This window comes from Pipistrellus kuhlii, unplaced genomic scaffold (genome assembly GCF_014108245.1).
Source record: "Pipistrellus kuhlii isolate mPipKuh1 unplaced genomic scaffold, mPipKuh1.p scaffold_m20_p_4, whole genome shotgun sequence".
NCBI classification, from domain to species: Eukaryota; Metazoa; Chordata; class Mammalia; order Chiroptera; family Vespertilionidae; genus Pipistrellus; species Pipistrellus kuhlii.
Window position 1 is genome coordinate 7306538 of NW_023425540.1, and position 144179 is coordinate 7450716.

Genomic DNA, 144179 nt, shown 5'->3' on the forward strand with positions numbered 1-144179 from the left:
AGCGGTCACTTTACAGGCTTGGTGTTGGTAAAGCCTGTGTGGTGATCATGGTGATGATTCTACTTGGTGAGTCACTCACACCTACTGGGCATGCTCAGTGGACTGGAATCCCTGCCAGGGGAGGGGCAGTTGAATGGAATGTCCAACTGACAGCAGCCAGCAAAGCCTTCTTTGCCTCCTTCCTCCTCTCCCCGCCCCACCCCCTTCATGGACTAGACCTCATTCCAGGTTCAGGATTTTTTCTTGACTTCATTCTTCCTTCTGGTTTTCTTTTTTGTTAATCCTCACCCCAGGATATTTTCCCCATTGTTTTTTAGAGAGAGTGGAAGGGGGAAGAGAGAGAGAGAAAGAGAGAGAGAGGTCAATGTGAGAGAGACACACCTATTGGTTTCCTGCTATACTTGCCCCCAACGGGGTCAAGGATGGAACCTACAACCCAAGTACATGCCCTTGACTGAGAATCAAGCCCATGACCCTTCAGATAATGGGCTGATGCTCTAACCATTGAGCAACCAGCCAGGGCATTTTTTCTGATTTTCAAATAATTTTTTTTAATACAGATCTCTTGGCTATAATGATTTCAATCTTACTAGTATGGACCTAAATCTGGTCCCCATGCTCCCCTAACCATAACTCTATATGACCACAATTTCCAAGGTGTACTCAGATACACCTTGTGGTGGATGTTAGAGGGAGTGGGAAGAGGGTCCCAGGGGTTTACAGGTCTGGATGGAAAAGGGGCTGAGGGGAGGAGCTCAGCACAGTTCTGAGCTTTTGCTGCTTCTCTGGCTAGCTTCTATTCATTAGTGATGTTTAGTTCAGATTCAAAGGTAAAACACGTCCATCTAAATCTTGGAATGCATCTTTCTTTTCATAGACAGGTATTCCGCACTGTATTTATTGTAGAAGACTTCAACAGGCTGAGTGAAGAACAAGTTCGGTTTCCCAATTCAGCATCACCATTTTCTGATCGTTCACAAGTGCCACGTAGCAGGACTCAGGTGGTATCCTTTTTTAAAACTAGAGGCCTGGTGCACAAAATTCTTACATGGGGGGAGGGTCCCTTGGCCCAGCCTGCACCCTCTTGCAATCTGGGACATCCCTCTTGCAATCCAGTACCACTGGCTCCTAACCACTTATCTGCCTGCTTGCCTGCCTGCCCGATCGCCCTTAACCACTCTGCCTGCCTGCCTGAATCCCCTAACTACTTGCCTGTCTACCTAATCGCCCAAAACCACTCACCTGCCTGCCTAATTGTCCCTTACCTCTCTTTTTGTGACTATCTATACCACATGTGTCAAACACAAGGCCCGAGGGCCAAATCCGTCCCGCCAGGCCTTGCAATGTGGCCCGCACCGCGCTGTCATCACTGCACTCCGCTGCGTTTCCATCACAATGACAGTTTATCACTGTTCAGTAAACCATTCGGCCCGCGATTTAGGCTGGATTTTAGATTTTGGCCCCTTCTCTGATTGAGTTCGACACCCCTAACTATACTAAAGACTTCCTTAATTTCAGAGAGATTGGAAATGTTAGGAGATGATTGATTTTTTTTTCTATTTATTTTCCAAGAGTTGGACAATTATATGGTGCTCAGCTATATTGTTATGATTAAAATATATATTCAAAATACCACCCCCAGAAGAATTTATGTGTGAAATAAAAAGAAAAAACAACATGGAACCTGGAGTTCAGAAACTTGAATTGCATTTAAGTTCTGCTTCAAACTAGTTGTATTACTCTGGAAAAATCGACTGAGTTTGTTTCTCAATTGTAAAACTCTGAAGTCCAGATTAGTTGACCTAAGAATTGTTAATTTCCTGCATAATGCAACTTTGTTTTAATTTTCTTGGCAATGCCAAATCATTTGTAATGTTGTTTTTAATGACTAAACAGCAAACTTGAAATTATTTTTTTTGTATCGGACCTTTTGTGGATAGGAAATTTCCTATACTCTTCTCCACAAGTAAGGTGGGGCAGTCATTGGTGCCAACCTCAAATTTTCTCCACTCTCAGAGATCAATATCCTGAATTAACTGGTGTTCAGTGTCTGAACACTGTCATTTTTCATATTGTGTCTGTTGTTTTAGTTATTTTATGTGGAAGGACGAATCCAATCCCTGTTGTTTCATTTGCCAGGAGCAGAAATCTGCAACATTCTTATATATTGATGCTGTTTCTTGTGAATTTCTGCCACCTAGTTAGCTGCCAGGAACACTGGTGTATAAGTCAGAAATATGTTTCCTTGCAAAATAGAAGCAAAACAACAACAACAACAACAACAACAAAACAACAACAACAAATCCCAAACCCCAAACCCAAAAAACACTTTTAACATGGCTTAAACATAGTGCTTTATTGTTCTTATGTAAAATTCCATCTGGATTCAGGCAGCCAGAGCTGAAGCAGCTGTTGAGGAATTGCTGTTCTCTTTTTCTGCTTTGCTACCTTTAGAGTGTGGTTTTGACCTCCTAGTTGGAAGAAGATTGCCACACCATCATGTAGATATCACACTTGCATTCTGGGAAGAAAGAAGGTAGCAGAGTACAAAGCTTTCTCCATATGTGATGTTGGCATTCTGAATTTTAGAGAAGACATCCACAGTGAATTTCATTCACATTTCATGGGATGGGAACAAGAGCAACATAGGAATTCGATCACATGGCTTCTCTTCACTGCCGTGGAGTCTGGGAAAACATGTATTTTAGCTTCTATGCCTCTCGATAGGGGGAGGTATGGGCGAAAGGTGTTATGAGAATCTTTTGAGTAGGTAGTCTAGTGTCAGCCAGAACAATAATGCTCTTATGCTCCAAACATTATGGATTGTCATAAGCCTAAACATGACTAGAGACCTGTGAGGACCAGATATGGCCACTTAGTTCCTATGCTTGATCACATTTTCTTCTGTTTGTCAGCTGGCCTTACATGAATCATCACTAGTAAAGGCAAGGCTATAAAATTAGATTAAGGTGTAAAAGATCAATTCAAATGGAGACTGTACCTCATACCACTGTCCTAATTTGTTAGGTTTACTCCATTCTGACTTGTTTATTATTTTATTTCACTCAAGCTCTCAAAATTAATTTTTCAACTCTCCCTTAGGCTTTTATACCTCTTAATCACATATAAACCAAGCTATACAAGTATATATGTGCACACACAGGCACACATATGAATTTTGATGCTGCTGAGTTGATAAAATTCATGAGAATACATTTTCTTTGTTTTAAAATTCCAGTATAATAGTTTACAAGGAGTTTTGTGATTTGGTTAAATGATTAAACAGATGCTTTGCCATGAGAAGCAAGATCTCAAGGGATAGGCTTTAAGCATATTAATCATCTTTACTGTATCTTTTAAAGGTTGGACATGGTTAGCTTCAAGGCTTTTGTTTTTCTATCTGAGAAGTAGAGGCCTGGCACACAAAATTTGTTCACTGATGGGGGTGGGGTGGGGGGAGGTCCCGTCAGCCCGGCCTGCATCCTCCCTCTCAAAGTCAGGATCCCTCTCATGTTCTGGGACTCCTTGCTCCTTACTGCTCACCTGCTCGCTGCTCCTTACCCCTGGGCTCACTGCTCCTTAGCGCTGCCCTGGAGGCAGGAGAAGCTCCTGCCACTGCGGCTGAGCTTGCCAGCGGGGAGCCTGGCTTCTGGCTGAGTGGCGCTCCCCCTGTGAGAGTGCCCTGACCACCAGGGGGCAGCTCCTACATTAAGTGTCTGCTCCCTGGTGGTCAGTGCACATCACAGTGACTGGGAATATTAGGGTTTTATTATATAGGATCTTAAGTGTAAGGAGAGAGTTGACTTGCTTGAGAAAACAGGAGTTTTAGAAAAATATTAGTGAAATGGGAAATTTTGATGAGTGGTGGTTGAAGAAAGACTTTGGAAGAGAAGAGAATGTCCAAATGAAATTTTATTTTGTAAGATATGGCAAATATCAAACATTTACAAAAGTAGAGATGGTTGTATAATTAAATACTCATATGTTAATAATTATCAAGTCATAGCCCATCTTCTTTCATGTACATCTTCTCTTGTTTCCCTCACGTATGGATTGTTTTAAAGTAAATCCCAGACATTATATAATTTCATTCACAAATATATTTGAATATTTCTCTAAAAGTTTAGGATTCAAAAGAGTCCTTGAAACCTTCACCAATTTGGTTCAATGGATTGAGCATCGACCTTCGAACTGAAGGGTTTGATTCTGGTCGATCCACAGCCTTGGTTGAAGTGTGTGTGGGAGCTAACCAATCAATGTGTCTCTCACAGAAATATTTCTCTTTCTCTGTCTCCCCATCCCTTCCATTCTCTCTAAAAACCAATGGAAAAAATCCTTAGGTGAGGATTAACAATAACAGAAAAAGAGTGCTTAAAGAAAATGTAAGCATAATACCATTATTATACTTCAAAAATTTAACAGTAATTTCTTAATATCATCAAATATTTAGTCAGTTCAATTTCCTCATAGTATAATTCATTATATTTTTAACGAATATATTTGTTTGAATACAACCCAATTGCAATCCATCAATTGCAATTAGCTATTATGTCTCTCTCAAGCTATAGATTTTAATTGTGATTTCAAATATTTGATGTCTATGTAAAGAAGGATGTAAATTCTCCCTGTTTCCAATCTAAACAGTCAATAAAAACTGCATAGTTTATTTGTGCTGTTTGGAATATATTTATTTTTGGTGGAATGAAACAAATGCGAAATCACTTACTGGCAAGCGATCAACTATAGATTGGAGGTTCCTATGAAATTCTCCTCAGGTCCAATTAACTTGATAGAGCAGCTCACAGAACTCAGAGAAACATCTGGCTTACAGGATTAGCAGTTTATTATAAAAAGATGTAACCCAGGAACAGCAGGTGGAAGAGATGCTTCAGACAAGGGATAGGGAAAGGGCAAGGAGCTGCCAAGACCTTAGACACACCTACCACTCTCCCAGTCTCCATGCACACTGACTGGAAGCTCTCTGCACCTGCTGTTTTGGGTTTTTATGGAGGCTGCATGACACAGGCATGGATAATCAAATCATTGACCATTGGTGATTGAGCTCAATCTCCAGCCCTCTCCCCTTCTCTCAGGTGAAGGTCAGGGGCTAGGGATGAAAGTTCCAATTCCCTAGTCACTAGTTGGGTCCCCTGGCAACCAGCCTCCATTCTTTAGAGTTTTCCAAAAGTCACCTTACTAACTTAACAGAAGACATATTTATCACTCTCAGCACTGAAGGACATTATGAGTGTTTTGGAAGCTGTGTGCCAATAATCCTGGATGAAGACCAATTTTATACACAAATTGCAATATGTCATGTCTTTAAGGCTAACATGAACAAAATGTACCTCTGAATACTGTGGCTTAACATGTGGGCTATATATATAAAAGGCTAATGTGCAAATTGTCTTCACAGGAGTTCAACTGGGAGAACTGGAGTTCTACCACTTGCTATGATGTGGACTGACCACCAGGGGGTAGCATGGAACAAAGTAAGGCCTCAGTAACCTGCAGCCAGGGAAGGCAGGCCTGGGGCAAGCAGCCTGAGGCCTGATTAGCCCTGATTGTAGGCTCCGCCTAGAGACCTACCCATGCATGAATTTCAGGCCTCTTAGTATCAGAATAATTGTTTTCCCTATTTACACAACACTGGCATAGTAGGAAAAAAAAAACAATATTAAGGAAATAAAGAGAAAATAAACTTAAAAACAGCAATGCTATGCAATTTCAGCTATAAACACCTGCCCTACAAAGACAAACATAAACAATATATGAAGGAATACTTTGAAAAGTATGTGTTGTGTGTGCGTGTGTCTGCATATATATTTGCATAAATTGGCAAAGTATCTCACAAGTTATAATATTTAGAGAGGTTTGTGGTTCTGTAGTTGGCACTCAAGTATTTCCCTTGCCTGTCAAGAAGTGTCACCTTTAAGATTTATTCAATGACTACCATATGCACATCTAAATTTAGACAGTTTTATTTAAGTGACTGAATTAGCAATTCTCACAGGGGCCATTCTGCTGTGGGTGGAAATAGGGTTCTTCCACGGAGTCGTGAGAAAAGCATTTCGGGGACTCTCTCAGCATAGGAGGATGTGAGCAACACTGGCAAGATTTATTGGAGCAAAAACGAAGGACTGCCCCCAGGTGCCCGATGTCTCACCCACGACCAGGTGGCTCAGCTTCGTCTGGTTACAGAAGTCCGGGCTCTGGGGCCTCAGACCCACATCAGGCAGGCCCAGGAGGGCCAGGACCCAGAGATGTAGACTTCTGTGTCTCCTTTCCCTATCAGTATGTCACCAAGGCCCTATGGTGCCTGGGGCGGAGAGAGAAAGTGTGTGCTAACGAACCTCAGGCCTTTGCCAAGCTTTGATTATATTACCTTGGGTTTGGGTAGGAGTATGCTTTCTTTCAAATTTGCATATATTTCATCTCCAAAGCCCCACAGGTAAAGGAGGGTAGTGATTCATAACTGCATAATATTGTTGAGGAGACCAAGGCTTCCCCTGACCTGGCAACTTGCTCATGTCTCCTGACATCAGGCATGAGTCCTTTTCCTGTTTTCCTTGCTGAAGCAGCAGATGCTTGATGTGTACTGGAAAATGGAATTATTGAGTATTTTATTTTATTTTTATAAAATATATATTTTATTGATTATTTTATAGAGAGGGAGAGGGATAGAGAGTTAGAAACATCAATCAGCTGCCTCCTGCACACCACCTACTGGGGATGTGCCCACAACCAAGATACATGCCCTTAACTGGAATCAAACCTGGGACCTTTCAGTCTGCAGTCTGACACTCTATCCATTGAGCTAAACCAGTTTTCACAGAATTATTGACTATTTTTAAATGTTGTTGTTTGGCTAAACAGGATCAGAGCACTTCTGGGCTTTCAGGCAGAGATGAGAGTTGAGAGAATGTCATGAGGAGGCTGCAGTGCAGAGAGGGGGCAATTAGCTAGGAGGCAGGGCTATTGGGATTTTGTATGAGCAATAGTCATAAGACAGTAATAATAAAATAAAACAGGTTAGGATGCACAACAAAAATCCCTAACAATAAAAACCACGGATCTCTAAAATATCCTAGATAACATCTAATCCTGAAGACACTACTTTGTTTTGTACCTTACTCTCCTGTCAGGGAAAATCTGCTCCTTTTAATTGAGACTTAGCATCTTGGCAGAGCGATGGTAATTTCTCAGCATCCTCAATTTCTTCGGGAGCACTGACTGTCGGGATGATTTTAATGAGGTTGATTATCATTTTAGTAGCTCTACAAGATTTCTGTGAGAGAAGAAGAGAATATGGCTTGGGACAACCATATCCCTGAGCTATTATTTATTATTTATACAGACTAAGTTTTCTTTTGAGGATAGAAAACTAGACTAGAGTAAAAATTAACTGCTACATCAATAGAGCATTCCTAATTTCTGGGTGGCATATTCTTAAGAAATCCCGTAGGTTTCTCCTAAAAACAAACACACACAGAGAACTAGAACTGGTGCCTGAATGTGAGAGGAGAAGCATTCTAAGGGCTTGTTTGTCTTCTTGTCCCCATTGCCTACATACCGCCCTGCACTCTGTATGGTCTTTACTTGCACTTGCAATTGATAATCATGCTAATATTTGTGTGATGATGTGATTGATGTCTGTCTTCTCACCATGAAGACAAAAGACCATTTTGTGCTTTGCCATCCATTTGTATCCCCCATGCCAGCAAGTTGCATGGGCATGTTGTCTTTCAATAAATATATAATCTAAACCACCAATACAGGTGGTTTAGATTATATATTTATAATCTAAATATATAATATTTAGGTCACCGGCCAGAGTATCCTTTGTGAAATCCACCCCTTTCATTTCATGAAAGTTTACTCCATGTCAATCCTGTGCTAAACAAGGAAAAGGCTATATTTAATCCACTGACTAAAATTTATGGGTCCTTTTTTATTTATTTATCTTTATTGTTGAAAGTATTGCAGATGTCCATTTTTTCTCCCCATTAATCCTCTCCACCCCATTCCCAGGTATGATCCTGCTTTAAATTTCTTTCTTTCTTCAATGTTTACATAATCAAAGTAAGGGGAAAAGATGGTTTTTATTAAAGAAGCATCCATATACACAGATTTTCTTATAAATTCACTTGTACTTGTTGAGGGTGGCGGGAATGGCACCAGGTGTCTGACTGGTGGGTGGGGTCAAACCAAACCTGGGTTCAGAAAACTCAGTACCTAGGTTCTGGCTAGGAAAGCATTTAAAGCCAAGACCCAAACTGTAAATCACAGAGGTAAAAGTAATTTCTAGAACAAATGGGCTTAGGAATCAAGTTACAGAGGTAAAGGAAGGGCCCTTGGAGCTTGGGAGTGAGGAAGCTAATGGTAAAGTGCCTGGGACAGGTTGGGGCAAGGGAAAGGCAGGAGGATCGCACTGGGTCCTCCCTCTGAAGGGTTTAAAGGGTGGAGATTTTAGGGGAGCTTCCAGGAGAAGATCTCAGTGGAATATCCAGCAGTTTTCCAGGTGTGTCCTTTCAGGGTTTTGGTCTGCAGGGATTGATTGGCCAGCATGAGGGCAGAGAGTCATTATGGAATGCAGCTGGTCCTGCTGTGCGCTGTGGCTGGTGGTGTTGCTTATCTGGGCCTGGAGCTGAAATACAGCTGAGGCCTAGTGTTGCCTCTAGAGAGGAAAGGCCAAGGGGTCCAAACTGCAAGACCAGTGACATGCTGGGGGAGGAAAAGTCACCCTGGGGGCGAGGTCCCACCCTACAATGGTTCTGTGCTAGGCACCTGGGCTTCCCATGCATATATGTTTGTAAGCAGATGAAAGGAAATAGTCATGTTTATACAGTCAGTTGTGAACATTATTTATGAAAGGTTGATTTTAGTTGTGAAAAGTTAACTGTAATCACTGGATCACAATTCATTATCCTCATTGTTTATAACCTCCTAGCAGAATAAATCGATCAATTGCCCACCTTTTTTAAGGAGTAGGAAAGAAAATAAAGTCAGAACAGATATTTTGAGAGCTAAAAATAAATAAACAAACAAACAAACAAATAAATAAATGTTACGGGGGTGGGGGGTAGGGGGTGGGAAGAGAAACAAAAAACCCCCACACCACACCCAGATACAAAGTGATAATAAAAATTCTAAAATGTTAACTTGATAGCGACAATCCTTGGATCATATGCTTTCAAGTTATTTCATTGCTGTTTAATTATTTTGTTTTGTGGGATACATAATGGAATAAATTTTTAATTTTTCATTAAGTATATTTTCAAAAATTAAGCCTACAAAAGACATTCAGGCATCTTGTCAAAGGTACACTACACTGATAGTATGCCAAATTTGGTTCTATATAAATGCATTTAGAAATTGCAAAACTGGCAAGAAACATGTAGGCTGAATGGCTTCCCAATTTAAAAATATACAAATTAAACATTTTTCTAAACATTAAGCTATTTCATGAGGCGAGTGGAAAACAGTTCTTTCTATACCACATTTCCCCCCACCGGTTTCTTGTTGAATTCCCATATGATCCTACATCACTTTGTATGAAAGCTTCCACTTTGAATTGCTCTTTTCTTCCTCTTCCTGTCATCTCTTTCTAAATGATGAGGTTGAGGGTTCTTGGCATCATATTTCAAGGGAACAATAAATTCATCAGGCAAAATAATCCAATTAATTTATTTGAATTTTAGTTATGAAAGGTTGGATTAACCGTAATCACTGAATCACAATTCATTATCCTCATTGGTTTGGGCATGTCTTTCTTTTAGTTTTGTAAATGGAATAAAATTTATATTTCTGTTTTACATATAAATATTGACGCAGTTAGAAACACATTGTTATTTCCAATAAGTGGCCGAACAAGAGTTGTGTCTTTGAACAGAACTTATTTCTTTTTTGTTTGTGTTCAAAGGCAAAATAAGGTGTTACCAAACACATTTGCATTTAATTAGCAGGAGTTGGTACACTGCATATAAATCTGTTTTAATTGGCAGGAGAGTGATTAGAAATGATTTTACATTTGAATTTGATTTGAATGCCGTTATGTGGTATATTTGCTGCAGGTTCATCAAGAATAACACCCCCTTTCGCATTCTCTGTAATCATCAACCTGATATTCACCTGTCTATGTTTCCTGGCTCTGAAGACATGTGCATTTGACAGCCATATCTAAAATTAATATGTGACTACTCCTGGAAACTGTACTTCTAACCACAACATTTTTTTTCTGCGCTTTAAATGGCATAATGCTACTGAAAAAATCCCCAAGGAAAGTTAATTTAATATGGAAGAGACCAATTCAATAAAAATCAGGAGACTTGGATTCTGGTCCTTGTTTTGCTACTATCTAGTTTAGGGGTGTCGAACTCAATCAGAGAAGGGGCCAAAATCTAAAATCCAGCCTAAATCGCGGGCCGAATGGTTTACTGAACAGTCATAAACTGTTATTGTGATGGAAACACAGCGGAGTGCAGTGATGACAGCGCGGTGCAGGCCACATTGCAAGGCCTGGCGGGACAGATTTGGCCCGCGGGCCTTGTGTTTGACACATGTGATCTAGTTGGTGATTTCAGGAAAGCTTCTCAACTCCTCTGGGACTTCCCTCAGCTCCCTATCCTATCATTATACCCAATTTTGCTCAAGTCAGAAACCCAAGGGTTATCTTTGGTATCTTTCTAAGATCAATTTTATTCAAACCATCAGCAAGTCCTATTGATTCCACCTCAAAAACATAGCTTGAATTTAGCTACCTCTCTCCATATGCTCTATAACACCCTCATTCCAAACTACTATTATCACTCACCTGGACTAGAGTTATAGCTGCTTAAATAGTGTCCTTGATTCTGCTTTTTCAAATGAAAATTGGATTATTTTGATCTTTCTACTGATTTGACATCAAGGGTGATTCATTCCCAATACGGTAGAACTTTCAACCTTCCTTGCTGAAATTAATCATCATCGTCATGCCTGTGTGAGCACAGAGAACAAACACCTTTCATCAGCTTAGGTAGATATAACGTCTGAATTCTCCAGCCATTTCTCCAAGTAACATTTTAAGAAAGCCTGTGGGCTCCTTAAGAAATCAGGCTTCAAAGGCAAGGTTGGCAGTAAAAGTGTCTTGTGTGATAGGAAATAAAGGATGAAATCTAAGCATTTTTTCCACTGAAGGAAATAAATAATAATAATAATAATAATAATCATCATCATCATCCAAGATAGTTGAATGCACAATTCACTTTAGACTCAGTAGTTGTAATATACATACACTCCAATCAATGCTCAAAATCGATAGAGTGAGTTGGCTGGTACTGTCTCCATTTTCACATGAGGAAACTGAGTCTCAGAGAGTTTTTCGGAGTTCAAAGACTACTGAGTATTTCCAACTGTTACCAATCTTTGAGAATTTAGGCTTGATTTTATTAATTGTCCAATTTTTTAATTTCCAAAAGATGTTATCTGTACCTGTTTAATTCTAGAAAATGAAGACAATTAAAATAACCCCAAGTCCCAGAAATTTGCTCTTCCAGTCATTGTTTTTAAAGGAATTACACACACAATTTACATGGTTTAAGCATATACAGTATGATAGCCTGTCCCCCCCCTCCCCACCACCTTTTATTATGTCCTTTAAATATATTTTTAAAGAGGTGCTGGTCAATGGTCATGTATTATTTCCATATGGAGGGACCATAATTTATCACTGGGTATTTAGGCTGTGTCATTTTTGCCATTATAAATAACATTGTCATGAACATCTTTCTCCATAAATCACTGTGAGCATGACTTTCAAGGCACCATCTGTTCCTTGGAGTCCCTTAGTTGGTGACACACACCTCGACTACCTGATATTTGACAGGTGGAACTGAGGCTGTACAGCTAGAACTTGTCACGAAGACAAATAGAGCGGCAGTGGCTGCCTCACTCCCATAACATAAAATAGATACAGCTCTAATTTTGCAGGCCACTTGTTTGGTTAGAAACTTGATGCCTCATTGATTCCACGGATGATATATTCCAAAAGAATGAAGGTGACCTCAGAGACAGCCAGCCATTTAGAATCCAATTAATCAAGCTGCAGGGATGTGGTGTCCAGCGCCAACCAGACACACACACCAGGACCTGTCAGACTTGCTATTCAGCAGAAATGGAACTTAGGAAGGTGTGGATTAGGGTTAGTTCTTGGGTGCTCTTCTGCAAATTACAGGAGAGACACACTCTTTAAACGGGAGGAATCTTGGTTGTGCAGTTGTAGGTTTTTGTAGAAAGAGAAAAAAACAACAGTGAAATATTCTAAAATTCAGTGAGCTTTATTAAAGACTGCTTCAAAGAGGAACTCACTCATAGTCTTAGGATTCTGCTTCCAGGACATCTGAGATGTAGAGCATGATGATTTATAAAGTTCTTTAAACTTGAGTCTCCTTTGTTTTGTCAGTATCTTGCAGAATAAACAAAAATTAAAATCCATGTTGAAAAAAAGGGCCTGAATTGGTTTCCTGTTACTTAACAAGCGTGAATGCTTCATATTCATTTCTAGTAGCCTAAGAGAATAAAGCCTTTACGTTTGATCTGAAATTTATTTAATCTTCTAGGATAGTGGTGGAGGTTTTAGGCCCAAATTCCAGGCATTTAATATGTTTAGTTTTGCTCTTTGCTTCATGATGATGGTTTTATCACTAGCTCTTAACACTTCTTGTACTAAGTTGATATATTAATATTAATATTAATAGTAATAGTAGAGTGTGAAAAATCCAACTGATAAGTGGTGTATGCAAAGTAACCTAATGCAAACTTTAATGGACTAATGCACTAACAATATCCTTGGTTCAGTTTAAGGCTCCACTTGCATTTCCAATTTATACCTCATCGCCTTCCCCACCTCCAGCATCAATGAGGCCTGTGGGTCAGAGGACTTGGGGAGAGAGGAGTGTTGCTCTGGCAAGTTTCCAAGCTCTCTAACCTCATGGAAGTGAGGAGGGGCAGGTCTCATCCCAGGACACTACCCTCTACCCCCCTACCCTCCTACTCTGCAGGAGCTGGGCCTGGTCCTCTGGTGTTGAAAGCAAGGAAGTGGACTAGGCAAGATGCCCGGAGTTGTCTGATGGACAGTCCATGATGGGGGTCACTTCTGGACTTGCTACTAAATCCAGTTCCTTGTTACTGGTGGTCTGTGTGTTTCCTTAAGGTGATGCTTTGGTTTCTCCTAGTTGCTCTGCCCCAGAGCTTCCTGGGAGAGGAAGCCAGTCTCCTTCTAATGTTTTCTATAAGTTCACGTCCAAGGTTCAGGATGGCCTCAGAGCACTTGCCTCTCTTCTTCGTGCTCCTTCCTTCGGAGCCAGGAGAACCAGAAAAGTGATTTCTTCCCTACGCCTTGGGACTCAGATGGAGAAAATGCAACTATCTTTTTCCTTCTCACTCTGCCAAGAGCGCTGGCTGCTCTTGCAAGCATCCTGCACTAGGGACACTCTAAGCAGGAAGCGGTCTTGTGAGCCTGTCAAGGGAGCACTCCCGTGTGGACCCACACCTTCCAGGATCTCTTCTGGCAGCCTGCCTCCCAGTACTTGGCACCTTGTAGCCATTCAGAACTATTTGTTGAATGGATGCATGAAGGTTGGTTTTCAAGAATGTGTTTTTCCCGCTGGGCCAATGCGACTCAGTGGCTGAGTGTCAACCTATGATCTGGGAGTCATGGTTGAATTCTCAGTCAGGGCACATGCCTGGGTTGTGGACTCCACCTCTGGTGGGGGCAAGCAGGAGGCAGATCAATGATTCTCTCTCAGCATTGATGTTTCTGTCTCCCTCTCCCTCTCCATTCCTCTATAAAAACAATTAAAAAATGTGTTTTACATTCCTCTATAAAAACAATTAAAAAATGTGTTTTACAAGTTGTAGATTTCTATGTTTATTGATTCATAGAAGAAAATGATGGCTTTTGTTCTTATTTCTACTTGTGAGGGTGCTTAATACCACAGGCTTCAAAGATCCTCCAAAATTTCATCATTTTAATACGTGAACAGAAGAGTTTACTAGATTGATATGCAAGGTATTTTCTAGGGATATGCTGCAGGGTGTCATGAGAGGGGAAGCTAAGAGAGGAAAGACAGGGAGACTAATCATAAGAAACTAATACAAAAGAGTTTGTCAATAATTTCTGAGCATGCCAGTCTGCTTTTGGTACCAGAATGCCCTTTTGTAGGGGTTGTTTTGGACAGTCAATCTCTTTATTGGTGACGGTGTTAGGACAGGCACTTCCCAGGATGCAGTATTTCCACTTTCCTGTTGGCACATCTCACAGCTCCTACTTCACAGAGGTTCACTGTCTTGCTTCTCATTGATGACCCCATCCTGACGCAGTAAAGTTGGTCCCCACCCTTGATGCATTGGTTGGGCAACATGCAGACACACTTGGAAGCAGAGGCTGCAATGAGAGAGACAATGTGATCACCACGGTTCTCGGGGTGGGATTTTACCAAACTTGTCCCCAGAGTGGCCAGCTCCTTGGTTAGCAATAATTGAGAACGCTGAAACAAAGGCAATGACCCAATTTACTCAATGGTGGCTGAAGGGCGTGGCCTTTGTGTAAGAGAGCAGAGTGTATAGTAAGCCAGTAAGACAAGACGCAGCATTGGGTCATCTCTGACACCTCCTTCTCACTCACCATTCCCACCCAGTCAGTTCCATCCTGCCAGCCCATTTCCACAGTGTCATCAGTTAGTCCTTTCTGTTCTTTTCTCATCGTCACTGGCTATGTACAGATAGCTTTACAACTTATTGAGCATGTACTATAAAACCCATTTAATAGGCTAACTACTTTACATGCTTTATTTCATTTAATAATCCTCACAACAAACAAAATATCTGTAAGCATACTAATTATACAGATGAGAAAATGGAGCTCAGAGGCATTAAGTGATTTGTCCATGGTTCCACAATTAGGTGGCAAAGGCAGGTTTTACAACCTAAATGACTGCTACTGCCATGAGTCAGCCTGACACCCAGCAGTGATTTCATGAACAGGGCAGTGTTTGTGAGGCAGAAGTCGATTCTATCCCGTGTGTCTCAGCTGATGGGGGAAAACAGGGCAAGGGAGTGGGGAGACACTCTTAGGTTCAAGCTTTCTGCCCTCGGTAGGAACATTTCATGAAAAAAGCACACTTTCCCTCCTGTGCCTCCTGTCGACCCCCTGGAGAAGATTCCAGTTGTGGAAAGTCTTGTCCATTGTTGGGAAGGATGGGGTCTGGTGAAGGACAGTGGGCTGTTCCATCTCTGAAGAGAAAGCCAGAGTCCTGGGCTTCTGGAAAGGCCACTGTCACCACTCAGTCTAGTTGCGGCTGAAATGCTCTTCGCCAGGTTGTTTTCAGAGCACCAGTACCAGCCCTTTCCCATCACCTCCCTTAAACTTTCCTTCAATACCCAGTTCTCATGCTTTCAACCTTATAAAACCCGCCCAGGCCCCAAGATTCTTATTCTCCTACAACTCTCATCCTATGGCCTTGCATTAAAATTACTCAGACAAGCATTGTGTAAAGCCATTCCTCTAATTACGGTGAACAGTGCAAGTGGACAAAGGCCTTTTATCTTCAGACATCTCATACTTTGTACAGTGACTTCCTTCTATTAGATACCAAAGGCTGTTTGCTGAATAAGTCTTCCCCTCTTGTTAGTGAAGGCGGGGTACTTTTGAAGTTCAGGCAAAACACTTGATATGCATAAAAGCCAGCTCATTACAAAATCGTTTGTGTTCTAACTTTTGCAAAGTGAACTTCATGTCACTTTGAAGTTCCATTTTAAACTTTTTTTTTGTTTTGTGTTAGAAAGAGAAGGACAGAAGTAGCAAAGTACACAATTTAATCACAGTGACTGACATTCAATTCAACTCAGGATTAATAATCTCCCACCTTGCTATGAGTGGGGCGGGTATCAAATACAATGTTTGACTTTCTCTTTCTTTATAAACGCTGTGGTGCATACACTGATGCTGGTCTATAGTGCTTTTTGACTCGAACTCTCTGTGACATTGACGTTTGCTTATCAATTAAAGAGGCTGCCAGAGGCAGACCATATCTACTGGGGAGGATGTGCTTCTGTTTTTCTGATTGTGTGCAGGGCCAAATAATTCTTTAAACAATGTCTATCTTTTACTAAAAAATATTTATGTTTTAGTGTGATTAACTTGGGCAACATTCATGTATTCAAATATTTTACTGTTTTGTTTTGTTTTTCTTGTTTGATAACCTTTGACTCCTGGGGATCGTGGAATTTAGACATATGTACAACGAAGACCTAACAATAAAGACCAATTTTTATGAAACTGTAAGCTGCAGCTTATTTGTTACTCAGGCAGATTAAAAAATAATAATTTGTGGAAAAGTAGCTCTCTCCTCCCCACCCCCAGTTCTTTGCAATAGCGGAATCTGATGAAGATCTCTTTTCCGTGATAGATAAGGAGGGTGAAAGTTAACACTAAAACATCCCTAGCATGCCTGAACTACCATGTTGATTTGATCTTCTGTCCAAATTCCTTTTATTTTCTGCATATATTTTTGACAATAATGTTCTTAGACTACAAATTTTAAAGAAAATGTTTAGATTTTAAAATGATGTTACATAACACTGGCAGTTGTTTTTTCTACCACAAATTATTGTTTCTGAGAGAGATGTCAGTTGGATAATGGTGTTGGTCAGGCAGTGAGAGAATGAATAACAGTGTTCACCTGGAAGATGACTTAATAGTGTTTAGAATAGGGGTGTCGCACTCAATCAGAGAAGGGGCCAAAATCTAAAATCCAGCCTAAATCGCGGGCCGAATGGTTTACTGAACAGTCATAAACTGTCATTGTGATGGAAACGCAGTGGAGTGCAGTGATGACAGCGCGGTGCCGGCCACATTGCAAGGCCTGGCGGGACGGATTTGGCCCGCGGGCCTTGTGTTTGACACATGTGGTTTAGAATCAGGCAGTGTACTTATGAGGACCTGGTCTGCTGTCTTTCACAGTGAATTGCCTTGTTCCAATAAGGCTGAAAGGTTGGAGCCCCAGACATTGACCTCCTGAGTTGCTACCATTGGATGGTTGGTTGACCATGGTTCCTGTGTCTACTCTTTGTCATGAGTACCATCCTGCCACCTGTCAAGGGAGCTGGACTTTGACAATCAGCTTTAAGCAGAACAGGATGAAACTTTAGGAAATAAGGCCTCTCCCCTTTTTGAGGACTGACTTGAAGAACATTGGACTGGAAAACAAAAGAGGACTTAATGGGAACAGTAATGTTTTTCCAAAAATTAGGTGGTTTTAGTAAAAATTAGATGTAACAATTCAACAAGTGTCTACTGCATACTTGATGCCTCATTTTAAAATAAGCTTTTGAAGAGTGACACATGGGATATCTGGCTGCCTTTTTTAGTTCTGTTAAATCCTATTCTTAAAATACTATAATTGTAGGTATACTAGAGGCCAGTGCACAAATTGGTGCACCCTTGGCCTAGCCTGTGGGAATTGGAACAAAACAGGCTCTTTGACATCCCCCAAGGGGTCCCAGATTGTGAGAGGGGAGCTCTTGAGTGATACATCCTAGAATTGGGCTTCCTCTTCTCTGGGTCCAAGGTGTGGGTGAAGCAGATTCAGGTGACAATGCTCCAGCAGCAACCTAATCCCTGGCTGATTTCAAGAGCAATCGGGCTCCCTGCTCTATGGGTTGGAGCATCTGACCCCTAGTGGTCATTGTGCATCATAGCTACCAGATGAACCGTCAAACAGATAGTTGCTTAGGCTTTTATTTAGATAGATTACATGAATCTCAGGTGGGTTATTTCAGGGTCAAACTTCATCTTAGAGCATATGGAGTGCTGTGAAATTCTGCTTCCAAGCAATTAACAAATAAAATGCCAATAGTCAATACACTTTAAAGAAAATAGAAATGTAACACCACTTCTTAAACATCAAATTGGCAAAGATTTAAAGAAGTGATAACTCTAGGTTTGGTGAGAGTGTGGAAGTACAGTCTTTATCATACATTGTAGATAGGAATATGGTATGGTAAAAACACTTCTGGAAAGCAAGTTGATAAAAGAAGTTTAATAATTTAAAATAATATTTAACTGGAAATTCCATTTTCTAAGGTATAGCCTAAGAAAATAATTTAACATTATAGATTTATCTGTGATAGATTTGTTTATCACAGCACTGTCTGTAATAGCAAAACATTGGGAAAAATCTAAATGCCTAGCGGAAGATTGGTTAAATGAATCACAAAATGTCCATATAGACTTTTGCAGACATTAAAAATTATGTATCAGAATAATATATGATGATATGGAAATAGTTTTATGATATAAGTGAAAAGCAGCAATATGTAAAATAAGATTTAGAGTATGAAGTTATTTTTTTAAATTTGTAATATAATCAGGGCAACCCCTGGAGAAAATTTTTTTTTATGGAATGCTTCTCTAATTAAATTATTAAAATCACTCTAAATCAGAGTGTCAGCACCATACCAGCAGTCCAATTCCAAGAAATCTTGAGGGAGACTACCCTGCTGGCTCATCAGCCTGCTCTGGGAATGGGTCTAGCTTTGAACCAGAGATGACGCTATAGTCTTCAAACATCTGGTTGACTCCATGCATGGTGGAAGGGAGGGTCAGAGAAACAGTGCCTGAGTCTATGAGTGTCCCTGTCTGGGTTCAGGGTATCCTGCCCGAATAATATAGCCAGCCTTGGCTGGTTCTAGGCACTACAATTGGACATAAAAGATTTGAGGAATCTGCTTCAGCAATTGGTGTCCACAAGGAGCCCAGTCTAGGCACAGAGCACTCTACCTCTGCTGGCCCCAGCTGGTCCCAAATGCCAAAGGAATTCTTAGACAATTCAGATATATGCCCTCTAAAGCTAGGAGAGGAGAAGGGTGCCTGAAGCACGAAACCAGGATGTGTACTTTTCTTACTGGGGTCTGAGGGTGGTGCTTATTATATATGCATAGCAAAAAGGGGAGAAAGATTTACATAAGAACTGTTAAACCAGTTATTTCTAATTGTGGGTGAGTTACTTTTTCTTTTCTGTTTAAATCACTTTATAAATATTTTTTACAATAAAATGGAATTATTTCTGATTAAGGCAAGGTTCATTTTAAGAGAGAGTGTATGAATCTAAACAAGATATATTAGCTGAGATAAATTTTAGGCCAGAGCATTCCTAGTATGTGGTCACCATTGGCACTTACCTGGACATTTTTCCCAGTCGTAGCAGGTGTCATAACCACAGGATTCTCTCTTGGTGCTGTTGAATGAAAGCTTTGTTCTTTCAAGACCCCATTCTAACTGTGGACCATCTTGGCAGGAACCAATATGTAGAAAATGGAATTGCTGATGATTTAAACATTTCTTGGCCATAAATTTGCAAGCTGGTGAAGTAAAGTGACTGTTGGAGTCTGAGTCAAACACACAGAGATCTTCTGAATATTGGCTGCCCAAGAGAGGAAAGCAAGCATTTACACATGAAGACCAGAAGACAAGCAATGGCATCCAGCCAATTTAACATGTTAACTCTACTACCCAGTTATCTTTCCCCTGCTCTCCCCACCCTCCAATTTTTCTTCTTTTCATCCCCTCACATGCTCTGGGATTCATCTTTCTAGACCTTTATCTTAATCTTGGTATCACTCTCAATTGCCTTTGAATTAAGTGAATTTTAAATTCTTAACAAGATCTTTCATATTTTTATTCAAAGCCATTTGCCTTTCTGGAATTATTTTCCCATCCCCTTAATCCTTCTGTATCACCTAAAAATTGTATTGATCATTTTCTAAATTGGTAAGATTTTTCTTCCTTTGCTGTCATCCATGACCTGCTCAATCAGTATCATGTTGTCTCTTCTCTCTGCCCGCCCGTGTCCAGCTCAATTCCTGCCTATCCTTTGAAACTAGCCCATGATAGTTCATCTGTACTTCTTCTGAGCTCAGTAACACTCATTATTTGCAGCACCAGAATTGTATATCATTACATGGCTTTGCAAGTGGGTTTGTGTTATGATTAAGAGCATGCACTTTTAAGTTATTCGTTGTTAACTTGTGTAATCTCTCTAAATAGGTGATGGATCCTGCTACTGAGAAGTAACCAGTGGCCAAAGCCCTCGTCCCACTGAGAGGTCAAGAACTCCTTAGTCACTCCAAATCAGAGCCTCTATTCTGATGTCAATTTTAGAATTAACCATCAGTTCAACAGCACATAAGACTGTTTCCAGGAACTAGAGCCCACAGCTGAGAAGAAAAAGTCACTAAGTTTGGAACACCTCTGCTGGGGCCAGCCACTCCCCCAGACACCTCCAATGCCATAGAAAAGAGAAGTGAGACTAACAGAAAGAGGCTAGAGAGGTAGGGCAGAACTTGAGACCGTTCCAGAGGACAATCTGTAGTCTCATGGTTTGGTATTACAAAGATAGAGAAAGACGTTTCCCCTGGATTCAATGGGCAATATGAATGCTTTCAGTACCACCCAGCGGGGACTCCAGCAGTGAGAAGCTGCGTGGTGGACCACTGTGGTGGACACTGAGGAGGGTAGATAGAGCCACCTTTGGGCTGAATTATACAGAAAAAGATGTCGTAGTTCTTGAATGAATGAATGAATGAATGAGCATTTGTGCACCTGCAGCACAGAGGAACATGAGAGCTATTCAGTGTCTAAAGTGTAACAGTTGGACACAGTCTGCTGGCTTCTTAGCCCAGCATTCATTCTTTTTTCCTCCCCAGTGATCTAATTTTATTAAAAAGTGCCTGCACATCCAGCCAAAGAATAGCATTTTCAGCCTCCCTTGCAGAGACATGTGGCCATGTGAATTAGAGATTAAGGAGATGAAAACAAATGATGGATCTTTCAGGAACTCTCCTTCAGAGGAGGGAATGTGTGTGTTTTCAGCTTTCCTTTTGTCCTGTGCCAGCAGAGCAATCTCAGACCACGAGGCAGATTGAGGAGGGCAGAGCAGAGAACAGAAGGGGCCTCGGTGCTACCTGAAATAGACAAGTCATTGCACTGGCCCTAGATTGCCTACCTCTGGATTTATTGTGTGAGGTAGAGAAACAAAATTTTATCTGAAACCAATGCTGCTTTGCATTAATTTCAGCTGAAAGTAGACCTTCAATAATAAGTGACATCAACATTCCTGTTTGTTTGTTTTTCATGCAAAGAATGGACAGTTATAACAACAAAGAGGAGATAGCTAACTATTCATGGCAGTCACATGAAGATATATAATGTTTATGCTCTGCCCCTACATGAAAAAATTGACAAAGAGGTGTGTGTGTGTGTGTGTGTGTGTGTGTGTGTGAACTCCATACTCACACCACTTTCTCTACTCTAAACTTTTGGAGTCACAACTTTGCCCTATACTTCAGGAAAGAGGAAAGCTTTGCAATAACTGAATCTAAAATTTAAAAATAGACAGGAATAAGTATTTATAATAAAAATGAGACTGTTTTAATAAAAAAAAAAAAGCCATAAAAACTTGATGATGAGAAAGCTTGCAACCAGTAGGAGAGGAGGAATTCAGTTGAGCACGGGGCTGGGCGGGGCGGGGGGGGGGGGGGGGGGAGGCGGGGAGATCAGTTATTTGAAAAGTCAATATGTTTCATGTTTGTGCTTCAAGAAGCTCAGCCCCATGAAATAAGCCAGTCAGTGAAAGAAAAATACCACATGATCTCACTTATTTATGGATAATGAAGAATATTATAACCTGGTGAACAAAAAGATAGATACAGAGGCAGAGAAGCCTCTGCCTGTCAAATTACAGTGGGAGGGCTCAAGAGAGTTGTGGGGGAAGAGGGAGGTAAGAGATCAACTGAAGGATTTGTATGGGGGCGGGGTGAGGTGAGGGCATGTGCTGAGGGGTAGGGGAGACTGGGGAAAGTTCAATGGAGAGGGGAAGGAGACATATATACTACTATTTGTAATACTTTAAACAATAAAATAAAATTCAAGCTGGCTATACTATACTGGCCTTCCCAATTCCCAAACACGCTTCACAGAGCGCCTCTCACCCGCAGTCTTCTTCTGGAGACATACAGATGCATTCAGATCCCGATTCCTTTTGTCCTAGTTGACAACGACCCTTTAATTTGCTCATAAAATCTGAAAGAAGAGAAAAAGGAGTGAAGTCCAGTGCATGGAACAGATTCCAAGTAAAAACTTGATTTTTAGGAGCAAAGGCAATGGTACAAGATTCTCATTTATCTCTTTCAGTTAGAACATTCATTTTGGTTTTTCCAAATAAGCTGTCATGAAATATTCCATCGCAAAGGTTCTTTCTAGCTCTCATGTGCTGTCATTTTCCAACCTAAAATTGCTGTTAAGTTCAGATAACTAAAGAAAATGGAATTGGTGAAATTTCTGTTCACTTATTTCTTAAATGTTTATTGATGTAAATATTCCCAGTACCACATTAGGTTTTGGGGGTAGTGTATTGAGCAAAATTTGACCCAGATCCTATGCTTATAGTCTTATGGAGGCAGACAGACATGAATCAAACAAACACACTCATAAAAATAGAATTGCCATCCTTCTTAGCATAAAAACAAAGAAATTGATGTGGCTCAGAAGGTTAGAAATGGTGAAACGAGAAGAGAAAAGGGGAAGGAAACAGCAGGAAAGGAAAGGAAATATCAGGCATGAAGTGCTAAAAAGTGAGGCAGCGTGTGACTTTCCTGGAGCTGAAGACCAGGGTAATTGAAGAACACAAAAACAAGTGCACGGAACAAGGTATGGCCTTGTACAGGGTCCTTCAGGGCTTATGGAAGGACTTTCACCCTTACTGAATAAGCAGTGGAGAGTCTTTGATGGGTTTTAAGCAGCAGTGGTGTGACAAAAGTAGGTCTGGATTTTGGAAAATAAATTAATTCTGGCTTCCATGTGGAGAGTGGTCAAGAGAGCTGTGGGTAGACAATCTAGGGGGTTACTGTAGTAGTTTGGGTGAAAGAAGATGTTGATTTTGATCAGTCCCCATGGTAGAAATGGAGAGAAGTGGATGCACTTGAGGCAGAGTTAGCAGATAACATAGATGGGACTCATTAAAAATAAAAATTGGTTGTACATCAGAAAATTGGTGAATAAGTGTGCATTCCTATATTTCAAGTTAAAAGAAAATGCTTAAATTATTAAAAAAGCTTTTTAAATGACCTTCCACTCTAACCCAATTTTCCTTTAGCTATCAATTCTGATTTTATGGGTGAGCTTAAAATGTTGAAGTATATTGAAAAATAAACATAACCTCGATCTCTAAAATCTGAAGCTATCCACTTGACCAATAACTTCTCATTTCTGCCTGACCTCCTCCTCTTCACAACCTGTTTTGTCCTCCCAAAACACACTCAAGAAATAACACCATGCATGTAATTAAATTTTGTCATTTTCTCTTGTTAAAAAAGAAAGAAAGAAAGAAAGAAAGAAAGAAAGAAAGAAAGAAAGAAAGAAAGAAAGAAAGAAAGAAATAGCACCATGGTAGATGCTATGCTACCAACCTTGGGAGACCCCTCCCCTAGGCACATACATATATTTAATGTGTACATATGCACACATGCATTTAGATGAGAGAGAAGAGAATCCTGAGCTGCTACTCACCCTTTTCACAGGTGAGTGAGTTTGAAATGGGTGGTGTCCAGGAATCCTCAGTGCATGTGTACCTTGAAGGCCCAGAAACCACAAAGCCTTTGGGACAGGTCAGCTCAATGGATTTTCCAATTTCGTACGATCTCTGAAACGGTGATATACTCAGAACGTCCTGCACCACTGGCTTGAGGCACTGTGCCACTGCAGCAGAAAAATTTTAGAGGCGTCAGTGGAGTGGAATACACACCAGATGTAGGCCGATTTTATACAACGCAAGAGATGATTTTAATGCGCTTCATTCCATTCGCTCTGTTTTAATGCCCCCTTGTCATCAGAGAATCTGGGAGTTGAGGATCCCAGGCTTTCCCTGAGACCCTCCTTTAGCTCAATTCCCTTCTAAGATAGATTCCAGGTACTTCTACCTTTCATTATATTACAGGAACCTCTTCTTCTTCCCTCCCCTTTGCCCAAAAGCAAGCCACCATTCTAACCGATGGTGGTCTCAATTCTGCTCACGGGGTCTCACGATAGCTTTTGAGTCCCCATGTGAGCCTTGTCTGCTTCTCATTTTGATTTTACTGGAGCACAGCTATGCCTGGAGCCTTCACACTCCTCCCCAGGAAAGGATGTGAAGTGCTCCAAGGAGAAAACTGCCTTCCCCATGCAGCTCCATCGCAGATACACTAAGGGGGTAAGCAGCATCTTCCTGGGACTCCTCAATCTGCATCAGTTTGGACATCGGATTAGGCAGATGTCTGTGGTGAGAAGCATTGAGCAGACCTCCCGGATTTCTCTTTAAGCGCGTGTTTTGCCATCCTGTGTGTCTGAGGCCAACACACAGAGCCAGAACTGACACCTGAAGATGCTTTGGAATCTAGTGCTAGCAGATGAGTCCTATTTTCTGCTTCACTAAACCTTTCCACCAGAGTTATTAAAAAGTAGTAAAATTCCTGGTCTGTGGTGGCTTTGCTTTATTTATTTTGGGCGCATTTATTCTTTAGAGATGCCATGAGAAAGGGTGGGCCTCACGCTGGCATTCCACATCGAGCTGTCTCCAGGTCCTGTCTGGCAAGCAGCTGAAGTACTGGTATCCAACGAGCTTGAATCCAGTATAGCATGCAATTTCAGCATCTTCCCCAACGGAGTACACTTGCTTCTCATTCTAGAATTAGTACCGAAATCAGCAAATTATTAGCGCTATGAATAATATTTCTCAACACCTCAGGGTCAGCTGGTTTTTTTTCGATTCCTTCACTCCTGTATATATTCAGTTACAGAGTTCTTTTAATTTCACCTTTTAAATCTCTCTCCAATTCCCCCTTTCCTTTGCCATCGGCACTGCCTTTGTTTATGGATTTATAAATTTATAATCTCTTACAAGGACAACTTTCTAACTGGTCCCTTTCCTGTGTGTGTGTGTGTGTGTGTGTGTGTGTGTGTCTCAGATAGTCACTAAAATTTTCAAGTTATAACGGGTCTTACTTGCTTTGGAATATTACCCTCCTCACCTCTTGCCATTTCTTCCTGTAAAACCTGTCCCCTAGCAAAACAAAACATCTGCTGTTCTTTGAATATAACATTTATTCTCTCCCATGTGTCTGTCTCTTTAACTGGCTGCCTGGCTAATTCCTCTCTCTGCCCAACACTTTCTTCCCTTCTCTCAAGACCCAACTCAAGTGGAAAGTCCTCTGTGCCAAGGTCCTGCATTTCCCAGGTTCCTGAGGAGCACTCCTTTCAGTTCCGGGGGAAACATGTATAAGCTGTATTTCTATAGTCATCACTTCTACCAGCCCCACCCCGGCTCCTGGGTGGCACTTCCCCCACCAGGTCTCCATCTCACAAATCATAATGAAACAGGGGCAGGTTCTTACAGCTGCCTCTATCCTCCTGATACTCAAGTGCCATGGTGCACTCACATAAATGCTCGGGTAGCATGTGAATCGGTGGAACCAAGTACACAAGGAACCTGCTATCCTTTGGCCTGACAATCAGGTGTAGAGACATCCCCAGGGAATTCGGGGTGAAGAGTGGTTTCTAAATTCCACTTTTTACATCAACAGATTATTAAACTAGAAACACAATAACCCTAACTTTTGGAAAAAGCATATTTTTTAACTTCTATCTTTTTTTTTTTAAACCCCCAAACCTGAAGGAAAAGTCAGGATGCTTACTCGGATAAATCCGTTTTCCGGAGGGTCTGGATGAGGACACCCTGTGTCTGACTCTGGGTCAGGGGGGTCTACTTCTTTCCCATATTCATCGTCATTGATACACGCTTGTCCACTAAAAGGGAACAATACATATGTGCATATAATATAATAAACATGTACATACACACATATATTTAATGTATATACATAGAGTGGCACGTATATCCTCTCTAACAAAAGAGAAACATGCAAATTGACCGTACCTTCACTACATCCACAAACCATGCCCACCACCCAAATCAGGGTGAGTATGCAAATTAACCCAACCAATATGGCGGTTAATTTGCATATCCAGGCCAGAGCAAAGACTGAAGATAGTGTAGAAAGAAGCCAAGTGCTGCAGAAGGGAGCAAAGCTGCCGAGAAGCAAGCAAGCGGGCTGCGGAGAAGGGAGGGAAGCAGGTGGGGCAGCGGAGACTGAAGTAGGAAGCTTTATTGCAGCAATCTTCCTGCAAGGGGTCTCTAGTATTTATATAAAAGCTTAACAGCAGGTATAATGCCTCGCCAACATACTGTGTTGGAAGAGGGGAGATTCCAGTTATTTCTTTGCTTAGCAGGAAGGTGGTACTGCCCTCACTGTGCTGCGGGGGCCTGACCCAGCCGCCCGCTGGGCTCCTTACTCGTTCTGCATGATTGAGATGGAGCAGTGCTCCTCCTGCTGATGCTCCCCCTCGCAGGGCTTCCCCTCTCTCAGCGGGCTGGGGTTGTTGCACACTCGGGTTCTCGATCTCTTGTAGGTGAGGTCGCACTGGCTCCAGGAAGACCAGCAGCCCCAGTTCCCGTCCACCGCATCTGGAAGGCAGGCAGCCCGCCCCCGGTGACGGTGTACCCCAGGGCAGGTGGGCTTTGGAGCCAGGCCCACCTGGGGTCCCCGCTTTTCTGCTGTGTGGTCCTCGGTGGCATATCACAGGGTTGTTGTGAGGATAAGGGGGAGTTAGGGCCTGACACCCCACTGACTTCCTTTCCCGGTCCCCACAGCTGGATAAAATGGCCACAGTTCGAGAATCATTGTCAACGACCTGCAACCTACCTCACACATATGTATATGTGTGCACACATGATAAATAGGAACTTCTTCTGAGTGGAATATAAATTGAACCATGTGCTTACAGGTAATAGAATATTTTCCTACTCCTATGACACATCCCCTTCCTAAGGAGGATCAGGTAACCAGGAATATTACTCAGCCCTGAATGAAAACTTCAGCTCTGGTTTAATTTATCCCTATCATGAAGCCATCTTTATTCTATATTACAACACACTAAAGGTTTATGACACACATTGTATTTCATAGTATTTTCTATTATTTTGTTTAAGTCATATCACAGGCATTGTGCTGTGTATCCTTTATGTATATATTCATCTTTGGATACAAGCTGACATCATCCCCATTCTCTGGATGAGCAGATGGAGGCACAGAGAGGCCAGGTGACTTTCCCAAGGCCACAGAGCTGGCAGGTCACCACAGGCTCATGCCAGGGCTGGTGGACTTCGGAGTCGAGCTCTTTACAGGCTTATCTTCCTTGTGAGTCTGCGTAAGGTGGGGGGTGCTAATGGCAGTTTGTCTTTGCTTTCATTGACACACTTAGCATCCCTTGCGGAGGGGAAAAGACGCCTCCCTCACCAGGAGTTGCTGACCCTTACCCGATTTAAAATCCGGGGCGCGTCTCTCGCAGTTGGCACCGTAGGTGCCGCTCTGGCACACGCACAGACATTCTGTGCCCGAGAGAGTGGGGCGGCCGTTGTTCGGACACGGGGCACACTGGCAGGGGTCAAACTTGGCTGCGTATTCCTGGAAGGCTCTCCTGAGGTTGTTCCGTCGGGTCACCGCACAGGAGATGTTTCGCACCAAGTCTGTGATGGGAGCGAGCTAGAGAGGAGGTATGGTCACATAGGTTGTCATCACCACCCACTTCCCAAGGCAGGGACAGCCCCACACGTCAAAGGGGTTATTGCAGGACATAGTATCGATGCCAGTTGCACCGTGGAGAAAGGGATGAGTTTCTTTTCGTTTCTTTCTCACAGCAGCTCTAATCAAGATTTGTTCGCTTCTGTTGTCCCTAAAGTATGGCCGGTGTGTGTGCCTGGAGCTTAGGTTCCCTGGAAATTCTACTCTAGAGATGTCCTTTACCTGGCCTCGCATCATGTTATGTGTTAAGCAGCAAATGCTGAGCTGGGTGTGCAGGGGCAGGCAGCGCAGGGATGTCCTGCTGGAGGCTCACTGAGTGTGGCCCCAGGCGAAAGATCCAGAGGATGAGGAGAGCTCTCTGGGTTCTTTGCTCTCCCAGGGGCAACCCTGGCATTTGGGAGAGCAGAGGAGAAAGGGTAGGATGGGAGAAAACGGAGGGATGAACTCACTGGCAGGATGAGTAAGGAATTGCAGCAAGAAATGATGGGGCTTACCCAAAACCAGGGCTCATTTTGTTAATATTTTAACCCCCCAAAGGAATGACTATCTAGTGCACATGTGTCAAACACAAGGCCCGCGGGCCAAGTCCGTCCCGCCAGGCCTTGCAATGTGGCCCGCACCACGTTGTCATCACTGCACTCCGCTGCGTTTCCATCACAATGACAGTTTATGACTGTTCAGTAAACCATTCGGCCCGCAATTTAGGCTGGATTTTAGATTTTGGCCCCTTCTCTGATTGAGTTCGACACCCCTAATCTAGTGCCATCGGTGACTCACAGGTGCCAGGCGGGCGGCCAGATCTCACTTTCCTACCACCCCCTGGAGAGTACGCTGCATCGCAGGCTGCATGTGTTTTAATCTACGTTCACCGTGACTGCACTCCTACCTTCAAAGAGCAGGACAGCCTGTTAGCAGGCATTTAAAAATGTGCTTATGGAGCATTATGCTAAGTGAAATAAGCCAGGCAGAGAAATATAAATATCACATGATCTCACTCATTTGTGGAATATAATGAACAATGTAAACTGATGAACAAAAACAGATCCAGAGACAGAGTAACATAGATCAGAACCTCAGGGAAGGCAGGGGAGGGTGGGAGTAAGAGAGAAAAATCAACCCAAGGACTTGTATGCATGGCTATAAGCCTAACCAATGGACACAGACAACAGGGGGGGGTAAGGGCATGAATGGGGGAGGGGGAGGGGGGTTAATGGGGAAATAAAGATACATATGTAACACCTTAATAAATAAAAATAAATAAATAAAAATGTGCTTATGTTTGAGGCAAACACTGGTTCCAAATGCAGTAGGACTGATATGTGGGCAAAGTGCTCCTTGAATAATAATAAAAATCACCTTCTTATGTAATGACAATAAATATAAGGCTGGTACATGTAATCAAAGTTCATAGAACCAGATTGCCACATGCACATAAAAATCCCACTTATCCCTGGAGCTATCCATGAAGGCTTAGGAGAACTCACCAAATAAAAGTTGCAAGCAATCACAGAGACCAAATTCTTTACACGCCTTGGAGAGATGAAGAATATTCTACTCTAGGCAAGTTTGAGCAGTTTTATTCACTAAATCCCGTTTCCTGATATTCCACATATGCTGCACATTCTAACTATATGTTAGAGAATGCCTGCTTGAACAGCAAAAGCAATAGGCGTGTACTTCAACATTGAAAACGAGGCCCACTGTGCCCGCACACTAAAGAAAGACATTTCCTTGATCATCTTGGAGCAAAATGGAAGGGCGTTGATTGGCAATTCCTTTGGGCTGCCAGAGAAGTCCTTTAGCTCTCTCGCCCAGCTCGCTTTTCATTCTTACCTTAAAGTCCACCACAACAGGATTATCCTTCAGCGATTCCACCCACTGAGAAAAGACGTTTTTGTCTGGACCCGAGGTCCCCTTCTCCCACACCAGAGCCGCGGCGTACTCACTCCTCCCGCCTTGGACCAAGGAGATGGCCTTCTCCGCTCCCTGCATCATCGAGCCTGCAAGGGTGTTTTAAAAACAATCGCCCATTTAATTTCATTGCAAATCAAAGCTTTAAAGAAGAGCCCGCTTGCACAGGAGTGGATGGCAGAGGCATTAAGTAAGCTAGGTGAGGAGCAAGACAGCACCCTCCTCAGCCCCCAGGCAGTCTGTGAGTAGCGGTGCCAATAGTGCCCACAGCTGCCGGGTAGTAAGTAGCTTGTACATAATCAGCTGCACGCATCATCTCGTGCAGCTCTCACCATCCTGAGAAACGGGTGCTGTTGTAAACTGGGACAATAAAGCTAGAAGTGAATTGGCCCCCAAAGTGTGGTCACTAGGGAGGACTGGGGGGCTGGGATGCAAATGCAGCCCAAATCCTGACTCTGTTCCCGGCTCTCTCTGATGCCAACCCCCCACTTTTGATACGTATTACAATAGTTTATGTATGGCCCCAGGCATGCTATAGACCCTGGCTTCTGCTATCCAATATTAATTAAATTCAACAATTTAAGTATAAGATAAAGAAAACCTTAGCCATTTCCCCCTGTAAGTGTTGCTTAATGATGCTGTATTTACACCACCCACAGGGCTCTGAGATAGAGGACTGAAATAAGTGCAAACTGAAAAACCCACAGTCCTGGGCAACATGGTCCTAGTTACTGTCCACCACGAGGTGCCCTGGGCAGCAAAGGGAGGGGGCTGTCACCTTCATATTTCTCTGACATCTTGTTGGTGGTGCACCGGTGTTCCACTGACGTTTTCTTAAAGAAAAGAAAGCGTTTCGTTGTTTCAATCCGGATACAGTTTTGAACTTCTGACTCTGTTAAGCCTAGGAAATGCAGCACAAACACAACCTCCTGAGAATCCAGGGAAGAGCATGAGGCTCTGCATCAGCCGCCATTATCTCTACTAGTACTTCGCGTGAGTGGGAATGAACGACAGTCTTGCCTACAGATTCAGTCCTTCACAGACAGAGGAACCTGAACAGAAGAAGTATTTATGAGTCCCTGCTACCTCTCCTTTTCACACTGGCACAAGATGGGGTCATCGTGGCCCAGCCCAGAGGACCAGGCTGGCCTCTCTCTGTTGCTTACATAGAATGAACCTCTTAAGCTCGCCCATCCTACTGGTCACTGCCACTGTGCAGCCCTGCACATCAGAAGACAGACACACACTGTGTCGTGCCCCGCTGTCAGATTTTGTGGGGCCACAACTAACTCTGTGAAACCTCTGTCCACTTCACTTTTCCTTGTTCATCATAAAAAATGTGAATCCTGTTGGTCATCTCTCCTTCCCTGGATGCCCGTTCTCATACTCACCTGTGCGTTCTCTCCCTGACTTGGCTGCTCGTTCCACCTCCACCTCCAAAACCTTTCTGTTTGCTCTCAGAAATTCTGACTTCTGACCTAGGAACTCTTGTCAATGTCCTCCATGACTATTTATTCTCTTGCTCTCCTCGTCTGAACTCAAGCCTGCATTGGATATGTTTCTCGCTGTCTCTAAGGGAGGTTGGTACTGCCCCATTCCCAGACCCTTCAGCTGTGGGAGCTGGGGTTGACCACATCTTCCTCACTCCCCACCGCTGCTTCTACGGATGCCTCCCCACAGTTGTCTTTATCTTATAAAAATTCTGGTCTCTGAGGCTGAGGCCACCCAGGTCTAATACCCTTAGTCCTCCTGGTCCTAGTCTTTCACTAAACGTCCGAGCATCATTCACTGAAGATTGTGTCACCTGAATCACTCTTTGCCACCACAATGCTTGCCATTATGCTCAATGTCTTCACCATGTATGTGGGTGTCAGGGGTTGACTGGGGCACAGTGCAGGGAAACAGATCTTGCCGTTTGTACACTTAGGTGGTACTGCCTACCTGGGGTCATTTGAGGAAAATCCATGTTTCCTTTTTGTTAACTGCTTCCCACGCCACCTGACCTGCTACCCGAAACATCAATTTTAGAGTCCCGGTTTTTTTATGTTTAGTAAAACATTGCCTTGCAAAACACAAGCACATGAGGGATAGAGCTGTTAATATCAGCCCTAAAGCACCTTAAAGCCAAGTAGTTTATCAAATACTGGTATTTAGGGTTGCAGGTCACCATAGGCAGGAACAAGTGTGTTTAGTGCTTGAGGCACAGTTTGGTGAGATGCTAATCTGAAACCTGAAGGCAGAGATCACTGAGAAAGGAGGCGGAGTGGAGGAGCTTGGGGAGTGCCCGCCTCAGTTTTCTCAATAGTTTGTCACATTGGAAGAGATGTGTTAAAAGTTGTAAGAAGTTCTTGGTTTGAAGTCCCCATGCTTACCTTGTATCCTTAACTTTAGAAAGAAAAGACTGCTTTTGATCGAGCTGACTAAACATAAGTCACTTTTCTCCTGACAGTATTTTTCCTATAAGTGGGTGAGTCAAATGGTTAGGCCACATTAGGAATTTAATGCCCCTATAGCAACAACTCCCATCTTTCCTTATTCTTTTGTTAGGTCTTGATTATTTGTAAGTTAAAATTAAATGTTATGTGTACAATTCATTAATGATAACAAAATTAATTAACCATAAGCTTAGTTAAATCAATTTTCTGAGAGTTAGAGGAGAATCCTTGAAGATTTGAATGAAGAATCCCTCGTATGAGCCATGTTGTTGGCCATACGGTGATTAAAACATCAAGGTTTCATCAGGGAATTTCTGTATCAGCCTTTTCTTCTCTGCAGCAGGTCCTAAAGCTTGCTGCCTGACCTTTACCCACAATGTCCAAGAGGCAACTTGATGCTGTAGCACTTGGCCCCTCAAAGCCCAGTGTCCCTCTGCTGGGGTGTGGGGATGAGTATTTTAGAAATGTCCTCAGCTACTTTGACTGGCCAAAGGCCAACAGTGCTAGTTGAAAATGTCATACTGATAAGTAGTGAGGCAGTTAATTTTCCTGCTCAAATTAAAAGCAGAAAATTACTTCTTAACAAAAGGAGTTGAAAATTATCATCTTGCATATTATGATATTTTAATTGTTTAATGTTTCACAGAATTTTTGAAATTCTTTTCACCTTGCACACTGAAGCAATGTCAACTTTTATTCAAGGTTTTAAGTTGACTAGGGGACCCTGAACAATAGGGGAATAAATCAAAGGATGCAACTAGAAAGCAATTGAATTTTGTTTATTTTTCCTGAGGGAGACAAAGTGCTATGGAATATTCAAGTCGTGGTGTTTTGAAATGAATGACAAGGGTTCTGATTCTTATTAAATAAAGCAAACAAAAACTAAGCCTGCACTCAAGTATCATGTCATGGCTAACTTAAGGGAGAACAAATAGAAAGAGATAAAAGGGAAGATGCCAGAATAGATATTCATCCAGAGAAGTGGGCAAAAACAGGTAAGCACAACCCATAGAGAATTCCATTTCATTAAATTTTGTTTCTGTCTTGGTGTGCTCCAACTTAACCACAATTAAAATTGTGCACCAATAGTGTTATTGTGACATAGAGAAATAAATAAGTATCTATACTAATTGAACATAAGAATATATATTATGTTTAAGAACACTGAACATAAGAATACATTTTATTGACTATATTAAATATACATATACATACATAGATATAGTGTGTGTAGGTACGTGTTTGTGTGTGTGTGCACAGGTGTGTATGATTATGTATTTCCAGTCTCCTATCACATCTCAAACTCCCTTTCTTTCCCTTATTAGGTCTCACTCTATCTCCATTTACAGAGAAAGAGACGGAAGGGGAGAATGTTCCAATAGGGAAGGATAGTTCATCATTCTTCATTTTGGTTATGGGGCTTCACCTATTAAAATGTTGGAAGGTTGATTAAAAATTCACATCATTCTTTAACTGCCCTGATCTCTAAGCCTTTGGAGGCTTTGCTCTGAATGGGTGATGAGTACAGCTCATCAAATGAGGAATTATCCTCTGAGCCATAGCCACGGTAACTAGAATAATATCATCTCAAGGGTGAATGAAAACAAGTCAAGGATTGGAGATTTCCCCCCCACGATTTTTGCCCAGCATTAATGTGGATGCGAGTCTCTGTGGCAGGAGACAAGCATCGCTCTGCTGGGAAGGAGAGCTGACAGGAGGGCTAGGCGGTGTGGAGAGTGCATCACAGCATAAACCTTTTCGATTTCAGTAATTCCATCAGGTGAAATTTTTTAGAGACTCTCTTAGTGAAAGTATTTCTCAAAGACATTTGTCCCATCTCCTCTTTTAGGAAGCTCATCAAGAGGGATCTCTGGTCACCTAAGGTTCGAAAGAACTCAGGGCAGCCCCAGGAAACATTAGTATTTGCCAGATGAGCTGTAAGAACAGAGGAATTGACACTCCATCGACAACAGTGTTGTATTTTTCAACAACTCCCTTGTTCTTTTGGTATAAAGTTACATGATCAAGAATTGTGACTTATTTGGGGGTATTGGTCAATTGAATTCTTGTTACCATTCAGTCTCTTAACCGTGTTCTCAAGAGACACATGGTAGAATCATCACAGGACCCTGTGCCATTTACTATAAGGGTCTGAAAACAAATTATTTCAAAGGTGCTTAAGTTGTACTAACAATTAATATTTTCAATTTAAGATCATACTTAAGAAACCAAGATTTATTTATAGGCTAAGGTGTATATTATTATTCTATAGCTAGGCAAGAAAACACCACTGGCTGGTAGTGAATTTTCACTTATTTATAGAAATTTTCTATATATATAAAAGCTTAAGTGACCATTCGACCGGTAGCTATGATGCACACTGACCACCAGGGGGCAGCTGCTCTGACCAGTGGGTTAGCTTGTGCTGGACATGCCCTGAAGCCCTCCAGCGGACCCTCTTCAGCCTGCCAACCGCCCACAGTACCTCCTTAAACCTGATTGTACACCAGTGAGCCCTAGGCCTGCCTGCACCCTCTTGCAATCTGCGACCCTTCAGGGGATGTCTGCAGGCCAGTTCAAGGGACCCAACCAGTGCATAAATCCATGCACTGGGCCTCTAGTTCATCTATAAAATTATTATTATTATTATTAAAATATATTTTATTGATTTTTTTACAGAGAGGAAGAAAGAGGGATAGAGAGTTAGAAACATTGATGAGAGAGAATCATCAATCAGCTGCCTCTTGTACACCCCCTACTGGGAATGTGCCTGCAACCAAGGTACATGCTCTTAACCGGAATCGAACCTGGGACTTTTTAGTCTGCAGGCAGACGCTCTATCCACTGAGCCAAACTGGTTTTGGCAATCTATAAAATTATTATCACCTATTAAAATTCTGTAAGTCAATGATTCTTTAGGATTTAGTTCCAGGACAAATCTTGTTGACTTTGAGGAAAGGGCATACTCTTTAGGTCACTGCTACTGAGTCGTTTATGATCTTCCTAAATGCCAGAAAATTCAGAGACAAATCTGATGCCCCATTAAAGATGTTACACATATTTATTTTTCCTTTTTTATTGGTCCTAATTTACTGTTTTTGTTTTATTTCCTTGACTTTGTACTTTTGGTTGTTCTTCGTATCATTTTGAAAATAAAGGAGAGTCTAATTAAGGTTAATAGAAAAGATTTAAAATAATACAATAAGAGAAAAAGACATCACCTGTGATCAGATCAGCTAATGAGAAGGGCGGCCGAGGTAAGCATACCTGAGTTCTTCAGTTCCTCCCGGCTGTACTGGTAGAGGAGGTCATACACGCCGCCCAGGGAGCCAGAGGTGAAGTAGTGAGTCCCAAAGTTCTCAAATATCCGGCTGTACAGAGCATAGTTGTAGTCCAGAGGCAGTTGGTTAAGGGCTTCTAAAAACACATTTGACAGCTGCAGGTCGTTACTTTTCATTGTGAAGTTTAAGACTTTTATGACCATATGGATCCTAATAAAACTGGAATCCTAAATGGAAGAGGAGAAAAGAATGAAAAGGAAAGATGATTAAACATAATGAAAGCTTATCTTTAGGTATCAAGCACTTAACTGTCATCTGTTTATCATTCGCTTCATTTCAATCTAGTTATCACAACAATTTTAACTTGCTATTGCATGTTCTCACACGCACAATTATAATTGTCACTTGATGGTCCAGTTCCTTTTCCTGAGATGTTGAAAGTGCTAAAAGAGATGATCTCAATGATGTACACCATGTGACTGAGGCTTATGTTCCCTACCAGAGAGAGATCAATTCTCAGAAAAGCAAATCTTTTTCTCTTGATCATCAATCATGGCTGCATCCCTACTGAGTTTTTATTTAGAGAGCCTTGCCAGTGCAAATAATTGAAAAAGGATTATGCAACGAATTTTCAATTTCAAGTTATGCAACTGAGACTCAAATCCTAGCTTTGTCACTAACTGGGAAAAAGCTTTCAAAGTCTCCATGCCTCAGTTATCCACGAAATGTCTTCTGGTGCACAGATGAGGACTGCACCCTATGACTTTTCACACCCTTCAGCATAAGCATAACATGAACCCAAATGCTCTGATTCCAAATCACTAAGAGGCAAGATTAACCCAGATTATCTATATTCTCTCTCCTCTACTCATAAGCAAAAAAATTTGTTTGAAGGTTTTTGTTTTTTTGGTTTTTTTTTTTTAAAGAATCATTTCTTGTTATGTTGGGTTGGTTTAGAAGTAGGTGGTTAGTTATTATGCCCCAAACCTCATTCCATTACACTGTTCTTCTAGACAGCCACTGAGTTTTATAAGTGTATCCATGTAACTGCTCTTTTTAAACATTTTTATGCACCTTATCTAATTTCCTACTTTTACCAAATTGTAGTGTTTGAGCAAAAAAAAAAAAACAAGACAAAACAAAACAAAACACAGAAAGGAGAGTATATTCTAGCAAAAGAACTTCATAATAACTGTAAATTATTAAACCGCTATCTTCCTGTGTGCTATAATTATGGCACACAATGACTGCTAACACAAAAGAAAAGCAATAATCCCAAGGATTGAAAAGGAGTCAGCATCCCCTTTCCTACTTCCTTTCCCTTTTCCTCCCCCCTTTCTAACTTCTTGCCTCTGGCGCTAAGGCCACAGAAGTGAACAAGGCCAAGGTCCTGCCTTTGTGGAGCCTCCATTTTGTAGGCGCATTAATTCTATTTTTAAGTTAAAAACCTGATTTTTGTCATAGAACCTGGCTTTTGAAAGATAGGAGGGGCATTGTGCTTGAACTAATGAGTGTACTCACTCCCCGGAGATCTGAAATGCCTGTTGAGATGAGGGCATTGAAAAGAATGGTTCAAACTTCCCAGGCAGCTTTAAGAACTAAATCGTGGGAAATACAAGTGAAGCTGGTAATTCAGCTGAGCATGAGCACCTCCAGGGCACTCCACCTGTCAGTGCATTCGTGTCCTTGTGGCAAGATGACGGGACAGTGAGTTATTAACCACATACGATCTAGTTCAATATTTGATGAGGTCTTATTTGTGAAGCAAATTGGAAAAGCACTAACTCTTACTGAGAAAACTCATTGTGAACAGCATTATGACTTTGAAACTGACTATAAGCGCAATTGTGACAAAGATGGCAGAGGAAACAGGAAAGAGCAGCCAACAGAAACAGATAAGAAAAATTAAAAATGAGAGGAAAGCGAGCACGAATCTTGGTGAGAACACTAAATGTAAGTTGACTGAGTTTCCCTAGCAAAAGCCTGAGACCACCGGATTACATTAAAAAAGCAAAGTTCTGCTGAAAATGGTTTGGCTCAGTGGATAGAGCTTCGGCCCAAGGACTGAAAGGTCCCAGGTCTGATTCTGGTCAAGGGCATGTACATTGGTTGCGGGCACATCCCTGGTAGGGGGTGTGCAGGAGGCAACTGGTCGATGTTCCTCTCTCATTGATGTTTCTAGCTCTCTATCCCTCTCCCTTCCTCTCTGTAAAAAAAAAAAAAAAAAAAAAAAAAAAAAAAAAAAAAAAAAAGCAATAAAATATATTTTAAAAACACAAGACAAAACAAAAAACTAAACAAAACAAAAAGCAAAGTTCTGTGACATGTGGTTTGAAAGAAATATACACTTAAACCAGTAAGACGAAGAATACAACCGTAAATATAGCCAAACACATGCAAAAAGGAAGCGTCATTAGACATACGGCCTCTATAAATTTTGAAGGGGATAAAACAACCATGAAAAAACACTAGAGCTATTTGAATATGAGTTAGACATTCTACTGATTGGATAAAACTCACCCCTTCTTGTCGCATGATTGCTGGATTTGGCATTAATTTTCGGGAAAGAACAAAAAGACCAGGAACCATTTTTTCATTTTTCTTTTTTTACCTTTTTGTGGGAAGCTTGAATGGCTTCCTTGAAAGCAGAATTTTGGGTGGAGGACTGATGTTCCGTTGAGGAATAAAAAATTGGCACATGAAAATCGCTCCCCTGTTTGTTCGAAGATGAGGTTTTTTGATCTTTGTTCTTTCCAATAGGTGTTAAATCATTATAGAACTCTGTTTTCAAATCATTTTCTTTAATTTCCACCTGGAAAAAAGTCCATATGAAATATAACAGAATTTAAGAATTGCTGGAGCTACTTGTAAAGATCTAATGCAATGATCATTCATTTACGCATTCAAGGAATCTTTATTGAGGACTCATTTTGTTAGAGAACGTGGAAAATATTAGCTCCTGCGCGCAGGGAGTTGTTAGTTTAGTTAGGGAGAAAGACCATCACAAATACTTAATTCAATATATGAAGCATTGTCACAAATAACTATAAAATCCAGAGAGATAACACCAAGAAAGTCCAGCTTACGGAAATGACTCTCAAACTGAGATGTAATGGGCTAATAAGCAACGGGGACTATTTTCATTCTGCCTGTGCATTTGGTGTAGTTTGCAATCTAATTTCAGATATCTTTCAGAATACTAAGGCCTAGATAAAGAGAAGGCAGGTCCTGGGTGATCATGCTTTGGAATCATCCCCATTCCTTTTAGCTTTATTCAGTGTCAGGCATCAGCACTCTACTGGCTATGTCTGCAAGACAGAGGACAAATGATCAATTGGTTCTGCCTGATGGGTGGTTATCAGTCTTCACTAGCTTGGTCTCAGAAGAAGGGAAAAAGCTAGTGGAGCTGGCTGACTTCCTTCCTTCCTTCCTTCCTTCCTTCCTTCCTTCCTTCCTTCCTTCCTTCCTTTCTTTCTTTCTTTATTGTTTAAAGTATTACATATGTTTCCTCCCCCTTTCCCCCCACTGTCTTTTCCCCAGCTGCTCCCACCCCCCAACACATGCTCTCACCCCCAACTGTCCGTGTCCATGGGTTATGCTTATATGCATGCATACAAGTCCTTTGGTTAAATAATCTCTATGGACATGATTTTAAAAATAGTTATATACTTGCTATGATTATACCAGTAAGAAGAGAATAATAGACAATTTTTTTAAAAAAAGATTGCAAAACAAATTGAAGAGTACTTGTTTATGTGAAAGATGCTTGTCTGGTTTGCAATGGAAAAATTTATTCTTCTTTTAAAATATTCAGTATTCAAATACACTGTGAGGCAAACCATATGTCACAATTAAATAGCTTGCACAATTAGTCAAGCAAAGATAAAATAACTCTGCTGCAAAAAGGTCTTGCTCAATAGTAAAATATAGTCAAAGTTCAATGTTACTTTCAGATATTGCATTGCACACCATTTAGCATTTAAAATGTCCAGGGATAGCCCTAACTGGTTTGGCTCAGTGGATAGAATGTTGGCCTGCGGACTGAAGGGTCCTAGGTTTGATTCCAGTCAAGGGCATGTACCTTGGTTGTGGGCACATCTCCAAAAGGGAGTGTGCAGGAGACAGCTGATCAATGTTTCTCTCTCATCGATGTTTCTGACTCTTTATCCTTTTCCCTTCCTCTCTGTAAAAAAATCAATAAAATATATTGAAAAATAAAATGTCCAGGAAGAATGCTCTTAACGCTGAAGCAATGCAATCATATTTAGCTATAGTTGCTGACATTTCTGCACCATTCCTCTAAAAAACTTAGATCACAAATATTTTATTTCATGAACTAGCTCTCACACAAGAAAAGATGTGTCAGCTTAAATAAAAGATATTGTCAGGTAAGGAAGGGGGTATGGGTATCCTGGCAGAATTTCAGAGAAAATCTGGCCACATTCATTAGCTTGGTGGGAGAGTAGGCTCATAGACAAGCAGTGCTGAAAAAATTAGATGGAACTGGGAAACAGCCAGGTCCTGCAGGCCCTGCTAAAATACTGGTATTGGTTCTAAATGCAAGATTTTGCATATCAGACCTTTAAAATTATTAACCGAATGAATGAAAAATTGGGAGTGTTACCGTCACATTTGTGTTTTGCCAAGATCATATGAACTGTAGTTAACTAAAGTGGAGACAAGGAGAGTGGTTTAAAAACGATTGTAATAAGCCAAAACCGGTTTGGCTCAGTGGATAGAGCAACCGTCTACGGACTAAAGAGTCCCAGGTTCGATTCCGGTCAAGGGCATGTACATTGGTTGCGGGCACATCTCCAATAGGGGATGTGCAGGAGGCAGCTGGTCGATGTTTCTCTCTCATCGATGTTTCTAGCTCTCTGTCCCTATTTCTCTCTCTTCCTTTCTGTAAAAAATCAGTAAAATATATTAAAAAAACAAAACAAACTATTGTAATAAGCCAAGTGGGACAGGATAATGGCCAGGTCTAGGGGAGTGGTGGTTGGGTAGAGGGAAACTGGTGGATTGAAAGGATATTTAGGATGTATCATAAATCAACAGAAATTGTTGACCAAGCAGAAGGGAGGGTGGGGGAGAACAGGAATGCTGTTCTGGGAAAGGGAACAGAAGGGAATGGACAAAGCCAACGCAACTTTTGGAAGGAGGAAGGCGCGTTCTTTTAGTGGTATGTGAGGAACAGCTGGTAAGCTCTGATAAACTTCAGTTTTCTACATTTCCCCAGGAAAAGATGTTAACTAAATTCTGGTTTATTTTTAAATATGATTTTATTGATTTCAGAGAAAGGAAGGAAGAGAGAGAGGGAGAAACATTAATGATGAGAGAGAATCATTAATAGGCTGCCTCTTGCATGCCCCCTACTCTGACCAGGAATTGAACCACGACCTTTTGGTTCCTAGATTGACACTTAACCACTGAGCAACACTGGCCAGGCTGTTAAAGTCTTTCTTTATATAACCATCAAGGTCTCATCTAGTCTAGGCAGCACTGAAGCAGGAGCCAGGATACTAATTTGCTCTGCCTTTTACTTGCTGCACAACTCCAAGAAAGTGAAAGTTACCATTAAAATAATGTATTTTCTGTTTCTCTTATCATAAATGAAAAGAAATAGATTATTTTGTTTAACAAGTATGGAGCACTTATCATGTGTAAGGTCCTGGGCCAGATTCTGGGAGTATGTAGTATGATGTTCATTACCACTTAGGGAAACACACAGAAAACCAAATCAACTATCACATAGAAAGAAAAGGGGCAGCCAAAGCCGGTTTGGCTCAGTGGTGGAGCGTCAGTCTGCGGACTGAAAGGTCCCAGGTTCGATTCCAGTCAAGGGCATATACATTGGCTGCAGGCACATCCCTGGTAGGGGGTGTGCAAGAGGCAGCTGGTCGATGTTTCTCTCTCATCGATGGTTCTAGTTCTCTATCTCTCTCCCTTCCTCTCTGTAAAAATAAATAAATAAATAAATAAATAAATAAATAAATAAATAAATAAAATATATTAAATAAATAAATAAATAAATAAGAAAAGGGGCAGATCTACCTCTATTATACTTAGGTTTATTTGATTTTTTTTAGGAGGCAGTCACTCTTTTATGTCTAAATTCTGTGGTTACTTGAGGGAGAGAACTATGGAAGAGAAAATGCTGAATAAATTGCCATTTTTCTGTGTAGGGATATGTTACAGCTGTATGTTCACTGGGGACAGTATGAACTCGGGAGTTTGGGAAACCTGGAATCAAATCTCTAATCTGCTACTTACTAGCTTTGACTTTGGGCAAATTAATTACCTTAGGTTTTTTGTGTGTGTTTTTTAAATCTGTAAATTGATGATAACACTGACCTTACTGGGTTGAGGAAGGATTAAAACTAACACCTACTAGGTCATTAAAAATATTCATTTACCTTTTTATTAGTTCCTTCCTTCATCACTAATCTTTCATCGGGAATTTAGTTTAAATCACCATTGGCACTGGCCTGCCACTGTGATAGGCTGTCATACCTCAAAGTTGACATCTTCCAGATTGACTGGGACCCGGTAAGGATTACTTGCTTTAATGCCTTTGACAGTTTTACATATTCCTCCAGTGAAAGAGTTATCGAGGACTTCTCCACGGGGCTCTCCTGCCAGAAAATTAAACCTAGAAATAAAGTAGTTTTCAAGAATTCAATAACTGCAGAGCAATCTTGAAAATTTACCTTACTTATATGAAAGAAATTCCTCTAGTGGACATTTTTGACTCATGACAAATGACTTGGAGGAAAGCACATTTTTTTCTAGTCTGTGGTGAAATATCTGGAAAAGGCTAGAAACTAAGAAAGACTCAGCCCTCAGGTTCTGTCAGGGTTTCCTTATTCCACTCACATAGTTGTTTTAGACTTTCAACATGAAATAAAATTCAGGTTGATAGTTATTTCAAGACTTAGGAAACCAGCACAAATTTTGGAAGCCGAGTATGAGATAAATTATTATATAACTAATGCCAGTCTGTGCCCACTTCTTTCAGAAGGATACAGTAAAGTAATTCTTATAGAGAGTTAAATTCTAAAATAGTAATAGCAATATTTGAATAGAATTCTAGTAACATTGTTTTATCAAGCAATAATAATATTTAAAATTATTTAACAAATGCTTGCATATTATGTACTATAAGTCAAGCACTGTTTGATCTATATTTGATGTTGTATTTAGTTAATACTTATGATAACCATGTGATATAGGTATAATTATTATAACCATTTTACAAACGAGGAAATTGAAACATAGAGATTAGTTAGTTTAGCACAAATCAAGTATTTAAGAAATTGTTTTCCGAGAGATGAAAAAGTCCTCCAAGGTGCTAATAGTTTTCTAAATTTTTATAGATATTAATCTATGTTCTGTGGGAAAAGAAGTTTTGTGTCAAAAAGTTTTTTATTGATGGATTACATATGGTGAAATAATAGGAAGTATATATAATGGTCTTTGTCCCTGATTCCTGGCACAGGACTCCTAAAATCCTGTAATCCCCAAGTGATAAGAGCACTACAAGCACCTTTTGTTCTAGTATTTAGTCTTTGATCCCTGATTATGACCCAGGGCTCCCAAAGCCCTTGGCATTTCCTGGGTGATAGCAGTGTTTTTTGACTTTTTTCTTGTTTCAATATTTATGTTTCGATTACAGTCGACATACAATATTATATTAGTATCAGGCATACAACATAGATATTCTGCATTTATAAAACTTACAAAGTGATCACCCCAACAACTCCAGTATCTATTTGTGCAGTGTCTTTTTTTCTAACTCTTGGGGGGCACCTGGATGGGGACTGGTAATAAAAAAAAAAATCAAAAAATCAAACCTTTATTGGAAACTTAGAAGTTTTAACTTTGCCTTTTATTCTCCAGAGAAAGGAGAGAGGCTGGAAATGGAGTTAAGAATTAAACATGCCTACATGATGGAGCTTCCCCACAAAAACTCCCCAAAGGATAGGGTTCAGAGAGCTCCCGTTTTGGTGAATAGATGAAGGTTCAGGTAGAGTGGTGCACCCAGCCAGGGCATGAGCGCTCAGAGCCCCTTCCCACACATCTTGCTCTACTCATGCCTCCCAACTGGCCATTCATCTGCATCTTTTAAGATGTGAGCTTATAATGAACTGGTAAGCAGGAAGTAGATTGTTTTCCTGGGTTCTGCCAGCCCATCCAGCAAATTAATCAAACTCAAGGAGTGGGTCAGTGGGAACCTTCAATGTATCAGAAGCATGGGTAAAGTGGCATGGGAAGAGGGGGCAGTCTTGTGGGACTGAGTCCTTCACCTGTGGCATCGGCACTAAATCCAAGTAGATAGCGTCATAATTGAAATAAATTGTAGGATTCCCAACTGGTATCACAGAGGATTGGTTCATGGGGGTGAGCACCCACACATCTGGTGTCAGAAGTGTGAGTGTGGTAGGGGTGTGAGAGTAAAGCAGGTACAAGGGGGAGGGCAGGTCCATGAGTGAAAACTCACTGAAGTTGCTAAAAAAAAAAAAAAAAGGAAGTGGTTCCTATGGCTTCTCATACCCCAATAGCTGTGAGCACAGTTTGAGGTGTGCCCTCATTCATATTTGAAGTTCTATCAAAATGGGTACTTGAGGGAGGAAGTATGAGGAGCTGGTCTGGGAAGAAATTTCCAAACTACTCAAGTTAGCATGACAAACACAGGTGTTTCAGACTCATTCGTTTTTGTTTTCTGACTGAAGAGGGATCAAGGAGGAAGAAGGAACTGCTCACCTTACACTGCCTTATGCCATGTACTTGTAAGTTTGTCACAAACAAAGGTCTAACAAAAGTGGCTCCTAGGTCATGAGGAAGCTCTGAAGAGGGCAGCTGCTTGCTGGGAGCATGAAGATAGGACTTCCATGGAGGCGGCTCTCTCAGGCTTGAGGAACCTTTTATGAGTTAAGTCAACTGGGCAGCCATTTTCAGCCCTATCCTTTCTCCTCCCCTCTGTGATATTTAAATTGACTTTAACTATTCTGGTCTTTCAAATATATCATGGTTTTTTATATTGTAGGTCTTTAAAGGAATTTTATCTTATTTGGATTAGTGTGTCATATTTTGTAACTTTTAATATTTATTTTTAAATTATGTATACATGCTTGTACATGCATGCGTGTGTGTGTGTGTGTGTGTGTGTGTGTGTGTGCATGCGCGTGTGCACATTTGTGCCTTGGTTGAACCTGTGAAAAAAATAAACAGCATGATAATACTGCCTGATTCTTGCTTCAGGTTTAAGACCTGAGGACTGATGTTAACAATGAAAGAATGTTGTTCTGTCTTGCTAAATTCTTCCTTGGGGAGATACCATTTGAAAAGAGGTACAGGCATCCAGGAAGCTACTTTTTGTGGGGAGAAATGTGTGAGAGAGGAGGCAGAGATTCTCAGGCCAGCAGAAAGAGATTCCAATAAGCAGCTCTCAAACCTCTCATTCTTGGGGGGTGGGAGAGGACTGGCTGTCCTAAGCCAGCAGGTTTTGCTCATTTCGGAGAATCCTTAGGGCAGCAGCTGTGCTTGGCAGCGGCCACAGAGGCCTTCTGTCAAAGTACACAGAGCGTGTGGTCCTCCCCATCTGCACTCTAGATCAAGACCAACAGAGCCACGGAAGAGACTGGAATGTCACCCTTCATCAATCAGAACATTACAAACATGATTGCTAAGTGGGAGTTCTGGCTGAGGTTTTTCTCCCAGGGAGAGGAAAAAGAAAAAGAAAACCATTTCTGCACATTGATAAGAAGATGCTGTTGAAACGCTCTCATTGAAATCAACTCAAGTTAGAAATTCTTAGGACAGAACCTCAAAACGACTGCAGTCATTGGACACACCAGAGAGGAAACTGCCGCAGAGGGAAGTTTAATGACTTGACTCTCTGACTTCCCAGCTTACTGCCGTTCCATTTCACTGCTGTCCTTGAGTCTGCCTCAATAGCTTCTGGTATCCATTGTAATCAAATGAGGTGTATTTGCCGTGGCTGCTGTTTGTCTTTGATGCCTCAAGGCTTCATATTATGTAAGTCTGGCAGTGTAAGTGAAAACTTAAAAAAAAAAAAAGTCCAATACAAAGCAATAAAAGTCTATAGCAAACTATTTGCCTTCTGGCCAAAAAATTGAAGGGAGAATTCTTTATTATGGGAACAGGAGATTATCTGTACTGAGTTTTCTTAAAAAAAAAAAAAAAAAAAAAAAAAAAAAAATATATATATATATATATATATATATATATATATATGTGTGTGTGTGTGTGTGTGTGTGTGTGTGTGTGTGTGTGTGTATTTCATTGATTTTTTACAGAGAGGAAGAGAGAGCAATAGAGAATTAGAAACATCCATGAGAGAGAAACACCGATCAGCTGCCTCCTGTACACCTCCCACTGGGGATGTGTCTGCAACCAAGGTAAATGCCCTTGACTGTAATCGAACCTGGGACCTTTTAGTCCACAGGCCGAGGCTCTATCCACTGAGCCAAACCAATCAGGACTATATTGACTTTTCTTATACTTCCAACTAAGGCTCAGTTCTTCTCTTTCCACTGACTTCACTTACATTTTCTAAAGTTTTCTAAGTCATTGGCTCAGTGTAATGAATTTAGAATCAATCCCTTGACAAACCTCCAATGACCTCATTACTTGAACTCGAACCACCTGTTAATGCAGGTATGACCCTTGGCCTTTAAGCTGTACTGTCCTTCCCATACATCATATAGTTTATGTGAGAAAAGTTTTGGACACCTTAGCCATGCTCATTTAACCTCTAACTCTCTTAACTTTTCCCCGTCACTGTCTTTATCACCCCTTTTTCCTACGTTTGGCTAAGCCCTTGACTCCAGTTTGGTCTACTATTATTGACTCAGGGCTTGATTATATCCCTTGAAGACTGGTTTTAATTCTTTAGTATTCTGCCTTTCAACACAGTCATAGGCATACTGTTCTGATACCCTCATTCTCCATTTGTTCCTGGCATTTCTTAGAGGTTACCCACTCACTCAAGACTTAGCCCCCAAAATCCACCCAGGCACCGCCTGGCTTGGTTGGCCTCCCACCAGTTTGCCCGGATCCGCTCCAGAACTGTCGAAAGGATGTATGAGAATGAAAACAAACAAGTGTGAAGGGCCCATAACATTGCCTGGTACAAGGTAAATGTGAAAATGCTAAATAATTTCATTCCCTAGGAGTGAGGATCATGGCCACATGCTGCCCAAGTATAGATGCCAAGTGCCAGAGGCAGGGCTGGTAAGAGTAGAAAGAGATGAATGAGGAGGCAGACAAGGTGTATCATTGCTTCATTGCTGCTTCCAACTCAATTCTGAGATGCTGCTATTCCCCCAAACAATAAAAAGATGCTACATACCCAGTGCTCATCCTTTTTACATTAGGGATGGGGTTGTACTTCCGTGTGCATACAGATTTTTTTCTCCCACAATCCCTTTCATCTGAGTTGTCTCCACAGTCATTTTCTCCATTGCATTCTAATTTGCTGGCAATACAACGACCTATCAAGGAAAGCAAACAACACTGACCACAAAGATTATTTAAGGTATTTATTAATTTGAAACGCTAGTGATTTAAATCTCAAGAAAAAGTTAACAGCAGGTTTCCTAACAATGACTCATCCAAGATCATGTTTTACTTTTTTAAATTAAAAAAAAAATTTCAATTACAGTGATATTTAATATTATTTTAGTTTTAGGTATATAGCATAGTGGTTACACATTTATATAATTCACTAAGTTATGCCCAATAAGTCTAGTACCCACGTAAGTTTTCATTATTGTTAATAAAGATTTAAGAACATGTGGGAATGGAATGATAAACTTATATTTTCTCCCATTTCTTTTTAGGATTAAAAGACTCACTATAGATTATTTAGTCACCATGGGGCTGATTGGCTTAAATAAGAGAATGAGATCTAGAATCCCATTCCATTTCAGTAAGCTTTCTACAGAAATCCTGCTCTGTAGCAGAAAATGAATTGTAGGTTTAGAATTTTGTTCTGACACAGGATAGCAGACTCAAGGTCATTGTTTTATTGTTAAAAACTAATTACACACACACACACATACACACACACAGTATGGTAATATGCCTGAATCTCCAAAATTTTATTTGTTGAGCAAACAAAGCCAGACACACAAGAATGATGTTATATGATTCCTTCATATGATATTCAAGAATAAGGAGAGGAAAAAAAACTAAAAAAAAAAAAAAAGAAGAAAAATAAGGATAGGAATTAACTGGAAAGAGGAGAACAGTAACTTTTTCAGGTTTATGGATATCTTGATTGGGGGTCATGAACATGTATACATGTATGTATACATTTATCAAAATAAAATTGCACACTTATGAACTGTGCATTTTACACTAGGTAATTATTTTAATATACATAATTAGTATATTTTTATTATGTAGTAATATATAACTACATAATATAATTGATTTACTACATATAATTTACTCAATTTAATTATTTTTGGACAAGTTAAATGCCTGGGTGCTATAGCATTCGGTAGCAGGTTAAATTAGTGCGTTTAGGAAATGGGACAAGCTTCATGTACTTAAATAATTCCTTTTCCTTTCAAACTTGCTGAATTTCATGAGGATCCTCTCCTGCCCTCACCCTCTCACCTATAACCAAATGCGCTTTCATCCTACAGACTCACTGACAACGATTCACTGTTTTACTCAAGGTTACCTAGTTAACTATTCTAGGTTGTGATCAGCATCTCACCATTGTTATGTGTGACTTTTTGGGCTCACTGAAATTCTTGGGGAAATTGAGTATTCTGCTGAATACATTTTTTTTTTTAATTAATGGAGAGTTTCCCAGAAAGCACTTCATTTCATCTCTTTTGGTTAATAACTTTCACTAAGGCAAAATGTTAGAAAGTAATTAAGCCCTTCTTTGATTATTCAAAACCCTGTATTATATCTAGACTAACATTATAAGGAATTATGGTTACACATCCCAGCATCATACTAGGGTGAAAATATAGAGAGAACAGAACTTCTATTACCCCCAGGATATAACCTGACAGATTCTCTGGTTTTAAAAGAGCACATTTCTAGTTTTTTATTTGTTTGTTTATTTTTAGGGCAGAACAGAGTAGGTAATTTAGTTTTAAATAGAGACGCTTTTACTAAAGGGAAAAAAAAAAACCCCAAATATTACATATTTTTAATGTTTTGAACCTGGTTCTTACAAATTTGAGCAAAAGCTAATTTTTGACATGGTTACACTAAAAAAATCCCATTTTATTAAACCGAGATAGGGCTACACATGCAGGATACAGTTCTCATTAGTTGTGAGTAGGATATCAGGTTTATTAGAACACAAGAAATTCTATCCATATGTACTTCTAGGGATATTGGAGAAGACTATTAACAAGGGTAGGGATGAAAGCAATAGGACACCCATTAAGTGATGTTTAGGAATGAGTGGCATGTGTGATAATAGCTCTGGTGGGACCCAACTAAGTCACATGGTTCCAGGCCACAGAAACTCAATGGAGTAGGAAGCACCAGAGGAGAGATATTGAAAAGAAGGGGTGGGGAAGATGAAGGGCAGTTTGGACAGTGCAGACTTTGCAGAAGTCAGCAACTAGCCAGCTCTTATACATGACACATACACACTCACACCTGAAGCCATGTAGTCATTTAGAAATTGTACATGTTTTTCCTATGTACTTGAACTGATTTTTGTTATTGCAATGACATATCTATGTCTATCTAGCTTGGTAATTGGTAGCTATATAATCCCTCCGTCTCCCCATGCTTAAAATATGGTGGGATTCCTCCATCACAGCGCTTACTGGAGTCAACTGGGATGATTCTGTGCTAGTCAAGTCATTTTTAGTGGAGCAGGAACATTTTCCAAAAGTACATTACCACTGTCACAACGGAATTTATTCCTGCAGTCAAGCTCTTCGATTTTGCAGAGTTTAGTTGGAATGCATGGTTGAAAATTCACCAGGGGCTCCGTACACTTTTGTCCTCCAAACTGACTGGGGCGCAAAATAGATCTAACTTTAAACTGGAAGAAAAGGAGAGAAGGCTAAGTAACTGTGAGGCAGGGTTGAAGCCAAAATGAATCTCAGAACTCTAGGCTTCTCAATCACAGTAGTGATTGTTGTTATAGTGGTGCTGTCCAAATTAGCTAATGATTTTTCTGATTCCGTTCTTGTGTGTCTGTTAGGAAGTCTCTGGGCCCTGTTTCCTAAAAGGAGGAAGTGGGCAAAAAGGTTTCTAAGACTTCTAACTCTAAAGTCATATGATTCTAAGTTAAATAGAAATTCAATGCACAAATATTTACTGAGTGTCTCCTGAGTGCAGATTCTTCCGGGAAATAATAATAGTCCTTCAGTATCTCACAGATACTGTGACGTGAGTGATAAATGAAAAAGGATTTGGGGGTTCTTTTGCACAAAGAAGTCACCATGGAAACCAAGGGTGGCACATTCTCTACACTTTAAAAGGTTTAAAGTATTGTATATAGATGTCTTATTGATTTCAGAGAGAGGAAGGGAGAGGGAAAGATAGAAACATCAATCAGCTGCCTCCTGCAAGCCCACTACTAGGGATTGAGCCTGAAACCTGGGCATATGCCCTGCTCCAATATCAAACTGGCAAACTCCTGAGCATGACATGCATTCAACCAACTGAGCCCCCCTGGTTGGGCTACCCTTTAAACAATTTTAAATGGTGAGGAGTGGAACAGAGTTAGGGAAGGACAGAATTATGACAGCATTGAAAAGTACTGACTTTGATGTTAGTAAAGTTTGAGTTCAGAATGCAGCTCCTATATCCATTTGTTCTTGAGCAAATTACTTAGCTCCCAAAGAGCCACAGCTTCCTCATCTGTAACCCGGGGAGAAAAGCACAATGTGGTGTGAAGTTTGAATAGGGTGATGCATGGAAAGAACCTAGAACAGCTCAGCTCAGAGAGGGGGCTGAGTCCCTTTTTCTTCCCTAACGTGAATGCTCAGCATCTGTCCTGACAGGTGCACGCGGGCCATGTCCTTACAGGAACAAGCTCGTGGAGGGTCAATATTGCAGCAGGAACAGTAAACAAGTGGAGGGACTTTCCCATAGGGAGAGGCAATTAAAAGGAAGGGCAAGGAATCAGGCTTCTGGCTAATGTTCCAGATTTCGGTCTGATTTTAAACCTTGGACTGAAATCCTCATTTTCTAGAGCCTGCTTTTGCTTCCTGTGTTCTCAGAGGGCACAGAACTGGGCAGTTGCGACACAGGTACTGGGGCCAGAATTTCCTTTTGGTGGTCACACAACAGTGAAACATGTAAAATGAACTCCCTGGCTCTTAAAAATTGCTCAATGAAATGTTTTCCTCAATAGAAGGAGGGAAAGTTTATTTGAAGAAATTCATTTCTGTGATGGTTGAGATTTTGGGAACCCGAGTTGTTTTATTGTGATTCTGATTTCCCGTATATATCCATGTGTCACTCACCTGCTTTTTGACACAGGGGTCACAGTCTGACCATGGTCCATAATCCCCTAGCAGGCAGTTGATCGGACAAGCTTGCCAGTTACACTCTCTGGTCTCCCGGAAGGTACAAAGCTGCTCACAGGAGTTCTTCCGATAGTATTCATTTATTATTACTTGTCTGTAATAGTGAGGGGAAAAACCTGCTTAGAATGCATATATTCACGATAGCTCCAACCCAATAAAGAAAATATCACTGAGAATTGACCACAGTGAATAGAAGGAAAGAAGGTTTTCATGAAAAATCAGGTAAGTTAGCATAAGTACAGTTCTTACCACTTCATGGAACTCAGGATCAGGTACATAATTTATGGGGCCCAGGGCAGAATAAAAAAAGGGCGGAGGAGACTGCTCTTATTAAAAAATTGAGAATTTAAAACAGTGATGATAGACCATTAAGCCAAGCATGAAGTCCTTTTTAAGTGTTAGGTCACTCACTAGGAAGCTGGCCCTGATGGCATTCCTGGAAGAGACTGATTGGGAAAGAAAGGAAAAGACAAAGTTCCTGAAAATTGCTTAAAAGATCTCAGTGTGATAAGTTCAATGATTGAGGTAGAATCAGAGCGGTATGGGCCAATCAGTCAAAGTGGAAGTGACAGGAGAGATACATCGTGGAAAGCTCATGTGAATTCTCCTGGGAACAAAGGAAAGAGCATGTGGAGAGAGGGGCCATGCAAAGAGGACAGGAGGAGGAGCTTGGCACTTACGGGAGGAGCTTGAGAGGAGCACAGCTGGGAAGAATGGGATTTACTGTTGAACGTTACCAGGTTGACAGTGAGAGAGCTGCTGAGGGACTCTTCAGTAGAAGAACATTCTAAACAAATCTATTTTTACCTACTTGGTGGATGGTTTGTTGTGGAAGCCAACTGGTTATTTTTAATGAGACTCACACTATACATATGCAGAAGAGTATCTAAAGTAAGTTTCTAAAAAGTGTTATAGCTAGAGCACATTAAACACATGCCTTTCTTTCTCAAGTCATGTGAGCATCTGGAGGGAACAGAAACACCTAGTAGGTTAAAACAACAACAACAACACTGGGACAAGTAGTCTGAATTGGTTAAAAGACTGAATTACTAAATGTGAATTACTAAAAACTACCAGTTTTCTTGCTTCTTGTACATGCCAACAATCAAGGTGGCAGCTAGCGTGGCTATGCAGTTGAGCTCCTGTTAGACTGTTTAATGAGCAGAAAATTCTCTGTAATTAACTCACTGGTGGTGAGCAGTTATATGCTGACTGAATAAAAAGCTTGAGTGGCGATTCTAAGTAAACAGTCAACTGAAAATATTGCACAGATTCTTAAATTTCTTTGAAACTCCTCGATATTATGGAGAGAACAAAAGTAGACTTCCATTCACCTTATGTAGAAAAGACCGAAAGCGCCTTCCAAGTTCATGAGTTCTTACTTTTGAGACCCCTTGTTTTGTCCTATTGCTTAGGGTGGTCCTTTTGGATATGGCTAAGTCTGCCCTCAGGGTTTCCCAGGACACACAGCAGAGCTGCACAGCTCACACCCACCTGGATCTGGTTTGGGTTCCAGTATTGCAGGTTTTGGAGCAGCTGGACCACTCACTCCATGGGAAATGATCACAGAAGCAGGCGTGGCTCTTGTCAATCAGGGCGCTTAGCAGGATGAACCACAAGACGGAGTGTCTGGCCATGCTCTGAGAGCCTGCAGGCCCTGGAAAGCAGTGACAGGGTGCACCTCAAAGACTTGTCAGGGGCAAACCTTTACAAACCATTCTGTTAGAGACTCAGATATCATCTTAGAAAACACTGGTGTCTCCCCATCTCGCTTTAGGCAAGTTAACACATACATTGACATGTTCATGAGCATAAATCCTATTTCTAAAGATTTTTAAGGTCTATATTCCTGTGGTGACAATTCCCCGGAGGAGGAAGTGTCTCTGAATCCTTAGTGGTAGGCTACAAAGCAAAGTATGCAGTATATGTTTGTAAACCATTCCCATTCCAATGTGGGAATTCTTGTATAAACTTGCCCTTTTCAAAACAACTGCTCATTTTGTGTGGGCAGAGCCCTCAAGTACATTTCAGTTTTTCCTACTTTTCTGGATCTGAGGAATGAGTGAGGACCATTCTGCTGGAAGTTCTATTCAGTTTCCTGATTTCCTGGAAACCTGCTAAAGCAAGTCCTTGCCCCTTTTTCTCTCCCCTCCACCCCTCCTCCCCCACACACACAAGAAAACTCTACAAAAAATCTCATAGACACAGACAACAGTATGCTGATTACCAGAGTAAAGTGGGGATAAATGGTGATGGAAGGAGTCTTGACTTTGGATGGCATAGATCACAACTCAGTATTAGCTTTTAAAATTAGTAATAATACTATGAATGTTGTAAATTTCATTGTAGCTGTTAGTAATGCATCTTTCAAAACTAAGAGCTCTTTGAATTACATCAAGGATCATGTGAATATTAAAATAAGTTTTGATATTAAATATTCAAAGTGATTTAGACATCAGTTTGTTTTTAAGTCCAAATTAAAAAAATTGTTTTTGTTGATTTCAGAAAGAGGAAGAGAGGAGGATAGAGAGAGATAAACATCAATAATGAGAAATCAGCTGCCTCCTGTATGCCTCCTAACTGGGGACTGAGCCCACAACCTGGTCATGTGCCTAACTAGAAATCAAACCTGTGGTTCATAGGCAATGCTCATCCATTGAGCCACACTGGCCAGGCTATTTGACATTTCTTAGTTGTGATGAAAGAATATGTCAATTAAAAAAAATGGGGCTCATTGTTTTATAAATTTTTGTTCAAGCTAAGAACTTGAGATCAGATATAAAAAAGGTATCTCCAATATGTTAAAAAATGAGAACATTTCTTCTTACTATATCAGTAAGCTTTTGAACTTTCCTACAAGCTCAGAGAAGAATGCTGGAATAAAAACAACCAAATTCACTGGCGTATGACTAAATACATCCTTCAATTTCAAATGGAGTCTGCACACATTTGCGTATCCATTGTGTGCCGCTGGGCTCTGAGCGAGAGACAAAGAAACAGAATTCACTGTCACTGTCTGGGTTCAGTAGACAGAGACTGGAGATGCTTCCCACGATTTTTACCTAAGCTTTAGTATCTAACTCTTAGGTAAGGGGCTGCAGGCGCAGGATGTCGATGACTAAGCTGGTCCCTGCATTTGCCTGCCGACTTTAGTTCCCTGGTAGAGTAGCTCAGCTTTCCTGGTTTTCCTCAGCAGCACAGAACCAGGGGACAGTAGAGTGCTCAGACGGAATTTAGGCTGTGATCAGACAGAGTAGTGTGAGGCCTACACATTAGCCCGAGCACCAGACTGGGTGCTGAGCAGAGGGGCCAATGGGGGGAGGAAAGAGGACATCTGTAATACTTTCAATAATAAAGATAAATGTTTTAAAATAAATAAGAGGAGCTGAGGTTTCTAAACAACATGAAGTTTCCCTGTGTAACCACTCAACAAACCACCACCCCATCCCCAATTTGGGGTCTTCTTACGCAGGACTGCTCCAACAAGGAAACCCACACACAGAGGGTGGCTGCTGTTGCTGTTGTTTGTTTTTCTTACTTTTATTTTTTAAATAGTTTTAAGCATTTAAAAAAATATTTTACTTATTTTTTTTTATAGAGAAAATTAGTTAGAAACATCGATGAGAGAGAAACATCGATCAGTTGCCTCCTGCACACTTCCAACTGGGGTACCCGCAACCAAGGCACATGCCCTTCACTGTAATTGAACCTGGGACCCTTCAGCCCGCAGGCCAACACTCTATCCACTGAGCCAAACCGGTTAGGGCATTTGTTTTTCTTACTGGATTTGGAAGAAATAGATTTCTTCCAGAATAGTTAACTGTACAGAGGAGAACTTAGGGCATTTTGTGTGATCAGCATGTGATTGGGAGAAGGTGAAGTACAAGAGGTTTCCAATTCTCCATCCGCAGCACCCACTATCTGTTTGAACTTCCCAAAGCTGGAAAAATATAGGTGGATTTCATGTCAGTTCTCATTTACAATTTTACAAAGATAAAAATCTTCTTATCTCCTCTTTGGCTGTAACTGTTCGGAAGCAATTTGGAAACTGCTCTAAAATAAGATGATATGTCAAAGCCTCTTATTTGAGTCCTGGCCGGCAAACTCAGTGGTTAGAGCATTGGCCCATGCATGGCTTGCGGATTCGATTCCCGGTCAAGGTCACCTATCTGGGTTGTAGGTTCGATTCCCACCCGCCAGTCAGGGCACATGTGGGAGGCAACCAATTGATGAGTCTCTCACACGGATGAGTCATTCTTTCTCCCCCGTCTCCTTCCCTTCCACTCTCCCCAAAAATCAATGAAAAAAGTATCCTCACTCCTTGGATGAAGATTTCTAAAAAAAGAGCTTCTTATTTGAGGAGATGCTCATAAACGAGCTAATTGGTAGTGTCTCCTTTTTATAACATTCTGTTGTTATGAAGATAAATTACTTTATGTTAAAAAATATCCTTTTGATACAAAGAAAGATAATTATTTTATGAATTATTTTTATTCATGGCCCAGCATATAATATCCAATGCTTCAGTATTTGTTAACTTTCAACACCTCTAGGCACTTGGGGGCTATCTAAAGTGATATGAGGACATTTCACTTACCCATTACCACAGATGGTCATATAAGCCCAGAACAAAAGAATGCTCAGGGGCAGAGGAAGACTGAGGAAAAATCTTCCACTGCAGAACCGGGGAGAAAGGCAGCGATTCCGCAGGTTTCTCACAACTGGCATCCACGCCTGAACTCTCAAAATCTGTGACCCCATTGCATCAATGGAAATGGCTTTGTGAGCATTTAAAGAATTTTAGTGTAGCTTGAAGTCCATCTGATTTTGACCCGTTCACTCTCCCTTGCCTGATTTGTCTGTGAGGCAGTTCAGTGCATCTTACCCAACAGGTTCAGAGGATGAGCTAGTTTGCTCTCAAGTACAGCTTCTTCCTTTCCCTCTCCATGTAAACTTTTAAAATCTCTTATTTCTTGTTCTTCTTTCTTCTGTGTGCACCGCAGGGGCTCAAGGCATGCTATTTACCACCGCTAGTGCAGACCGGGAGCCCAGGCACAAGACTGATCATTCAGCCAAAGGGTATGTTTGCTTTGCTTTTAATCGCAAACCACAAGGTAGTTTCTGGAAGAAAATTTCCTTAAGAAACACAAACCTTTGGTTCTTTGATATTTTTAGGAAAGTAGGTATCACTTATGTTTTAAAAAGAAAGAGAAATGCCCACAATCCGAGTTCTGTAATTTTTACACATGAAAGGAGAAGTTCGTTGGAAATATAACCTACAATGCTGAAATATTAAGATTACAAATAAAATCATTATTGCACTCACCTTTAAACAGAGTTTGTTGTGTCCAGGGATCAAATCTGTAATTGCCCGAGGAGACAATAGGTGCTCACGACAAAAAGGGTTGAAACGATAATCCAGACAAGCCTTTCCTGCCCAGTGCTAGCCACCAGGAGGGAATGCCGTCATATCGCGGGGACCTAACTCACCTGCAGTGTATTACACAAACATCCTGTGGAGACTCTGGACTTTGTAAATGATTGCTTTAGTCAGCAGTTACCTGAAAACTTAAGAGTGAGATTTAGAAAATATGAAAAAGTGTAAAAAAAATAATTTTTAATAACTAGACAAACTACTATTAATATTTGAAATACTTTTGGTCATATCATATATATGTGTATTCTCTCTCTAAGGAAGTATACATATGAATACACACACACACACACACACACACTCATACATACATACTAGAAGCCTGGTGCACGAAATTCATGCATCCTCTCCAATCAGGGGTGACCAGGCTTACCAGCATCGGGCCTAAATGGGAAGTCGGACATCCCTCTCACAATCCAGGACTGCTGGCTCCCAACTGCTCGGCTGCCTGCCTTCCTGATTGCCCCTAACTGCTTCTGCCTGCCAGCCTAATCACCCCCTAACTATTCCCCTGGCAGCCTGATTGATGTCTAACTGCTCCCCTGCCAACTTGTTTGTCCCTAACTTCCCTCCCCTGCAGGCCTGGTCACCCCTAACTGCCCTCCCCTGCAGGCTTGATTGCCCCCAACTGCCCTCCCCTGCTGATCATCTTGTGGCAGCCACCTTGTGTCCACATGGGGGCAGCCATCTTGTGTGTTGGAGTGATGGTCAATTTGCATATTACTCTTTTATTAGATAGGATAGAGGCCTGGTGCATGGGTGGGGGCCAGCTGTTTTGCTCTGAAGGGTGTCCCGGATCAGGGTGGGGGTTCCCGTGGGGCATGATCTCTGAACACATAATAATCTGGCCACTCAATGTATGTCCTACATAATAAAAGGCTAATATGCAAATTGCCCCCTCTACCAGGAGTTGGACCAGCAGGTAGGCCAGCTAGCCACCCATGTCCCCTCCCCCTGGCCAGAACCCACCCAAGTATGAATTCATGCACTGGGCCTCTAACATATATATATATATATATACTGAGTGGCCAGATTATTATGTGTTCAGAGATTATAATAATCTGGCCACTCAGAATATATATATTTCTGTCCATATAAAGTGTGTTTGTGTCTCTGTATAAGTATATAAGAATACACATATATAATTTTTAAATGCAATCACACATTCATTTAAAGATTTAAATGTACAGAATTAATCCCATTCTACAGTTTTAGGACCATCATGATTGGCCTGTGCAAAATCTTTTATTTTATTTTATTTCACTATTTATCTCCAAAATCTTGCATCATTTCTTTCCCCAGATTAGTTACATGTATTAATGTATTTGTCCTCACATGGAGATATATATCGAGATATATATATATATATATATATATATATATATATATATATTTTTTTTTTTTTTTTTTCTTTTCCAAAACTACAAAGTCTCATTTCCCATGTGTATTTTTTATAATTTACAGAAATGGCATTTTTCTAAAAGTCTTATTCAATTTTTTATTTTCTTCATTCCACGTTATGATTCTGAGCCTTAGTGGATGTAAACCTACAGGAGCACAGACATTCATCATGCCAACCGTATTTTTCTCACCCACTCTCTTAGTGGGCCCTTGTTAACCCTGAAACTTAGAGGGGAGATTCTCTAAACAATATAACCCCAGCAGTGTCCAGTTCTAGGAGGTAAGAGTAGTCTTACTTGGGACGGATGAATGGGTGATTGTTGCGGAGCTAGCAATTTAAGGCTTGTGTGCAGTTATGCTCAGGTAGGCCCCTGTGCAAGAAGATGAAGCTCCCTAAGCAATATTTGGGTGCATGCCGCTGAGAAACAAAGCATACTAAGAAGTTCGCCAGCTGAGCTGTTCCTGCAATGGCAATCCTTCTAAAACATTGGCTGGTGACATGCAATGCAATTTTCACACAGAATGCTCTACATTTTCATAATGTAGAAAGCTTCTAGTGAGCTTGCATGTAGACTGACCAGTAGAAAAAGCATTTAATTGCAAAAGAACAGAAGGGTGTAGGAGGCAATTAGAGCTAGGACATGGAAAGTTAAGATGGAGCAATTAAAATGTTTTCCAGAAGGAGAATATGTATTTTGTTCAAAATCTTTATTCCTCTCCGAATGATGATAGATTTACAGCTAAATGGTATTTTCTGCCAAGAAAATGACCACAAACATAAGATAACGAATAGTGGGAACTGCTGATAACCTGAAGGCTTTTTCATATGTTTAAGCATTCACATGCCAGCTGATCATTACAGCAAAAATCCTGTATTCCTCATTAGAGCCTAGGCTAATGACCCCATCTATTTTACAAGTCCTTTAGCGCGTACCTTGTCAATGGATGAGTAGATCAAATGGCAAATTGAGTTTTTTCACATGGTGATTCACAGATCAAAACTCTCAAATGGAGGAAATAGAAGGTTGTGTTGGATCTCAGGATACCATGCTCTTTTTCCTTTTTTTTTTTTTTTTTAACTACTAAAATTGTTAGGATAGTCTAAATTGGCTGCATTTGATTTCTTACAATCCACTCCTCATTAATGTCATTCTTTGCCATCTGGGTTATAAATACAGCCACCTTAAAGCCTTATTTTCTCACTGACCACCAATAACTTAATTGCCAAATGGAATGGCTTCTTCTCAATCCACTATTGGCTTCTTGCACAGAGGAAGCGTGTTTTTGTTTCTTTTTCCTGAACTCTCAGGAAAATTAAAAAAAAAAAAAATATATATATATATATATATATATATATATATATATATATATATATATTTTTTTATTGATTTCAAAGAGGAAAGGAGAGGGAGAGAGAGAGATAGAAACATTAATGGTGAGAGAGAATCATTGATTAGTTGCCTCCTACACCCCCCCCCCCCCCCCCCACTGGAGAGCTAGCCTGCAACCCGGGCATGTGCCCTTGACCAGAATCAAACCCAAGACCCTTGAGTCTGCAGGCTGATGCTCTATCCACAAAGCTCTCAGGAAATTTCTCTTTCCTCCCACTATGATTCTCTTCCCATCTGAAAGTCTATCCTTGGCCTCTTTCCTTTCATCAGATATTTTATCTACTTCCATGGCCTTATCCATCACAGTTGTGTTCATTGCTTCCTACTTCACCAACCCCTATCTTCACTGTTTATTAATAGGGTCCAAATAGAACACCATCTCCCATGGTAGCACACTCTCTCCCACATGTCCTCTCTTCTCCTAGCTGCCAAATCCTGTGGCTCTTGTCTCTGATGTGTCTCTTGCCTCTTCTTCTTCTCATCTTCTCCACCTCTTCACCCCATCTACGTCTACAGCTCCCTTTCCAGTCCCAATGAACTCACAAGTTACAGATTGCATCAATGACTTCACCGGTCCTAGAATTCCCCCTGAAATATTCTGTCAGGTTACTCCTTTTAGAACTATTTCTCAGTGATACAACTTTACTCAAAATCTCAATGTTGCTCTTTTCAGAACACCATCCAATTAGGACCAGAATTCAATTATCTGGTATTTGAAACTCTGAGCAATCTGATCCTGTATGACCTCTTTACACTTATTTTCTCTCCTTCCTTTTGCATAATTCATCATCCTGCCAAATTGGACAACTTGCTGTTCGTCAAAATGGGCTACTGTTTCTCCTGCCAATGTATTTCTTTCCTACTCTCCTAATTTCAGATTTTGAAATATTAGTGCATTATATATTTGTTCTTCAAGGGCCATTCCAACTGTATTTCTTTCTTAAATCTTCCTGTATTTTATAAACAAACACTTTCACTCTTAAGTCACCATATGATTCACCCATCCTTGAAGCTTACATAGCTTTTACCTCTTGCATGGCGCTCACATGAAATTGCCATGTATTATGATTATTGGTATGTTATATTATTACCTACTATCTTTTATTCCATTTAATATATTCAAAGTTCCTAATGACAGAACCTCAATAATATTCATCTTTATAATTAACATAGCAGTTAAATAAATGGTGATTGAATTGAATTGTGTACACATGATGAATTTATAAGAAAATTGCTGAATTTTACATATGCCTTTACACACATGCCCATAGCTAAAATTTCATGCAGTTTCTCACTAATTTGTCATAAGAGGCAACAATTTTTTCCTTTAGCAAAGTGCTCCAAGCATTGTTTATATTTAGATATTTGCTGAATTGTTGAGTAATGCATAAAGATTATATTAAATTAAATAAAACTTTTGATGATTGTTTGTAAGGAAAAGAGAATGCTCTGCTACTTAGGCTCCTAATCTAAAACTGAGTTAACAGAAACATCTGTGTCATAAAAATCTACTTTGTGATAAAAACAAGTTCAACTGGTGCAAGGTTTTGCCCCTTCTAAGATGATAGAGAAACCTGGATTAGATTTTAACTCAGGGCCTTCTGGGGAAAAAGCAACAACAAAAACAACCATCAGAATGAGGCCTATTCAATTCATCCAAGCCCCGTGTCCCCAGCTGATGTCAGCCCTAAACCCTGTCAACTGGTGCATAGTGCCTGCTTTTTCAGAGCTACATGCAACCACCAGCAATTGTAGAAATGAATAAATCAGTTAAATATTGACTAAAAATGCTTCATTCTGTCTCCTAAGACAGCGTGGAAAGTGGAAGGTAGAAATTGTGCTTCCAAATCAGGACAGCTTCCTGGAGGTAGGTCATTGAGATCAGTTGATAAGATGGATGGGAAGAGGTTGGGAAAGGAAGGTCATCTCAAGTTCAAGTATGGCCTTTGAGAGAGCTTTGAGTGGGCTGCATTAAGCTCTGTTTGTTTTCTGGGATGTGAATAGGTAATACATGAGGCAATAAAGCAATGAAAGCAGATGGAGGTCCTTGAGATAGGTCTGGCAAAGCACCTGGAGGAAAACATTTACCCTGAATTCTAGGCTGGGGAAACCACCGCAAAGCTAAGGAGAGCTGTGATTTGATCCTCTGTGCAAAGGGCACTACCTGAATCATGGAACAAAGGGAGAAATAGGTCCAGGTCAGATATCACTGGGGCCATGGGTAGTTTTGTGGCTACGAGGCAAAGAAAGAAATGCTGTGTTGAAGCATGTAAACAAGTCCAAGTGTTAACAACAGCCTGAGAGTAAAAGGCAGTGAGACTTGGCTCACATATGTAAATACCAATGTTTTCCAAGTTCTGCAAGGAGAAAGTTATTTCAGTTAAATTCTTAGAAGCCTAACAAGCCCATGAACAGCACATGGCCAGCGTATTTAATCCGCAGCGGAAGACAGATGTTCCCAATCACCCTCTATCCATCACTAGGTCCGTGGCCAACACAGAGAAAACCAAAAGGAATGGAACAAATTGAAGTGTTTGGTGAGGTCACATTTTAAAATAACCAAACTCTGATGAATAGCTGTATTTTCTATAAACGATGATGAGACAGTCTTACAGTTAATGAAAAACTCAACTTTTGTTGACATGGACAGAGCTTCTTGATTTCTTGACATGTTTTTTAAACATTTGCAAAAAAATGAGATTGATTATTTAGCTGTGTTTATTCCTTATATGACTTGATAAAAAGCTACTTTTTCTTATAAATCTATAAAAATGTTTTCTTAAGAGAGTTCTTAATGAACTCAAACCATTTCGCAACCCACCTTTTGTTGAAATTATTTTGAAAGCCTGTTCCAGGTTCATTTTTAAAAACAAAATATTTTTGTTGATTTCAGAGAGGAAGGGAGAAGGAGAGATAGAAACATCAGTGATGAAAGAGAATCATTGATTGGCTGCCTTCTTCACGCCCCCCACTGGGGATTGAACCTGCAACCCAGGCATGTGCCCTGACCAAGAGTTGAACCTTACCTCCTGATTTATAGACCCACAATCAACCACTGGGACATGCTGGCTGGGCTCCAGGTTCATTTTTGAAAAATTAATAGAGGTTCTCCTATACATGAAGGACTTGATTAAACCCTTAATTTAGTGTGAATTCCAATTAACTGTGAATAAAACAGATATGATTCTTGCTCTCATGAACTTATAGTATATTAAGTAAAAGTGATAAAAATCAAATGAACACACACACAAAAGTATATAATATCTTGAAGTATATAACATTTTAAGTAATAACTTTAAAAGTATATAATAAAATATGGTAAGAGCCATAAAAATAATGGGATGTTATAAGAAAATATAAAGAATATGGAATTTAGATTTGGAGGTCAGGAAAGGATTGAGGACAAGCATTTGAGCTGAGATTTTATTAGATGAAAAGAATTTAGTAAGTAGAACAGAGGGAAACAGAGAAAGAGTTGTGGAATTTTTTTCCTTTAGATTTAAAAAGAGACTGTAATCTTCACTGTGACAGCCCTCTTTTTATCAGTCTTATTGAGGTACAACCAACTAATAAAATTGTTAGTTATTTTAAGTACTAATTATGGTGGTTTGATGGTATACATATACAGAATGAAAGGATTCCCACCATCTAATTAATGAACACATTCATCACCTCCTATATTTTTATTTATTTTATTTATTTATTTATTTATTTATTTATTTATTTTGGCGAGGGTTTTAAGTTCTACTCTCTTAGGAAATTTCCGTTATATAATTCAGTATTATCAACTGAATTATCAAATAGTTTTATTTTACCTTAGATCCTCAGGCTTTATTCATCTTCTAGCTGGAAGTTTGTATCCTTTTACTAATCTCCATATTTCTCTAACCCCCCAGCTAACAACCTACACTTTTCTACTTTCTGTTTCTAAAAGTTAGACTCTATTGTCTTTTATTTTCAGATTTACTTTAGATAGGTGACATCATCACACAGTCCTTGTCTTTCTCTGTCTGGCTAATTTCACTTGCACGATGCCTTCAAGGTTCATCTATGTTGTTACAAATGGCAGGTGTCCCTTCTTTTTCACAGCTGATTCATATTCCAGAGGTTGTATTGTACCAATACTACATCTTTGTCCATTCATCCTTTGAGGGACACAAATTGTTTCCATGTCTTGGCTGTCATGAATAATGCTGCAATGAACTTGGGAAATGCATCTATCTCTTCAATATCCTGCTTTCATTTCCCTTGGATATATCCAGAAGTGAGACTGTTGGGTTCTATGATAGTTCTACTTTTAATTTTTTGAAGAACCTCCATATTGTTTTTCATAATGGCTGCACCAGTTTTCCCTCCCCACCAGCAGTGCTTTCTCCACATTCTTGCTAACACTTGGTATCTCACTTTCTTTATGACAGCCATTCTAACGGGTGAGGTGATATCTCACTGTGGTTTCAACTCACCGTTTACTTATGATTAGTGATACGGAGCACCTTTTCCTGTGCCTGTTGGCCCTTTGGACAGCCCTCATTTTTATGTAAGTAAAGTACTATAAAAAGGAGGACTGGGTGCCTTAGTGATTATTCAAGTTAATGCAAAAAAGGAAATGGGGAAAGGGGAATTAGAGGTCTGCTGCTCTCTAGTGGAACTTGTTTTACTTTGTTTTCTGTTGTCCTTCAGTACTCTCATAGCCACCCGAATCATTCTGCTATGCCTTTTACCTTTAATAGTCTCACGAATGCTTTGAGTGTAATTAGGAAAAAAAAGGCATTTTTATAAATGAAATTCTTTTTTTAAAAAAAGCAAGGATATAATACACATTCTTGGTAGTTCAATTTGAACATTTTATAATTTACATCATTAAAAAATAAAAACAAAAGTCTTAAACTGAGCAACCAAAGTCATGACTTCACCTTTTCCCACTTCTTCAGTCTTCTCTCCAGTACCAGTCAACTTCCATTTAGAGCGGGAGTTTTTGTTTTGTTTTGTTTTTACCTTTATAGTTCTTAGTACTAGTACCTCTATAACTCCATTTATCCTGATCCCGGGTCTTCATGCTATAGTTTTCCTGTAAACCCCATAATATGCTGTTCTATTGGCTGTAAACTCTGCATTTACCATAGGAATAATATTGCCCTCAGGAGGATGAAAGCTAGCTGTTGCTGGGTGATGAAAGATTCTTAAGTATTACAGTAGTCTGTGGCCCTACAAAACTTAACCCTACCCAACAGAATCTTTTCCCTAAGAATTTAATTCATTTTTGGGTTTTCTTGCATGTCACATAAGCAGCACTGACACTGAGTTCATGGAAGATAGAGACATAATGTATACAAGATCAGTGCTAATTAACTGGTGGGCAGATGGCTTCTTTCTTTTGATTGGCCTATTTTGAAGCAAGAGGTGACCTACTCATGTCTATTGGCTGCTGTTGGCGGCCTCATAGATATTGTTTGCTTGATTCTCATTGTTTTTTTTTTGTGTGTGTGTGACTTAGACTTTGAGAATTAAATAAAAACAGTTCATATTTTATTATTAATTCCATAAAAATGATTCAACCCATCAGATCAAGTGCTGAAAAAAAATTTTTGACTGTATTCAAATGAACATCTTTAACTACTTATTTTCTCATATCAATCAAGATTAAAAATTAAGTTCAAGTAAATTTTAAGAATCTAATGTTTAAATTATATTATTTTTCAATAATAGTTACATAAGCTCTTCTTGCTACTTAGTTCCTCTGTTGCTAATTTGCTATTAACTTTAATAAATTACAATCTATAGAACTAAATAACTACATGAAAAATTACTTAGCAAAAGTCCCACAATTGTAAAGTTACATATTAATAGCCTTTTCATTTTTAAATTTAACTTTTAATTTACAAAAGTTTAGTAACTCTGAACACTGCATTAAGCAAAAAGAATAAACTATGTTTTTTCTTTTTTGTATAAAGAACAGATATGCATACAACATATAAACAAGTATTCAATATATCTCAAATATTAAAATTTTATTTGGTTTGGGAGTGAGTGATTAGGGAGAAAAGAAGGCTAAAAAGGTTCCTAGGGGAAGCTAATGAAAAAAAGTTTGGAAACATACTTTAAACTATCACATGTATTTCAGAGAGTTGAAGAGAAAGAAAGAGTTTATGTTTACGTCTGCCCACATATGTGTTACTTCTGATGTTCTCCATTCCATGTGTGAGAGTCTCTCTCTGGGAAAAAGTGGGAGGTGGTTGCTTATCCTGAGAGAGGTACCTGGTGCCTCGAAGTCCTTTGCCTGCACAGGGGTGCAGATGGAAACCCACTCCCTTCCCTGTTATTCACCTCCATGTGCCTTTCCACACATCACTCCCTCTGCTCTACGTCAGGCACTAGTCTCCCATCTGCTTTCTGTCTTCCAAACCTTGTTCAAATACCCAGTATGTCTACTGACATCTTCTCCAGTCTCCTTTTTGGGTTACAGCACTTTATTTCTCTCCTATTATAATGAGAAATTGTTGAAATGACCCCATTATGACCAGTTGCTTTGTTCAATTGAAATTCATGTAGTCTTGTAAATGGGAATAAATTGAATCTCTTAACCATATTCATTTAATTAGTTACTTTTCCTATTATTTCCCCTCACCTTCAGAAACTTCAATATGCATAAATCCTTTTGATATTCTATTGAAAATTGTACTTTTTGATCCATTTCTATCACAGATATGAGAATGTGAGGGAGAGATGTATATTCAGCTCAAAGCTGAACTTGCCTCAGGTACTGTTGAAATAAGCAAAAGCTTTGATTTTTATGGTTTCTCCTATTTCTGACATTTAGGAATAGGTATTGTTATTCCAAAAGGGTACTTGGGAAATACATATCAGAGGAGGCAAGAAAACAAAAAGAGCAGCAGCGAATTAGTCATGAAGTTGTGATAAATTCATTATCCCACAAGGGACTAGATGGTTGAATGAAACTGTGCTTGAATTCAAGTGCTTTTTCCTGCTCTTCTTTCCCGTGATTGTAGAGAAAATCAATGGGGAACAACAATTACACAACAGGCTGGTGAATGGCAACCTCAGATGCCAAGTCATCAAGTAAAACACTCATGATGGTGTGGACATGGTACCTTCAGAGTCCCACCCTTCCGGAAAAGAAAGCTCAAAATACCCTTTCTTGACACCATAGAAAATACCGCATTGACCTTTTGTGTGACTGCGTTGGCTCAGTCTTGTCTAGTAGGTAGGTTGAAGTGGTCTGTTTGAATAAAACCAGTGTTCTCTCAGGCTTAGCCATATGGAAGACAACAAAGATAATTTCCTTTTTAGGTTGAGGTGCCTGCATTGTAGTACTTTCATGGTACAATTGAATGTTTTATTAGCTAAATCATGAGGCAATCTCATTTAAACAAAAATGGAAAAGCTGCAAGCTGGAAGGCTGATCTGCTTTCCAAACCTTACACCTTGGGACCCAGTCATGTAGGTGTTCTGATGCAGTGGTTGGTGGCAAAATCACTGACCCCGGATGGTTGTTGTGAAGATAATTTAGGATAAGGGCAGTTTTCTAACATACAACTAAAGCACAGTTCAACTAATTGTAATTTAACAGCCTAAACTCAGTTCCAAGTCACATAATTTTTTTTACTATCCACCTTATATTTTAGCAATAGCTCAAAAAATGGAGAACAGCTAAAACTTAACTATAAAAGATTACAAAAAAAAAGTTTTGGAAGCTCACAAGGGATCTCTTTATAGTAAACAGTTTTAAAGGCAGACACTTGTTGAATGAAAGTAACTGCATCTCCATGTATACAATGAGATTAATCAAGATGTCCATGTGACCCAGAGCTACTCAGAGTTCAGATACAAAGAAGTGAACTCTGGGTTATAAACACAGATGTGAAGTCACATCTTAAGAACTTAATTTAAACTGATGTGATAAATTGGTGTTGTCTTTAGGGGATATTGCTCTAGTCTAATGGACTTGAAAGAAATATTTCCTCAACTTAAAAATGACTATAGTCAAACATTTGATGAGCATTATAAAAACATAGAAATAGCCCTAACTGGTTTGGCTCAGTGGCTAGAGCATCAGCCTGCAGACTGAAAGGTCCCAGGTTCGATTCTGCTCAAGGGCATGTACCTTGGTTGCGGGCACATCCCCAGTAGGGGGTGTGCAAGAGGCAGCTGATTGATGATTCTCTCTCATGGATGTTTCTAACTCTCTATCCCTCTCTCTTCCTCTCTGTAAAAAAATCAATAAAATATATTTAAAAAAAAGAATATATCTGTATATCTTCCAACAATAAAGATAATTTTTTTTAAAAAAATGTTAATTGGTCATAGATGAACCAAATACATAGCTTATTTTACCCTCAGGTCCTGGATATACGTGTGGGTTTCTAGAGTCTCTTGTTTCTTTCATGTCAATGTAAGCAATGATGCCTGGGCTCTGAAAAGGGCTCACTAGAATTTTAAATCCTGCTTTTCAGGTCCAATGCTATCAAACCTCCACAATTGTCCCAATTTTGAGCACTTTAAATGACAGGAAACCTTTTGTTTTCTGAGACAATAGCACTAGTTTACTATAGTGAGATTTAAACCCTTTCCAGCACATTACCACCTTATATAAAACCATCAACCCCCTTGGCACAACCACTGAGAACTTCAATTGCCAGTTGCTTACAGTGGATGTTAACTGAAAGAGGGAAGTGTTTGTTTCCTGATTAGTTTATATTATTGGCCTGAGGCTGCATTGAAAAGGAGAAGGAAGAGGACAGGATCCATACTAGTTTCCCAGAGTCCCTCACATGTGACACCTGTTAAGACTAGGGCCACCATCAGTCCCCACCAGCGGTGCTGTGGGTGTTAGGCTGTGACGGTTCTTCAGGAAGCCAGAATGCCTGGTACACACAGAGGGTTTCTGGGTATTGCTGGCCTGCACACTAACTGCCTGGGCGGTCCCCAGTCATAGTGACAATCTGAAACCTCCTCACCTTTCCAAAAGTCCTCTAGGGAGCAAACCACCCCAGCTGGAACGCTAAATCTCAGAGCAGGAAGAACTCATTTATTTTTTAATGGATGTATTTATTATTCATGTACAGATAATGACTTCTAGATTATTCACCAATTATAGCCAAAGCTTCCTATTGGCCAATTTCCCCCCCCCAAAGTTACTCAGGCCCACATTTCATTTTTATTCCACCACCAACTTCATAGAAGCGCCAAAACTCAAATATCTTCTACCTCCTCCGTCTGGGCAAAGGAAGTGCTTGCCTACCGGTGAACTGAGCTGGCAGATGCTCGGAGCAGCTGTGACTCAGCTGCACAACTGAGCAGGGAGCGCACACACTGCAAACTGTCCAGAAGCCGAGTTTCAAACAGAAAATGTCTAACCTCCACAGCACTTCCAGACTCCCCGAATTCTTCCCTACAACGAAGCGATAATCCCACAGCTTCTTTAGCCTCAATGTTGTAGGAATGTATAGAAACATTTAAAAATGCTTTTAAAATGCCTAAAAAATATCCAGAAGGTTTTAAAATGCTTCAGTGAACTTTCCTTGAAACTTAAAGTGTCATATTCAGGACACATTCCCCACTGCCCTGAGCGTGTGTACCTCATAGATAAGGATTTGAAATTCAGTCAATAACTCAGAGTGACTTGTCAAGGTAACTGAGTGAGTGAGTGATGTACTCTCTCTAGATAACCACATGTAGCCCCTCGCCCTGTTTGAGATAAACATGTGTGCATAATTCATTGATAGCCACCTGGACGGCTGCAGATGTGGCACAGGCTTTAAAAATGGGGATCCTGAGCAGCCCAGTGCTCACCTGTCAAGACAGTCACAAAGGCACCTCCTTTTGTCAGTCAGGCAAGTGATGCTGCTCCAGGCTCCTCTTTCTGTCAGACGACAGCACAAGAAAAACGGCTAGTGACTCCCGATTAAGACAGGACAGAGCTCTCTGGTGAGGAACACAGGCCCCCTGCATTCGGACCGGACCAGCCCAGCTGCCTAACCCCAGAACACAGCACCACTGAGATGCCTATAAGCCTGTACCTGCAGCACAGGAATTGTGTGAGTAATAAAGTGCTGTGTGATTTGCAACTGCAGATGTTTCATGTGGTGTAATTCCTCCTGCAGCTAGTTGAATCATTTTGCATATGCTTAAAATTGAAATTAAAGCTCTCCGGTCTTTTTGGTCCTAGGCCTGCCCGTGGGCCTGCTTGCATAGAGCAGCCTCTTTGCTAGCATCTACTTAATGTCCCACACCTGCACAGTTCAAGTTTATCTCAAGGGATGCCTTAGGGAAAAACACTTAGAAAACATTTTAATAATGTACTAATGTCTTTAACCTGAAGTCAAAACTTCTGGGTAAGAGTAATGCCTTAGAATAGATAAACACCCCAGATCCTTTCCTGGGATCCACTTGGGACACTCAAACCCTAGTGCTGTTTGTTTGAGTTTTGGTTAATCCTCACAAGAGATTCCTCACCCCTATCCCCAATTGATTTTTTAGAGAAAGTAGAAGAGGAGGGGAGAGAGAGGGAAAGAGAGAAACGTCGATGGGAGAGAGACACATTCATTAGTTGCTTCCTGCACATGCCCTGACCAGGACTGTGGATTGAGCCTGAAAACGAAGTACACGTGCCCTTGATTGGAATCAAACCCACAACCCTTCAGTCCTCAGGCCAACGCTCTAACCACTGACACGCACTGGCTAGGACTCAAATGCTAGTCTTAAAGATGAAGATTGAGTAGAAAGAACAGAATTAATAAATGGGAACATTAACCAGTTAGTTTTGACAAGGTGGCACTTCAGTTAGTAAAACACTACACAACAGTTTGCTTTTCAAATGAGCAACTGAAATATCTATCACCTCCCACTGACCTTGTCACCTATCAAACACATATCACACAGGATACTCTGAATTTATAAAGCATGGTCTATACAACTTAGCAAGCTTTCATCTCCAAAATCTTTTCAAAACCTGAAACACAAACCTCACATACATGCTCACCAACAAAGAAAAGAAAATAATAAAAAAGTGGAAAACGTACCTCTGACTGGAAAAAATCCCAGCATGCACTGCAGCACACTAGCCAGGCCCAGAGTAGCTGACTGCATATTTCTTCTTATGGGCTCCCACCAGGAATCTCAGCCTATACTGAAATATTGAGGTCAAGAGCATGCAAAAGCATTCTAGATTTTAAATCTTAGTTTCAGAATAAAATTTAGTAAGTGTTAAACTGCAGATAAAATGAAGAGGAACTCAAATATATTTTAGGGACAAATTTCTATATATTCTAAAAGAATTTTAAACTGAATTTTTACTTTTTTTTTTAAGTATATTTTTATTGATTTTGTACAGAGAGGAAGGGAGAGAGATAGAGAGTTAGAAACATCGATGAGAGAGAGTCATCGATCAGCTACCTCTTGCACACTCACCACTGGGGATATGCCCGCAACCAAGGTACGTGCCCTTGACCGGAATCGAACCCAGGACCCTTCAGTCCCCAAGCCGACGCTCTATCCATTGAGCCAAACCGGTCTCGGCATACTTTTTTTTTTCCACCAAAAAGAAATTGGCAGAGCAAAACAGAGACATAACTATGTTGTTAAGTTTCTTCTTGCCATTATTTTAAAATAAAGTATCAATTAAAAATGAAATAACTTTCTATTTTTTATTTTTAAAAATCAGGAATACAGAAAAAATAATATTGGAGTTGCATCTGAACATTTAAAATCTACCGTTAAGGGTTGCCAGATGGAAGGGTGGGGGCGGGGATGGAGCAGGCGGGGATGGAGCAGGCGTGGAGGGAGGTGGGGAGGAGGAGGGAATCCTAATACATGGTGACAGGGGATTTTACTTTGGGTTGTGGCGTAATATACAGATCTTGTGACAGAAATCCACACCTGCAACTTACATGTTCGTTTGAACAATCTCACCCCAATAAATTCAATAAAACATTCAGCTGGCGAAAGCAGTCTTTCTACATTGTTTTAATGGTCACCTGTCAACCCACAAATTATTATCAGCTTTCATTTCATATTTAATGATATTTTAAAAATAGCAATATCCCTACACCAGAAGGTGGTTTTTCCTGCTTTCAAAATGCTTTTCAAATTCGATGTTTCTGACAGGCTTTTAGAACACACAGGAATGGAATTTAAAACCTTCTATTGGATGAAATATGCTCAATGCTGCACAAGGGTGTACAGCGGCCAATATGGAGGAAAACCTGTGATTAAAACATCTTGTCACTCTGTGAGCAAGTAAATTCTTTCCCTCCCCTTTCTTTTTCTTTCCCTCCCTCCACCCCTCTCTCCCTCAGTACCTCTTTTCTTCTTTCCTCCGTTCCCTTTTTTCTTCTTTTATCCTTCCTTCCTTGCAAAATCCATTTTTTTTTTCCCCTTGAAAATTGGAACTGAAGAACTAAGGTGGGCAGGGAGGAGGGAGAAAATATAGAAAGAAAATTGTAGCCAACAGACAATTTACAAAGTCCACAGTCAGCTCCGGGCGCTGTGGGGAGCCATTTAAAAGGCAGCAGGAGCTCAGGTGTGCCCTGTGGTGGGAGGGTGGGGAGAAACACCACCGGAAACCAATTGGCCTTCCCCTCCTGCATTCTGCTTAGGGCTAGTTCCGCACAGGGCGGGGCTCTGTTTATTACTCCCTCCTCTGGAGCCTTCTAGGCCCCCCGGACAGCCTGCAGGGAATTTCTCGTTTTCCTAAGATCCTGTAAAACACCATTGAAGACTGTGCTTGTGGCTGAGACTGGTTTGGCTTAGTGGATGGAGCATCAGCCTGTGGACTGAAAGGTCCTACATTCGATTCTGGTCAAGGGCATGTGCCTTGGTTGCGGGCACATCCCCAGTTAGGGGTTGTGCAGGAGGCAGCTGATGGATCTTTCTAACTCTATCTCTCACTTCCTCTCTGTAAAAAAAATCAATAAAACATATATATATAAAATATATATATATATATATATATATATATATAAAAATATATATATATTTTTTTAATTTTTTAAATTTTTTTTTAAAGACTGTGCATGTGTGTGGATAGGGCCTGCGTAACGCATGTGCCAGTGTGAAGATAAAAATTTTTAAAAATTTTTCATTCTTAGTAATCACCAAAAGGGTTGGAAGGCATTCTTGGATTTAAGAACATTAAGGTTGTTAGAAATTTCCCTTTTCTGCGTACTGTTATTACCGAACCTTGCATGTCCCTGTTGTTTGGAGTCACTCTGAAAACAGCCATTAGAATATTATGAGAAGACTTAATTAACTGGGTAATTGTTTGAACCTCAAGTAGCAGGTACAAACACAAAGCAAATTAGTTTAACTCGCTATCTCTAAGCCTCCCTTCAAACAGAGGGATTTGCTGAGTTTGTAACCTTTACCCAGGGATCAGGAGGCCAAAGGACTGGTTTTAGTCTTCAGATCACGTTGGCTAAAGTGTTTTCATGCTTTCTTGGCTCCTCAGGAAGAAGTGATCCTATATAATAAAAGGCTAATATGCAAATTGTTCCCTCAGGCAGGAGTTCCACCTACTGGGAGCTTGATTTGTCCCTATGACTACACTGCAGCTGCCAATCGCTGGATCTGGGCCTGATCGGCTCTCCCCAACCCCAGACCCACCCCACCCCTGATCATGCTGCCCCACTCCAGGGCTGGCCAGCCAACTACCCTCAGCCCCTCCCCCTGGACAACCAGTCAGCCCCCCAAAAGGTCTCGATCACTGGCCAGGCCGAGGGACCCCATCCATGCACAAAGTCATGCACTTGGCCTCTAGTTGCGATATAAAATGCCAGAGTGTACAAGTCATCGTTGGCAGGTTTTTTGCTTTTATTTTTATAATGGGGATTGGACTGAGGTGCACAGTGACCAATCTGGACAGTTAGCAGTGCAGCAGGAAGCTCTTCAAGGGAGGTGGCTCGCCAACATTGACCATGGGAAGTGCTGACATTTCTCACAGCGACCAATCTAAGCGGCCACGTGCTGGTCATTCATGGCCAACAGACCCACTGTTTCATGTGTAAAGGATGAGTCAAAGCTTCAGAAAAGTTGGCTGCAAGGTATTTGCTGTTCCAAGTTTATTTGGCATTTAAAAAGTCCAATTACAAATTTCAAGTAGTATACCTGAATAATGTTTACTCTTCTTTATGTCATTTGATTTCCTCAAAATTCATATTCAATAAAACGTGAGCTTCCCTCAAGACTTTTCTGTGGGGCTATTTTACCTTCTCTCTCATTACCATCATCCCTTCCAACTTTCCCCATAGTATCCCTCCTCCTGGACCTCTGTTATTTCTCTCTACAAATTGCCTAGGTGCCCAGACACTGTATGTTAGCCCCTAAATATATAGAGTCCTTATTTTTACAACCTACGAAGATCTAAACTTCCAAGAAATCTTTTAACTTTCTCCTCTCTCATAAATCTTGCTTCTTTCTAGAGCTTTGGATATTCAAGCTACCTAATCTTTTATTTTAAAAAAATTAATTTCAGAAAAGAAGGGAGAGAGAGAGAGAAACATAAATGATGAGAGAATCATTGATTGGCTACCTCCTACAAGCCCCCTTCTGGGGATTAAGTCCACAGCCTGGGCATGTGCCCTGACCTGGAACAGAATCAGCAACCTCTTGGTGCATGGGCCAATGCAAAACCACTGAGCCACACAGACTGAGCTTAAACTACCTAATCTTAACCAATCCTGCTAAGTGGATCTGCATAACTTTCCAAGTGTCATTCCTATGTTTTAACAAAGTTACCTGCAGCCATGACACAGCAACTCAAATGCAGATGGGACTCCTCTCTTCCAATTTCATGGCACAATACATGTTATTGGTCTCAACAAGGGCCAACAGAAGCAATACAAAAGCTTCTATTATCTGCCCCCATTCCTGGAAAAGACCACGAAACACCTGCACTTTCTGATGTGTGATTGTGAAGTTATGGGGGAAGGGCTCAGCAGAGGCATTCCTAGCAATAACAGGAAGACTATTCATTTTCCTTTCATAACATGAACCAGAACCAAGTTGTTGGAAGCCAATTTTGAATCTGAGCAGATAATGTTTTCTGTATCCTGCTATTATTTTTCTCCCCAGCATGTGCTCAATGAAGATAGGCGGTGAATAATTATCTGACTGCATAAAACCATTAGGCCAGGTTCCAGTGAGGTACCTAGCTGTGCTGGGGACCGGAGACTAGAGGAAGAACAGCACTCGGGGCTTTCCCCACCACATACCGTATTTTTCGGACCATGAGACGCACCGGACCATAAGACGCACCAGTTTTTAGAGAAGGGAAATGAAGAAAAAAAGATTCTGAAACAAATAGTGTCCTAAAATATTTTATGTGCATTAAAACCCAACATCACAGTCATAAACACATGTAATCAACCCTGTAAAGTAAACAGCAGCATTTAGAACCATTTTAGAGCCGGGCAAGCACACAGAGACCACACAGAGCCGAGCAAGTAAAAAAAAACTTTTTTTTAAAAGTATATGTGTAGGCTATATTTGGACCATAAGATGCAGGGACTTTTCCCCCCCACTTCTGGGGGGAAAAAAGTGCGTCTTATGGTCCGAAAAATATGGTACCCCCACCAGGAATAGCGCAGTGGAGAGAAGATAGGACCCCAAGTGAGGTGGTCCCAACTTCCCAAGATCAACCCCGAGACACCCGGGGTATGGGAGCCAGCAAGTGAAGTAGCTAAGAAAAGAACCACAGTGACTGTGCTGGCTCAGATCTCTCCTAAAACCTGAAAACCGGGATTGATCTGTCTTTTAGTCTCTCCTCTTGTGGGAGGCATGCAACCGAGATGGTCCAGTTACTTTTGAGCCTCAAAGGCAGTGGTCGGCAAACTGCGGCTCGTGAGCCACATGCGGCTCTTTGGCCCCTTGAGTTTTTAGCAAAGGCCAGCTTAGGAGCGCCCTAATTAAGTTCATAACAATGTACCTACCTATATAGTTTAAGCTGAAAAAATTTGGCTCTCAAAAGAAATTTCAGTCGTTGTACTGTTGATATTTGGCTCTGTGGACTAAAGAGTTTGCCCACCACTGCTCTAAGGTAAAGACAAAATGCAGGATGAACTTGACATTCAGGGGCATACACTCTGAAGTGCTTTTTCTGGAAGTGATCATAGTAGATTAAACCAAACCAGCTCCTGGGAACACGTGTAATTCTTTCTAGAAAAGGGTCAGGAGTTGGCGCATGTGCTGCTGCCCATATTGCCTCCTCTGGTCAAGCAGAAGTGTTTTGTTTATTTCCTTCATGGTTTTCTCCTCATTAGGCTTGCTGCCACAACCAAGCGGAGATTCCTCAGCCTGCCAGCTATGGGTCTGGCCTCTCTGTGCCTGTGGCTGAGAGGCTAGCTTTTTGCTCTCTGTCTCTAATTTTTTAAGAGCTGTCTTCAAGGTAGGACTTCAGGCTACATCAGAACCAGAGGAAAATATCAGCCAGTAAAATCCCACCGAGAAGACTAAGTGAACAGCCTCAGGGGTTTGTGCCCAAAGATCGGATCGAATCCAATAGTATGTCTGTCTGGGAGTCAGAAGGAGGATATTTTTGTAAGGGCTAGGTGTTTTCTTCATGGTTAGGTCTTAAGAAAAAAGCCCACTCACTGAGAGCCGATTTTTAACTTTTTAAATTATTATTGCTTACTTAGAGAAAGAGGCAGGGAGAGAGAAACATTGATTTGTTGTTCCTTGTATGTACAGAAACCTGGGTTCAAACTTGCAACCTTGGCTTAGCAGGATGATGCTATAACCATTTAACTACCTGGTCAGGGCCGATGGAACCCTTTAAAAAAAAAAAGATGATTTTTTTTTTTTTTTATTGATTTCAGAGAGAGGGAGGGAGGGAGAGTTAGAAACAAATGATGAGAGAGAATTATCATTTGGCTGCCTTCTGCATGCCCCCCACTGGGAAATGAGCCCGCAATCTGGGCATGTGTCCTGACCAGAAATCAAACCCTGACCTACTGGTTCATGGATTGACAATTACTGAGCCACACCAGCTGGGCTGGGGCCTTCCTTTTAAAATAAAGGCTTACTATCCAACTTAAAATACAGGGATATCCAGTTTATGTCTATTTAACATTAATACATAGAGGTGATTCATTTATGTGACATAATACTTGGGGGATAGGTTTGTACAAATACCTGTGAAAAAGAGAACAGGAGGAAGACCACAGTAGGATGAGGGGAAGATGTTACAGAGAAGAGTGAACAGAGGGGAAGAAAACTTAGACAGAGGACATGATGGTCTTTTGGGGCCAAATAAAGAGAAACAGCAAAAACCAGGTAGGCCAGGTCTGAGCACAGAAGTACTCACACCTTCAGTCTCCCACGAGGCTGCTCTGGTCCATGGCATGTCCTTACCGGTCTTGGATGACATTAAAGGAAGATCTAATTTGTACAGATATTTATCCTTAAGATATGTTGTCAACAATTCCTTCGTGTGGGAAAATTTGAGGAAACCATCTGTGGGTGGGAAACAATGGCTCCAGGAATTTCCACAACAAATCATTTCGATATCAACAAAAAAAATCAGGCAAGTGGAAGTTTTGTCCTTTTTCTCCTACTTTCATCAAGACCAATGGAATGTTTACCTGTTCCCCTGGGCAAGTCTATATGGACCAACTGAAGCATGTGAGAAGGAAATGGCTGTGACTGAGAGGGAAGGAGAGATTCCCAAAGCTTGTCCCTGATGCATAGCAGATAGCAGCGCTTGTGATGCTGTTGGGGAAAATAGCTTTAATTGCATGTTTGCATTCATCCAAAATGAGGATACGATTTTCTGAAAAGGTTCCAGCAGAACTCTTCCATTCAGACACAGGCACTGCCTGGGGGTCAGAATACTGGGCCCTGGCTTAAGCTTTGGTGACTGTCTGTGGGAGCTTAGAGCAGGCTGCTACCCCCTGACTGTAGCTTTCACATTCGTAAAATGCAGACATTAACCTACATGTTTTCCAAGATCCCTCCAGGGCCAATACTCTGGAAATCTACACTTCTCCCTGACAGCTCAGAAAAAGGACTCATGGAAACTATGTCTCTAGTACACCTTGATCATGAGGAATAAAAAAATTAGGCTAACACTATGGTTTGAGTAACAAAAAAAATGTTTGGATTTGGGAACAACCATGTTTTCTAAGCTCACTCCAATGAGGAATTACAGAGCCAATGGAGATAGAATTTGTAACTGTATGTCTCAGTGTGTACATAGTTACGGACCTTCCTCCATAGCTAAAGAAGTGTGTGTTCAACATATCACTATATAATTTTCAAAAGTTGGGAAGTAGAGAGATGAAAGTTCTTTTTTTCTTTTAAATATATTTTTATTGATTTCAGAAAGGAAGGAGAAAGAGAAACATTAATGATGAGAGAGAATCATTGATTGGCTGCCTCCTGCACACCCTCTACTGGGGATCGAGCCTGAAGCTCAGGAATGTGCCTTGAGCAGGAATTGAACTGTGACCTTCTGGCTTATAGGTCTACGCTCAACCACTGATCCACACCGGCTGGGCTGAAAGTTCTATCCCTCAGAACAGCACAATAATTCTGGAGAAGGCAAACAAGATGCAACAGAACTGACAGGGCTCAGGAATTGAGCACCTCAGTGGGCAAAGAGACACTGGACTAAATGTCCTTATAGGCAAACCTGTGTGTGAGCTGAGGAACACCTCAGCCTGGTCTAACTTGCCAGTAACAAGCTGTGTGATATAAGGCGTGTCCTTTAGCTTCTCTATGTCTCAGTTTCCTTGTCTGTAGAAGAAGGGATTGGAGTGGATGCAGTCCTAATCACTAACAGTTTTGGAGCCTTATGACTCTGTAAGAAGAAATTCTAATACAGTCAATTACAAATTGAACAGATTTGCACAGATGCATATTTTAAATCCTTAAGAGAATAAGTTCTTCAAAGACACTCATTTACATATCAATTATTTATAAGTTAATTAAAACTCACAGTGTCGAATACCTTTAGATATGAAAGGGACCTGAACAATCAGTACTAACAGTTATAAAACTACATCCTAGTTACTTGTGAATGTCCCCTTTTATTTGTGAGTTCTTTCAGGGCATAAAGTCTTCTGTGCTTTCGAGTCATAGTACTTAGACCAGTGCAGATATAGAGTAGGTACTAAGTAAAGATTAACTCAATAAATTTTGCAGCTAAAAAAACAAAAACTGTGAGAAGGCCAGCTAAGCTGCCCAAAGCCACACAAGCAGCTGGAATGGAGCTTCTTCCCCCAGAAGCCCCAACCAGGAGGGATGGTTCTTCTTTAAGGCCACATTGAGATCATTTTTCAATAAAAAAGTCATCAGTGAGGGCATCTTTCTCATGCAAACAGGCTTCAGAGGACGGTAAGGCAGGCCAAATAAAACTGAGCAGACAGTAAAGCACACAGTAAATACTTAATAATTGTTCACTAGTTGACTTAAACCTGAATCAAATTTTCTTCTTAAAAGTGATAAAATCATATGTCTGTGGCAGCTGTATGAAAAGATAGGGCCCATAGGGTATAGTAACTACTAAAATGGAAGTGAGTACAAAGGAGAATGGGAACTTAGAGGTGAGCAAACTGTGCTTATAAAAGTAGGGAAAGTTATTCCAGAGAAGGTGAGGTTAGATCTTAAAAGATAAGTTTTGCAGACAGAGACATGGTAAAGGACATTTCAGACGGAGAAAAGGACATTGGCAAAGGCATGAAAAGGTAAGGGAAAAAATGGCAAAACTTCCACTGTGAATGTAGCAAAGAGAAGGAGAGGAGACTAACAAGGGATAAATAATGGTTATGGTGGAGATGGGGCTGGGGGCACAGAGTGAAGAACTCTACCATAAGCTTACAGACAATTGGCCTTCACCCAGTGCTCCCTGTGGGGATTACTGATTGGGTAGCATGCCCACCGCCATCTACAATGGATTAGACCAGAGGTGTATAGCTGGCCCAAAGTCACTCCATCTTTTGGCTTGATTGTGACCAGCCAGATTTTCTATCTCAGACCTTTGCCTTAAGAGGTATGGTTTGATGACTGTCTGACTATATAGTAATGGAGGCTGGATCACATGGTCATGCAAACATGGGGTCAACTCTGACCTCATGGCAAGCCAAAGCCACAAGCAAGTTAGTGTTACAGAGCAGCAGAAATGCTATGGGCCTTGCAGAGTCTGTGGATAAGAAAACAGAGCTGTTGTACTGAGAGAAGCAGCAGTGAAGGAACATGAAATCGAGAGAGAGAGAGAGAGAGAGAGAGAGAGAGAGAGAGAGAGAGAGAGAGAGAGAGAGAGAAGGGTAGATGGAGATGCAAGGGGATCATTTCTGAGAGGAGCGTGTGAGAGTAGACAATTAGGCCAAATGTAGTAGGGCCATCAGCCAGATGAGGACTTGGTTTCATCCATTAGATTTGACAATGATAAGTGACCTCAAAAAGAATGCTGTCTCAGGGCACATGTGGCTAGAATCTTGACATGATTATTTGGAGTCTGAGTGCACTGGAGTGTCTGTGACAAAAGGCAAAAGAAATCTGGATGTGACGACTTCTGTCAAGTGGTGAGGCTGTAGCAAATGGTTGCAAGGATGAGAGGACTCAAAACATGTTCAAACGGGCTATCCCCCTTTTAGTATATTATGGCAGGATGATCTCTTCTCTCCACCACTCGATTTCCCCTAATTTGAGGAGGAATTGAGCTCTGCATCCTTCTGAGGTCTGCTATCTTTCCTTTCATTAGTGATCACAACTAACACTGGTAATGTCCCATCAAGTTCACCCATGTACAACTCAGCAAGTCCCCATTTAATCTAACTACATATTATTCACACAGGGTGGGGCAAAAGTAGGTTTACAGTTGTGAGTTCACAAAGCAGAGTTTATTATTGTATTATTATTTATTAATTATGGTATTATTTTCTGTACTAACAACTGCAAACCTACTTTTGCCCCGCCCTGCATACTGAAAGATTGGATGCAGGACCCCAGAAAGCTGTCCCTTTCAAAGAAACATGTGGAGCCTCCATCAGTGTGGAGAGATGGAGGGAGTGAGGTGAGCTAGATTTTGCATTGCAATTCTTCTACCACGGGACCCTCAGAGTGTGGCTGAGCTCCATGTAGGTTTCGGTTGCACAGGAAGCAGAACAAACGCCAAAAACATAACAGACCTATTTCCTCATTGCTGGCACAGCAGTTCTTGGTTTCTCTTTCATTTGGTGATAAGACTTCCCAATGAAGAGCAGGAAGTGCAGAAATGACAACAGGTCTATAGGAGATCTGTTATGTTTAAAAGGGTCCACACCAAAGACATATGAGCAAAAGGTTTCAGAGTTGAAAATACAAAAGCATCTTCAAGGTCCAATATTGGAAAGATGAGGAATGGTTGCATAAAATACGGTCTATTCATAGACTCTTGCAAAGGCACTGACAATTACATTCATGGTGTGGTGTTAGATGCCGAGAACCAATTCCAGCATGTAATAATTACAAGAGTTTCACCAAAAGGTGGGTGAAGCTTGGGGAGCTCAACAGGATTGAGTCACATGTAGTTTTTGTGTTGGAAACAGCTACAAAGCATTTTCCTCAAACCTGAATGGGATTGTTAGCTGCCAGAGAGCTCAGGCATTTGATTGCTTCCTGTTGGCCAAACACCGGAACAGCTGTAGGCTATTCCCTAAGAAACTGACAATCTCTGTAAACCCTTTGATACCTTACCCTTTGAAGAGTATATTTCCACCTTGCCTTGGGACAAATTGTGCTTAATAAAAGCACGGGGTCCTTGGTCAAGGAGGAGAGTCTTCTAGCTCCTTCAGCTGGAAGCTCTCTGACCCCCCAATACCTATCAAAAATATCTTTTGTGCAGCCCTTTCTCCAGGGTGCTGAAGCCTTTGTAAGGCTGGGGAAAAAGAACCCCGGCAGTTAGAAGTCAGAATATCGTCACCTTTAGGGTGTGGGGGTGGCTGATGGGGGGCTAGGGGGCTCTGAGAGCTGATGATATTCTATGTCTTCATCTGGGCGGGGTTATGCTGGCGTATTGAGCTTGTGAAAATGCATTGAGTTATACTCATTGGATATGTGCACTTTTTTTTATATGTATGTTATGCTTCAATAAAAATTTAACTGAAGCCTGGCTAGGTGGCTCAGTTGGTTGAGTATTGTCCTGTACACCACAAAGCTTGTGGGTTCCATCCGGGTCTCCGGTGAAGATTAAAAAGAGTTGGGAAAAAAAGAAAGAAAGAAAGAAAAGAAAGAAAGAGAGAGAGAGAGAGAGAGAGAGAGAGAAAGAGAGAGAGAGAGAGAGAGAGAGAGAGACTACAAGCTACTTGAAACTGTTGTTCGTTGTATTATTACATTCTCATGGTTCCCTCAAAGTATCTTGGACGTAAAATCTTTCAGGAAAAACAGCTCTTGCTTTTAAAACAGTAGAAATCTTTATTTATTATTGCTTTTTACCCAGTTTCATAGGAGAAATGAAAAGAGGAAAAAAAAACAAGCAATGAGTGAGGACCAAAGGAAAAGAAAAAACCCACGACAGTGAAAGAATGTCCTTTGAGAAAGCTCAGAGTTGAGTTTCCTTTGTTTATTACTGTATCACTGGCTGAGAAGTCCAGGGAGCTAAAACAATTGAGCTGCTTTCTCTAGCTAATGTTTTTGCCAAATACATCAAGTCTGACCGTCATTTGCTTACCACCAGGGTGCACCCATACACACACTATTCCAAACGCCTAACAGGACCAGCGTTTTTTTAACACTTAATAATGGAGCACAACCAAGTCACTTTAAAAAGAATACTGAGGGCACAGGGGAGAGGGGAGGGTGGAACCTCTGATACACTGTTTATCATAGCACAATTCTCACTTCCTCTGGATTTTTAACATTACGCCTACAGTTTGTTCCACTACAGCATGTATTTTAAATGCAAATCAACTCATATGCAATTGGTAATTAGGGGATGACAATAACAATAGAAAAGAACAATCTTCTGAATTCTATTTTTATTCTGGATGTAACTGTCTTGATTAAAGTGACTGATGCTACGGACCTATATCTCCAAGGGGGAGTCTGAGTGAGCCTCAGCTATGAGCCTAGGCCAGCGGAGATCATTCTGCTAGCATCGCCTTCGAGTTCTCATGGCTTTGTTAGTGCCCTGGTTAAAAGGCGCCATAGGGTTTTTTGTGTTTTTTTGTTTTTGTTTTGTTTTTTAAATAAATTTTATTGATTTTTTTTTACAGAGAGGAAGGGAGAAGGTAGAGAGTTAGAAACATCAATCAGCTGCCTCCTGCACACCTCCTACTGGGGATGTGCCCGCAACCAAGACACATGCCCTTGACCGGAATTGAACCTGGGACCCTTCAGTCCGCAGGCCGATGCTCTATCCATTGAGCCAAACCGGTTTTGGCAAAAGGTGCCATTGGTTTTGAGGGGTCTGGTCCTGACGCTGTGTTCCCCAGGAGTGCTGTTGTGTTCAGTGTACGATTTTGCAAATTGCAAACAGTTAAGAATGCGCGTCCGCATAGCTGTAGGCAGAAACCCCTGTGCCAAGGATTTATTTCTCTTGAGCAACAATTGTGTAAGACTTACAGATGGCCAGGCATTTTCCTACACATTTTACACACATCGTCGCATTTAATTTTCAGAACCTACTGAAAGTTGGTTCTATTCCGATCCCGTTTTACACAGGAGGGACCAGGAGCCAGAGAGACTAATGGAGGGCAGGGCAGCAGGGCTTCAAGTGGAAACTCATTTGGATGGTGTGGGAGGGGGAGGTCTTATCCTAAGTCATAGCAGAGGGAGGGCTGTCTTAAAGGGAGAGTTTGCTGAGAAGTAAGATTCTGTTAGAATGAGCTATCATAGGTCAACCAAAGAACTTGTATGCATATATGCATAACCCATGGGCATAGACAATAGGGTGCTGAAGGCCTGGGATGGGAGGGGTGGGGGAAGAGCAGGTGGGGGGGAAGGCTAGAAGGGGTCAATAGGGGAAATAGAGGGACATATGTAATACTTTCAGCAACAAAGATTTAAGAAGCATTGATGAGACTGTCAAACCTCAGAGGGAAGGTAGGGAGGGTGGGGGTAAGGAGGAGAGATTAACCAAAGGACTTGCATGCATGCACATAAGCCTAACCAGTGGTCATAGACAACAGGGTGTGGCGGCATGCGTGCAGAGGGGTTTGGGATGGGAATGGGGGGATGACGACAAGTATGTAATACCTTAATCAATAAAGAAATAAAAAATTAAAAAAAAGAATGAGGCTATCATGTAAAAGGGAGCACTTGATAAAAACTGGTTTTCAGGTTTTGCCCCATATGTTTAAATTCATGGCCAATTGCCCTTTCCAATTTAATCAGGTACTTATACCATTTTCAAGTGTTTGATGAAGTCATCAATAGATAGTCTGTGAAGCAAGGCTGAGTGCGATGCATTATAGTTATTGCACTGATTTATGTCACTAAGCCTGGTTATTCTGGTCACTTGAAATTGATTAACTGAAACTCCCTCCCTTCCTTCCTCCCTCTCTTCACTTCCTGCCTTCCTTTTTTTTCCAGATTGGATTACCTTTTGAGCTAAATTCCACACAAAATCAGGCCAAGCATAGACTATGGGAACTTTTTGCATAAACATTTTGTATACAAGTTTCTAAAAGGCTCAGTTGCTTATTTCTCTACATATACATTTCTGTGGGTAGAGAAATTCTTTCAGAAATTGATTTAATGGGAATAAATGAAGTTTTCATGGTAAACACGCATTGTGTGAGCTGCCAAGGCACAGGCTTCTGGCACCAGGAGCATGTGAGCGGGGATATTGTCCTCAGTTGCCTTTCTGTGCATCTGAAGATTAGTAAAACCGGGCCTTGATTTCACACTGAGCACATAGTGCATCCAGTAATAAGAAGCTTGTCTCATCACCTGCTAATTGTACTCCAGACTCTGAAAGGAGGAAGTGTCATCGTGGAATTAATGCTTTACAATTTTACAGTGAAGGGATGATGTATAAGAATGGAGAAAATAATGCTGTGAATGCATAAGAGCAGAAGATGTGACATTGCCTTTTACAATTCTCCCTTTCATTTATTATAACAAAAATGCTTTTCTGATTTTTTTTTTAATTTTCCATTTTGGTGCCAGGTGGCTGAGGCTTAGTGATAGTTTCTCTTTTGAGAACAAATTGGATTTTAAAGCATTCCAATAGATGCAGATCAGTGACTAGCAAAGCAGGGGCTATGGCCTATGCCAATCAGAATGAGCTGAAGAGCTTTTTAAAAAATGTGAATTCTCAAACCCAGGTCTGTTTATTAAATTAGAATATTTGGATGTGGGAGTCTAGTTCTCTACATTTTTAACACACTAAGGTTTGGTGTATGTTAAATTTAGGTTTAAATCACTGATTTAGGAAATTCAGAGAATTCATAATAGGTGTGGTAGTTATAGTCAGGCACACCAGCCATTGATTGATTGATTGATCAATTACTATAGATTTCAGAGTTTTCTCTGCCAGATTGAATAGGCTTTGTTTCTTCCATCCAGTTGACTCAAAAGAGTTAAATAATATATTTGGTCAGTCAAAAACTGAGGACCAAATCAATGAACAGAAATCCAGTTGGGTAACCAATATCAGAAGTCTTATTTGACTGAAAGATGACATTTAAATCACCCCATACACAAAGTTTCTCAAAATAGTCAAACTAACTTATAAATGCAGAAACAGCCTTAAAACAACCACCACCATAAAAATCATAGATATGTTTCAGTTTATCCTAAAGTTCTTCATTTGCAAATATTGATACATGCAGGCCACTCAAGACCTATGTGTTGGTAAACCTAAGAGACTCTTCTCAGTACTCAATTGCTTGACTTCTTAGCAATCATTTGATTGTTGAATACTTCCTTCTTTTTGAAATAGTCTCTTTTCTTGTCTTCCGTGATTCCACACTGTAAAAATAAAGATTGTTTTTCTTGTAGCAGAAAACCCCCAAATCTTGGTGGCTTAACACAAAAGTTGATTTCTCACTGATGTAAAGTCCCGGGGTGAGGAAGGTTTCTGGCTTCCTCGAAGAGTTAGCCCTGAGCCACTAGATGGAAAAGAGACATATCATTACGGGAGATTTTTATGTGTCAGCTTTGAAAGCGGCCTTCATCACTTTTGCTTCCATTGCATTAGTTAGAACTCAATCATTAGGCAATACCGAACTGCCTGAGAGGTTGAAAAAAAAAAACAGAAACAAAGAAGCAGGTTGGTGCTCAGCTAATAATGTCTGATAAATGAACTCTCCTCATGTTCTTCCTACCTCTTCGCATGCTCTTTCTCAGTTGCATTTGTGACTCTTGGTTCTCTACCTAATCTTAGAACATTGATTTTCTTCGTGGCTCTGTTCTAAGTCTGCTACTCTTTTTGGTTTTCAAACTTTTCCTGGTCAGTGTCATTCTTTCACATGGTCTTCCTGTACATCTGTAGTCTGGGGAGTCCCCAGAGCAATGTCCAATTGCTACTGAAAAGCTACCCCTCGATGTCTCAAGGTGTCTCAGCCTCAGATGTCAAAAGTAAACTTGTCAGCTTCCTCCTGCATCCTTTCTCTTTGCAGCGTTCCCAGACACAGTAGCAGGCACTACTCTCCATCAAATTAACTCATCAAAACCTGGAGCGCTCCCTAGCTTCCCTCCCGTTCTCCTCATCTTTCTATCACTCATTAAGTGCTTATGATTGCAATTGCCAGTTATCTCTTAACTGGCATTCCTCTCTATCTCCAATATCTTACCCTAGTAAAGTCAATCATCATCTCTTTCCTTCTTCCTGATTTCTACTCATGGTTTTGCTCTCCCTAGTTTACTCTCTACACTGGTACCAAAGTAATTTTTATAAAATTAAAGTATGGTCATGACTTTTCTCTGCTTTAATTCTTTTGATGGCTTCTCTCTGTTCCTCAGCCAATAAAGTCCAGATCCCTTACTATGGTTTGTAGGGGTGTCGAACTCAATCAGAGAAGGGGCCAAAATCTAAAATCCAGCCTAAATCACGGGCCGAATGGTTTACTGAACAGTCATAAACTGTCATTGTGATGGAAATGCAGCGGAGTGCAGTGATGACAGCGTGGTGCGGGCCACATTGCAAGGCCTGGCGGGACGGATTTGGCCCGCGGGCCTTGTGTTTGACACATGTGGTTTAGAGTGTCCTTCATGATTTATGCTTGTCTCCCCATTGACTTCCAACTCCTCCCCCTCCATTGTTGTCCTTGAACAAGCAATGTTCTCTTGGTCATTTTGTAAACTATACTGTTTCCTCTGGATCTTTGCACACGCTATCGCCTTTACTTAGAACATTTCCCCCTGACTTCTTTGAAGGTCTGAATCCAACTCATTTTGCAGGTTTCAGTTTATTAGCAAATGTCATTTCCTTTGGAAGTTAGAAGCTCTGCATATGCTCCTGTGACACTTTGTACTTACTTGTATTTTCTTAGTCAAACTGTTGATGAAGGAAAAAAGCTAGTAAGTGATAAACTCAACCAGCTACTTTCATATCTCTGCATATTCTATGGTACAAATGGCTGCTTATAAGTCACAGTTAGTTTCTTGATGAAACAATTTTCTAGAAGTCAGCTTCTTATGGCATCCGGGCATAGCACCTCCTATCGCTTTCCCTGGCAGGAAGGGCAGGACTGCTCTCTGTTCCCACGCTCTTGTTCATTTCCATCACCATCCACCTCCTCCAGGAACTCTGGCAAAGCTGAGGAATGATTTTCATAACACCTCCCAGAGGAGCACAATAAAGGAATCAGAGACATCTGTGCATTGTTTATACCACCATTATCCTTTAGTTGTAAATTACTTAACAACAGCTGGGCAACTGAGATGGAAGAGCTATTTCATTGAAAAAAAAGAAGGTCTGAGCATAACAATTCAGTGCTTTCAAGTTTTATCATCTACAGAGTTACAGCATTTCTTTATTACTTAGAATTGTTAATTATAATACTAACTAGAGGCCCAGGGCACAATATTTGTGCATGGGTAAGGGTTCCTAGCAGCTGCTGGCTGTCAGCTGGGGCTTCCCTTACAACCCACCTTGGCCTGGCGACTGGTTTATCTGAACATAATTCTCAGATAAACCAGTGTAAAAGTGATTCCAGCTAAAGTTGAAAACATTATGTTCCAGGGATCGGCAAAATGACCTAGATGCAATCAGGAAATACTTCCGGGTTTTGAAGGAAATATTTGCACAATGTATTTTTATTGTGTTGAAATTCTTCTGAAATTGGCAATCTATTTAAGGACTAATTAGACTAATCTTTCTTAATTAGAATAATAGACTAATAACAAAAACTCATGCCTTCTATGCTCCATGTAACAGGATGGAAAGTACATTGTTGAATTGATTTTCAGGCCCCGAAGGCTCAGTGATGAGAGCAGGTCTTGTGGGAGACAGCCATTCACACCAGCCTGTGGAATCTTCAACATTTAATTAGCATGACCTATTTTTAAAAAAAATAAAATTATCTTTATTGTTGAAAGTATTACAGATGTCCCCTTTGTTTGTTTGCTTTCCCCATTGAATCCCTCTACCCCCATATGCCTTTCCCAGGCCTTTACCACTCTATTGTCTGTATCCATGGTAGCATGCCTTATTTTTATTGCTGTTAGAACTACTTTTAGTTTGTCAATAAAGGAGTAATTTAGTTTCCCACTCATACAAAGGGAGGGGGGCAATCAAAAGTCCAAGAACCAAATCAAACTAGGATAGTACAACATAATTAAATAAACATGAGTGGTGAGGAGAATGTACACGGGATTGTAAATCTTCAAGTAAAAGAATAGATTGAGTATAGGTACAAGAACTCTCTCCATGAAATATGGGGAACTGGCAAGAGGGACTTAAATTAGAAACTCATGTCACTTCAGCATTTGTTGAGTCCTCTCTATACATTTGTGCCCTTGGCACTGGGCTGCAGTTCCTATCCTAGAGAGTCAACAGTGGGGGATACTGATACAAACGTGTCATCATTACCCAAGACAAGTGCTGCTTGAGATGTGCGCAGAGGGGCTAACACAGTTCCGGAAACTGGAACTATGTCCAAAAGTTAGGCCATTTCTCACCCTGGGCTTTCAGGATATTTCTTAGGGAAAAAGTATTCTTCATTGTTCTATTGAGTTTTGTTTCCCAAATAATCTGCTTAAAAAAATCTTTGTGTTTCAGGAGGAGAGTGCCTGAAGGAAATGTAACTTGATTCTTCTATTGGCAGCAGGTTTATCAAAATCCTCTCCTGTGAGCACAACTTTATCCACTCACAGAGATCACAGATACTTGTATAATATGGTAAAAATCACCCCACACTCTTCTCCAATATACTTACGCTTGTAGCAAGTCCCTGAAGATCTGGGAAGTTTCCTGTCTTGGAGGAATCAAGAGAACAGGTAGGGGAGGGATTGAGGCAAATCAATATGAGGTTGTGGATTTAAAGATGCCAGCACCTGGAGACCAGGAGGGGAAGGTGCAACTGTAGAACTCGTATAAATTTATTTTATGTCATCTGTCCTTTCTAATTAAAAAATATCTGAAGGGGAGAGGAGAGAATGGCTGTTAGCAGGTTAGCTTTTTGTTTTGTTTTGTTTTATTTTGACTGTGCTTTATAAATAATTATTTTCTGCATCTCAGAGTCAGTATCCTGACTCTGCCACTTGCTAACTCTTATCATAAAAAAGTCATCCAACATAGATTAATTTGTCCCTGTATTTGCTATTTAGTCATGTTTTAGGTTCCCGAGTTCTGTGTATGTAAAGGAAGGAACAGAACAGGAACTTTATTGATTTGTGATCTGAATTGTTTTTATGAATGTACATGGGCCTCATTTGACTTTGTTTGGTGAGCAGACTCTCCTTCCACGAAGGGGGACTAGCAGTTGTAGGATATAAATGTCAGTGATTTAAGTCACAGTTCCCTTTTTCTGTACTTTTTTTTTCTAAAATGCAATATATACCCTAATTAGCAGATTATACTAAATCCTGTGGATGGATATGTATGCTTTCTGGAATGGGACTATTCAAATGGAAGTAACCTACCAGAAGATGTGGGAATGGGTCAGGTTGGGAGCGGGAGAAGGGATGGGAATCATTATATATATTACCAGCCAAGGGCAAGCGTCATTACTTCACACAAGGACTACATTTAACAGCTTTGTGGATGGCATACCTTCATCCGGCACCTTCGGCCCATGGCCTTATGTTTAGGATGGTAGTGATGAAATTGAGAATCCTTCTGAGGATGAAATTAGATGAGGAATGCGAAAGGCAAATCACAGAACTTGGAAGTAAGTCCACTGTAATCCGGTCATCGTTGAGTGAGTGGTAGCTTTCAGACTAACAATCTTTAACTGATACTGCTATTCTCATTAGGAAAATGTTGAGTCTTTCTGTTCTCCTGGTGCAGAATAGTTTAGAGAGGCCTCCAGAATCTGAATTTGGGGAATGAGTCAGGGGTGATGGCTAGCCAGTTCTCAGGGAAGGTTGGTTCTGGGGTGATTTAGTGGGGACATGGGTTGCTATTTCTCTGTTACCTAATGCAGTGGTGGAATGCAGCGGACAATTATTCCAGAGTCAAGTAAGTGAGTGTTGAACAGTGGTTAATTAACTAATTCTTTAATAAGGAGATGTAGTAACTGCTATGTAAAATATTAAGTACCTGACTAAGCTGATTAATGATAGTTTTTCTGAGCTCCACAACCTAAATAAACAACACAAATATACAACCAACCAACATCTTGGAAATGTCCATCTCTTTTGTACTGTCATTTCTGCCCTGCACACTCCTGCTTCTTACTTTCATCATTAATTTCCTCCCTTAACCTGCCGTGCTTTTCCCCATCTTCCATTTTTTTTTTAAATTCTTCTGCTTCCCTAGACCTCTTGCTTTAATTGATCATGTTTTGAGAACTATATGTAGTAGCTTACTTTTCCTTAGAGTGTATTACACATTTAATAAATAACCATTTTCAATTTTAAAGGCTGGTAGATTAAATATTTTCCTTTGTAAACAAAGCAAACCTTGTTTTTTTTTTATTTTTATTTTTATTTTAACTCAATTGATTTTCTTTGACAAAATACTACTCCTTAAGGAACTGGCTTATTCTTACTCACCCAACTGTTTCTCCTCCAGGCTATATCTGTTGCTAACTTCCTATAGCTTCTGAACTCTAGTCAAGTTATTTAACAACCATTTTTTTTTTTGCAGATTTAACATCTGTCAAACACTGAGACTGATGCTGCTGATTAAATAATATTTGGTTCTTTTTCTCAAAGATCATGCATTATATTTGAAAAGACAAGACATAAAGCTACATAATATATAATATAAATAAATTCCTACTGTGTGTTCTGTGGAGAGATTTACAAGTCAAATACAATAGACCCAATTTAATGATATAATGCTATTGGTCTTAATTTCCTAGCAGCAGACTAGTTCCTAATAAAAGACATCTCCCAAATCTCTTTTAAAGGAAATCAATAAGTATGCTTATTTTCTTTTAGAATGAGATCTGAAAAGGCAATACAGTCATGGATTCTATTAAGCAGTGTTATTTTATCTTTCCTAAGATTATTACAATATTAATAGATTTATTCCATATTCTAGACTCATTATCTCTGGAACTCACTCAAAATAGAGTACCACTTAAAAGAAAGGCACTTCTTTCCTAAAATATATTCTCTCCTAAAATATATGACTAATATTTCATTTAAAATGTCATTTTAGATGTAATAGTTCAGTCCCTGGACTCAATCAGGCAAAGATAGCAGCATTCTCTATGAAAGAAATTTCAGGTTAAAAAAAAAAAAAAAAAAAAAAAAAGGAGCTACTTTTTTTAAAAGTCAGAAGGAAAAAAATACTTTCTTAGGTTACTTACTGATTGTCTGAGATGGGGAAGAAACTGTGGTCCAAGAAATCCTTAACCAGGAAAAAGAGAGATCATCCTTTTTTATTGATATCCCTGGGACAGTGAAAGAAACTGACTGTTTTCAGTGCTAGGACAATATGTGTTTTTATTATTTTTTTAAAATATATATTTTTATTGATTTCAGAGAGGAAGAGAGAGATAGAAATATACATACATATATAAGTGACAGAACAACCAAACAGTCAACTGGTCGTTATGATGCGCACTAACGACGAGGAGGAAGATGCTCAATGCAGGAGCTGCCCCCTGGTGGTCAGTGCACTCCCATAGCCAACCTCATGTGGCTGGCCAACCTCCCCTAGTCCTTCTCCCAGGCCAGCTGGCCCCAATGGGCCCTCATCCGGCTGGCTGGCCAACCTCCAGCAGTCCTTCCCCCACAGTGGGCCAGCTTCGATCAGCCAGATCAGCCCTGATCAGCCCCAATCACCAGCCAGGCTGAGTAATCCCACCGCTGCACGAATTCATGTTCAGGGAGGGCCTCTAGTTAATGATGAGAGAGTCAATGATTGGCTGCCTCCTTTATGCCCTCCACTGAGGATCAAACCTGAAACTTGGGCATGTGCCCTTGACTGCAATCAAACCTGGGACACTTCAATCTGCAAGCTGATGCTCTATTTACTGAGCCAAACCTGCGAGGGCAACAATATGTGTTTTTAATGTCATCTTTGCATCTGAGATACTCATGGGTTTAGCCTCACCTGAGATCACAGGTCAGTATGGAGAGAGATAGATAGGAATAGACTATGTTTCATATGATTTTTGGATATTCACTTGGATGTTAATTAATTTTATAAAAGATTTATTTCTTTATGGTGAACAGGGTAGGGAAAATTAATGTCTGTGGCCCTAACCTGAAGGTTCTCAAAAAGATTGTTCCTCTGACTTACTTAACAATGCTAGTTTTCCAGAGACTTTGAGCTACCTGAACCATAAGGAGAGAGGGAAGCAGTAGGGTGAGGTAAATGGAGAGCTGGAGGTGGTAGGCATTTAAGATGCTGAGAAAAATGGTGAAAAATAAGTAAGTAAGTAAATAAATAAATAAATAAATAAATAAAATGAGGAATAGAATGCTCACTTGGGAAGGGGAAATAGAATTTCAGGATCTTTGGTTCATAATGCACTAGAAGCCAACTTGCTTTCCAGGGAGATAAAAAAGAAAATGGAGAAATAATTTTCTGAAAATGGAGTAATACATACAGCTATTTTGATGATGGTCACTTAGAAATCTGTATTTGTGTGTATTATGGAACATATTAAGGCATTATGTCCGCCTCATGTTATTGGACATACATTAAAACAGAGGGGACAGTGGGTTACAGGATGAAAGCTGAATGGTAAGGTGACCCCAGCAAAGGAGGCATATCCTGGTAGATCTATGTTAGATCATAGTTTAGGTAAGTTTTTCAAGAATTACCCTGTAATATTCATTTTCAGAATTTTAGAAACTTAACTTCAAAGGCATGTCCAGAAAGAAGAAATGAATAGTCTTTGGCCTATTGAAATATTATCTATGGCTATGGTATAGTCTCTTCTCATCTTAAATTCTAACCATTTGAAGCCAGAAACTGATCTTTATTTATTCTTGTATTTCCTACCAAGCTTGGTCTTACTAGGTAGGTGTCTATAAATATGTAGTGACTAAGTGAGTGAGTGAGTACACATTTAAATAAACCAATCAAGCCATTAAACAATCTATGGTTTAATTTCTGTACTTTCAATAAGAAGCATTTCCATTTGAGTGTTGATGAAAATAGGAAAAAAGGCATGAGTCCATTTTTAATACCACGTTATAGCAACACTGCATGAGACACAAGGTGCAATTCTTATGTCAGCTGCGCTAGATTAAGATGTTAATGAAGAAAAATTCAATGAGCTGTGAAATGCTTTTTTTAGCTACTGAACCTTCACTTTCAAAAGGGCAACTGTACAGCTGTGTGTCTGGAACAAAAGACAAATTAAAAATAAGAGATTAATTAAGCATTAAATTGATATTTTCTAAAACCACAAATTTCAGTACTAGAAGTAGTGAAATCAATCATGTCAAATGTGCTATACTGGGAGGTTTTGATTTAATTGATTAATTACTTAAAAGCTAATTCGGTCTGAACAATTAGAATATCAAACAAAGAACACAGGCTTTTACATACCAAACAAGCTTCGGAAGAATTGTCCATTAAGTATTATGATTGTTGCAAAAAAAAAAAAAATAACACGGTTTGCACAGCTTTGTTATCAGGAGCCTTACCTTTGACATTTCAAAAGCAAGTAAAGCAAATGTCTTGAAAAGCTGAAAAGCCAATTCATTATGATATGACATTTGGGAACTGATATTATCGTCTGCGATTTAAAATTCAGAATTTATAAAGTGCAGACACATAACACAGCCCAGCAAACAAAGGGTCACGCCAAAACCTCTGTTCTTACCTGGGAAGACAACAGGGAGTCACAAAGAGCTGATGGTTTTAAATCTGCAGCAAACAAAATTGTATGTCCAAGAAACTGATTTAATATAGGGGGATTTAAAAATCTAGGAAAGGGCCTTTGCCATCACAATTAGGGAATGTTTCCTGAATGTGTATCATGTGCTGTTGGTTGATCATTTGTTTGCTTTATTTTTAATCAAAATGTGAAAGCACGTGAAAACGTTTTCAAAGCTCCTCTGGGGATTCTGCTCAGAATATCAATCACAGTCTTGATGCTGTTGTGTGCTTATGCATAAGGTTTTCTAGCCCAGAAATTCCTCTCTGGTAGCATCAGGAGGTATTTTCAGCAACATCTGCATTAGAATACACCCAGTTGGAGACATTCTTAGGCAACCATAGCCTCAGACATCACAGAAGGTGCTCTGAGGCCCAGATAATCTCCCTGGCCCTGGACCTAAGTAGCCGCTTTCTTTTTCATGAAAGGAATCACCATGAAGATGGAGCAAAGCACACCACCCATTTTATGCTCTCTCCTCTCCTTGTCTTGTCCTGAAAATCTTGCAGTTCTCCTCAGACTGGTTTACTTGGTGTACTGTGCTCAACTTGCTTGTAGATGATCAGCAGAGCAAAACATTCCCTTTCTTCCTTCCTTATAGACACTTCAAGGGAAGGCACCCAGTGATTTGTACAATTGACAAGTGCAGCCATGGCTTCAGGGCAGATGGAGAAAGACTCATATTCTCTCTAACATAACCCAGAAGTGCCTGTTCATCTACCTTGTGGTGGAGGCACATGCTTTGCTGCTGCTCCGTGATTTAATTCTGAGGAGAGATAGCTGCTGCATTTTCAATTGATATATAAAAATAGCTGGTTGCACTAGACACTGTCTGACGTCAATGGAATCATTAAAAAGCAGTGACCGGTCTGCAGAATGTCTCCGGGGAAGGGATTGAAGCTCGATGTGCAGATACTAAAGACATATCATTTTTCTTTTTGACAGACAGCCATCTTTTTCTATTGCCAGGTAATTTTCATCCATCGTTAGCTAATATGGGGCCAAGGCTCAAGGTTTGCTTTCGCTAAATCATGGCACATACCCCTGTTCTAAAGGTCAGCCACATCTGAGGAGCACTCATATCCTGTGAACATGGTGGGAATGGATAGTGGAGGCCTTTGGAAATTTCTCAGCAGACGCAAACAAATGCAAGCCCACAGACTAGCTCTGATTGTTTTTGTTTCCTATAGGCATTTGTGCTGAAACTTCTGGAAGGCACTGACATAGAAAACACAGGATGGTAAGTAATCTGGTGCTGAGGCTCACTTACAATTCTTTCCAGGAGGTGGAACTAATACCCGGCACCAGGGTGAGTAGAAAAGTACCAGTTGGGTGCAGGCTTGAGAGTTTGCCAAATCTGCTGTCCTTTTACCAATCTAGAGTCCCTTCCCTATTCCTCACCCGTCATTTTGCTCAACCACACTGGCATCATATCATCTTTCCCCTTTCTTGATTAAACTACTGCAGCCCATGGATATGGCCTTAATTCAGACCTTCAATGAAGTCTTCCTCTCTTTCACAACCGGGATCTTGTACCTCTTGGTGCATAAGTCATTGCTCACCCACTGAGCCATACCAAGCAGACATGGTGACTTTCTTTAATCTCCAGGATATTGGCCAGCTAAAATATTAGCTTCCAGAGTCTCCAGAATCCTGTGAGTTTAGGGAAATTTAAGTCTTCCTTAAGCACATTTGGTAACTAGTGAAAAATTCTCCTTTTCCATTTTTGTGATAAAGTATCTGTTTACATCAACTGAAGAGTTTAGGATTTTTCTTCACTATGTGCTATGTCCACTGTTAATCATTTATTGTTGGGGAGTGTCAGCTTAGATTAGCTGAGTTCATCTAGAATCTCATTGGGTTGGAATAGTTGGTATAATTGTGGTAGGGAGGAAGGTAAATGCAAAAAGGCAGGCAATTATAACATAACTTAGTGAAACACTATGAAATCTGTAGTAAGAGAATATGGGCAAGAACCATCCTCTGCTCAACAGCCATGTAAGCCTGAATAGGTCATTTAACATTTCTGAACCCACTTCCTTCATTTATAAAATGAGATATTTGTGCGTATTAAATGAGAGCATGTATGTGTAAAGTTTATTTAACAGGGGAAGCATTATAAGTATTTTTGTTTTGTTTTGTTGTTTTCATAAAAGAAGGCAAAATGTGGTTCCCAATAGAAGGCCTTCTTTGGCACCTGCAGAAGAGGCACAGGCTGTGTATCTGGGAAAGAGTGTCGTGAAGGCCAGCCCATGGAAACAGAGGGAGGGGAGGGAGATCAATATATGTTCAAGCCTTAGGATTTCCTGGGGCTTAGAAGTTCTAACCGTACTTTTCTGGTAGGGGCTCTGGAGGGGAGGAAGAACTCCTTGGACTTCTCCTGCCTCATGGAAATATCCAGAATCTCCTGATGCCCACCAGAGCAAATTGGTTCCACTTTTTCTCAGACAGGCATTCTAAGCAAGGAAAGGTTTGCCCAACTCACAGACAGAACAAATCTGGACCAGGGACTGGACATGAAGATGGAGGAACTGTTGCTAAAAAGATTTTAGGATAAAGACAGATCCCACTGTTAGCCCCCTCCCAAGGGACCCATGGGAAATAGAGGAACTGACCAGGCAGAATAGCTCACCTCACCAGGTTCTGCCACTATGATGCCCCTCCCTGAATTCTTTCTCATCCTTGGGACTCAGAACTGACGCCAAAGCAGTCAAGCCGACCTGATGGGTAAATAAAGACAATGGCCTTCCAGGTTGCAAATTCAGGGATGTTGGGTAGCCTTTGTGGAGGACATCTGTACTTGTGCCTGATTGGAGCACTTTCTTACATCTTTCAGGAGCAGAGCTTGGGGAATGGAAAGTCACCATTCCCCATTCTCAGGCCATTCTCATGGGTGCAGTGTTGGCTTGGGAAATTGAGTTCAGGCCCGACCCAGATCAGGGAGACTCAAATCTTTTTTTTTCTTAGTTGAACTATTGGGAAAAGAAGTACTCTTTGGTCATCTTGACTCAGTGTGGGAAAATCCTGCTTACATATACTCCCCACAGAAGAAATTAAAACTGAGAGATGGTGGAAATCAAGTCCTGAGGCTATTATGTGAGATCCCGGATCCTGTCATCCCCAAAGCTACTTCTTTTTTTGGATTCAATTAGCTTGAAAAATAAAATATGTCCTCAATATTTGGCTTAAGTTAATGTGGTTGATTTCTGTCACTTACTAAGAAGGTAAAGTGAACCTGGACTGAGAGAGTGAGATCTGCCTGGCCGTGCACCAGGCTGGAATAACAACACAAACAAAGGCAGCTCTGCGCAGTGAGCAGGAAACGCTCTTTCTCCCAAGGACGCACTGCAGCTCCGTGTCATCATAACCCCGTCTTGAGTGGCTGTGGCTGTTTGAAAGGAGACCAGTAAGAAGGAGACATTCCACTCTACACGCAGGAGCTAAGTCACTTTGACCCAGGAAAGCAGCCTCAATCCACAACCCGGCAGCAGAGCTTCAGGTGAGGGCTTAACTGCCTCAACTTTGTGGGGCCAAAGGAAACTGGCCCTTGGGCCTGCTTTGCAGTCCAGACCCCAACAGTCCTAGCTTGCTTCGAGCCCATCAAAATAGCGTTGTGCTTGCATTTCCTCCAGACTTACCCGTTCACACAACTCCATAGCGACCCTAGGCTTTCCTTTGGTGAGGTGACCTGTATTTAATCTTCTGGGTGACCTCTCATATACCAGCCACGAGTAGTTGCTGGTGGTTTTAGGTCGACTAGGTTTGGGAAACAAAAATGTTTTAATTATTATAGCTTTCTTTCCTATAATAATCCCACCACGCAAATTAGTTTATAATGAGAGATCTTCTCATTTATTCTCTTTCCCCTACCAAATGTCTCATGGGAAGTCAGTAGTGTGAAGCAGTTGCATTAAGGCAGGGCTACGTAGCCTAGCTACGCGAAGTGGGATGCCCGTGCAGCAGCAGTAGCATCATTCCAGAGCTTGTCTGAAAGGCAGAATGTGGGGCCCCTCCCTGACTTGCTGGGTCAGAGTCTGCATTTTAGTAGATTCTGATAACTGTGTTCACAATGAGTCTAAAAAGTGAGCTCCAGGAAGTCCTAGGTGTTTCCACAGGGCTCCCCAGGAAACATCATGGTAGGGGGTAGGGAAGGGGGACACAAAGCTACTGGCCTTTCCCTTATGAGAGCCGTCCATCCTGTAATACATTGTTCTGTGAGTTTCAGTTTTCTGCAAATGCTCCTTTAAAGGAAGAAACATTGGAAAACCACCATCACAGCCCTATTGTGACTGAGCTCATCCCATTGCTTGTGAGGGAGCAGGTTTTGTTTGGGGTGGGTAGGGGAAGGGAGGCTCCTACTAAGGGGAAGTTGGGGATTTGAACACAAAGTCCCCTCCCCAGTTTTGTCATTTGTCCATGCGTGAAGATGGCTGCTGGCAGGGGATGCTCATTCTTTTAGGCCCATGCATCTGGGATTCAAGAATGGCCTCAATAACAAAATTGGAGGGTGGATACACCAGAGGCCTATTTGATAATTTCATGAAAGAAGAAAAATTCAGGAAGACAAATTTGGCCAGAAAGAAAGCCTCAGTCCTCAGAGGGGAGCAGTGACTTTGAGGATGACATGATGGCTTTCCCTGGAATTAACTTCTGTCCTGAGCTCATAGATAAGAGAGACAGAGATAAGAAGGGGACAGGGCTGTATCTAAAAGTTGAATTAGCTTTAGCCCTTGATCTTGGATAATTACTGGAACAAAAGAGCCCTTCTATTAGAATGTATTATGGAGGGAGGAGAAACATTTCCTCTGCACCTTCACATGCCCACACCCCTTTGCAGTGATGCTGAGATGGGATAAGCAGTGCCAACTGGGCTGGCAGCTGAGTCTGTTGGAGAAGGGGCACCCAGGCTGGAGACTGTGTGGACATCGACATCATAAAATAACAGTAGCCAGTGGGCTGGGCGTGGAGTAGATGAGGAATGAAAAATTCAACAAGAGATTGTGTTGAATCTCAAAATATAATACCTTCCCACATCCTTTCTCAGCTCCTTTTAAGTAGCACCAGAAGCCAAGTTCCCCTGGATAAAAGTCTGCAGAGTTTGTGTTGACTTTATAGCTAAGAAAGTGGGTCTTTCTGTTCTTGGGGAGAATGTCACGCAGTGCATTTCCCCTCAGTTCTCTCAGTGTTGTTAGTATTTCTCCAAAGAACATAGGAGGTGGAGGACTGGGACTTTCTGAACCTTCATCACCACCTGGTGCTCAGCATATTCATGGCCCTTATCAAGCCCTTGCCCACCATTTGATGGGGTCAGAGCAGTCACACTTTCCTTTCATTGTTTCTGAACATGTTTTAATAATTGTCGTGCCCTGGGAATACAGAAATTGCTAAGATGTGCTTCTTACCTTCAAAGCTTAAGAGATGAGCAATCTCATAGTCCAATTAAAAAATAATCATTGGTTCTAAATTATTGTTTCCTGCCTTTTCCCCGTGCCAACATAGAGAATAGTCTGCAGGCACATTTCCCCCTAAATAAAAGAATATAATCTAACACTAGCTGAGCAGTTGTGTTGAGGCAAAGATTTTCTTCTTAATTATTTCTCAGCAAACCCCAGGCAGGCAAGCTTACACATTCCTATGGGGAAAAGAGTGTGAATGGAGAACAGCACTCCTCCAAGAAATGTTTCCGGCACTGCCAGCTCTGGCATCTCACCACCCCGTCTCCTGGCACTGAGGGCACTCAATCCCACCACCTAGATTCCAGAATGTGATGTGGTTCACCTTGCTAAATGGCTCCACATGGTTCGAGAAACACTCCTATCCATAAGACTAAAGGCTGAATATGGTAGAAGGTGTCATGTTACATTTAAGTTCACTTTCTGGCCTCTTGACTCCAGTGCAGTCAATATTAGGTGCATAACCAAGGTTATATATTGGCCCACATGCAGAGAGCCAGTGTTGAGATCTCCCATCACATCACAGTAAGCCACAGTATCACTTTCACTTCCGAAGAACTATTTCCTCCAGTTCCAGAGGACGTTTTCCCTCTCGATCTGGGATGCCCAATTGGATCATGTTTACCCTGGGTCGGGGAGACTCTGCTCTATTGTATGGGGTCTGCTTTACTGTGTGAGGGCAGCTTTTCCTGTCAAGGAAAAGCAGTTTAATCAGAAGCCCTGGAGGTGAGCTCCAATAGCATGTGGCATCTGAGCTTGTATCAATATAAGTGTCCTTCACTCGTGTCCTGCCTACAGTGGTCCTGCCTTCAGATTGGGGACTAAGGAGGGGAGAGATCTACTCTGCATTATACCATTATATGGCCACAAACTCTTCCCAATTGTTTTTGGAATAAATAGAAACTGTTCTTTCACTCTCAGGCTTTGGGAAAAAACTGTTCAGTTTTACTATCTGGGGATAAAGGTTATTAAGAATGAATTTATGTTTATTTGGTTGAGGACAAAATGGTGCCACCTATTAGCTCTAGTGAGAAACTAGCAAAGATGGACTTCATCCATTTAAAAAAAACATTTTAGAAATATCTGTAGTATTATACTTAGCAGGCATTCGGCAAATTTTTGCTGAATGAATAAAGAAATGCATAATGGCTCTGAAGAAATAATAGCGATGTTATCTTAAGGAAAAATATGATTATGTGGAGCATTATTTATAGATATTTATAGATATAGATTTTCCCCCATAAATGTAAGATTATTACAACTTTATAAATAGAAATCCTATAATGTCATAAACCTAGTAGTGTATATAATAAACAAAGCCTTTTGGCAGATTTATGTCCAAGTTCAACTTCAAATATAAACTTGGACCACACCTTTACTTGCTGGATTACTTCTATAATACTATCACAATGCTTTTGTTTGTTTTAAGAATGATTTGAACATAGGACTTATTTGGTGAAATACAGAGGCAACTTTACTCCTGAAAAGTCTCATGTACTGGGCATGATTGAGGTTCAGCAAAAGTTGACTTCTTTACCTTAAACTTTTACCTCAAGATGGTGTTTTGTAATATCAAGACTATCTATCTATCTATCATCTATCATCTATCTATCTATGGCTAAGCGACTGTCTGACCATCCAACTGGTAGCTATGATGCACACTGACCACCATGGGGCAGATGCTCAACACAGGGGCTGCAAAGCTGCAGTGACTTGGCAGCGCCAATTCTCCAGTGATGCACCCCAGAACCAGAGCGGAGGGAGCCCGATTCTGGAGTGCATCATCTGAGAACCACTCTCTTGCAATCCAGGACTCCTTGGGGCATGTCAGAGAGCCGATTTTGGCCTGATCCCCACAGGCCAGGCTGAAGGACCCCACCTGTCAGAGGCCCCTTTTGCCAAGCTGTGGTGCTCCCCCAGGTGCTGCCAGCTGGGGAGGGACTGTGGGAGGTTGGCTCTAGGGTGTGTTGGGCCCATCTCACCCAGTCCCATCCCACCAACCACCTTCTAATTAATTTCTTTTCAATGTGCACGAATCTGTTCATTGGGCACTAGTATTAATATAATATTGCTATATTGATATTGGCTTTCTTGTGGCAATGTTGGAATCTACTATAAGAGCATCAGAGTTCAAACACCTGACTCTGATGTCATGAAAATGCTCATGGCCTTGCTTTTGTTGGTGGAGAATGTATTCTTTCACTGAGGAAATACTAGCACAGTGACTCATAATTTCTAAAACAGAAATATATTTTCTGATGTCCTGAGTCAGGTCCTATTTAAGAGATCACACTTGTGCTTATAATGAAGCACTGATCAATATGTATGAAATAAAAATATAAAGTAGAACTGGTACCAGGACTTTATTCAGCATTTCACTAGATACAAAGAAACTTTTTATTACATTAAGAACATGATCTTATTTTTAAAAAATCACATTTGCTAAACATAATTGTTGGCATGTAGTTTCTTTACACCACATTTATCAAAGTATCAATGACCAGATCCTAAAAAGAGAAGGCACAGATCCATCTCCCTCTGGTGAATTTCCTGAATCCAATGAAGGAAATGTCACCAGCTCTGCAAACCTCCATCCTTTGGAAATGAAGCAAACCCACCCAAGGGTGTGCATGTGGGGCCATGGGGTGAAAATGTTGTATTATAGGACTGGAATTTTCTTACCACCTATGGGAATTTCAAGAGAGGAGGTAGGTAGTAAAACTATTCCAAAATTCCATCCACTTTCAGAACATGTCAAGGATTTGCTGTTGGATACAACAGTATTTGAAAACTCTATTTTAGGAATTCCACCATGGTTTTGTTCTCTGCAATGGGCCCAAGATCTCCCTGTTCTTACTCTGGGGTGTGTTGGGTTTTCAATTCCTCAGGAAAAAATGCTGGTTGTTATAATTTGGTTTGGCAAGTCTCTTTGTTGAGTGCTAACTTCATTGACCTGGTCACCACCTGCTGCCCAACTCCCATCCAATCTCCTGAGGAGGTGCCAACAGGACTGTGTCCATATCTCAGACCCTCTCTCTTCTTCCAACAGTCAAGAAAGTGTTACCTCTCTCTCTCTCTTAAAAAAAAAAAAAAAATAGCGAGAGATTGAATTTTCAAAGAAATCTTGGTACTGAGTTAGAAGATGACACCACTTTCCAGAGGCATTTTCCTGTGTGGGTGTTGTTGTCCCAATTACTGGGGAACATTGTTTAAGGGGACACTCTGTACCTCACAACAGGCCAGTGAAGGGAAATTTTGAATGTGGTGGCATTAAACTTATAAAGGTACATGTTTGATTGATTATTTTATCTATTTTCGAGGTGGTCCTTCATAAAGTATTTGTGGGACTTGGCATGAATCAAGATTTTCCTTAATGGAGAGCATTAGGACCACTGATCTTCATGAAGTATCTTAACATGGGGGTGAGAAAGGAGGTAGGATTTCACCCCTTTTAGGTAGCCCCACTGAAAAAGAGAGCCAGGATGGATGGTGTTACTAGATAAGGGGAAAACATTACAGGACACCCAGTTAAATTTCAATTTCAGATAAACAGTGAATAATTTTTAAATATGTCTCATGAAATATTTGGGACATTCTTATACTAAAAATAGTTATTGTTTATCTGAGAATCACTATTTCCTATGTTCTGGGTTTTCCACTGGATATAAAGAAACTTTGGGTGTCCTGCATTTTATCTGGCAACCCTAAATATGAAAAAAAAAAAAGTAATTGAGGATGAAGAAAGAGAGGAAATAAGATTAATATTCCATACCCAGATCCCAGACAAAGGAAGATTACGGATTTTTTGCTTTGAGCATGAGAACCTGTGCAGATTCTCGGATTAGACATGAGTTTCCTATTGTGAGACCACACATAGGTAGGTAGCGAAAGGGGGAGAGTGTCGCATGCTTGCTTTTTGAAAAGAAAACCACATTGGGCTCACTAAATGCTGATGGGTCTTGAGCGATCCTCAGGGAGCCAAGGTAGTTCATCTTACTTGAGAAGATTCCATTTTAAAAAGCAAAGCTTTGGATTTGTTTCATGGGAAACTTATAAGCAAAATGGGTTCGCTGCATAGAACAGCTTTAGAGGTGAACCGGTTCTGTTGGTGATAGAAACAAATGGGAATTTAGTCTCATTGTATGACTGAGTTTAATAAGTTAATGGATGTTTGAGAAGCATCAGGTGCTCCACAAGTGGTGGGAACTCAGGTAAGTTCTAAAGTACATTTCTCGTATCATTTTGTTAAAAAGCCATTTTTAACAAAGACATAATTTCTCCTTAAATTTTAATCCCAAATTGCAACATCAACAACAAAAATGACAATGGATTAAGGCTGGTCATAATGTGCCCTTTTCTTTAGGATAACTTTGATTTTTTAAAAAATAAGATATAATACACTTCCACACACATACCACATACCAGCAAACACTTTTGACTCATACAAATATATATTTAGAACAAACACCTAAAAATAGTCCCACAAAAGAAATAAAAGTTACACAATTACCAACAGATTCAATCAACACATTTTACAAATTCTACAGAACACTTTATCATTGTCATTGGGGAAACAAACAATTTAGAGCATTATTTAAAACCGCAGGTAGCACAGGAGCCACCAATGAGTTATGGCAAATATAGCATTTACACCATTGTGTCACTGAAGTCTAGTTGAAAAGACTAAAACGCTGCAAAATAAAATACTTTTTAAAAACCTTGTTTAGCGTATCCTGAGGGACACCGTGCATCATTTCCTACGAGCAGTTCAAAGGGTGAGCATTCTACCTACGGAGCTCTTATTGAGTGGCCAAAGGTTAGAAGATTGGGTCATTGGATCTGAAAAATTGTAGAACTAGAAAACTCACGAAAACATGCATTTCCTGAGACTTCCAACTTTTCAGACTAAAATTCTATCAGGGGAGAACCTGAACGGGTCAGAACCTCAAAGTACTGAAAACAACTCTAAGTGAACATGAGGACTTGTTTGTAATTTATATTCAAATCCCTGTTCCATTCTCTAGCTTGAAATATAATTGACAGTGTAGTTAGACTATGACTGCTGGGCATTTCTTATTTATGATCTTCTCATTTTTCATTGGTTTCCTAGTGATTTTCCTCCTCTTGAATATTCAAATATTTGAATTATGTTTATGCCTACTCACATAGGAAATAATTGATTTTAAGAGTTAAAATGGCAACAGAATTAGGTTGAGTGATTACAGTTTCAATTTGAATAACGTGTGTGTGTGTGTGTGTGTGTGTGTGTGTGTGTTTGCTTGTGTGAAGACACACAGCATATACATGCCAAACGTTTTATGCTCTAATACATTCACTGTTAGGTGGCACTTCATGAAAGTGACTTTTCCCAATATGGCTGAAAGTGAATATTGAGGTCATCATACAGAATATCCTAAGGCCTTGAAACAATGCCTCCTCATTCTCTGCATTCACATGATTGTGTAGTAACAAGGGAGACATAAATGATAATGGCAGGAGCATTCCATTTGAGTCCTTTAAAATTACAGACAGGAGAGCAAACCAAAAAATGACTCTCTTTGCATAAGTTCCCTCATCCATCCCACCTACTCCTTTGACTTCCTGCTGTAGATTAGATGAAAGTTGCATTTTGTTTCTCTATTTTTTGCCTTGCAGAATATGTGACATAAAGTCTTAAGAAACAAGCAGAACAAAAAGCACACCAAGATGTATCTCCTACCATCTTGGGGTCTCTTTGTAGCCCTTTACTTCTAGCTTGTCTGGAAAGACATTGCCCAGCTAAGACAAAGAAGCAGAGGCTGAGGGTAAGTTCTGATTGCATATTACTAGCCCTCACAGCCCCCCCACCCCCACCCCCACGGCCCAGCATGCTTCCTAAGTGCTCTGGGCAGGGCCAATAAACAGAAGACAGACAAAGGCACCTTCTCTTTTCTCCCCGTTCAAAGGAATCCCTTCTAGTGGACTCTACTCAGTTGGAAGACCCACAGTTCACTTCTATCTGCTCTCTCCCTTAGAAATTAAGGCAAGTCCCTTTTCTCTCAGTTCCTGCGACATAGCATTGTGTCCACGTGGAAGCAGTAACAGTGGCTTGAAGAGACCTTCTGTCAAGTATATCATTAGTAGCAATAGAAAACTTTCTCCAGTTAAGAAATTGCACAATCAGTCTAATCCTTCAGCAGGGTTTTGTTTTTGTTTTTTCCCCTCCAGCACCGAAATGACAAATACAGTAAAGCAATACTCTAAGCAAACTATATGAAAGCATCTGAGTTCAAGAAAATACAACATAGATACCTCTATTTCATTAATTTTCATGAAAATGTTGAAATATTTGTTTCCTGCCATATTGATAAGTTAAATCCTATGTCATTTCAAGTGTGCTTGGCTAAAGATCCTCCTGAGGGATGAACAATGGATAGTCAGCAAGAAAACTTGCCCAAAAAGCAACTTTACAGGACATAAATTTCCATGATCCATAACCCTTTAAAAAGGATTCATATTCAATTGCACATAAGGAACAGGTGAAAGACACAGGAAGACAATACAACTGCAAAGCAGAAAGAAAACTATATTTGTAAATGATTAAGTCCCAAGCTGAATTATGTTTAAAAAAATATTTGAATATGATCAGCTACTCTACTTTCAAAGGTCTTATCATTTTTTTATACATTGTTAAGGGTTTCACAGTCTTAAAATTAAATTATTTTATATTATCAATATTTTCACTTGAAAAAAATAATTTGTGTCTGTCCATGCTTGTGTTTGTGTGTATTTTAATCTCTCTGCATAGGAGTGGGTATGTATTGATATATTGTGTAGGGCAAAACATACACAAGTGGAATGTAGATCAGATCTGCTGAGTGTATTTGCATGGTACTTGGTCTATTGCATCTATTTATATACTTTTCATAATTTTCTTCAGTACAAACAATTTATCTTTCCTGCAATTGCCAATAAATACTATTTTCTGATAATGAATATTTATAACCATGTAAACAACTCTTAATTATTTATAATCTGGACACACATAATCCTATCATCAACTCCCTTACCTAGGTCTCAGATATTTAATCACATGCCTTACATTTAGATTAATTAGAAGTTGAGAGCACACTTCTATTTATGTGGGCTGTGTTTTCCCAGGAAATTATTGATGCATGATTATTTCTAAACATTAAGATAATTCATAAGAGTTTCAGCAAATTTTATAATTTTTTATAAATGCCTCACTATATTCCTATGAGGCATATAGATAAAGATTATTGTGCTCTTTTAAGACTATTTTAGCATTGTCAAATATCATAAAGACAACAAGGAGGAAACAATACTCATAGTTGCATCATCTTTTCACTGTAGACAGGGACAGTCAAATGTTGGGCACAGAAACTTTCACTCTGTTTCATTCTCAACTCTAGTGGAGGATGGAACCCAGAGGGATAATCTGGGTCAGTTTTCAGTAGAATCTGCTAAAGATGGTTCATGGATTCTTGTAACTTCACAGACAGAGTTTCAAAAGCATTGCTTTGACTCCTTCTGCCACCCTTCCTCCCTTTTCAACTTTAACTAAAAAAATAAAAACTTCAAGTAAAGATTCTTGAAATATGTCTCTCAAAATCTGGGATTTAAAATTACATGTTTAGAAATCCTTATTTGATAGGAAAGCTTGCACAATCTTTCATTTCTTTCTTCTTCCTCCTCTGCCCCCAACCCCTTTTCAATCAAGTGAATTGTTAGGAGAGCTTTTGTAAGAGTTCTTTGCAGAGTTCTCTGATTTTAACATACTCTTCAGTCATAGTTTTTCATTTACTGGGCATTTGTAGGGCGATGTTATTAGGAGATTCTTGAATTAAATTAGCAACCATCTCTTCCCAGTCCCCCAATTTAAAGTTGGCACAAGTAATTCTTCCAAAGAATTGTTTGCTCTATATTTATAGCTGCCTTAAATAGAAATACAGTGAAACACTATTGTTTTTTGTATTACCCAAAAAATCACTGATGATGGCCTTCAATATTACTGATGCAGGGAAACTGTTTTAATGCATATTTTCTATGACAAAGAGTTAGCAATGATTGCCCAGTTGCAGATGACAACAGAATATTATACCATGTTCCACACAACAAATAAATTTCACTACAACAATGTAATACACATTCTGTTGGGAACAGTCAATTGTTTTGAGTCCCATACAGCATCTGATTAAGAAGAGCGAGCAAAGGGGGCAGGGTGAGAAGGTTCAGTTAGGATACAGAGAGCATAGCAGATCTAGGTTGAAATCAGAAACACAATCAAGTAAACACTTGTGAGTTATATATCACAAAGACTAATTCTGAAAAACAAATTTCACTGGTCTTTTTTAAAATCTCTAACACTAGAAGTAGATTTCGCTCACCAAACGGGAAATGAAATATTTATACTAATGCAGAGACTATGATAATAACCACTCAAGAATTGGATTTCCCCTTTTCCCACCCACTGCCAGCCCTAGTTCCCTCAGAGACTCAGTGGAATAGGAAGATCAGAGTGTTTCTAGATAATATGCCTAATACAATGAGTCTTCTCTATCTTATTCATGAATGCTCAAAATGGTACTATCAAGTGTTGGCTTCTCCTTCATCAAAGACATAGTTGAGCTTTATGACAGTGCTGATGAAATCACCAAGTTCTACAAAATCGGCAGTGACAATATTGATGCCGCTCTCTCCTGGTTTCTGCGTGCTGACCCACTGCATCATGGCGGGAAGAGCCCTGAGAAAGGAAAGAAAAAGAGAAGTTGTGGGTTCTTGAAGTTAAAGCATGGCATGAAATACTTGTGTATATGCCTGGGTCTCAGAGAGTATATCTAATCTATAAGCTCAACCCACTTAGGCAAAACTGGGTCAATGGCCTTGAACTACATTAATCTTATGAGTAAAATACCATAAAAATACTGATCCCTATTTTCTACTATACACATTTTTTTTTTTTTCTGTTAGACACATAGAGAAGGATCCAGCTCCTTCTAAAGGAGCATATTATGGATCTAAAGTGCCAATGCCTTCAGAAAATAGACTGGCAGGTGGAGAAATTTGGTCCTTCATGGCAATAGTTTTAGAAGAGAATTCTATTAAAATGAAAAATCTGGATCCTTAGAGCAGAGACACAAGCATATTCAAGTCATTAGAAAGACAGATGTTGTGGCAATGTGTGTGCAGCCACTCGGGTTTGAAGTCCATTACTTTCTGGGTTTCCTAGAGCAGATGACATATTCCTGTTACAAATGTAGCATGATGTTGGCGTTTTACGAAGGCAGATAGTTCTGGAAAAAACCAGTGTATTTCCTGGGAAGGATGGTTGTTAAATAAATATGCTCGGGTTGAGAGGTGAGAGGAAGGGGTGGGTAGAAATGATGCTGAGGCCAATGCTGATTCTGTATTAACTTTAACTTAGTGTCTGGCTTAGCCGTTCCTTAGGCTCTGGGATACCAGGCCATGAGAGGTTCCTGAGCAGCCAACCTCCCACCTTAGAACTATTATCATCACAGAAACACCTCCTCAGATGCCTCTGCTTCTCATAGATTAAGGGTTCCTGGGCCTGGATTGAAAACAATTGTTATCCCCATGGAGAGGCATTAAGAGAACATAAGAATGCTCATCTGTTTCTGGATAAAATAGATTGCTTTGAGGATTGAAACATCCTTTTGGAATAGCTTGTAGTCCTCACATAAAATACAAGTTTTACATTTAAAATACCATTTCTCTTCACCATCCTATTGCCCGTGACCATGGGCTATGCATATGTTATTTGGTTTATCTCTTCTCATTCCCTCAAACCCATATTGAGGATGTCAGTCTGTTCCATGCCTCCCTGCTTCAGATCTTATTTTGGAGGAGAGTAAAGCAGGGAGTGGGTGAGAGTCATTTATAATATCAACAATAAAAAATCTCCTAACCAGAATGCTTCAATCACCTCTCAGTGTTTTTAGGATGAAAATAAAAATCCTTAATTAACCTATAGGACCCTGAACAATGGCTATTGATTTCAGAAAGGAAGGGCAAGGGAGAGGAAAAGGGAGAGGGAGATAGAAACATCCATGATGAGAATCATTGACCAGCTGCCTCCTGCATGCCCTACCAGCCAGGTGTAAATTTTTTATTTGCCCTCACAAGTTTTGTCCTCTTGGGGGCAACATTAACATCGAGAATGCATGATTTATAGCAAACTGACAAGTTGAAATCATACTTAGTTGTGATGTTTTTCTATCCAGCTTTCACAATTCCAATCAAAGTCAGAAAGGGGGGTGGGGAATAAACTTGGTACACAAAGCTTCAAAGCCCTCCTCTGGAATGTGCAACTCTCCTGAGGAAAGGCATCTTCAAATAGGTTCCAGGTCTTTAGAAGAGAAACAAGTAAGTCTACAGCAGTAAGAAAATCTCCCTCCAAGAAAGCAACAGGAGGTGGGAGATGTGGGAGCCAGAGATCTTCTCATGTTCTGGCTTTGAGAACTGGCTTTGAAAAGGTTTAGGAGTTGGAAGTGCTGAGATCAATATACCTCAATGTGCTGACCTTGACTGATTAATTCATGTCAGGGTCATGAGATTAATTCAATCTCCTACCCAGAATACTTCAATCACCTCTCAGTGCTTTTAGAATGAAAACAAAAAGTGTTAACTAACCTGTGGGGCCCTGAACAATGGCTACCAGGTGCTTCTTTTGTGTCATGTCATCTCCCGTCACTCTTTCCATCACCAAGTTCTAGTCCCATCCCAGTCTTAGTCATCTTGAACAGCCTAATTTTCCTCAGGGAACTTTGTAAATGCTGCTGTTATTTGCTTGCTTTGCTTTTTGTTTATTTATAAAGAGTGGTTTTCTCCCCTGCTCCTTCACTGGAACTCATTTTTCAGGTGATATTTTAAATGTCACTTCTTTAAAACACTAGTCAGAATTGTAATTATATTGATGTGTTTGACAGATATCTGTTCCTCAACTAGACTGCAATTTCTTTAGCACCAGGCTGTGTACTTTCTCCCTGGTGTATTCCCAGTCCTTAGCATAGTGCCTGGCAGACTACGCACTCAATAAAGACATGCTGAATACATGAATAGAATTTACTTTTAGAAACAAAAGCTTTATTTTTAGAAAAGAATATATTCAATAATATAATTCATGAAAAGGCTACTGTTTTCCTTACTTTGGTACTGCCATAGATTTCCGTTTGTGAATTCACTGCTATTCGTTTGAAGAAAAAGATGTTTTTCTTAAACTAACTTGAAGAGCTTTAACTTTTCTTTATTTGGCAGGTCTCACTGGCAAATTTTTGAATTCACCAAACAATTTGCAAAGCAACTTGCCCCACATTATACATTTAGTGCTATGAGATTTTGTGTTGATAATGATAGCATTTTATCATCTTCATAAAAATAAAGTTTATTAGAATTAAACTTAATTCATCAGATTTATTCAATTTAGTTGTTATTAATGTATTATTAATTTCAATTATTAAATAGGTTACCAATTAAAAGAGTAATATGCAAATTACCATCATTCCGCTACACCCACAGCCATGCCCACAAACCACACCCACCAGCCAATCAGAGCAAATATGCAAATCAATCCCAATCAAGATGGCTGTCATCACAGAGAGCAGGAGAGAGGCTTGGGTTTCCCCAGCAATGGAGGAAGCTAAGCTTTCCACACACCCTGGCGGGCCTCCACTCAAGGCCACAAAGTTTCAATTATAGAAGATAAGTCCCAAGAAAAATGGCGACAGCCATGGAGCTGGAGAGAGCAGGCTAGGGTTGCCCCCAGCGATGGAGGAAGCCAAGCTTTCCACCTGCCCTGGCCAGCCGAGGCCTCCACTCTAAGCTACAAAGTTTCAATTATAGAAGGTGAATAAACTCCAAGAGAAATGGCTGCCACCATGGAGCAAGCAGAAGACTTGGCTTTGCTCTAGACTACAAAGTTTCAATTGTAGAAGATAAATATATCCCAGATACCAGGGCCTCTCCTTGGGTCACCGTGGCCGGCCTGCAAATCACCCCAGGCTCCTTACCCTAGGCCACCCCACACCCCAAGGAAACCCCCACCCTGATCTGGGATCCTTCAGGGCAAACCAGCTACCCCCCCACCCATGCACCAGGCCTCTATCCTATCTAATAAAAGAGTAATATGCAGATTGACCATCATTCCAACACAAAAGATCAAGACAGCTTCCCCCATGTGGTCAAAGATCCTGCCCCCATGTGGACACAAGATGGCCACCACAAGATGACCAGCAGGGGAGGGCAGTTGGGAGGCACCAGGCCTGCAAGGGAGGGCAGTTGGGGGCAATCAAGCCTGCAGGGGAGGGCAGTTAGGGGTGACCAGGTCGGCAGAGAAGGGAAATTGGGGGCAAAAGGCTGGCAGGGGAGCAGTTAGACTTCAATCAGACTGGCAGGGCAGTGGTTAATAGGTGATCAGGCTGGCAGCAGAAGCGGTTAGGGGCAATCAGGAAGGCAGGCAGGTGAGCAGTTGGGAGCCAGCAGTCCTGATTGTGAGAGGGTGCAGGGTGGGCTGAGGGACAATCCTCCCCCCCCCCAACCCCCAATGCACAAATTTCATGCACCAGGCCTCTAGTCATTACATAATTCAATATTTACATGTATTAGACATTAATGAGGAATCCCTGTGAAATTCATATTTAGGTGTGCTGGTGTAACATAACACTTTTACAATGAATGCATTTTATATGTGCTACTTTTCTAACTTCCTTATACCTGTGTTTTGTAGTAATGAACAAACAATTGTAGATAATAAAACATTTCTAGCAAATTTTATTTGAATGCATTCTTTATTTTTTAAAATACATTTTTAAAATTGATTTTTGAGAGAGAGAGAGGGGGAAGAGAGAAGGATAGAGAGAAACATTGATGCAAGAGGGGAACATTGATCTGCTGCCTCCTACATGCCCCCTACTGGGAGTCAAGTTCAAAATCCAGGCATATGCCCTGACAGGGAATTGAACCAGAGACCTCTTGAATCACAGGCTGACACGCAACCATTGAGCCACACCTGCTGGGCTGAAAGCATTCTTTTTTTTTTTTTTTTTAAATTATTATTGAAATGGATTTCTTTTTTAGTGAATAAAATAGAATCTTCAAAATCAACTCATTAATTTTTACCGACCTCTTTGATGCACTGGGGATAAAGATGACTATGAAAGCATCAGAGCCTTGTTGCTGCTTATCCTGAATCTAGTCTCTCCTGAGAAATAAAGACTTCACTGATCAACAAAGTTTAAAATAATGACCACAGATCTTTCTTCCTCTGAACAACTGAGTCAATCAGGAGCAACTAATTGAAATTAAATATGACATATTTTAAAAATGTGATCTGTCAATCTGGCCATTTCTGAAAGTTGGGAACTTTCACCAGAAAATGAAGAAAAAGACAAAACAGCCAAAACCGGTTTGGCTCAATGGATAGAGCGTCGGCTTGGGGACTGAAAGGTCCCAGGTTCGATTCCAGTCAAGGGCATGTACCTTGGTTGCGGGCACATCCCCAGTAGGGGGTGTGCAAGAGGCAGCTGATCGATGACTCTCTCTCATCGATGTTTCTAACTCTCTCTCTCTCTCTCTCTCTCCCTTCCTCTCTGTACAAAATCAATAAAATATATTAAAAAAGAAAAGAAAAGGAAAAGACAAAACAAAAAGGAGGAACTCTTGCCCCAAAGATTGGCATTTCATGCACTGACCACCCAGCAATAAAAAGCAGCGCCTTTGCCCCTGTAGGTTTAACCTTCAGGAGGGGCTTCACAATAACCTCAGGTAGACAGACAGGCACAGGTCTGGCATAAATCATAATTTCTGTAAACATCACCTATTAAGTTTTGCTAACACTGTTTCTGTTCAGAACACAGCATATCTGATTCATGTCTGATGGGGGGAAAAAGCTCATTTAAAAAATATGTATTTTCCCCTCAAATTGCACTTAGACAAATAATTAGGTCATGAAATATCTACAAAACAATGGCCTTACTAGTGGCTGTGGAGATTTTAGAAGACCTGCGCTCTGCTGGAAGGACACTAAAGCCTCCCAAGACTGCCTCTGACCTGCGCCATGTGCTTTCAAAACAAAATCACTGCAACTATTTAGGTATAAAACAGAAAAGAATGAAGGGCGCTGCTGACCCTACAGTCAATCTGAATTTTCACTCTGTAGCTGTGAGAGAAAGAAATCCTTCTCTGCTTGACTTTCCCAGATTCCCTGCTGAAATCAAGTTCAAATGTCATGTGTAGCTGGATAGAGACATCTATTTAACACATACGGATAAGGCACCTCTCTTGCTGCACAGTAATCTGTGTGCTGAGGACACGGTGGGGCTCAGAAACTGAGGAGGCCCTTGGCCTCCTGGTACCTGCCGTCCAGGAGGGGGGAGAGGGATTTATTAAAACAACCAAACAATCACTTCAACTTTCCTGGTGCTGGGGGAGAATCTGGTCCCGACTATAGCAATGGGTTTTATTTATAACCCTGAGTCCCAATGTCCCCTAACGGCAAAATTAGGACTAAACACTCAGCGGTGGACATGGCCACACAGAAGGCACAAGGTACCTGGATATTATTCACATGTGAGGTTCAGAGTTCATAATAAAGGCGTGGCCACAGACACGCTCCAGGAGTCACAAGAGCTACTGTCTCACCAGGAATACTGGGCACTGGGCATGGACTAACCTTCGCCATCACCTTCCCCATGCCAGATGCTTTCAGTTGTCAAAGGGATACATTTCAAATCCTCAGGAGTTCACAGGCGCTGTTTCATCTCCTTCCCATGCCTGGCAGGCTGTTAGTCTATTTTATTTCGGTGTTTGTTTAACAAAAAGCAATGCAGTCAAATCAAAATGGAAGCAAAAGACACCGTCCCTTTCCTTCGGTGTTGGCAACACGAGCCCTTTTGACTGAGGCATGGAAGAAAACCGTTAAAAATCCACTTTCAATTAAAATAAGATCACCCCCAGGAAAAATGGTAGCTAGAGTCCATAAGATGTCCTGTATCCTAGCATGCATCCTGTGCTCCCAGCCAAGGTTGCAGAATAAACCCTAGACGGTCTGTACACTGAGCCAGCCTTCCCACAGCCTCCAGCAGCACAGACAGTTCTGTCTGCTAATTTCTAAGGGAGCCCAGGAAGAAAGGAAGCTTTGCAAATTCTAGACAAAGAGACATTCAGATTTAGATTTCCCAGAGGCAGTCAATGGGTTTTCTCCAGAGTCAGAGTCTCAATACAATGAACACTTCGGTGTGAGATCAGGGATCCCTACCTCAGTCCCTTTCTCAGTAAAATAGCCCCCACTCAGGGAGTTTGGGTATTTAAAGTTCAGAAGCAGTTTACCTTATTTAAATCCTAAAGTTTCTGTCTGCTGGCACCTACCTTGTCATCCTCCTCTTTGGAGCTGCTGCTAAACTGGGCTGAAAGTTTGCACATCTGTTTCTGCTTGGGACAAACATCTGGAGGACAACCGAGCTGTGTCCCTTGGCTTGCAGTGGTTCCCAGCTTGGGCGCCCGGGACCTGGCTGTCAGAGGTAGTCGTGCTGGAAGCCACGACAGAAATCAGTCACCCAGGAAGTGTGGTCATACCCTTTAACTTAAATGCCACTTTTGCTTACTGCTGGCAGGATCATTTTATCAATTCGGTTTTAGTGTTGACTACCTATTGCTAATGTGAGGTTCAAGTGGAATTCTGTATGTCTCTAACTGTAACCAAGGGGAAATGCGTTATTGCTTATGCACATTTATGAGGAGGAGAAGGGCTCTGTGAGGGAAAATGGTGTAAGAAAAATGGTCCTGGAAGGTGAAGTCTTGGGAACTATTGTTCTCTATCACATTCATCTGCTCCCTCATAATGTCAACAACTGTTTTCTGAGCACCTTCCAGGGGGCAGCGGCTGGGGCAGACACGGGGATGAATCAGACATGGTTCTTGCCTTGATGATGGGACTAATTCCAGAATTATCTGAGCTGTTGCAAATAAAAATCGCTGGACTGCTGAGAAGAGCTTTGCCTGAAAACTCTGAAAAATGATGCCCATGAAGCCTCCTCTGGGCCATGCATTAGCTGCTGGCCTCTTTCCTGGTACATGCTCCAATTCCTAAGGAAAGATCCCATGGACTTTTATAAACTCATGAGACTAAATAAGTCTACTCTCCAAGGACTCCTACATTAAGGAGTGTTATCGGTTTTAATGGACTGTCTACAATCCATACAGGTCTTGTTTGGGTTTCTAACAATGTGTGACCCCGGAAAGGGTACTTCACCCCTTGCTGCTCATTTTCCTCATTATAAATGAGGATGATAATGGCACATGTTTCATAGTGTTCTTGCAAGAATGAACTAGAACAGCACCGTAGAGGTAGGTAGTACAACACAGAAGTTAGGAATAAAGACTTTGGGGCAGACCATTGGAGTTCAGATCCCTGCACTCAATTCTATGGACTTGTGTGACTTTAGGAAGTCACTTAACTTCTTTTAGATTCAGTTTCCTCACTTGCGAAAGAGAATAAAAAGAGTCAATTCATATGAAGATTAAATGGAATAACATGCATATAAAATGTAACACACTACCTGAGAGATAAGAACTCAATAGATCCTAGCTACTACTCCCTTTTTAGTGTTAATGCTTAAAATGATTATCACATAGCAGTAAGTGTTAGTTGCCTTCATTTTTTCCTAGTTTTTCATTACTTTAAGTGAATACAGTTAGTCCTGTAGGCCTGGGTGAAACCTTTGTACAATAGTTACTGTATTGCAGCCTGTTGCCCTGTTCTCTTCACTTTCCCATTAGACCCCGATCCCAAGGGAACTCGGAATAAAACTCTGCATACAAATCTCAGCATCCCAGAATCTGCTTTTGGGGAAACCCAACCTACAAGTGTACCATTTAAAAAATATATATTTTTATTGATTTCAGAGAGGAAAGGAAAGAAGAGGAAGAGATGGCTAGAAACATCAATGATGAGAAAGAATCATTGATTGGCTACCTCCTGCACACCCTATTGGGGATTGAGCCCACAACGAGGCATGTGGCCTGATTGGGAATCAAACAATGACTTCTTAGTTATAAGTTGCCCCTCAACCTCTGAGCCACACTGACTGGGCCAAGTTTGTTATTTGATGGCAGGAAGTTGTGAGCAATAGATTCTCTTTCATCCACCAGGCCCACCCTCTACATCCACCCCCTATCCCACCTGCCTCTCTCTCCCTGCCCTGAAAATCAAAAGTGGCCTTTGGCAATCTTAATGAGATAAGAAAACTAAAACCATATTTCCATTTAAAAAATGTAAGGTATTATAGTTTTTAGGCTGGTTTGAGGGTGTTTTCCTTGTTGTTATAAAGGATGGAGAGAAGAATCACCTGAGAACAACCGCACTTATGTTTAGTGCTATGCACTGTGCAGACTCCTTGGGGGCCTCCACCTCTTCTGGCAAAGCAGAAAGGCCACCCAAACAGGACTACTTAGGAACAGTGACCACACAGTCTTCCCTCGGTTTCCCGTTAGTATCTTCCGCTGAAAGGAGGCTTTGAATCATGGATCAGAGGCTCACGGAAGGCCTATACCTCCTTCTAAAGAAATCATGGTCACTCTGATGGGAAACTATTCCATTCCCAGCTGCCAGGCAGAAGCTGCGGGTATGTATTTTCTCAAAGCAGCCTTTGGCGTGTAGAACTTTGTGCACTTGCATGTCTGTCACGTGTGCTTTCAAAGAGAGTGTGGCAATAGCATCTAAAGTAGATATAATTTCCACAGAGCCAAATCCAGAAATTTCATATTCCTTAGAGAAAATGCTAACAGGCGGAATAAACACAAACAGAATTTAACTTGATCACAATATCCCAGGTGCAAATGTGTTCCTGTGTCTGTGGGCCAAAGTAATCCTGCAGAGTCATCAGAGGTGACTTCTTTGGCCTTTTCCCCTTTAATCGGTGACAACAGCAGGTGCAAAGGGTAGAGGAATATGACATCTGCTCTGTAAGATACTAATCCTCATTAAGCTCTTAATTCTGTAATTTCCTCCTGACAGTGGTCTTACAAAGTCAGCGTCTTTTATTAGTCCCAAAAGAGTACAAACTTTTAAGTCAATTAGTTTGAGAAGAGTGTTTTCCATTGTGTTCTTTGTTGCTTTTATCTTTGGGAAATCATGTTACCTGACACTTATTTAAATTGCCCACTTCAGCATGCTTTGACAACATAGAAAATTCCTAGGAACTTAATAACATGCAATAAATATTGCCAAACCATATAGGTGCCCTGTGTGTATCTTATTAATACATTCTCCCTCTTCCTTGTGTGTGTCTTCCTTGCCACCTTTACAAAAGTGTCAAAGGACATCAGGTTTGAAAATGCCCTTCAGATGTTTATAAGCAGTCATCACATTCTGTGTAAAAATGTTTCCTAAGTGTTTCCATGGAACAATGCCTCATGGGATATTGGAAGATATTCTCAAAAAACAAATAAATATTCCTTTGGTCAAATACATTTAGGTAATGTTGAAGCCTCTTTGATGCTCACAATATTCATGATAGTATATTATCATATTAGGACTTTGAGATGTTATTGGAATAAGTTAAGAACTTACTAGTATTTCCCTAAGTTAAAACTTATCTGTTCCCAAGAATAGTCTCACAACCACCAACACATGTAAACACACACACACACACACACACACACACACACACACACACTTCTTATTGCTTCTTAGAGGCCAATAGGTATGTAGAAGACCTAATATTCTACAGAACGCTGTCCGGAACTATTGTCATTCAGGGTCCTTTGCAAGGGATCAACTCTGCCATTTGTTTCAGGGACCTGAAGTTCTCACAAGGCCCCTGAGGCAGACCCTCTCATCTTTGAACTGTTCCCACTACTAGGAGTTTTCTGACCATCCACTAGTCTATCCCTCTTCAACATGACATTCCCATAAATATTTGACAATAATTGGGACTCTCCTACCACACTGTCTGCATCACCCCTTCTCCATCTCAAATACCCGTTTCCTTTCCTTAGATCATTCTGTTTGGAACCCACTTATTGTCCTTGTCACTCTCTTCTAAATACTCCACTTTGTCCATGCTTCTTCCAAAAGAGGCGCCTGAAAAATAATGCACTTTTCTAACTTGGGTGCAGAGCATAAGAGTATTTCCACCCTCATTCTGGGTACTGTTGTCTTATTATGGCCAAGGAGCATTCTGACTATTTCTCTGTTGTTACCACCAAAGTCATTCCATCGTCACCTTTCCCCTGAAATTCTTTAACAGCTTCTTCCAAAGGAAGCAGGAGCCGTGGAAGGAAAGCAAGTCTATTTCTACAAGAGTCAACACACTTGTCTTTTCCTTCCAGCTTAGGGAATCTTCTCTCTGCTGCCCAAGAAGACACAGAGCATGCAGGAACTGAGGTCCCTAAACTGTAGCCCAACCCTCGAGAGTGGCCTGAGGCTGGAGAGGGGCTGAAGACTGGGAAGTGGGAGCTGATGAGAAACATGGAAGGTCTGATCCTTTAGGAGGCAAAGCAACGGTATTGTCAGAGGATGCTAGCCATTCAGGTAAATCTCTGCTGGGTTGTTTTAGAGTTAAGATCTCAACATCAGAACAATTGTGCAAATACAAAGAAATGTTTTAAGTAATATAATTTCCCCCCTCAATATTTGCAATCAAATATGCATGCGAATACTTGGTCATGTGAATTATCTGCCGAGTTGATGGAGTTTGCACTTAGCACGTTGCAGAAGCAGGGTTTGGTAAGGTGACATAAAGACAATAATGCTGTCCTTCCTCAGGGCTGGTGCTCACTCTAGCTTTAATTAAGTCATTAATTAACTAGCTATTGAGTCTAAGAGTCCCTGAACCTAGAATGTGCCATATGAAAGTGGAGCATTGTTAGTAACTGTGTCTGGTTGTATTTTAGGGAAGGGTTTGAAAATGTGGTCCTAAAAGAACCCTTGCTACACTTTTTTATATTTATCTATCTATTTATTGTTGAGTTTATTGGGATGGCATTGATTACTAAAATTATACAGGTTTCAAGTGCACAGCTCTACAATACATCATATGCATACTGCATCGTGGATTCACCACCAAAGTCAAGTCTCCTTCTGTCACCTTTTATCTCCCTTTATCCTTTTCTTCCTCTCCCTCTGCTCATCACCATACTTTTGTCTGCGTCTTGTAGTTTTGTTTTATTTTGTTTTATTAATCTCTTCATGTTTTTCACCCAACCTCCTTTACATTAATCTATAAGCTATAAAAGTGTCCCTCCATGGGGGGTGGGTACAGAGATTGAAGAAAAATGTGGGGGAAAGAGGAAAAACTCACAGATATGGACAACAATGTGGTGATTGCTGGGGTAGGAGGAGGTGGATGGGGGTATTGGGGGAATAAATGGTGATGGGCGGAGACTGGACTTGGGGTGGTAAACACACAATACAATGTATAGATGATGTGTTATGGAATTGTACATCTGCAACCTGTCTAATTTTCTTAATCAGTGTCACACTAAAAATTCAGTAAAAAAGAAAAAAAAATTGCTCCACCACAAAACAAGAAAAGGTAAAATAAAATGCTTTCTTGTGACAGGTTATCTCAGGGGAGGTCTGCAGGGCAGGGTGTTTGAAAGTTGGTACAGAATTTATTCAGGCTGGAAGAAGAAAAGACACTGGCATAGAGAAGGCAGAGGAGCCTTCTGGTGGTGACTTGAAGAGTTGTTGAAAATTCAGAAAAGAGGGGTGTGTGTGTGTGTGTGTGTGTGTGTGTGTGTGTGTTGGAATCCTAATTAACTTCCAAAGTTCCACAGTCACACCTACAATCTCATTAACTGCCTGGTTTTACAGAGAAGCTGCTCTCCTGGGCCCTTTGCTCCACAGCAGTGCTGTGAGCCAATGACGCCATAGTCTCATCCAGGGGATGGGGGGACCAGTGCACACCACAATCTGCCTTATAACAGCGCAGATTTTTTTATATAATTGCCACACTATATTCATTAAACCAAAGTTGTTAAATGATGTCAAGGCCAGGGTTTCACAGTTCCTCAGCTAGAGACTAGAAGTACAACGACAGAGATCTCATCTGGCCTTCGCCAAAGTGAACCGGAAAACCTCGAACAAACGCAGTTCACGTTTGAGAAGGAATTGACAAAGGGAAGTGGCTGGTGAATCAGATGGTAGCACTGGTGATGGCACCATCTCTGGATTGTGGGGGCCGCTGCTCCTGGGAGAGGGGAGGCCACGGAAGAATCTTCTCCCCAGGAGCCAGTGGCGGACAGGGACCTGTTTCAGAGGGACAGTGCTATTTCCAACTACTCGGCAGGAGGGAACTTCAACCACGTTACTGCTCATTTTATTAGGAACCTGTGTCCCACTGGAAGTCGTTAACCAGAAATCGTTTGAAAGTGTGGCTCTCTTAGCTATTAATAATAGCATGTGTTTTATAACAGGTCTTATTCTTAGTTCACAGTTCCATTTTAAGGGGTAAAAAGGGTTTGGCATTAAACAAACAAACAAAAATCTCGGAAATATGCCACTGAAGTAGGTATTTTAAGTACACGTAAAAGATGTTGCTGTGAAAATACCATGTTTGAATGTGGCTCGTTGCTATTTCTGTTGGCAAATAAGGAAAGGTTCATAGTGCTTTGCTTAGCTACATTATATCGTTACATCTGGTGGGAATGAATGGACAACAGAATCAGTAAGGCTGGCTTGAAAATCATGAATCCTTGACTCTCCAGCTGGCTCTGCTTCTAACAAGCTGTCCATAGAGGACAAGACCATCGACATCACTTTCTACACAGCAACGTCCAAATGAGCAGCTTCCTTTGTGACTATAAAGCCATTCTTGAAACCGTGCCGTGACCCCACTTGAACCATGTCTGCAAGGCACAGCTCTCTGTGCGCAGTGCAGGATGAAAACGCATCCCTCCCACTCAGGGTTATTAGGAAGCTCAGATACAATCACGACTGTGAACACTCTTGAGAATTGCAAAGTGCCCTGCCAATTTAAGTTGTTAAGTAAATTATTTGGAATTATGTAAACTGGAACTCCTCCTGGCCCTCAGCTGAACTCTTGGCTTGTAAAAGGGTTGGACCGCCTTTGGTTTTTCCATGTTTGTGCACTCAACCTGCCTTGGCTGAGCATTGGTTCTCTGACCTTGTTCTGAGGCCAGGGAGGGTGGAGGAGAAAGAGTCAAGGTCATGGTAGAAAAGAGTTTCTAGCATGCTTCCTGTTTCCATTTCTTTTAGAATCTCCTGCATGCTTCTAATCCACAATAACTTGAATCTAAAATTAATGGAAGCTGTCTAGTTACTACGCACCTATAGATTATAAATTGAGATGCCAGCATACTGCTTTGGGACCAAACAGCTTGACTAAATTGCAAAGGAGCTGATTTTAGACACGTTTTCTTGACCAAGAGAGTTCACAGCCCTCTCTGGCTGGAGTTTGTTCAATCACTGTGGTAAATGGGACTTGATTATGAGACTGAGGTCTGGTGAGGCCTGGTCTTCTATCTACTCAATAAAAAATCTGGGAAGCCAGCAAGGGACCTACCTGCCCCTTTCGGAAATGAGCACAGCAGCATGTGGCTGTGATTTTGAGAGCACCGTCCCTGATAGGGTGTCCCATTCATTCTCAAATGAATGAAGCCATGGTAGCAACAGCTCAAGCAGAGCATCCTACTCTGGAATCCTTCTGGTGAGTGACACTGTATCTTCCATTTGATCACATTAAACCAAACATTACCGTGTGTCAGGCACAGTGCTAGGCAATGGAGGCGCTGTCCCAGGTGAAATGAGAGCTCAGAAAAGTATGTAAAAATGAGACCTTAAAGTTTCTAGTTTGAACCAGAAAACCTAAGCCTGTGCTCAGGAAATGGGCTCAGTTTCACCAGATGTGCAGCTGCTACATGTTATTGACTCTCTCCACCAAATGCCCTATCAATGGTATAGGATGTTTGGGCCCCAAAGATCTGATGCCAAAAGGCTGTTTGATTATTAAGATAAAGGTTCACTCACTCTGTCTTATTAAACATACAAAATAAGATGTCCAGAATGCTTTGTGTTTGAATATTTAACGTGGATATTCTATTATCACGTTAGCTCTAGCATTTCATTCTCTATATTGACTTAATATATCAATAGCAACGGTTGTAGGAAAAATTTCAAAGCAGAAGCGAAACTCCCAAGTGTGGCATAAAAATAAATGTAAATCAATAGAAAAAAAAGGAGATGATTGATTTTAAAATTCAAATATACAAGATTTTGTAATGTACTTAGCTATTTCAATAAACTAAAATCCTTGCTTCAGATATAGAAAGTCATGTGCAATGGTGCTTCCGTTTTTTTTTTTTTTCTTTCTTTCTGCATTTTACTAAGAAGGATGACTTCTGGACAAAAGTAAAAATAATGGTGGATGGCTGGATGGATCCTAGAAGTATGCATGTTCTCAAAAGTGAAAAATTAGCAGCTTCAAAAAGCTATACTTACCTGAGTGTAAGTACAGACTGAGGATAGATTTTCTCTTCATCAGAAGCATGTACAAGTTTAATGATAATGAATTCATTACCTTAAACACACCTGTGCTGTCCAAGCCACTCCCACTTCACACAAACTATAGGGTCCTTAGGCCCTATCCTTACCTACTAACTGGCCTCTAAGGGTATGAGTATGTGGAGACCATTTTATACACCACAGTGATATAGGGAAATTGAACTAAAGATATTAAGAGCATGTTTTCCCCTTCAAATAAAGGAATCATCCTTTATTCCACAATCTGAACATTTTTGTTTACTAGTTATTTTGGTTCAAAATCTCTTACTTAAATAGAAAAAGCAATTCAAACCCAAACAAAATATTTCCAAGTATCAATGAATATTTTTTTAAAAATGAATTGCTATTAGGCAAAAGGAAAATTAGCTTTGTTTATATGCAAAATCCATGGCTTCCTTTTGGCTGAAATAAATGGTCAATTCAGTTCTAAAGTCAAAATGTCTAATCCCAGTAGGTGGCTTCAGGCTTGTAAAGTCTCAAAAATCACTAAATTTGGTATGTATCTGCACCCTGAGCATTGGATTTAAATAATTTAAAAACATTACACAGGTCTAGACTAAGAATATTTTTAGTCACAATGAAAATCTAATATACTTAAACCTGGAGAAAAATAAAGAATGACATCAGCTAATAGTGAATTCTGACATTTTCCTGATCTTAATGAAAATGTTTTTCAATGTCAAGTTACAGTCATGTTAAAATATTTTCCCCTAAAGCTCAAGCATATATTTGCCATATACAAGGCAAACATTTTCATGAATTGTTATTTACTTGGTTAAGCCGAACTGGCTGGCTCATTTGTTTAAAAAAACAAAAAAAAATTCTCCGTTACTCCTTAGGCATCTCTTTCAATCTCATATAAGTAACAAAAACTATTGCTTTTTATCATCTTGTATTTGCTCTAAGTCTTAAATGGCTTCTATGATTCTCCATTTGCCATAAAACATTATCTTGGGCTGAAGAGATAATTTTCTAAACTCGAAGCTCTGAATTAATGGGCATGTTTAAAAGGAATGATTTCAGATGGACTTCTAAAATATGAATAATAAATTGATCCTAAAGGACAAGCATTAAGCTGGCATTTAGAATCATCTCCACGAACACAGGATAGAAGAAGGCAAATGTGCCCAATAGTTTATGGATATATTTGACTAAAAATAAATGCCAAGTCAACTATCCAGAAATGTAACTTACTTTTAAAAAGAATAGGCCCAGTAATGAAGGCTTCAGATTTCTTAAGCTTTTAATTGAATAATAGGTAAGATATTTTACATTTCTCAGTTTCTTTTTCCATAGCAAAATGAAAATACAAACTCCAAATGATTAATTGAAGAAGTACTTGAATCTAAACTGAAAAATCTATTTCCATTTTGCTACTTAAGAAAATAGCTATTTTTGTTATAAGTTTCATGCTCAGCATAGCTCCTGTTAATTTTCTCTTGTAAGTTTATTTCAATTCATTAATTTGCCAAGGAATTATTTTAGATGAGAAATATGTAAATGTGACTGATGCCTGTGGGTCACATCCATTAATACAGGTCATTTATGTAAAAGAAATTAGTATTGATTACTAAAACTTAAACTTCCTAAGTTTCTATTAGAAAAAGTTCAGCTCAATTGCAACCTATGTTAGCTATCATTTAGGAAAAACTTTGTGACTCATGCAGAGTAAGCCAGACATTCTTTTTTACTTCATATGATTAAAATTATATTTGTGTTGCATTAAATTAATATAATTAATTAAATAATTAATTCAAGACATATGTATTTCCCACCTACTCTGGGCTCTAGTTACTGGAGAGTTAATGGTGAATAAAATAAATACATCATGTGCTCTCACATAGCTCACAGTGTAGTGATGTGTGTGTGTGTGTGTGTGTGTGTGTGTGTGTGTACACACTCAGCAATTAACAAGGTAATCATAAATATAAGTATAATTACAAGTCAGTGATAGGTATAAAAGAGAGTTAAATGGTCCTAAAAAGTATATAGTGAACAAATCAGGGTAGTCAATGTACCAATATGGGAAATTTATTTTTAAAGTTTTAGATAGTAATTGATGAAGTAAGTTAATATTGTCTCCAAATAAAGTGATCTCCCTAGACATGGTTTTCTTTGAGATTTTCCAAATTATGTCTTCTTTCAATTTAATCAGACAAGACAAAAGAACTTGCCAGAAAGAATGAAGCTTGGACATTGCATAGTTTAACCCTACTATTGGAAACATAGCAGGAAGAGTGGTGAGCAGCCTGCCCTTGCATTGTTCCCACTCAGCAGCAGAGATGAAATGGTAGCCCCGTGATGCTAAAATTTTGTCCACAGTGCACCCCTCTCACCATACCATCTGGGCCTGCTTTATCTAATGTTATCTACTCTGATGCACTAGAGAATGAGAATATTCATGAAGCAACTATTTTTTTCTAAGCACAACCTGACATTTAGCTCAAGTTACTTGCGAAAGGAAAACATAACAATGCACACACCAAATACCATGTTTCATTATTTCCCCTCAACTGTATATGAGTAGTGAACATATACTCAGTTTTAAAGATACTAACTTTTATAGATTTAGACTCTTTTGTTTAAATCAAAATTGCCTTCTACTCATGGCCAACTCCATGTTTAATTTTTGCTGTATACTTATTTGACTTTATCCATGTGAAATATTTCCTAATGACTATTTTTAGAGTAGCTTTAATTTTAGGGAAAAATTACACAGAAAGGACAGAGTCCCCATATATGTACTCTTTCCTAACTTCCCACATACAATTTATCTTATTATTAACATTTTAAATGAGTGTGGTACATTTGTTATAATCATTGAACCAATAGTGATACATTATCATTAACTCAAGTCCATAGTTTACATCAACCCATTCTTTGTTCTGTACAGTTCTATGGGTTTTGACTAATGCATAATGTCCTGAAGCTACCATTACAATGTCATAGTTACAGTTTCACTGCCCTAAACATGTTCTGTGCTCCATCTATTCAACCCACCTTTCTCTCTCCTAAATCCCATGCAGCCACTGATCTTTTACTGTCCCCATAGTCGTGTGTGTGTGAAAATATACATACCGGTACCATAAAATTTTCAATTTTAATCATTTTAAGTGTACAGCTCAGTGGATATTAATACCTTCACACAGTTATGCAACCATCACTATTATTCAACTGTCTGTAGTTTTGCCTTTCCCAGAATGTCGTGTTGTTGAAATGATAGAATATGTAGCCTTTTCAGAATGGCTTCTTTTACGTATAAACATTTATGCATGCTTCCTCCATGCCTTTTCGGGGCTCATTCCTTTTTATCTCTGAATAATATTACCTTGTGTGGATGAATCAAGGTAATTATAAAAATAAGTATAATTACAAATTGCTTATCCATTCCCCTTTGAAGGGCATTCTGCTGGTGGTTGCCAATATGAATAAAACTTCTATAAATATCCATGTGCAGGTTTTTGTGTGAACATAAACTTTTCACTCATTTAAATAACTGTCTAAGAGTGAGACTGAATTATTTACATTAAGACAAGGTCTAGTTTTCTAAGAAACTGACCAACTGTCTTTCCAAATGGCTGTTCCATTTTGCATTCCCACCAGGAAAGAGGGAGGGTTCCTGTTGCTTTATATTTGGTGGGACATTCGGTGGTGTCATTGTTTCGGATTTCAGTCATTGCAATTCATGAGTAGTGGAATCTCATTTTTGTTACTGAATGGGTATTCTAGAACTTTCCAAATTAAAGGGCTGAAGAGGTGCCTCAGCACACAGGAAAAGTTTCACTATTCCAATGATCTCTGGTCCACTGTCAGCAAAGCTTGCCCTGTGCTCTGCATAGTTGAACTGTTCATTCCACAGCAACATTATTGTTCATATTTATATTGCTTACATATCACATGGCACTGTAACAGTCCACTGTTCTGCCAGGCTTTCTCACTGGACTTCAAGGTCCTAAAGGCAGGAAGCTCAATGTCTCTGGCCCTACATCCCTGGGCCTAGCACAGAGTCCATGTGGCAGTGATCAGTGAGTAGCTGAGAGTCATTCCTGGTTAGGACAGGTGTGAGTAGAGGACATGTGAGACCACCTCAAACTCATCCTGTCTTCTCTCTACTCATCTTACCCTGAGCTGCAATCACCCCAGGCTTCCCCTGTTCTAACATCACATCAACTGAAAGAATCACCAAGGGCAAGAAAGAAAACACTAAGAGAGAAAAAGCAAATAGCCCCCAAATGAGTTAGCTACTCCATCAAAATGGAAGTAGCTGGCCTTATCACTCTGTGCTTCCACCTCCTGGTGGTGAGGACACAGCCTCTGTTGTGGCCGTCACCCTGTCAGGGGTGGTGGGGACCTGCCAGTACTATGCAGGGCTCCCTGGAAGCACTAAGTAGAACGGGCCATGGAGATATTTAGAAATGCTCTCTGGCAGCTCAGTTGGGTACTTGGAGAAACAAATACTTTCCCCAAATAGTTGTTTAACACATCATGGGATTCTCTATTGTAAAGTGCTTCTCACTTTGCGAGGGTACGTTAATAGCATCAGCCTCATTTCCTAAATGAGTTAAGGGAGCCACTGTTGTGGGTACTATTTTCAAAACAAAGGCACGACTGCTTGGGTGATATTATGGCCTAATGAGGGTGGCAAAGGGACCCCAGTGGCCCATCACCTTAAATACACGCAGGAGGATGAAAAGAGATAATAATCACAGGATGGCTGAGAAATCCTACAGGAAACTCAGCTTTTTGAATCTTCTCATCTGATGTCACAAGAATGAGTTGGTGTGAGAAACGGGGGAAGAATGGGATCCAGCTATTCCTGGGAACCTTTTGCAATGTCACCATCTATTGCTATAGTTTAACTAGTTAATTAATAAGACAAAGAGGCTTTAAAAAATGTGAGGGTATTTTTCCATTGCTTTTTAGAGAGAGTGGAAAAGAAGGGGAGGGGAAGAGAGGAAGAGAAGAGAAGAGAAGAGAAGAGAAGAGAAGAGAAGAGAAGAGAAGAGAAGAGAAGAGAAGAGAAGAGAAGAGAGGAGAGGGAGGGAGGGAGAGAAGGAGGGGAGGGAGAGAGGGAGGGGAGGGGAGGGGAGGGGAGGAAAGGAAGAGGAGAGGAGACACATCAATCAATTGCTCTGACTAGGGCAGGGATTGAACCTGCAACTAAGGTATTATACATGCCCTTGATCAGCAACCAAACCTGAGACCCTTTGGTCTGAGGGCCGACACTCTAACCACTGAGAAACTGGCCAGGCAAGACAAAGAGGCTTTTGCAAATATTATGGCAAAAGGTCTTCCAACTGTGTAACAGATAGTCCCTCAGAGATGCCATACTATCATATAAAATGACAACTATCATAGAGCAAATGACTGGGTCTTGGTTTTGTGTTAGATCCCCGGAGCATTGGGCCAGATGCAATGCTGAATACATTCGTTGCTTGGCCAGCTCACAAATGCAGGCTCACTAAGAAAACAGCTTTGGTTGAGAGCAAGACCTGTGGTGGCCCATGACACTTGGCAAAGAAGAACAGTGACTTTTAAACTGCCTGAGAATGAGAACAGGCCACCACTGCCAGAGAGAACATGGACACACTGAGCCAAGGGTAATGAACAAGGTCAAGTACTAATCACACATCCCTGGACTTGCTTCATTTATCCAGTAACTTTATCTAAAACACATAATCCAAAATCCTTAAGCTGATTGTGACATGATTTGCTAATATTTCCTATGATTTCTTAACAATATCCATGCAAAAAAATGAGAAAGATTTAATTTGCACACTGACATGTTACCAGTTCTACATGTGTAAGGTGAAGGCCCAAGTTCTACCCGGGAATTATTTGTGTGCCCAGAACATTATTCTCATGGTTGTTCTTTTGTCTGCAATTCAAGATCTATCTTTTAAAAGGATGGCTGGGCTCACTGGAGACTGTTAGGATACTAAGCATGACACCAGCAACAAAGGAGCAATCAGAAGTTCAAAGTGCTATGTCTGGATGAAAAAATGTCAACCTGATCATCAAACAGTTTCTATTCTATGAAGGGCTGTCATTGTCAGGCAAATAACTCCTCCCAAGTTCAGAGAAGTTAAGTACTCATGATGGGGAAAGTGTACACAGTCTTTATATTAAATCCTGCCACAGAGGGTGTTAAAAGTACATTATACTCGAGAAATCAACATTTCCTTAACTGTGACAACTAGAGCATGTTCTGAATCCCTGCGGGTGTGGGATAGATGGAAGTGAGGGGTTGTTACCTTTCCTACATACATGGTTTAAGGGCTTAAAGCAAAGCTTCTTGTACTTCACAGATTTAAATACCAAAAAACGCTGGAAGTTTTGCTGCACACTTGGGGAGAGTCAAAGACAAAACAGCATGAAGCAAGTGAATAATTATTCCATCACAATCCCACGTAACAGGGTGTCTATAAGCCATTTTATGGTTATGGAGTGTCTATAAGCCATCTTATGGTTATGGAGCACTCGACCCTCAGTTGTCCTTTAGCTCTGGGCTTCCTCTGTGCAATGTCTTGATTGTACCCACATGTACCTAGGCAGAGATCTGGAACGTTCCAGCAAACATGCAGGCTGTGGTTGCCCTGAGTGCTCCGCACCCTTTTGTTGTAGAAAACAGGCCCAGTTCCACCCTGTGCTGCCCAGAGCACTCTGTTGAGCAGAGATCTGTCTGCGATGCCACCTTGGTTGAGGTTGGTGAAGACCCCCCTCATGCGCCAGAGCCAGAGGCTCTCACTGTCCCCCTGTGTCACAAGCTCCCACTTCCTCAGGGTTTTGAGTAGATCCACATAGAACAGTTTTAACCTCAAGGGACCAAAACGCTGGGGAGCCGAATCCTTCTCCTCTGAGCTAAATACCCGCCGTCTTTTCTTCATGTGGTAAACATCCTGGCGGCCTGCTTCTTCGTGTTCCCAACAAAGTCTAAATGCATTCTGCACATTGATCACAATTTGACAGCTCAGTGTGCAGTTTGCAACATGCTGGTTGAGTACCCTTGCTTTAAAAGATTCAAGGTCATTTCCACAGTGAGGATCCTAGAAATGACTGCACTTGAAGCATCCTAGGCTCTCTCCCACTGCCCCCCATCCAGTAAGAGCCCAATTCTTTTGACTTTTTAGTTTCTTCTCCCTGCTTGCTCACTGAAAATGAAAGATGTGTGTTTGACTTCAGCCCAATCAACAGCAGACCTCATAACAGAAGCTCTGGAGGAGCTCTTTGCTACGGTTCCCACCACCCGAACCCTCGGCCACGACCTGCCCCATCTCTTTTGAAGACTCCCTCTTCTCTTGCTCTTTTCTTCTATTTTCCTCTTTATCTGCACCTGATGCTTAAGTTAGGGAATGAATCTCAGCATATTGGGTCCTATCTCCATTATGCAGAGGGTATTATGAATTTTCATGGACTTCCACCTCTCATTTTAGGACTTACATATGCATTCCATTAGAAGCACTGTCAGGGATTGGAGAACTGGGTAACTAAGATAAAAGCTCTTCTCTCTTAAACCATGCTTAAAAAGACACAATAAGGCTGATCTAAGCAGGTAACATAGATCCAAAATATCAGGTGCACAATCCTATCCCAAAACAAGGTCAAGAAAAATTTCCCAGATATTCATAAAGTAGATCAATTATAGACAATATTATTTCACCCAGAAATTGCCTCTTAAATCTGACAACTATATTGTACAAACAAATCAAAATCTCTTATTTGTTACTAGAAGTTCTTGTTAGACCTTTGCTTTTTGGGTTTTGGAATTTGGGACTGGTGACTAATTGAGACAATTTTATGCCTTTACCAGCACCTTGAAATAAAAAGCTCTGCAAAGAACTGGTTTCTGTTCTTACAGTGGGCAGAGTTCCAGACTATACTTCAGAACATTATGGCAAGGACTAAAAAATTTTTAAATTAGGTGATGATCTGTTTCATGCACTACAAAAGAAATTCCAAGTCCTCAGAGCAGATACTTTTTTTGAGGCAAACCTTTGCTCTAACCTTTGCTAGAATTTAAAAAATAATTTATTTCGCCGAAACCGGTTTGGCTCAGTGGTAGAGCGTCGGTCTGCGGACTGAAAGGTCCCAGGTTCGATTCTGGTCAGGGGCATGTACGTTGGTTGCGGGCACATCCCCAGTGGGGGGTGTGCAAGAGGCAGCTGGTTGGTGTTTCTCTCTCATCGATGTTTCTAGCTCTCTATCTCTCTCCCTTCCTCTCTGAAAAAAATCAATAAAAATATATTAAAAAATAATTTATTTTTATCGATTTCAGAGAGGAAGGGAGAGGGTGAGAGAGAAACATCAATGATGAGAATCATTGATCAGCTACCTCCTGCACGCTCCCTTCTGGGGAGAATTGAGTCCACAACCCAGGCATGTTCTCTGACAGGGATTCAAACCATGACCTCGGACTTCATAGGTCGATGCTCACTGGGCTGAGCTGGATTGCAAGGATCTTTAGGATAATAAAAATATAAGCAAATACCCTGACCACTAGGTCCTTCTGAGATGTGCTTACATTGGACCATATACCTTCCCACTTAGCATTCCTTCCAGCATGTCATTTCACACCAATGTGACTTGATTAATACCACACTAATATTTATTCTCACTGAAGCATGAGCTATGGACTAGTAGGGACCCTGTTTCCTCTTACCCAGCCTTGTTTCCCCAGCACCTGGCAAGAATTCTCAACATAGAATGGACTTCAAAGCATACAAGGGAAGTGAGGCTCTCACCCATCTTCCTACATGGGCCCCTTGCAGAACTAACCTCAGTGTTGAGGGGACACAAATAGTATAAAGGAACCACTGGATTCCCAGCCCAAGAGCCTGGATTTTAGGGCCAACTCTGAGTCAAAGCCTAACTCTGACTTGTAGCCCTCAGTTTTCATATTTAAAGTGAAGTTGAGATAAGGAGAACAATAAAGATCCTTCCAGTTTTTAAATTCTCACTGCTGCCCCTGTAATAAATGGTTCTCCATTCATTCAATGAATAAGCAATGTCAATGTTACTACTCCCCATTACACTTGAAGGACTAAACAAATCTTGGTCTCAATATGTTGAGTCTATATTATTTTTCATTTAAATTATATCACTCAACTTCCTTGTTTCACTTTGCTGCTTTGAAACATGTGAAAATATGTCACTTATGATTTTTTGAAAGTATTCGAAAAAGGGAACAAAATAAATGCAGCATTCTGGCCTGGTGAATATTAAATTTCATGGTGATGATTACATTTCAGAACTCGGTCATTTTTTCCTAAACTATTTACTGCAGCATTAAGTCATGTGGGCTTAATGAGGCCAGAAATAGCCTGTTCCCAAGAATGGCGAGATCATGGTAATTTTAACCAATGGGCTTGGCTGATGATAAAACAGTCTCCCTATACATATATGCACTTAAAATTGTAAAATAAAGGGGTCTGTCTCCTTTATCAATTAAAAGGCTCTGCATATAAGGGACTCACCCCATTATCTGGCCTCTGGGTTATTTTCTCTGACTCTCTCACACATGTTCAAGATCCATTAAAGATCTTGTCCATCTTGAACATAAACATCCTTGCCTATTTGACACCTCCCATGATTTGTATTAGTATTCCTCCCACCTCAAAAGTTCTTTCTCTCCAGACTCATCTGGCAAATTCCTACTCATTAAAATGCTAAGATTAAAAATCACTTTCTCTGTAGATTTCCTAGAAATCTCTGGGTTCATGAGGGCAGTGACAGCATCTTATTTAACTTTAAAAGAACAATTGTGCGCAAATGCTGGCAAAAGCAGGTGCTTGAGATATGAATGAATGCTGATTAGCCTGCTCTTAAATCTCTACTTGTTTTTATTCATGTACTTGGTTGGAATGAAGGTAGCAATCTATTATACAAACCCCCTTTCTCTATTCAGCATTCTTCACTAGGAAGTCTGAAAATTTTAAGATCTAGTTTTCTTTAAGTTATTCAAGCAAAAAGCAAACATACATACATCTGAACAATTCTTGACAGCTAAAAAATTATTTTTGTTGTCGTTTTGCTGTTGTCTCTTTTCTGAAAAAAAATGCTTTTTTTTTTTTTTTTTTTTTTTTTTTTTTTTTTTTTTTAGAGAGAGAGAGCTTAAAATGAGACAAATGGTTTTATAGCAAGTCATTGAGAGAGGGGATGAAAACCCCAAAAAACTAGGCAATGTTCTTAAGAAGCACAACATTTTAGGCGTGAGCAGAAAAAAAGTAGGAAAAGTGAGGAAGGACAAAAAGTTGAAAAAAAAGACCTGATGGAGGATAGCATCCAAAGGTTGAACAAGGAGATTACAAGTAGAAGGGCATATATTCTAGCACTGAAAATACAAGGATAGAAAACAAAACATACATTCTTCTCTGGACAACTTCAAGTTTTGGTGAAGGAGGAGACAATTAAGTAGATAATTCAGAGCCACTAATCCTCACAGTAGAGAAATAGGAGCCCAGAGGAAAGTTCTTCCACCAATCTCTTTGCTCCTAAGTCTACAACCAAAACAGACCCAGAAACAGAAGAATCATGAACAATTGCTCACCAGGTGTGTGGCTTCATAGCACAGCATAACTCTGTATGTTACCTAATAATTTTCAGTAAAATTGAAACTCCACAAAGGCATGGATTTTTATTTCTTTTGCTCACTTCTGTATCCCCAGCATCTAGAACAGTGGCTAGCATGTAGTAGATGCTCAATAAATATTTGTTTAATAAATAAAATGTCAATCATATATATCAACCAGGAAAGCCTATTTATATAGAGTTCCCAGTGTGAATTCATTTTCTTGTGTTTGGGTTTTTCTCTTAACAGGTAATAATATTGGTTCTGGCTGAAGTTTTCAGTGTGCTTCAGTTAACCAAGAAATCACTGTCATAAGAACTAGTAAACACTGCTAACAAAATTCTTTAGCATGATGTGCATGGTCTTTGATTCACATGACAAAATCCTCATTATTTTCTTGCTCTTTACAGTGTTTTTGTTTTGTGTTTCTGAGAGATTCTCATAGATAGGTCCAACTCTGGGAAGTGTTCTGTGGTCGGTGATGAGTATGGGGACTTTATTTTCAAATTAATTTCACTTACGTGGAACTCTTTTAGAAAATTACCTGAAACCTGTTATATACCTAGATCTCGAGGAGTAAAAATAGAAAAGTCTCTGCTCCATTGGAATTTTGGTCTTGTAACCCCTCTCTGGCCTCCCAGCCTATAGCATTATCCCACTCACATCCATTTCATCTGCTGTAGAGAGAGTGATTTGTATAAATCCATTTCTGATCATATTACCTCGCTTAGTTCAATCAGTTCAATCAGTTCTCAAAGATTTCCTCAAATTTCTTAGCATGAAATACAAGAAATATCCTTCATAAGGGGCACTGTTTTTCTTTCCCTAGATTTATCTTTTACTCTATTCCCAAATGCTATATTACATCACACAGAACCCCTTGCAAGTTCACTAATGCAGCATTTTCTCTCACATCCAGAAGCATGCAGTTCAATGTGTCTAAAGAAAAAGCTCCCAACAAAATATAGACAGACACATACCAAGCTTCTGATACCCCAACTGTGTCCATATTTACTCCAAGACAAACCTCACTGTACTATCATTTCTTCCCTCCCCTAATACTGGCACCAGGCATCCATAACAGTGGACAAAAAAGCAACCCCTTGGATCTAGAAAGTGCCCTTGGAGTTTTAGGTACAACAGCTCAACCCAACATTTGCTTATGTGATGCCAATGATCGTTCTGTCTTTGGAGATCATATTTTAAAAGTTGCAGAACTACAAAGAGCCACATATCACCTGTAGCAACACTTTCCAAACCAGAACAGGGAAGATGCTCTCTCAAACATTTTTCAGTTGCATAATAATCTTTCTAGGCAGCAAGGCACTTGTCTGCAGTAGTAACATCACAATCTACGTCCCCTTCAACCTACATGCTCCTGCTTCAACCTGAAGCTGCACCTTATTCTGAACTCTTACCAGAGCCATGTCTGTCAGTATCCATTTACACTTCTTCCAAACTCTTTCCCTGCCTCCCCTGGAGAGGATGTCGATTCTGGCTAGAAGACTGTACTTAGGGATTTTTCTATAATTGCTTTGAGACATATTATGTACATTTAAAGAAAATTGGTATCTTTGAGTTATTTTTATTCACCAAATGAGTCTTCCCATCCACGTTGCCCTAGCCATAAGAGTAGGTTGTATGTAAGACATGGAGAGTGGGCATGGCAGAGTGTTGGTCAGGCTTAAGTTTGGATTGGGATGAGTGAGGATAATATCAGGATGCTCACTATGCTTTAGGACTTATTTTTCCCCACTGGTGTCTCTTTTCCTCTGGACACCAAGTGGTTTCCTTTGGCTTCAATTTCTATTATACCTTATATGAAATGACTGTTTGCAAAACCAAGCCAATTTTTTTTTTTTACTACCGAGCCCCTTCTCCTTCAAAAATTACTGAGCAGTTTGATGCTCCTGAGAAATTTACTACAATGACCACCCATTATTAGCATTACCACCCAGAGATGGCCTTACATTAGTGGAGAGAAAACTGGACATAATAATAGATTTTGACCTGGGTAAAAATTAGCTAGTGATTTTGGGCAAGTCATTTCAGGTGCGTGAATATAAGAGCGTAGGCACCAGAAATTGTTGAACGTTATTATTATCAACTCACTTTTGGGTGACTCCTTGTCATTGTTCCCTCATTAATACAAATGTTAAGCTTGTTATCATCAGGAGTAACAGCAATTCCCAAACTATGTTGATGCCTATTTTTAAAAATGAAAATGGCCTCTCATTTTAATTCAGCTTACATATAACCCAGTTTACAGAGTACCATGCCTGACCAAACCTTTTTGTTATTAATGTATTAGAGCCTGGTGCATGAAAATCATGCAATGGTGGGAGGGGTGGGGAAGGGAGGGTTCTCTCGGTGGGAAGCCCATTGTCTTCACTATCAGACAGGTGTAGGCAAAGAACCTGGAAGGCTGGTGACCCTTGAGCTCTGGCAAAAGTCAGGGCTATACACATACTGACTCACTGTTTAGTCTAGTATCTAAAGCAACTTCCCTACCAGACAGTCATGTAAATCCTTACTGATAAGATAGTCTGCTTGTTACTGGAAATTGCCTGCCTAAGGGCTATAGGTGTAACCCAAATTGAATAAAAGGATGGCTAGACTAGAGCCCAAGTGAAGTCCTTCCTCTTGAGCTGGGCTTCCACCTGGTCCCTCTCCCAATCCAGGATCCCTCAGTGGATGTCCACCTGCTGGTTTATGCCTGATACTCCTGGGATTGGGCCTAAGCTGGCAGTCAGACAACCCTCTTGCAGCCCTGGACTCTCAAAGTCTGGGACCTCTTGCTTCTTTCCACCTGCCTGCAGCTGAGGTGGGAGAGGCTTCTGCCACTGCCATTGTGTTTGCCAGCCACGAGTATGGCTCCTGGCTAAGTGGTGCTCCCCTTGTGGGAGTGCACTGACCACCAGGAGGCAGCTCCCGAATAGGGCCAGGGAGGGATTCCAGAGTTTGGTCAGCTGGGGAGGGGCCGAGGGAGGGCTCTGAGCATTTCTGGCCCATCTCGCTCAATCCCAATCTGCTGGACCCAAGCAGCAAGCTAACCTATCAGGGCTCATCATAGTGAGCAGTTGAGCAACCTTAGCATATCATAAGCATATTACACTCTAATTGGTTGAACAGTCGACTGGGTGACCAGATACTTAGCATTATTAGGCTTTTATTATATAGGATTTTGAAATATATGCTAGGATCCCTTGCTTTCTCCCTTCCTTTCTTGCTGCTGATGGAGCCAAAGTGGGAAAGATTCAGTAGGCCATGCCCATCTGGAGGTTTGCATATTGTTATCACAAGTTATCTGGCAAACAAGGAGGGCTGCACGGGGTGTGGAAAACTTGCATCCCAGGGGTCACCATTAGTTCCTGCAATTAGCTGCACAATTACCCCAGTCACAATAAGAATTACAGAGATCTTAGAAGCAACTTAATGAACCATTTTTAGTTTTACTACAACAATGCATATACAGACACGCATGACCTCACCCTGAGATGCACATATGTTTATCTGCAACAAAATCTGTTGGGATGGTTGATGTATTCAAATAATGAAAATGTGACTAATCTCAGAACAGTGCCTTGCTAACCTGATCCTTATCCAGGTAATCCATCTTGTCAATAGATTCCTGAGGGACAGGTATTTAAACTATTTGTTAATTGTGGCTAGCTTTTGCTCCTTGATATAAACCAATATAGATGGCAGAAAAATACTAGAGGTTGAATTTTAGAAAACAATCTCATTTAAAAATTGTTATTGTCATAATTTAAGGTGGCATTGGCCAACTATGAAATTGTCTGATATTAATTCATTTCTTAAAACATGCAAGACTTGATTTCTGTTTGAATAGGGAATTTACTTTTCTTTTACTATCTTCCAGGGTATCTGACTCCTAAAACTGCTCAGTAAATACTTACAAGCTATTATAAGGAATTTTAGGGGATACAAAACTGAAGAGCTGGTGGTCCTTTTTTGCAAGGATCTTGTGGTATAAGTCAATCAGTGGTTTTCAATCCTGACCCAACACCAAAATAACCTTGGGATCCAGAGATGGGGCTTGAATACATGTAGATTGTAAAGTCCCCCTCATAATTCTGATTGATGCTCAGAATCATTGCAACCAATTTAAGCTTAGTTCTAAAAATGATTACAACAAAATGAAAATAACAATAAACACAATAGAAATCTATAATATTGGTGTTAGAAGAAAAACGAAACCCCAAGATATCTGTCACAAGATGTTCATATAACTTTTGGCAATTAGTGTATGAAATGGTTATGTGTGACTACATCTATAAAAAATCCAAATCATCATAATACGCTTTATTACAATAAGGTTCTATTTAAAGTAAATGTAATTGGTCTCAATAATTTCCTAGGAAATTAGTTTATTGAAGAGGATTATTTACTCTTTTAATTTCACAGAGCACCATTGAGTGTCTTTACAAAATAGTTGTTGTTAATAATAATAATGAAAATCAACATTTATTGATCATTCACTATGGACCAAACACATAGCTAAACACCTTGTGTGACTATCACACTTATGCTTCACAGCAGCCATATCCAGGCATTTTTATTCCCATTTTATGGGGGAAGAACTGAAGCTCAGAGAATTTAAGGAACTTGCCTATGTTCACACAATGGCTAAGTTCAGGACAAGCCCAGCTCTGCCTCCAAAGTGAATGCTTGAGCCACTAAAACTCTACCAGAATCATGAACAAGATGCCTAACAGATTCTGAATAAAAGATTCTATCTCATTCATGTCCAGAATGGAGACTAAGTAAAGGAATGAAGAAATGAGTGGAGAGACTGCTTTGCCACTCTGCTGGAGGCCACATCTCAGCTGTTCATTTTAGCTTCATGATTCACTACAATTTTGTTTAAAAGAGCTACAAAATACAAAAGTAATACAGTTAAAATTTCACTTAATTGACTGTGTTAATATCCTATCTAATAAAGAGGGAATATGCTAATTGAACCTTATGCCGTCACAAAAAATGGTGGCACCCACAGCCAAGAAAGAGGGAATGTGCTAATTGACTGCCCTGACCTCAAAGATGGGTGGCACCCACAGCCAATAAGGTGGCAATATGCTTATTGACTACCACACCCTCAAAGAGGGAGGTGCCAACAGCCACAAAATGGCAGCACCCAGTCCCCTCAGCCCTGTTGGGGTGGCAGACATGGACCCAGCCACTCTGCACATCTGCCTCTGGAGTCCCCCAGTCACCTCAGCCCCCCAGCCACCCAGGGCCGGCCTGAGGTGCAGGCAAGCCTCAGATGGTGGCTGCCCAGCCACCCAGAGCCACCCGAGGCTCACATAACCAGGGCCGGCTGAGGCTTGTGCTGCCGGCAGTGGCAACAGCAGAAGTGTGATGGGGTGTTGCTTTTCCCTGATCACCGGGTCACCTTTTGCCCCTGAGGGCTCCTGGACTGTGAGAAGGGGAAGGCTGGGCTGAGGGCCTCCCGCTTCCAGTGAATTAGTTTTCATGCACTGGGCCTCTAGTCACAATTATAATATGCAACTCTTGAATCACAAAAGCTCTCATGGCTGAAGTTTAAAAGCTGGATGAAGGAGGCTGCTCTTTGGTCCAGCCACCAAACACCACACTTGTTTTTATGTTAGCATGTTAGTGCCTCAACAAAAGCAATCGTCTGAAAATGGGATTGCCTTTTCCTGCATTGCTGAAATGCAGGGAATTAAAATATTCTGGGTGAGAATTGGTGACAGGCCTTGGAAGCCATCTTCACACATTGAAGATAGCTGTTCTTCTGACAGAAGCTGAAGTTGTTTGTCATTTGAAATCCCTCAATTTGGATGTAGATATAAACATTTTCTTCTCTTTGATTTTGCAGATGTTCGTAAATATGTGATACTTTTATATTACTGCTTTGGGTTAGCTTTGAAAAGAATCATCTAATTTCAGAACTTAAACATATACAACTCTAAAGGAGGGGCGATATGTAGGGGGTAAGAAAAAGCAACACTCTCTCAAACCAGACTCTAGAAACCATAGAAGTTATGTAAATCTGGGCCAGTGGGTTTCCTTTGTTAACCAGTTTTTCCACATATAAAATAGAAGTGAAAATATCCTGTGTGAGTTTTTCCAAGAATCCTATGTAATAAAAGCCTAATATACAAATTGTCCCCTCAGTCAGTCATTTGACCAGGAGTTTGACTGGGAAACAGAGTTCGATCGCTCACTATGATGCGGGTGGCAGTGGAGGCACTGTTGGCCCTGATGGGCCCCGACAGGCCCCGATAAGAGTGGGACCACAGTGGCATGGTGGAGCAGGTGAGTGGATGGTGGCAGGCCAAGGCAGGTGTGAGCGAGGGCCTGATTGCCCTGCAGATGTCATCCAGCAGTGGCAGTTGGTGGTGGGGCTGCCTCCTGGCTCCCAGGTGCTGAGGGAGCCAGGCGGCCTTCCTCCATCACTCCACCCTCCCCTCAGCCCTGATCAACTGCCCCACAGGGGGCAGCACCAGGCCAAAGCAGAGTGCCAGGCAGAGCTGTGGTGTTGTGAGCATGGGGGCACAAACTGGGGTCCGATTTCCTCAGGCCACTCCGAGGAACCCCACCCATGCACGAATTTGTGCACTGGGCCTCTAGTCAATAATATTTTCTCATAGATTATCTTATTCTATGACTCTAAAATGGGGGGGGGGGTTCTTTATATAACAAACACCCCAAGACTTAGAAGCTGAAAGTGCACTATCCCTCAGAACGGTTACCGTGGAGATGATTGTCCACTCATCCCATCCATGGTAGGCTGACTCCAAATCTCTGTAAGGCTCCTCTTTTGAAACTACTGTCAGAACATGCTCATAAGATACATAAGAAAAAGCGATATCATTATTGTTCCAGTTGGATTTTGACTCCAAACAACATTCATCAGCTTGGCTCTCCCACCTTATTTACTAAACTTGGCTCTGAATGAGTGCAGGTTGTTCAAACTATCCTACAATTGCTTCAGCATCACTTGGCTAAATAAAGAAATCCCCAAAGTGACTAATCTGAAGGCAGCAGACACTGGAATGTATACATTTTGGCATCTTCATTTAAACCAAAAAACAAGCCATATAACTAAACATTTCATGTTTTCCTAATCCCTGGGCAGTTGGTATCATCTATTTAACAAGAAAACAAATGAAGATCCAGGAAAAGCAACTCTCATGGGATCTTTTGTGCAGTGGCTGCCCTTGGCCATTGGTTTTCAACCAGGGGCATTTCTCTCTCACACATACACCCAGGGGGTGACAATTTAACAATATCTGGAGACACTTTTTAAAAAATATATTTTTATTGATTTTAGAGAGGAAGTGAGAGGGAGAGAGAGATAGAAACATCAATGATGAAAGAAAATCATTGATTGGCTGCCTCTTGCGCACAACCCAGACATGTTCCCTGACTAGGAATTGAACCCTGAACTCCTGGTTCATAGGTTGACACTCAACCACTGAGTCACACCAGTTAGGCTGGAGGCACTTTTGACTGGAGACACATGACTCAAGGAGAGGTACGTGCTACTGAAATCATGTGGTAGAGACCAGGGATGCTGTCAAACATCCTACCACGCACAGGGCAACCTCCAACAATGAGGAAATATCCTGTCCTAGGCTGAGAATTCTGACTCCCAATCTCTTTAGTTGCCCTCACTCAGGTCAGTGTGACTATCCCTATGTCCTTGCGTTTCCAAAAGTAAATGCTTCCACATGTATTTTTCTTTAGGAATGAAAGAGTAAAATTTTTCTATGCTATTTTTGCCACTTGAATATCTCCCTTTGCCCGAGGCTCCTTTACTAAAGGATACTCAGCAGTCACAGAGGTTGTCTGGAGATGCATTTGGCATCTTAAAAGTCTAATTGGCATGAAAATTAAAGCAACTTAAAATGTGTGTGCTCTTCAGGGCGATGTGCTATTCCCACTCCATATTATTACATCACAGAGACAGCTGGGGTGAGAGCAGCTGGGACTTCCTGCACTATCGCTTTGGCATGTTGCTATAAATTTGTCCTTTCTCACTACAAAACTGAGAAAAAAGAGAGGAAAAAACAGTGCCAAGGCCAACTACACTTGTCTAAAGGTTGCTTCTCCATGTCCTTCAGAAGCCCCCTACATGGCTCGGCTCCCTTTCAGTAAAGTTACTTCAATAAAGGAAGGAATGTGCTTCATTTGATATGCACTTTTGATAACAGAGAAATAGATCTTGGAGTATAAACTGCGTAGGAGAGAATGTCAAGACTAAAAGCATTTATTTTCCACCTGAAACTTTTAAAATAATATATGTACCATGCAGTTATTAAATTTTCTCAGAGGACTTGCCGAATTTTGTGGACATAACAGAACCCTTTCACATAATGGTTTTGCCTCCCACCTTAAAAAGCTGTCAACAACTCCAATAAGCACACAGTGTGGAGTGTCTGTGGCTGGTCTTCCAAACCTCCATGAAACTCTCACTTGTTGGCCTCGTCTGAACCTGATTGTCTGGAAAGGTTCCCCGAACCAAGCATAATTTTCTACCTTAGCAAAGATGCTGTTTATCATTTTCAGTGGCCAATGGTTGGACAACCACAAAAATAGATCTTGTTTGAGTAGAGAAAATAAAACATGCTTTTGATATTTGATCCAAACATTATAATGAGTGAGGAAAGAAAGGGCAGCCAAGGTGAGTGCATTGTTGTCCTGAGATGTTGGAGAAGTCACTTTTGTCGTCTTTCTTTCCTTTGAGCCAGTATGAGTATTAAATCTGTAGGTCATATTACTGCTCAGTTGAAAATTCCATCTTATACCATTCCTAACTGACTCTTACATAAACCTCACATTCCAGGAAGACTGACCTGTAACCCCAGGATAAGGGTCATGAGGCGAGATCTTATAAGACACTATACCATCCCTCTCCTGTTCCCACTCAAAGCCCACAGCATGGTCTTCACAGTCTCATGACTGAGGGACTGGCTTACTCTGTACATGGATGAATTCTCATGATGGGACACTGGGAAAAACTGCTTTGGTCCACTTTGTTGAAAAGAAATTAAAATTCTCTGAAGTCATAAGTGACATCCTAGACACCAAGTGGGTTATATTCCTTTCTTCCTCTCTCCATCCCATCATATCTAAGTTCTGTCTGAATTTTTATCAAGAGCTACAGAAGGACAAAAACTCCCAAATATCTTAAAGATAAGCCATGTAACCTTGGGACAGAAAACACACACACACACACACACACACACACACACACACCACTTTCATAACTACAATGGCCTCAAGAAAAACACCCCCCCCCCCAAAAAAAAAAAATGAGGTCTAAAGAAAGCAAAAAGAAAGTAAATGCATGAAACTAGGTGAGAAGGTACATTGGGTAGACGAGCAATTTTCCTCTATCCTGTTGGAAGATAAAGACACACTACTTGGGAAACCCTTCCTTAATGAGCAGGAGCAAAACAATGTACTCTCCCAGGCGCTAAGTGAAGACTAGGTTCCTACTTAACTTCTTTACTTCTTCCACCCCTTTCAACACACACACACACACACACACACACACACACACCAGGCACATATATATTTTCAATTTAAAGCTGGCTCCTTTGGAGATTAATGGTGGGCCATTGAAACAGCCTTTATATACACACCCCATGCTATAGGGACATTTCAATGCTGGTGATTCGTGGCATTAAGGAGCCCCTTGGACACAGGATCCTCTGCCATGTCCTGTTTGGGGGTTGCTTGAACACAGGGGTGAAATGTAAGCACATAGCCAGCAGCAACGAGCTATGTGTAATTGCAAAGGTGTGAACTTCTTCTGTCATAGAAAACCCTGTAAAAATGCACGTGGCAGCCCACTCTGCTTGTGAACAACCATGAGTCAAGTTTATTCAATAGCCCTTAACTGCTCACCAGTAAATGTAAAATGGACTCTAGAATAAAACGAAGTTTCCAGGTTTTGCTTTTTAGCCATAGTTCAGCATGTCTCCTCTGAGTCCACGTATGGTTTCTGTTAACTGACAAACTTAGACTAAACTATATACTCAACCAAGTTTCTCTCCATCTATTCATGATAAGCTATTCAAATTACAAATAGTTTATTGGGAGAAGTAGGCAATATAAATGAAACCTTCCAAAAATATACCCCCAAAAATCTTAAGGATGCATTTTCACAAGTAACCCTTTATAGTATTATTGTGTTAATTATGCCATGACTGGTTTACTTTTGAACCTGAGCTAACTCAGATTGGCTTTTCTGTTTAGTATTCAGATAAGCTGTCACTCCATGGTGAATTCGCTCAGTTTTCTCCTGGCCAAATCTCACATACATTTCCAAAGGGCAGCCTGTGCTTTTAGCCTTCACTAATGAAGTCACACATCTCTGTCTCACTGGCACAGACATCGGGACAGGATGTCACAGATCCAGAAACAAGTCGCAAGATTCTTTTAATAGCTGAGGTCACAGGAAAATGAGTGATGAGGTGGTGAGAGGCAGGGATATTTTAAAACAAAAATTCCAGCTATTCTTGTGATTTCTGCAGATAAAACTCAACAATGACAGGCAAGTCTCTAGCTATTCCTGTCTTTTTTCATACTTTCCAATAAGTTCATTAGCAAAAGGCTATAGTCACAGGCAAGAGAGCAAGAGCCAGGAGACCTGTGCCCTACACAGTGAAGCCAGATATCAGCTAGGGCATGTAGTATTTTCTTCTGAAATCCCCCAAGGCCAGATATTGTTACTATTGTTGTTATACTGAAAATATTATGGAAGAAAACATTTTTTTAATCAACTGAATGTGATATATTAAAAGCTGAAATGTCATGATCTAGAGCGGTGGGTGTACATTATTGAAGATTTTTGTTACAATTTTGTTAGGTGTGACACACTGAAAGCAACTCCTTGCCTTTTTATCCTTTTATAGAGAAGATTCGGCTTACATCACCTCAGTTAAAAAAGCATTTATACGGTCAGAGTCAGCTCTGTTAATCAATAGGTCAGTCACCCAAAGCCATGTCTACCAAGTACACCCAACACAAATAGCATCCAAGGTGCCCATTCAAACAAAGCCAAGAAAAAAAATGCCTCTCCTGACACAAAAAGCAAGAGAACAATTCAGGGATCACTGACC

The 144179-nt window shown here is 40.6% G+C and overlaps 2 protein-coding genes across 3 annotated transcripts in view; both read right to left on the bottom strand.

The window, feature by feature from the left end:
* Positions 1 to 13896: 13896 nt before the first annotated feature.
* On the bottom strand, positions 13897 to 56367 carry C6 (complement C6). Of its 2 annotated transcripts, none has more exons than XM_045571590.1 (18): positions 56213 to 56367; positions 52381 to 52526; positions 50824 to 50980; positions 49247 to 49391; positions 46713 to 46854; positions 41852 to 41990; positions 37950 to 38150; positions 35325 to 35565; positions 30401 to 30523; positions 29545 to 29711; positions 27447 to 27672; positions 26423 to 26594; positions 25765 to 25876; positions 24623 to 24755; positions 23606 to 23794; positions 22030 to 22120; positions 19222 to 19463; positions 13897 to 14425 (listed from the first exon to the last, which is right to left on the bottom strand). In XM_045571590.1, the coding sequence occupies exons 2-18, from the start codon at positions 52521 to 52523 to the stop codon at positions 14244 to 14246; spliced, it is 2805 nt and encodes a 934-aa protein (XP_045427546.1). In that variant the 5' UTR covers positions 52524 to 52526; positions 56213 to 56367; the 3' UTR covers positions 13897 to 14243. The 2 variants fall into 2 exon arrangements, with proteins under 2 accessions (XP_045427546.1, XP_036266233.1); XM_036410340.2 differs by having other exon boundaries at positions 52381 to 52543.
* Positions 56368 to 107307: 50940 nt separating this feature from the next.
* Positions 107308 to 144179, bottom strand: part of PLCXD3 (phosphatidylinositol specific phospholipase C X domain containing 3) — a 115244-nt gene continuing 78372 nt past the window's right edge. Inside the window, exon 3 of the mRNA XM_036410439.2 lies at positions 107308 to 107696. Coding sequence (XP_036266332.1) covers positions 107543 to 107696 — 154 coding nt within the window. The 3' untranslated portion in view covers positions 107308 to 107542. The remainder of the gene's footprint in view (positions 107697 to 144179) is intronic.

Coding starts and splice junctions, on each gene's coding strand:
- C6 (XM_045571590.1), bottom strand. CDS start 52,523: ATGGCCAGACACTCCGTCTTGTGGTTCATCCTGCTAAGCGCCCTGATT. Junction 50,981..52,380: donor GGAACCCAAACCAGATCCAG/GTGGGTGTGAGC, acceptor TCACTATTACAG/ACAAGTAATAATAAATGAAT. Junction 25,877..26,422: donor ATCTCAATCATGCAGAACGA/GTAAGGAGCCCA, acceptor GTTCCCTTTTAG/TGGACAAGCGTGTATCAATG.